Raw genomic sequence first — 141,627 nt, forward strand, 5'->3', positions numbered from 1 at the left:
AGGTTGTCTATTAATTTTGTTTATGGTTTCCTTTGATGTAGGAAAATATTTTTCAGTTTAATTAGGCCCCTTTTGTTTATTTTTTTTTTAATTTTCATTTCCCTAGGAAGTGGATACAAAAATATATATCCTGTGATTTATGTTGGAATGTTTTGCTTATGTTTTCCTCTAAGAGTTTTATAGTAGCTAGTCTTACATTTAGGTCTTTAATCTATTTTAAGCTTATTTTTGTGCATGGTGTTAGAGAGTGTTCTAGTTTCATTCTTTTATGTGTGGCAGTCCAGTTTTCTCAGCACCACTTATGGGAGAGACTATCTTTTCTCCACTGTATTCTTTCCTCCTTTGTCATAGATTAATTGACCATAGATGAATGGATTAATTTCTTGACTTTCTATACTGTTCCATCGATCTATATTTCTGTTTTTGTTCCAATACCCCACTGTTTTGATGACTGTGACTTTGTGGTATAGTCTGAAGTCAGGGAGCCATATTCCACCAGCTCCAATTTTTCCTTTTCAGGATTGCTTTGGCTATTCAGGGTCTTCTGTGTTTTCATATACATTTAAAAAAAATGTATTCTAGTTCTATGAAAAATGCCATGAGTCCACCATCACCCTGATACCAAACCAGACAAAGATATCACACAAAAAAGAAAATTATAGGCCAATATCACTGATGAACATATATGCAAAAATTCTCAACAAAATTCTAACAAACCAAATCCAACAATACATTAAAAGGATCCTGTACCATAATCAAGTGGGATTTAACCCCGGGCAGCAAGGAATTGTTAGTATCTACAAATCAGTGTGATACTCCACATTAACAAACTGAAGTAAAAAACCATGATCATCTTAATAGATGCAGAAAAGGCTTTTGACAAAATTCAACATGCATTTATTTATTTATTTAAATGAAAAAAATGCTTTATTGCTAAAAAATGCTAATCAGCCTCTGAGCCTTCAGGAAGTCTAAGATCACCATGACAAATATAATTATAATGAAAAGGCCTGAAATACTATGAGAAAAACCAAATGTAACACAGAGATGCAAAGTGAGCAAATGCTGATGGAAAAAGGGCTGCAATAGACTTGCTTAATTCAGGGTTGCCACAACTTTCAAACTGTAAAAAAACGGAGTATCTGCAAAAAAAGTGCAATAGAGGAGGCCTGCCTGTGTGTCTTCCACTCATCCTGGACTGCTAAATGCCTATTCAACACCCTTTTGTTCTTCAAACCACGTTCTGCTGGAGTCCCCTCTGTGCTCAGAAGGACCCTGGCTCACCTACAACTCTTCATCATGTTTTGTGTTTCTCTAGGGACTGCATAGCTTAGGAAAAGAAACACTGGACAGGAGGGGAGGCAGCCTGGGCAACAGATCAGGGTCACAGTGTTTCAAAGTTTCTTTTACATTTCTGCAGCCCCATATTTATCTCCTAATTTAATTGAAAACCCACCACAGAGCTTGAAGGCCTGTTTTACTCTGGCAAACTGCATCCATATTGGTGTCCTCCAAAGCCCCTAATGTCTCAGACAGAGCTACAGAAGCTCCAGGGAAGCAGGGACTCACCAAGGGCAGATCGAGATAGTTGTGTGTTGCGGGCCACATCTGGGGAGCAGTCAGGCTATACAGAGGAAACTGCTGCTGGGGTCTGTAGACCGCAGGTAAGTAAAACTATGCCATATAGCACTGCTTTGCAACATGCATTTATGATAAAAATTCTTCAGAAAGTCAGCAAACAGGGAACCTACCTCAACACAATGAGGGGCATATGTGACAAACCCACAGCTAACATCAAACTCAGTGGTGAAAAGCTGAAAGCATTTCTGCTAAGAGCAGGAATAAGGCAAGAATGTCCACTCTCACTATTTTTATTTAACATAGTTTCAGGAGTCCTAGCCATGACAATCAGAGAAGAAGGGAAATAAAATGAATTCAAATTGGAAAATAAGTCAAAACATCACTGTTTGCAGATGACATGATACTACATATAGAAAATCTTAAAGATTTTACCAGATAACACCTAGAACTCATCAATGAATTCAGTAAAGTTGAAGGACACAAAATTAATATATATAAATCTCTTGTATTTCTATACACTAACAAGAAAAGATCGGAAAGAGAAATTAGGAAACCATTCCATTTATCATTGAATCAAAAAGAATAAAATATCTAAGAATAAACCTACCTGAGGTGGAAAAAGACTTATAGTACAAAATCTAAAAGAGGCTGATGAAAGAAATTGAAGATGACACAAACAGATGGAAATATATATCATGTTCTTGGATTGGAAGAATTGATATTGTCAAAATGACTTATACTACCCAAGGCAATCTACAGATTCAATGAAATTGAGTTGAGTTTGAATTTAATCATATCAAATTATGAACGGCATTTTCCATTGAATTTTTATAGTCTCTCAGTGTGAAACAAAAATGGACTATTAGTAACATGAAAGCTCATAAATGTATAAAACTAACTCATAAATCTAAAGGAAATATGGTGAATGACTGCCATAAGTGTTTCTGTTTGTTTTGATGCAGTTGGTTTTTAACTGTAGTCTCCATATTTTACATTAGCTCCTCAGACCTTATTCATCTTATAGCTGAACATTTGTACCCTTTAACCAAGCTCTCCCTGCTTCCCTTACTCCCAGACCCTGATAAGCACTTTCCTATATTTTGTTATATGACTTATACTTTTCTTTTTTAAGATCACAGATATGTATAAGCCATATTTGAAGATTTAAAGCTAATGATGTGAAATGCAAAGAACCTGGGGCCTGTTCCCTAAAGTCTCCTTTTTATTTCTTAACTTAAGCAATACCAATGTATTTAACATTCTCCTATATTTCTATTTAATATTATTAAAACAGTACTTGACTGATATGTTCCATTAAAATTTATCTTCCATTTAAATTTAAATTTCATTCTCTAAATAAAATAAAAATATTCTTGGTAAATATACTGTTGGTAACATTAATTAAAAAATTAAATTTTAGTAAATATTTGTAAAAACCCATTTTATGATAAATAGATAACACATATTAGATTTTCTTGTTGATTCAAAGTCCTTTATGTGTATTGTCTTATTTAACACTCATCATAAGCCAATAAAATAGATATTATTTTTGCTTCCTGTTCACAAACATCAAAGTCCAGGAATTCATCTATCTTTCCTGAAGTTACAGGGCTACAAGCTGGTAGAGCCAGAATTTGGATTCATCAAGTTGGAGTCTAGAGGTTATACTCTTAATCATTATATTTTATCATCCATATTAAAGCTAAAATAAGTACAGATTATAATCACTGAATCAATTCCTAATGTTCCTGTGTTTTAGGCCACATTGCAGATTTTTTAATTAAGGGATAATGTGGATTAGAGGGATTTATTATTGACATGGGGGACATATGGAACTGGTTTATAACCTTGCTTCTGATACTTCTTAGCAGGAAAACCTTAAAGATCTATTCATTTCCCTGAACTTCAGAGTTACTATTTTATATTTTCAATAGATATAATCAACATTATGCTATTTTTTAGGCTAAAGCATGGTAAAGAAATATGCTGGACATGTATCAGACATTCTACTTCTTCCTAAAATAATACTTAGAATTCATAGTTTCTCCTTTAGGTGAATCACTTTTGTGGGCAGGTGAACACTTCAAAATTATACATTGGACGGATATCATGTTTCAAAAGTTATTAAAAAATACATCATTTTCTCAGTTTTAATTTGACGGCAAAAAATTTAGAACCACATATAAACTCCTGTTTTCTTTCCTTATGTGACATTTTCTTATTCTCTTATCTTAACGTTATTTTTTCACCTGATTGATATCTTATTCTGTTTTCTTCTACACCTCTTACCTTGGTTCATTTATTCATCTGAAATGCAGATAACCATGACTCCCTGTGTAGGTGTGTGTGTGTGCACATGTGTGTATGTGCTGGTGTTAAGGAAGTGTAGATTAGATGAGTTTATAATGGAATCATGGCATTTCCAGACATATATATCCATCCTCATGCATAACATGCCAACTGTGAGACACCAGTATAGACAATGAACACTGAACATTGTAATATCCTAGAAATTTAAAATGAATGAAAGCAAGAAAAGTCATGTTATTTTACTGAATTTATTCAAAATAAACTTTAATAAGAGGATATGGTTAGAACTGGTAAATTTGGTACACTTAATGAAGAAGAAGCCTTGGCATTTATCTTTCTTATGAATTACAAAAAATGTAGCAACTCACAATCTTAAATATGATTTTGTGTTATTCCCACAACAATGTGACATTATCACATATGATCTCTGTACTGATTCAGTCAAACTATGACTGAATAAGAAATCAGGCATCAATTTATCTTTTACTTTCCAAGGTAATTCTGACATGCCATAACTTTCTCATGGCATTTTTCACTTCTGCATTCCTCAGTGTGTAGATGAGTGGATTGAGAAAAGGTGTTCCCATAGTATAAAACACTGCCACCATCTTGTTCATGGGAAAGTGGTTGGGGGGGGGGGGGGCATGTGTATATGATTATACATGGACCAAAGAATAAGATGACTACAATGATGTTGGAAGTGCAAGTGGAGAGAGCTTTTTTCTTTCCTTCTGCACTGCAGTTTCGCAGTGAATGCAGGATAACAAAGTATGAGATCATTAGAACCACAAAACTGCTTGGGCAAATGGCCCCACTGTGAGACATCAACAGTAGGTTAATCACATAAGTGTCCATACAGGCAAGTTTCAACAAAGGTTGCATATCACAACAATAGCGATCAATCAAATTGGGTCCACAGAAAAGTAATCTTAAGGCCAAGATAATCTGAGCTACAGAATGTATGAAAGATGCTATCCAGGCAAGAGCAATCAGGATGATGCAGACCTGGCGCCTCATGATGGTTGGGTAACACAGCAGCTTACAGATGGCCATGCAGCGATCAATAGTCATGAGGATGAGGACAAAGATCTCCATGCAGCCAAATAAATGCAGTGCAAAGACTTGAGTCATGCATTCATTGTAAGATATGATTTTCTTGGCAGACAGGACATCCACAATTAGTTTCAAAACTGTGCGAGTTGAAAAGCAGGTATCAGCAATTGACAAATAAAATAAGAAGTACATGGGACCACCAAGTGTCTGGCTGAATTTGATGGTCACAATAATAAGCAAATTCCCAACCAAGCTTCCCACATAGAAAATGAAGATTACAAACACCACCTTCTGTCTCTTAGGGTCTTGTGTCAATCCTAAAAGTATGAACTCAGTTACACTGTTATTTGGTTGCATTGTTTCAGTCAAGATGGATCAACGTGATGATTGATGGTATAGGGAGGGTGGGAAAGAGTTGCAGGAGGGAGGGGATATGGGGATATATGTATAAATACAGCTGATTCACTTTGTTGTAAAGCAGAAACTGGCACAACCAGGTAAAGCAATTATACTCCAATAAAGAGTTAAAAAAAAAAAATAGATGGAGAAAGCCCAGGAAAGAAATAGTGAATCTGCCAATGAAAAAAAAAAAAAAAATACAACATGGATACTACATTTGGAGTTCAAATACATATGCTTGATCGTGGAAGTGCCACTTTCCAATTGGTAATCATTTACCTTCTGTTTTGCTGTTTTCTGAATAAAATGAAAATCCTAATATTTATTCAAACTATTTATCTTGATTGCTTATGCAAACAATGAAATATGTAAATAATGAAAAAAAAAGATTCTTCAGGTACAGTAGACATGAATTTAGGGGATTTGGCATGAGTAGATTACTTTCTGTGTATGAGTAGATAACGTTAAGTTTTCAGTTAATACTATCAGGGTAGAGTGTTGCATAAATAGAGATTACTTATGCATGACTTACCTTAATATGCTTTCACATTACTTGAACCTGGTAGTCCAGTTATAGAATATCTTCTAGTAAATATTCTGCATATTTAAATAATTATGTTGTAGTATTTGATAGTGTCTTCCTTAATTAAACCTAAAAGCAGAGAAAGGTGGGGATATGAGAGAGGGAATGAAAAACAAATAAGCACGGTTTTAGCAATAAAAATCCAGTCAATTGGTCCAGTTCATCATGAGACTTACTTTAATCTTTTGCTTTTGACAAAGCTTATTTCTTTTTACTTTACTTTTCAAACACTGCTAGCTCTTTAGAGTATTAAATTCTAATTCTATCATTAAATATTACAGTTTTAAAATTTACCATGTTATCCAAAGTTAAATTCATCCCCTTATTAATTATTTTTCTGAATCTTTCAACATATTTTCTTAAGACACAAAATGATAATAAGACTAAACTGAAGGATAAATAGAGTGCAAACATTTGCCATAAATCTGAATATTCTTTCAAATTTTATTCAGATTAAGCACCAGGAAATTTAGAACATGAGCTCAGGTAGCTCCAAGATATAATTGAAACCACCCGATAGAATTCTTTGTATTTATATTATTTATGTGTCCAGTACCCTGACTTCAGAAAGAAAAGAGAGAGATAAAAAGGAGTTATTATTATTCATGTGTATCCAATAATGGACAAATTATTTTATGAACCTCATCACAAATATTTTCCAAATAGTAGCACAGTTTAAAGCATAACACAGTGCCAATCTAGTGAAATAAGTTTAAAATGTAAATACCAGAAAACCGCATACTTTCCTCAAATAAAAATGAATTTCAGAGATCAATCTTTTAAACACAAGTGAATAATGATCAAAAGAACCCATTTCAAAAGGAAACTTCTTATTAAAAGTAATTATGCATGTGAAAAGAGGCTCAATTTAATTCTAGAATTAATTTATTCTAAAATAAATATACTCAAACTTAAATACCAACCAGATTTTTTTTACCCAACAGATCAACAAAATAATCTTTTGGTAAGTGTCTTTTAACAAGTAGTGCTGAAAATCTCCTAGGAGTGAGTTCCAACACTGATGATATTACAACTGCTTATATACATAGGTCTAGTGATTCCATTTGCTATAGACAACCTCACTTACAGGCACAAAGTTAATCACTGCAGCCCCTTCCCTGGGTAACACAAAAGATAGGAAACAACTTCAATGTCTATCAGAGGGAGCTGAATAAAGCAGGGATGGTACTTTATGTAATTATTACTAAAAATGAATTAAATATATGCAGTGGTTTCTAAAATATGTTGTAAAATGAAAGAGTTCAAAACTGTATGCTTAGGAAGGTAATATTTGTATTAACATCAGAATAATATATATCACATATAGGTACACTCATAAAAATTAATTATATTTAAGAGAACACCAATATAGCAAAAAATTTATGGTCAATTGATGGGAAAATTGCATCTTGCTTTCAGAAATGAGAGGATGGAGCTTCCTAGGTGGCACAGTTGTTAAGAATCCGCCTGCCAATGCAGAAGACACGGGTTCGATCCCTGGTCCAGGCCGATCCCACATGTTGAGGAGCAACTAAGCCTGTGCACCACAACTATTGAGCCTGCACTTTAGAGTCCATGAGCCACAACTATTGATCCCATGTGCTACAAATACTGAAGTCCATGCACCCAGAGCCCATGCTCTGCAACAAGAGGAGCCCACGCACCACAATGAAGAATAGCCCCCACTTACTGTGCACAGCAAAAAAGACCCAACACAGCCAAAATTAATTAATTAATTAATTAATTAATTAATTAAAAACAAAGAAATGAGAGGATGTTCTGCCCTTTAAAATATTTCCTTTGGTAATATTTGAACATATGCCATAATTATGCTGCATTAAAAATACAAATTTTACAAATCTTATCTTAGTAAATGGTTTATTTGTCTTGGGATGTTACTGATCCACAACAGTCTTCTGATGTAGGTAGTGGAGACAGTAAAACTCTCAGGGCAGTATTAAGATCTAGGAATGTGAGTAAGATGGTGAGTGAGCTATAGAGACCATTCTGGAACCCAGTGTTCTTTACCACATCAGACACCTCCACACTGCTATTAACTATAGGTTTACTTGCAGTATGGTTTCACAAATATGCTTTTTGTCACAACTCTTCAGCAAATAGAAATGAAATCTTGTTTGCAGTTTCTAACAATTAAGTGTTATAAATAGATATCTATATCTCTAATCATCTATTCATCCAGATAGAGGTAGAAACAGAATGATATATTTGTACATATATATGAATGATAGATATAAAAATGAGAAACATTAGAACAAAGCAACACAAGGAAGGTAATTTTTATCTGCTTCCTGCTGAATGTATCTAGAAAAACTGTAGATATTTTATAATAAGTATATGTTGAGTGAGTGAAAACATTAAAGGAATTTCCCATAGATGCAATTCAGCAGTTGTTGGTACTATTCTGTACTTATCCATTATTATGGGAAACATCTGTCCTCCTATATCCTCAGCAAAATCATCACATTCATAGAGAATTTCCTGAAACATTCAAACGGGTATTATTTCTGGTTGGTTATCTCTCACACCACATCTGCCAATAGCGGTGCCCATTTCCATCAGGTGCTTTTGTGCACATTTTCATTTCCATCTTCTTATTTGAAATTCTAAGGTGCTTCTAGAAAATTCCCTAAATTTTCTCTGCTCCCACAAGTGTCTTTTGTGTATTAAATATGTACTACATCATTGATCAGCTTTATTTTCTCAAAGTATTAACTACAACCAAGTTAATTTCAAATACAAAACTTACCAGTTTTGATAAGAGCTTATGCAGAAGTTAGGCTGTTCAATTGGAACAAGAGCTCTTTCACATCATAAAGAGGCTTAAGTTCTGACTTGAATGGCAAAAAGTAGGCAGAGCTGATCCCAGATTCATCTCACACTTTCTGAAACCCACTGTCATGCAAGATTTTGACTGGGAAATGCTTCTCTTTGCCTTCCCAGAGGACTATTTAAGCATGAATGATGCAAAATATAGGAGTCTGCTGAAGGTCATTCCCTAAAGTATCCCCTTCCTTCCAATTTAGAAGCATGAGTTAGATGTGATAAAAAACTTAACCTTCAATATATGTCATTAGATTATGGGGAAAAACATGGTCTGTTTTTGCAATTAAAAATGTTCATTTGTGCCATAAATGACATATTTGGACTAGAATAAAAACAATGGTGTTTTGGAATTCAGGTTTTAGTTTCTAATTCTGAATTCCAAGAAAATAAATTAAGGCCTCTTAAATAAATGGCTGATTGCAGGTCTGGGGGCAGGGAATGTACAAGATAAACTGGAGCATTTTGTAGTGCTGGAAAATATTCAAGTGCTAACACACACACAGAGACTCACATAGTGATGAGGATATGCCAAAGGGACACAGGAGTTGAGTGAAAGCACATCTAGTGGGCAAAGCTGGAAAAAAAATTGAGCAACAAAAGAAATAACATTAAATTGAAATATAACTCACAATAAGAAAAAAATCAATGAGTTCATAATTACATAAATAATTGAATAAATAACTAAATAATAGGGGAGAATTAACAAATCTCACATCAAAATAATTCATAATAATTATGTAGATACTCAGCTCTCAAAGAGTTATCACCATTTGTTTTTCATGGGCTGTATTCAGTGACTTCCTTCTAAAAGGTTCACTGTGGAATGGGGGAAAAAGAATACAGAGAAAAATGGTACAAACACTACCTCAGCCAGTTGACCAACTTTAATATCAACAGTAAGTCACATTGAGAGTATGTACACACTGATATAATGTGAGGAAAAGGATTATTTACCTCTCTGTCTTTCTCACAACAACCTGTAACCCCAGTCTAATCTTGAGTAAAATATCAGACAAATTCCAATGTAGGACTTTTGCATAACATATCTGATTCTTCCTCCTCAAAACTGTCAAGATCACCAAAGATGAGAAAAGTCAGAGAAACTGTCACTGTCTGGAGCAGCTGAGAAAAATTTGGAGGCTAAAAGTAGTATGATATCCTGGATCAAATTCTAGAGGAGGAAAACAGAATTATTAGTTAAAAAGTAAGGCATCTGACAGAAGTATGAATTTTTAGTTAAAACTAGTGTGTTAATATCAATGAATTAGTTGTAATAAATATACTACACAATTGAAGATTATACCAGGGAAACTGTGTTTGGGTTATATTATATAAGAACTCTCTGTATTAGTTTCACAACTTCCTTGTAAATATAAATCTGTTATAAAGTATGTTTTGTTAAAAATGAATGATTTATTCCACTTAATACGTTTTCAGAGTATATCCATGTTGTAGCATGTGTTAGAAATTCTTTCCTGTTTTATGTTTAGTTTTTAAATTTTTATTTTAAAAATTTTATTGGAGTATAGTTGATTTACAATGTTGTATTATTTTCAGGTGTACAGCATTGTGATTCAGTTATACATATACACATTCATTCTTTTTCAGATTATTTTCCCATATAGGTTATTACAGAATATTGAGTAGAGTTCCCTATGCTATATAGTAGATCCTTGTTGGTTATCTATGTTATGAATAGTAGTATGCATGTTAATCCAAAACTCTTAATTCCCCCCCCCCACTTCAACATTTCCACTTTGGCAACAGTAAGTTTCTTTTCAAAATCTGTGTCTGTTTCTGTTTTGCAAATAAGATAATTCATATCATTTTTTTTAATTAGATTCCACAGAGTAATATCATATGCTATTTAGAAATCCCTTCCTTTTTTAATGTTGACTAATATTCCATTGTATGTATACCACATTTTGTTTATTCATGTTTTAAAGAACACTTGGGTTACTTACATGTTTTGACTACAGTGAGTCATGTTGCTATGAACATGAGTGTACTCTTTGAGTCCCTGATTTCAATTTTGAGGGGTATATACATATAAGTGGAATTGTTAGGTCATTTGTTATTTTTCTGAGGGATTCCACACTGTCTTTCATAGTGACTGCACAATTTTGCATTTTCATGAATGGTACACATGGATGATTAGTGATGGTGGGCATATTTTCATTGTTTATTGGTCATTTGTATATCTTCCTTGGGCAAACATCTATTCAAGTTCTTTGCCCACTTTTTTAAAAAAATGAGATAGGATTGACATGTAACATTATGTGCCTTAAAGGTACACACTGTGTTGATTTGATACATTTTTATATTAAAATATGATTACAACCATAGTGTTAGCTACACCTCTAACATGTCACATAATTATATTCTCTTTTTTGTTGTGAGAACATTTAAGACCTAGTCTCTTAACCACAACATAGTGATTCAGTATTTCTATACATTACAAAATGACCACCACAATGTTTAGGTGATATCTATCACCATGCAAAATAATTACAAAATTATTGACTATATTCACCATACTGTATATTTTACCCTTGTGACTTATTTTGTACCTGGAATATAATATAAAAAAAAACAAATGAATCACTGAAGAAATCAAAGAGGAAATCAAAAATTACCTAGAGACAAAAGAAAACAAAAGCACAGAAATCCAAACCTATGTGATGTGGCAAAAGCACTTCTAACAGGGAACTTTATAGCAATACAAACTTACCTCAGGAAACAAGAGAATCACAAATAAACCAGCTAACCTTATACTTATAAAAATTAGAGAAAGAAAAACAAACCAAACCAAAAGAGAGTAAAAAAAAAAAAAAAAAGAAATCTTAAAGATTCAGAGCTGAAATAAATGAAATAGAAATGGAGAAAACAATAGAAAAGATCAATGAAACTAAAATCTCATTCTTTGAAAAGATAAACAAAACTGGTGAACCTTAAGCCAGACTGATTAAAAAAAAAGGGGGGGGAGAGGGCTCAAAACAATAAAATTAGAAATGAAAAGGAAGTTGCAATGGACACCACAGAAATACAAAGGAACATAAGAGACCACTACAAGCAACTATATGCCAATGAAAAGGACAACCTATTAGAAATGGACAAATTCTTAGAATGGTACAATCTCCCAAAACTGAACCAGGAAAGAATAGAAAACTTTAACAGAGATATCACAACTCATGAAATTTAAACTGTGATTTAAACATTTGCAACAAATCAAAGTCCAGGACCAGATTGTTTCTCAGGTGACTTCTATCAGACACTTAAAAAAGACTTAACACCAACTGGAATTCACCAAAAGAGACACCCCATATCCAGAGACAAAGGAGAAGCCACAATGAGATGGTAGGAGGGGCACAATCATGTTAAAATCAAATCCCATAAATGCTTAGTGGGTGACTCACAAACTGGAGAACAGTTATACCACAGAAGTCCACCCACTAAAGTGAGGGTTCTGAGACCCATGTCTGGCTTCCTAACCTGGGAGTCCAGCAACAAGAGGAGAAATCCACAGAGAATCAGACTTTGAAAGCCAGAGGGATTTGATTGCAGTATCTCCACAGGACTGGGGGAAATAGAAACTCCACTCTTGGAGGGCACACAAAAAAGTGTGCTCACCAGAAACTGGTGGAAGTAGCAGTGACTGCATAAGAGAATGAAACAGACCTACCTCCTGGTGTGGGAGGGTTGCCTGCAGAGGTGGGGGCAGCTGTGGCTCACCAAGGAGATGGGACAGAGGCAGCAGGGGTTCTGGGAAGTGCTCATTGGCATGAGCCCTCCCAGAGTCCACCATTAGCCCCACCAAAGAGCCTGTGGGTTACAGTGCTAGGTGGCCTCAGGCCAAACAACCAAGAAGGTGGGAACACAGCCCCACCCATTGGCAGACAAGCAGATTAAAGTCTTACTGAGCTCTGCCAACCCAGCCCTAGCCACCATCAGTCCCTCCCATTAAGAAGCACCCATGAACCTCCTACATAGCTTCCTCCACAAAATGGCAGACAGCAGGATCAAGCAGTATCAGCAGTATTTCATCTTGTGGAATTGAAAACCACAGCCACAGAAAGATGGAGAAAATGAAAAAGCAGAGGACTTTGTACCAGATGAACGGACAGAATAAAACCCCAGAAAAACAACTAAATGAAGAGGAGATAGGCACCCTTACAGAAAAGAATTCAGAATAACGATGGTGAAGTTGATCCAGGACTTTGAAAAAAAGACTGGATGCAAAGATCAAAAAGTTTACCAAAGACCTAGAAGAATTAGAGAGCAAACAAACAGAGATATGCAACACAATAATGGAAATGAAAAATACACTAGAAGGAACCAATAGCAGATTAACTGAGGCAGAAGGGTGAATAAGTGACCAGGAAGACAGAATGGTGATAATCACTGATGCAGAAAAGAATATGGAAAAAAGAATGAAAAGAACTGAAAATAGCCTAAGATACCTCTGCAACAATGTTAAATGCACCAACATTCACATTTTAGGTGTCCCAAAAGGAGAAGAGAGAGAGAAAGGACCTGAGAAAATATTGGAAGAGATTATAGTTGACAACTTCCCTAACATGAGAAAGGAAACAGCTACCCAATTCCAGGAAGGGCAGAGAGTCCCAGGCAGGATAAACCCAAGCAAAAACATGCCAAAACATATAGTAGTCAAATTGACAAAAATTAAAGCCAGAGAAAAGTTATTAAAAGCAACAAGGGAAAAAGGACAAATAACATACAAGGGAACTCCCATAAGGTTAACAGCTGATTTCTCAGCAGAAACTCTACAAGCCAGATGGGAGTGGCATGATAAAGAGATGAAAGGGAAGAATCTGCAACCAAGAATACTCTATCCAGCAAGGATCTCATTTGGATTCGATGGAGAAATCAAAAGCTTTCCAGACAAGCAACAGCTAAGAGAATTCAGCACCACCAAACCAGCCCTACAACAAATGCTAAAAGAACTTCTCAAAGTGGGAAACAAAAGAGAAGAAGAGGACCTACAAAAACAGAAACAAAACAATTAAGAAAATGGTAATAGGAATATACATATCAAAAATTACCTTGAATGTAAATGGACTAAATGCACCAACGAAAAGACACAGACTGACTGAATGGATACAAAAACAAGACCTATATATATGCTGTCTCCAAGATACCCACTTCAGACCTAGGGACACATACAGATGGATACTGAGGGGATGGAAATAGTTATTCCGTGTAAATGGAAATCAAAAGAAAGTTGGAGTGGCAATACTCATATCAGGTAAAATAGACTTTACAAAATGTTACAGCAGACAAGAAAGGACACTACATAAAGATCAAGGGATCAATCCAAGAAGAAGAGATAGCAATTATAAATATATATGCACCCAATATAGGAGCACCTCAATACATAAGGCAAATGCTAACAACTACAGAAAGAGGAAATGCAAGGCAGAAATAGAGACACAGATGTAGAGAACAAACATATGGACACCAAGTAGGGAAAGCAGGGAGGGTTGGGGGGGAATGAATTGGGAGATTGGGATACCAGATTTTACACTGTAAATATATGCTGTTTATTATCTGTTAACTGTATCTCAATAAAAGTTCTTAAATAAAATAAAATAAAATACAAGACTTAACACCAACCCTGAAAGTATTCCAAAAAACTGCAGAGGAAGAAATACTCCCAAAATTTTTGTGTGAGGCCATAATCACCCTGATACCAAAACCAAAGAAAGATGCCACACACAACAAAGAAAATTACAAGCCATTATCATTGATGAACATAGACACAAAAATCCTCAACAAATTAATAGCAATCTGAATCCAATGATACATTAAAAGGATAATAATCAAGTGAGATTTATCCTAGGGATGCAAGGATTTTTCAGTATCTGCAAAACAATCAATGCAATACACCACATCAACACAGTGAAGAATAAAAATCATATGATTATTTCAATAGATGCCAAAAAAGCTTTCAACAAATTTCAACACCCGTTTATAATAAAAACTCTCCAGGAAGTGGGCATAGAAGGAACAGACCTCAATATAATAAAGGCCATATATGACAAACATACAGCTACATCACACTCAGTAGTGAAGAGCTGAAAGCATTTTCTCAAAGATCAGGAACAAGACAAGGGTGTGTACTCTCATTGTTTTTATTCAACAATTTTTTTGAAGTCCTAGCCATGCCAATCAGAGAAGCAAAAGAAATAAAATGAACCCAAATTGAAAAAGGAGTAGTAAAAGTGTCATTTTTTGCAAATGACATAATACTATACATAGAAATTCATAAGGATTCTACTAGAAAACTACTAGAGCACATCAATGAATTAAGTAGTTTCAAGATAAAAAATTTATACACAGAAATCTGTTGCATTTCTATACACTAACAGTGAAAGTTCAGAAAGAGAGATTAAAGAATTAGTCACAATTACAACTGCATCAAAAAGAATAAAATATCTAGGAATAAACCTGCCTAAGGAGACAGAAAAATCTGTACTCCAAAAACTATATGTCGATGAAAGAAATAGAAAATGATACAGATGGAAAGATACAACATTTTCTAAAATTGGAAAAATCAGTATTATCAAAATGAATATACTACCCAATGCAGTCTACAGATTCAATGCAATCTCTATCAAATTAACAATGTCCTTTTTTTCCCAGAACCAGAACAAAAAATCCTAAAGTTTTTATGGAGATACAAAAGACACTGAATAGCCAAAGAATTTTGAGAACGAAATATACAGGTGGAGGAATCAGTCATCCTGATTTCAGACTATACTACAAAGCTACAGTCATCAAAACAGTATGGTTCTAGTGCAAAAACGCAAATATAAACAAGCTAGAAAGCTCAGGAAAAAACAAAAAGCAAAACAAAAACAAACCACACACCTATGATCAATTAATCTACAACAAAAGAGCTGAGAATATACAATGGAGAAAAGACATTATTTTCAATAAATGGTGCTGGAAAAACTGGACGGCTACATGTAGAAGAATAAAATTAGAATGATATTTAACATCATACACAAAAATAAACTCAAAATGTATTAAAGAACTAAATGTAAGACTGGATACTGTAAAACTCATAGAGAAAAACATAGGCCAAACACTTTTTGACATAAATTGCTGCAGCATCTCTTTTGAGCCACCTCCTATATTAATAGAAATGAAAATAAAAAATAAAGAAATGGGGCCTAATTAAACTCAAAAGCTTTTGCATAGCAAATGGAAGCATAAGGGAAAAAAAGGCAACCCACAGAATAGGACAAAATATTTACAAATGATGCAACTGATAGGGAAATTTAGTCTCCAAAATTTACAAACAGCTCATGTGGCTCAATATCAAAACAATAAACAATCCAAGAAAAAAAATGGACAGGAGATCTTAAGAGATCTCCAAAGATAACATACAGGTGGCCAAGAGACATATAAAAATGCTCAACATCTCTGATTATTAGAGAAATGCAAATCAAAACTACAGTGAGATATCACTTTACACCATTCAGAATGGCCATTATTAAAAAGTCTACAAAAAAATAAGAGCTGGAGAGGGTGTGGAGAAAAGAGAAGCCCCCTACACTGTTGATTGGAATGTAAATTGTTATAGCCACTATGGAGAACAGTATGGAGGTTCCTTAAAAGACTAAAATAGAGCTACCATAGGATCCAGCAATCCCACTCCTGGGCATATATTCAGAGGGAAACAGGTTTGAAAGAATACATGCTCCCCAGTGTTCAGCAGTGTTGCAGCACTGTTTACAAGAGCCAAGACATGGAAGCAACCTAAATGCCCATCAACAGGGGAATGCATAAAGAAGATGTGGTACATATATACAATGAAAAAATACTCAGCCATTAAAAAGAATGAAATAACGCCATTTGCAGCACCATGGATGGAACTGGAAATTATCATGCTAAGTGAAGTTTAAGACAGAGAAAGACAAACAGACAAACATCATAAGATGTCGCTTATATATGGAATCTAAAAACAATGGTGCAAATGAACTTATTTACAAAACAGAAACAGACTTAAAAACTTTGAAAACAAGCTTATGGTTAACAGGGTGGGAAAGGTTGGAGGGAGGGATATTTTGGGAGTTTGGTGTTGATATATACACAATTCTATATTTAAAATAAATAACCAGCAAGAACCTACTGTATAACACAGGGAACTCTGATCAATATTCTGTAATAATCTAAAAGGGAAAATATTTGAAAAAGAATAGATACCTTTTTAGGTGTAACTGAATCACTTTGATGTACACCTGAAACTAACACAACATTCTTAATCAACTATAGTCTAATATAAAATTAAAAAAATGTTTAAAAATGATAAAAAATAAAATGAAAGGATAATTACAAGGAATAGTATATTGTTTTTAGGTGAACTGCTTTTGAGGGCAGGTGACCACTCCAATAATTATATATTGGGTGGATATCATTTTACCAAAACTTTTAGAATTATATAATTTCCTAGTTTATTTTGATTACAAGTACCTTGAACCAAACAAAACCTTCTAAGTTTATTTCCCTATATAACTTCTTATTCTATTATCTAATAATATGTAGATATTTTTTTACTTACCTGTTAGCTGTTTTATTTAATTCTATCTTGTACCTCTTACAGAATTCATTACTTCATATGAAATGCAAATAACCATTACCCCTTGTATTGTGTGTGTGTGTGTGTGTCTGTGTGTCTGTGCATGTGTGTCTCTGTGTCTGTTGCTGTTAGGGAGATGTATACTAGATGAGTTTATGATGGAATCATAATGCTTCTATTCTCTTTTATATATATGGCCCTCCTCATGAATGACATGCCAGATTTGAGGCACCATTGAACTTTGCAATGTCCCAGAAAGTAAAAACAAATGTGAACAAGAAAACTTTTTCTATTTTACTAAGTTTATTTCAAAACAATCTTTGACAGGAGAATGTAGTTACTGTTGTAACTTTTGTCTACTTAAAGAAATAGAAACCATGACATTCAACTTGCCTGTGAACTAGAAAAAGAAACAGCAACTCACAATCTTATTTTTGATTTATGTTATTCCCACAATAGTCAGATATTATAATATCTGATACCTGTACAGATTCAATAAAACCATGACTCAATAGAATATCAGGCCAGGCCCACAAGTCATCTTTTGCTTTCTGAGGTAATTCTGACATGCCATAACTTTCTCATGGCATTTTTCACTTCTGCATTCCTCAGTGTGTAGATGAGTGGATTGAGGAAGGGTGTTCCAATAGTATAAAATACTGCCACCATCTTGTCCATGGGGAAAGTGGTTGGGGGGCGGATATATATAAATATACATGGACCAAAAAATAAGACAACCACAATGATGTGGGAAGTGCAAGTGGAGAGAGCTTTTTTCCTCTCTTCTGCACTGTGGTTCTGCAGTGAATGCAGGATAACAATGTATGAGATCATCAGAATTACAAAACTGCTTGTGGAAATGGCCCCACTATTAAACACCACCAGTAGGTTCATCCCATAAATATCCATGCAGGCAAGTTTCAACAAGGGCTGCAAATCACAGCAATAGTGATCAATCAGATTGGATCCGCAGAAGGGCAATCTCAAGGCCAGGATAATCTGAGTTATAGAATGTATGGAAGACCCTATCCAGGCAAGAGCAATCAGGATGATGCACACCTGGCGGTTCATGATGGTTGGGTAATGCAAAGGCTTGCAGATGGTCACATAGCGATCCATGGCCATGAGGACAAGGACAAAGATCTCCATGCTGCCAAATAAATGCAGTGCAAAGATTTGAGTCATGCACTCACTATAAGATATGCTTTTCTCTGTAAACAGGACATCCACAATTAGTCTAGGAGCTGTGGAAGTTGAAAAACAGGTATCAACCAAGGACAAATGAAATAAAAAGAAGTACATGGGGCTCCCAAGTGTTTGGCTGAACTTGATGGTCATAATAATAAGCAAATTTCCCACCGTGGTTCCCACATAGAAAATGAAGAAGATAACAAACACCATTTTTTGCTTCTTAGGATCCTGTGTCAATCCTAACAGTATGAACTCAGTGGCACTGTTATTTTGCTGCATTGTTTTGCTTGAGGGGAAAGCACCGGTTAGAAAAAATCTGCAAAGAAGAAAAGAAAAAAAATTAAATTCTAAATTTGGAGGTAGAATACAATGTGCTTGATCATGAAACTGACACCTTCCAATGGGTAATCATTTATCTTCCATGTACTGCTTTTATCTGAAAAAATGGAATTCCCAACACAATCTCTTTCCCTCATTGTGTATGAAAATAATGATATAAAAATAAGAAAATAATGAAAAAGCAAATTATTCTTCAGACACAGTAAACACAGATTTGGGTTATTTGCTTGAACTTATTCACTTTTTCAGCACAATGATTTATTCAGTTTTAATCAAGAATATATCAATATGAGGGTAGGTGTATGCAGAAGCAAAGAAAAATTTTGCATGATTTACTGAATTTGCTTTTACATTTCTTGAACCACCCAAATGTCCTGTACTCTATTCTTCTAGTAGATAGTTTGAGTATCAAAGAATGATTGTCTAATGAATTCAGCATGTCTTCTGAAACGGGACCTACACACACACAAACACATACACACAAAGATACAGATGATAGAAAGTGAGGTAGAGAGAAGGTAACAATAAATATAAAATTTAGCATTGAATACCCGGTCAGTTGGTCCAGTCCATCATGCAATTTATTTTAATATATTGCCTTGACTAAGTTTACTACCTTTTACTTTACTTTTCAAAATCTTCTAGTTGTTTATAATTTTAACTCCAACTTTTTTTTTTTTTTTATTATTTTATTTTATTTTTTTGGGGGTACACCAGGTTCAATCAACTGTTTTTATACACATATCCCCATATTCCCTCCCTTCCTTGACGCCCCCCCCTCGAGTCCCCCCCACCCTCCCTGCCCCAGTCCTCTAAGGCATCTTCCATCCTCGAGTTGGACTCCCTTTGTTATACAACAACTTCTCACTGACTATTTTACAGTTGGTAGTATATATATGTCTGTGCTACTCTCTTTTATTATTAAAATGTATAGTTTTTAAATTACACTATGTAGTCTAAAGTTAAATTTGTCCCCTTATTATTTTTCTAAGTCTTTCAATATGTTTTCTTAAGGCACATGGACTCACTGATTCTAGAAGTTAAATATATATATATGTAGAAGGAGAAATTTTTACATAAATCAAAACATTCTTTTAAATTGCAGATTTAAAGCTTAGGACCAGGAATTTAGAAAATGAGCTAAGCAGGCTCCAAGTCATATCTGAAATTTTCAATAGAATTCTTATGATATGGATAGATAGATAGATAGATAGATAGATAGATAGATAGGTAGGTAGATAGATGATAGATAGATGATAGATAGATATGAGGGTGAGTCAAAAATGCAAACTCTGGCTATAGAATTTATAGAAGTTTTAATATAACCAGAGTGAAGATAATATTTGACTCACCCCCGTAGATAGATATAGATATAGGTATAAGGCCCTGCACTCTCACTTTAAGTAAGAGATGATAAAAATAAAAATATATTGTTTGTTCATATATACCTATATGCCAAACACTGCACAAATTGTTTTATGTGCCCTTATAGTCACCAAATAGTAGCAGTTAATAACAAATTATAAGCAACAAACTGATAAAGTATACTTACAACTCATATGCCAAACATAAGCACACTTTTCAAGCACAAATTGATTTTACATGTTAATCTTAAAAAAGTACAGTAAAATAAGTAATGGGCAAAAGAATCAATTTTAAGAGATATGCTTCCTTATTAAATATAATTAAGCATATGAAAAGATGCTCAATTTCACTCACAAATATATTCAAATGAAGTGCCCAATTAGATAATGTTTTTGTCTATTAGTTTAATAATTTTTGTCATGCTAGTCTGTTGACATAGAGTGCTGACAAATTGTAGGTAATTGTCAGTCCCACTCATTTTGGTAAGAGTGGAAGTGTACACAATCTCTTAAGGGCTATTTTTAACAACTATAACATTACAACTGCACATGGACATGGGTACAGCAATTCCATTTCCTAGATGTAGTCTCACAGGGATGGAGACTATAATTGCATCATTTTCTATGGTAGAAAAAGATGAGAAAAGACTTAAAATCCATCTGAAAGGAGCTGAATTTATAAGGGAGAGTACATTTACTGATATCACACATTGATAAAGCAATTGATGAAAAGAATGCAGATATATATGCAATGGTCTCTATATTTTAAAGTGTAAAATAAGAGGCCTGCATTGTGTGCTAGGATGATATGTGTCAATTAAAATCAGGATGATACATATTGCACAAACATAAACTCATATATAAATGAACTGCCTTAAGAAGAATGCCAACAAAAACATGCTTTTGTACTCTGTGTATGAGGAAACTGCATTCTTGGCAACAGAAATATGAGCAATACCCATTTTTTAAGATGTGCTCTTTGGAGAAATTTAACAGTACACCATTATCAAATGTTGTGTTAAAAAGTAAAGCTTTTTGAAACTTTATCTTAGGTGATGGACTATTATTCACAATGGCAAATCTTGGAGCCATAAGAACTGTCTTCTGATGTAGGCAGGAAGGACAGTGATGTTTTGGGGGGAACCATATGACTCAAGAGCATGAGTAAGATGTAAGGTCAACTACAGAGCTAGTTATGGTGCTTTTTAATCACATCACACACCACCACACCACATTTAACTACAAGTTCACTGACTTTCTCGATGTTTTCCAAGTATAATCTGGTCAAAGCCCTTCAAGCAAAAAATGAAAAATCTTTTGCAGTTAATATCATTTAAGAATATTATAGAAATAGCTCTCCTTATCTATATTTGTACATTTATACATGATATTTATAAAGATAGGCAAATGTGTATAATTCACATATTTATATCTAAATACCTATGAACATATAGAGATATACAAGTATTAGAATTATATATACACAGTTGACACCTATTAGAATGCAGCATCATAAGGATGGGGATTTTTGTCCATAAAGAACTGTATTTCAGTGTGTAGAAAAAAGTAGCTACTTAACAAATATTTTTTGAATGAATGAAAATAATTAGGAAAATATCCTGCGGATACAACCCAAATGTTCCACATTGTGCTATACTGAAATGCCACTGAGGAAAAGGGAAGTCTGAATCCTACTATATCTGCCAACAAATCTATGTCTCTGAAGCATATCCTGAAACTCCTAAGCAGATATTATTCCTATTTGCTTACATCTCACACCCTCACTTCCAATACCCCTTACCTATCAGTGCTCATTTCCATCAAGAGCTGCTGTGCACATCCTTCATTGCCTTCATCTCACTTGAGAATGTAGAATACAGCTATAGATGTCCTGAATGTTCTATCCTTCCACACATGTGTTGTATGTATTAGATACTTGTAGTGACATCGATCAGATTCACTTTCTCAAAGTATTGTGTAAAACTAAGTTAATCTCTAATACAAATCTTATGAGTTTTGTAAGAGTTTATGCACAGGTTAAGATGTTCAATTGTCCTCCTTTCTTCCCAAGGCAATTTGGAACCCTTTACTCAAATGAAAAAAAAAAAAAATCCTAAAATTACGTTTGACTATCTAGAACTAGGATCTCTTTAAACTCACAAAGGGACAGCTCTCACCGGCATGCCAGAATAAGTTGATTCCAGATTCATCCCTCACTTTCTGAAATTCACTCTCACATAAGATTATGAATGGCAAGTACATCTCTTTTGCCTTCCCTGGAGAAGTGTTCAAACATGAATGATGCAAAATACAGGAATCTGGGGAAGGCCATTCCCTAAAGTGTCCCATCTCTTCCAATTAGGAGATATGAGCCACATGTGATAAAGACCTTAATCGTCAATTTGTCTTATCACATTATTAGGAAAATGGTGCATTATTTAAAAAACAAAGATCTTTATATGGGTCATAAATTATATCTTAGGCTAGAATAAAAAAACAAAATGATGATCTTCTAGTACCCAAGATTTGGTTTCTAATACTGTACTCCAGTAAAAGGAATTAGCACTTCTTGAAGAAATGACTGATTTTAGGTGTTGGACAGCGAATGTAAAGAGGAACTGGAGCAAATACAAATGCTAGAAAGTAAGCAAGTTCTAAAACACACACACTCACATAGTGATGAAGATCTGCCAAAGGGACACAGTGGTTAAATGAAAGAGCCCCAGCTTCCAAAGCTGGAAAATACTGCAGCAACAAAATAAACAACATGCAAACGGAAATATAACTCAACATGCAAAATAAATATCCAGGAGTTAAAGTGATATAAGTAATTAAATAAGTAAATAAATATGCGAGAATAAGCAAACAAATTCCAAACAGTTTATGTAGATATTCTGTCTTCAGACTCTCCACCACTCAAGAGTGAGCTATTCACACACTTAAAGTGACTTCCTTGTGAAGACAACACTATGGAATGAGGGAAAATGTAAACTTACAGATAGAAATGTGACAAACACTACCTCAGTCAGGTGAGCAAGGAAACATCAAGAGTGAAAAGTCACATCGAGACTATGTAACCATTGATATGATGTGATGAGAAAATCAAGCTTTATTTCTGTGGTCTCTCCCCCAAACACCTATAATCTTCTAATCTTGACTAAAATATCAAGAAACTCCAATGGAATGCTTTTATACCAAATGTCCGACTAGTTGTCATCAATTTTCTGAAGGTCAATCAAAACAAGAAAAATCAGAGAAGCCATCACTGGAGGAGATGAAGAAATCTTGACACCTGAATATAGTGTGGTGTATTGGATCAGATTCTGAAGAAGAAAATAATGGTGGTTAATTAGTTGTGACAAATGTACCATACTAATATAAGTTCATAGCAGTGGAAACTAGACATAGGGTTTATGGAAACTGTGTTATTTTCACAAGTTACCAGTAAATATAAATCTGTTATAAAATGTAAGTTTCATTAAACAAGAATGGCTTATTTTATTTAATATGTCCTCACACTTTATCTGTGATGTAGCATGTGTCAGAATCTGCTTCCTTTTTAATATTGAATACTATTCTATTGCATGTATATCACATTTATCTGTTCATGTGTTGCTGGATACTTATGTTGCTTAAGCATTTTGTCTGCTCTGAATAATGCTCTTATGAGCACAAGTGTATAATTACCTCTTTGAGAGTCTGCTTTCAATTTTTTTTGGATATATAGCCAGAAGTGGACATGCTGGAGCATACACTAAAACTATTACTCACTTTTTGAGGAATGACATACTGTCTTCATAGTGGTTATGCCATTTTACATTCCCATGAATAGGGCATGAGTGTGATTAATGATTTGGGCAACTTTTCATGCATTTATTGGACACTTGTTTATCTTCTTTGGAAAACATGTCTAAGGTTTTGTCCATTTATTATCTGGGTTGTTATTTGTTGTTGAGTTGCCAAAACTCATATTCTGGATATTAACTCCTTATCAAATATTTATTTGCAAGTGTTTCCTCCATTCTGTGGATTACTTTTTCTCTCTGTTCCTTGATGCATAGAAGTTTTTATATTTAATATAGTCCAACTTACTTATATTTTTCTTCTGTCACCTGTGTTTTTGATTACATATTCAAAAAACTTTGCCTAATCTAATGTTCTGAATATTTTCTTCTCTAACTTTTCTAAGTGTTTCATAGTTTTAGTGCTTATGTTAAGGTCTTTGATCCATTTTGAGTGTATTGCGTATATGGTAAAAGTTAATGGTCCACCATCATTCTTTTGCTTATGGCCATGTAGTTTTGTCATCTCCATTTGTTGAAAAAACTTCCCTTTCCCTATTGAATGGTCTTGGCACTCTTGTAGAAAGTCATTTGAGCATTAATATGATGGTTTATTTCTTGGCTCTGTAATGTATTCTATTGGTATATACATCTGTCTTTATGTCAGTACCAAATTGTTTCAAATACTGTAGTCTTAGAAGAAGTTTTGAAATCAGGAAGAGGGAGAACTCCAACTTGGTTTTTCTCTTTAAGATTACTTTGGCTATGGTGTCCCTTGAAATTCTACATGAATATTTCAGATGATTTTTACTTACATGTAAAAAGTATCACTGAGACTTTAGTAAGGATTATATAGAATCTGTGTTGTTTCAGGTATTATTGATATCTTAACAAAATTAAATTTGACAAACCATGAAAATGTGATATATTTTAGAACCAACAGCAATATACACAGGAAGAGATTTACTATAAGGAATTTGATCTTATATAGTGATTATGGGAGCTGGCAAGTGCAAAATCCTCAGAGCTAACATCCCAGTTTGGTTCTAGAGGCCAGAAACTGCTGAAAACTAGTAATAGTCAATGTCCCAGTTCAGGTCCATAGGCAGAAAGCTGCTGTAGAGTCAGGAAGAGCTAATTTGCCAGCATGCAGGCCTTCAGCCAGGAAGAGCTGATATTTCATTTTGATGGTTTTCAGGCAAGAATGTTCTCTAATATTTAAGGGAGTTCACGCTTTTGTTATTTTCAGACTTTCAACTGATTTGGCTGAAAGGTTGAGGACCACCCAGAGTAGAGAGGGCAAACCACTTTACTCAGTCTATTAATTCAGATATTAATACCAACCAGAAAAGAACTCACAAACACCACCCAAAACAATAACTGTTTCAGCAAATATCTGTGCACCTTGTGGCCTAAACAAGTTAACACAAATAATTAGCCATCCCAAGTCTACTGCATGTCGATTTGGTACCTGCATGCATTTCCTAAAACCATGGTTAATCTCACAATGAAGACAACACTGAGGTCATAATTCCTCCAACATGGCACAACTCCCCTGAGAATAGGTGAAGTGCACTAAGTCAATCCCGAGAAGGGGACGTAAAGTTCTTGGGAGGTAAATTTATCCGTATCCTGCAACTAAAGTACTGTGATGGAAATAGTAACTAAATACAATGATAGAAAGGTAGCATTATATTACATAATAAAATACTAAGAGAAATAAAACAAATTACATATATACTTGTTTATATAAATACAGTACAAACACTCGCAAACATATTAATAAAATAAATTGGACATACAACAATCACAGTTCTCATTTCTGTAAATGGTTACATGGTTGTAGCTGGTCTTTTAAACTAATTTATTTGGTTACTCATTTTGTATTCTCTGTGCCTTCAGCAAGCAACCAAGTTGACTGTGATCTTTACCTGGTGGGGTGGCACAGACCTTCATTGCTGAAAAGCCTGGGTCATTTGTAGTTCTGCCTGGATTCGGTTGCTATAGTGTTTTATTGATCTTAATCATTAGATGTGATAACACTAAGATAAGTCCTATAGGAACTTCTCTTTCCAGGCATATCGGTCCTTATGGAGTAGTCCACTTTCCTCTTATTACTCAGAATCAATCACCCCAATCACCACAGTAACTTACTGTGATTCAGAGGCCTGAGCAGCCCAGAGTGGTGAGGCAGGAGTCTTAACATTCAGTTCAAGAGAAACTTGTGTGTCTCCTGGTGGAAACATTTTTCCCTTTGGAACTAAGACCTCTAAGTAAGCAGAGTATAAGTTGATGGAAACAGGAAGCAAAAATTCTACTAACAGCTTACTAAAGGTGGTGGTGAATGGTGACACTCTCCTTTTAAAACTTTATGACAAAAGGGACACAAATAATTTCATGCTTTTTGCCCATTCATAGAAGTGTGTAAAAACCCTCTTCCTCATTTTTTCACCAATATTCTAATTATGTTCTTTCCAAGTCCCTGACCATCCAGTTAAATAATTTGCCAAAAGCACGAATCAGTATATATTTCTCATTTCAACATTTCTCCTTGCAAGCAAAGTAGACAACCAGGTACCTCTTTGGAGTTTTACCCATTGGGAGGGTTTCCCTTCGCTACTGATCTTCAGGGATTGTCCAGAATGGGCTGTAGTGCTGCGGCTCTCCACTTTTGGGCTATGCCTGCATATCCTTGCAGAAATATCTGGATACAAGTCCCAAGTCTTCTCTTCCTCTGTCAACTGAGCATACTCAACCCCCATGAATCCACAGATGCAGACTGGGAGAGGAAGGAAGTGTAGCTAGAGTGGGGACCATGGGCATTGCTGCCACTTCTCCAAATGGACTTTAACTGCCTCAGATCCTACTTGGGCCAGATCACATATACAGCACTTCCACTTGATGATGGAGTACTGCTGTGCACACACAACTTTATAGCTTTGATGGGTCAGATAACACCAAGGTCATGATGGGCAGCCCAGGTTGCATAGTAACTTGGTGGCCTATGGTGAATCATTGAGACTCTATAATGGCCCAGAAGCAGGATAAGAGATATTTCTTAGAAGGAGAATAGTTATCTACAAAGTATGGCAAGCTTTGCTCTAAAATACTAAGTCCTTGAACTTCAATTCACGTATGGAGGACTGGCAAAGCCTCCAACATTCTTATCTGCTAGGGACACATCAAGCACCATAGACCTTCTGGATCATTTTTCCCAAGTGGCAGAGAAGCTTGCATGAAAGCCTGGACCTGTCCCAGAGCTTATTCTTTTGCTGAGCCCACACAAAATTAATATTTTCCAGTCCCTTTAAAACTGGGCCTGGGAAATAAACTCAAATGAAAAATATGTTCCCTGGAAAATCCTATGAGGTCCACTGGGCATTGTACACTTCCCTTAGGTTATAGGAGAAGACATATTGAAAAAGCTATCCTTCACTGTAAAAGAGAGAGCTTGATATGCTAGAAATTACACTGAGTTTGGGGCTCCTAAATTTAGTTGGACTTCTCCCACCTTCTAACATAGCATTGTCTTACCAAAAAATCTAGAGTCATTGTTACTTCTTGATCACTTGGGCCAATCAGCATAAAGACATTAATATAATGGTTCAGTATTATATTTTGTAGAATGGAAGACAATGAATACCCTTATAAAGTACATTAAGACATAGTGCTGGAAAGAGTTGATCTACTCCTCAGGTAGGGCAGTGAAGAAATATTGCTGGCCTTCCAATCTGAAATCTAACAGCTTCTCATAATCCATACTGACAGGGAGATAAAAAGCAGATTGATACCTGCATACCAGGTACCAGAGCCTCCATGAATTTGATCATTCAATCCTACTATGTCTGTTATAGCACCTGACACTGAGGTATCCACCTAGTTAAGCTTTCAATTATCAAATGTGAGGATTCTGCAAGTGGTTAATATTGTTTGCTCCAATTATGCATTCTGGAAGTGGGGAAGTAACCATGACACGGCTTTGGTGACCACTGGACACACTATATAGACCTGAGATAAAATTCCATCAACACTAGACTTCTCTAAGCTACTACTCTGATTGGTGGACCACCATATTGGCTTGGTTCTCCTGAAATCAGCTTCAGGTCAAAGTCAATGCCCAGTTGTAACTGAAATTTCTGCTTATTTCCTTTTCCACAATGCATAGTTACTCTGATAAAATGCCATATGTCCTTTTGCGGAAGTTTGAGACAACGACACATCATAAATTTTAGCAAAGTACCAGGGTTCTTCTTCAAATAGAGTTAATTTCCCCTTTATTCAAAGCATTCTGAATCTGTAAAGTGGCTCAAGTCTGGGAATTGATGGCAATGACATGACTCTCCATTTTAATGGTTTGAGTTACTTTTTTTTCTTACTTAACCTAGAACTTTGCTTCTGACACTGATGAACTAAGAATAGAGTAGACTTCCTCTCCACTTCTATGAACATCATGATCAGCTAGACAACACTATCTTCTTGTTGATTATCCTGATTGCTTTTTTTGACTATGCTGTCCATTATGGTAATCATGCCCACCTTGCCTTTGAGGTTGAGTGCCATCACTTGGCCACTGTTACCTGGGAACAAATCACTCTCAATACATTTGGATTTCCCAAATCAGTGATCATACTTTCCACTGGATGTCTGACCTATAGAAAAGAGCCATCACAGAACTTTTCAATGTTGATGAGTCTCCCCCTACCAATTTATTTCTTATGGTTGTGACAAAAGATACATCTTCTGGACCCACCCACTGTGGCTGTGTAGATCTGAAATGACAAACCCACTCTAACTTTCCAATCAACCTCTGCCTTTGAATCTCTTTATCTATGTTAAACTAAGCTTAAGTCAGACATTTCTAAGCTGTTCACTGTGGGCCACTTTTGGTTAATGTGTTACCACCACCACGCAGACTGTTAGAGCCTTTCTTAACCTCCCCAGGTGCAATATTGAATGCAGAATCTCTGCTAGTGATCCAACATCAATAAATAAGCCCTGATCATACTATTTTTTCCCTACAATTATCCATCTCTACATATATTCCCTAGATATTTGTCTATATATATAAGAAAAGTCAAGTAGTTGTTTTGGAGTGTAGGGTACCTCCTCAGATGTTCACACTTTGAACTTCATTTTCAGGTGCCTGCTGGGACCTGTGACTAGTCACAAAACTAAAAGCAAAGAGGGGTGTTGGAGGTGGTACTGAGGAGAATTGTCTTTCATGGCAACTGTTGTGGGGGGATTATAGTTGCCTTAGCCAATTCAGGGTTAATTCTTCAGACAGGGGATGAAGGGCTATGCCCTCTGGGGTGGGGAAACCTCTTCTACTAGCAAAGAAGACTCAACCCTCCTATTCCTTCTTCTCAGTTTCCTCAAACCTCCAGTCATCTAAGCCAGAATTTGGATTTGATTCATGACTCTTCTTTCTCAAATCTTCATCCTCTATCCAGTTCTTTTGTTTATAACTCCTAAATATTTCTTGAACCTTTCTCTATCCCTATATTATAGTATGTGTTCCCCATGATACAGACACTGAAATGAAATTTCTATGAAAGTAATTTATAAGGAGAATGGTGGAGGAAAACAGTCTATGGTAGGGGAAAAAAGGATATAATTCCAGTTTGAGTTTGGTTTAGCCTGGAGCTGGGTAAACTCTGGAGTACATATTGTACTATGGAATTGGTTCCAGATTAAGACAAGGGGACCAGTCGTATTTACTCCTGCTGCAGGCATTTGATGGCCTGTGGTGGACCCTGGGATGGTGTGTATAATCCCCTAGTGAGACAGTTTCAATTATCTCTGGCACTTATCCAGAAAGGGTGGAGCTGTGAGCTCTCATCCTCTCAAACACACAGCAGTTGGGGCCTGGGTGCAGTGGCAATTATTTTTTCCAAGTTCATCTAAATTACCTGCAAAGGATTTTTTTTTAAGAATTTTTATTGAGATACAGTTAACAGACAATAAACAACAGCATATATTTAGAGTGTACAATTTGGTGTCCTAATCTCCCAATGCATTCCCCCCAACGCTCCCCACTTTCCCCACTTGGTGTCCATGTGTTTGTTCTCAACATCTGTGTCTCTATTTCTGCCTTGCATTTCCTCTTTCATAGTTCTTAGCATTTGCTTTATGTATTGAGGTGCTCCTATCTTGGGTGCATATATATTTATAATTGTTATCTCCTCTTCTTGGATGGATCCCTTGATCTTTATGTAATGTTCTTTCTTGTCTCTTGTAACATTTTTTATTTTAAAGTCTATTTTATCTGATATGAGTATTGCTACTCCAGCTTTCTTTTGATTTTCATTTGCATGGAATATCTTTTTCCATCCCCTCACTTTCAGTCTGTATGGGTCCCTAGGTCTGAAGTCGGTCTCTTGGAGACAGCATATATATGGGTCTTGTTTTTGTATCCATTCAGCCAGTCTGTGTCTTCTGGTTTGTGCATTTAGTCCATTTACATTCAAGGTGATTGTCGATATGTAATGTTCCTATTACCATTTCCTTAATTGTTTTGTTGTTGTTTTTGTAGGTCCTTTTCTTCTCTTATGTTTCCCACTTAGAGAAGTTCCCTTAGCAATTGTTGTAGGGCTGGTTTGGTGGTGCTGAATTCTCTTAGCTGTTGCTTGTCTGTAAAGCTTTTGATTTCTCCATCGAATCTGAATGAGATCCTTGCTGGGTAGAGTATTCTTGGTTGTAGGTTCTTCTCTTTCATCACTTGAAATATATTGTGCCACTCCCTTCTGGCTTGTAGAGTTTCTGCTGAGAAATCAACTGTTAACCTTATGGGAGCTCCCTTGTATGATATTTGTCCTTTTTCCCTTGTTGCTTTTAATAACATTTCTCTGTCTTTAATTTTTGTCAGCTTGACTACTATATGTCTTGGCGTGTTTCTCCTTGGATTTATCCTGCCTGGGACTCTCTGCCCTTCCTGGACTTGGGTAGCTATTTCCTTTCCCATGTTAGGGAAGTTTTCAACTATAATCTCTTCCAATATTTTCTCAGGTCCTTTCTCTCTTTCATCTCCTTCTGAGACCCCTATAATGCAAATGTTGGTGCATTTAACATTGTCACAGAGGTATCTTAGGCTGTCTTCAGTTCTTTTCATTCTTTTTTCTTTATTCTTTTCTGTGATAATCAGTGATTATCACCATTCTGTCTTCCTGGTCACTTATTCGCCCTTCTACCTCAGTTACTCTGCTATTGGTTCCTTCTAGTGTATTTTTCATTTCCGTTATTGCGTTGCATATCTCTGTTTGTTTGCTCTTTAATTCTTCTAGGTCTTTGGTAAACTTTTTGATCTTCGCATCCAGTCTTTTTTCAGAATCCTGGATCATCTTCACTATCATTATTCTGAATTCTTTTTCTGTAAGGGTGCCTATCTCCTCTTCACTGAGTTGTTTTTCTGGGGTTTTATCCTGTCCCTTCATCTGGTACAAAGTCCTCTGCTTTTTCATTTTCTCCATCTTTCTGTGGCCGTGGTTTTCAGTTCCACAAGATGAAATACTGCTGATACTGCTTGATACTGCTGTCTGCCCTCCTCTGTGTGATTTCTTTAGTGTATTTATCTAGGAGGGGAATAGCTGGGTGGTAGGGAAATTCTATATTTAAAATTTTGAGGAACACCAACTATGTACTCACAACTTTACCTAATTTTATATTCTCATCAACAATGTTCTCAAGCTTTCATTTTCTTGATACTGTCCTTTGATGCACAAGAATTTTTAATTTTGATGAAATCCAATTTTTTAAAATTTTTCTTTTGTTGTACTTTTGTTGCCATATTTAAAAAAACATTTCTTAATCCAAGGTCATGATAATTCCTCCGTTTTCTACTAAGAATTTTGCATTTTTAGTTGTACATTTGTTCCCTAATCTATTTTGAGTTAATTTTTATAGATGGTGTGAGGTAGGGTTCCAAATTAATTCTTTTGTATTTTAATATCAGTTTGTGGGTATCACTTGTTGATGAGAATATTAAATTCCTGTTAAATAGTATTGGCAATGTTGTAAAAACATAATTGACAGCAAATGTGTGGGTTTATTTCTGGACTCTCAATTCTATTCTTTTGATCTTTGTGTGTAACGTTGTTCTAGTGCCCTGCTTTAATTACCATAGCTTTTAGTAAGTTTAGGTAGAGAAGTGTGGGTCTTCCAATTTTGTTCCTCGGGTGTGCTCTCTGTAGCTCTAATACCAGTATTTAAGATGCAGATTTGTGGGCTCTCCCACTGAAACAGGACACTGGTCTCAGGGTCTTGTAATGACTCTGGCTGGTGGGGGCATGTATGCATCTCCTATAACCAAGGTTAATCTCATAATAAAGACAATATTAAGGTCACAATTTCCTCAACATGGCACAACTCTACTGTGAACAGGTGAAAATGCACTAAGTCAGTCTCAAGAAGGGGAAGAAAAGTCCTTGGGAGATAAATTCATTGATATCATGCACTTAAATACCATGATGGTAATAAACAATAACTAAATTGTATGATAGAAATGTAACATACCATATTACATAACAAAGTAATGAGAAAGAAGAAAATGATATATATATATTTATATAAATATAATATAAACATTCACAAACATATTCATAAAATAAATGGAACATACAACAATTACAGTTCTCATTTTTGTAAATGGTTACATGGTTGTAGCTGGTCTTTTTAACTAATTTCTTTGCTTACTCATTTTGTGTTCTCTGTGCTTTCAGCAAGCAACTAAGCTGACTGTGATCTTTACCTGGTGGGGTGGCACAGACCTTCATTGCTGAAAAGCCTGGGCCATTTGTAGTTCTGCCTGGATTTGGTTGTCATAGTTTTCTATTGATCTTAATCATCAGGTGTGATAACACTAAGATAAGCCTTATGGGAACTTCTCTTTCCATGCATACCTGTCCTTATGGAGTAGTCCACTTTTCTCTTGTTACTCAAGATCAGTCACCCCAACCGTCACAGTAACTTACTGTGATTCAGAGGCCTGAGCAGCCCAAAATGGTGAGGCAGGAGTCTTAACACTCAGTTCAACAGAAACTTGTGTGTCTCCTGGTGGAACATTTTTCCCTTTGGAGCTAAGAGCTCTAAGTAAGCAGAGCATACGTTAATGGAAATAGCAAGCCAAAATTTAACTAATAGTTTACTAAAGGTGGTGGTGAGTGGTGATACCTTATCTTAAACCTTTGTGAGAAAAGGGACACAAATAATTTCATGTATTTTGCCCATTCAGAGAAGTGTGTAAAAACACTTCTTCCTCATTTTTTTTTTGCCAATTTTCTAAGTCTTTTCCAAGTCCCTGACCATCCAGCTAAATAACTTGCCAAAAGCATGAATCAGTATATGTTTTAAATTTCAACATTTCTCCTTGCAAGCAAAGTAGAAAACCAGGTACACTCCTTGGAGTTTTTTGTTTGTTTGTTTGTTTGTTTTTTAAGCTCTTTATTGGTATATATTTGCTTTACACTGTTGTACCAGTTTTTGAAGTACACCAAGTGAATCAGCTTTGTTTATAAACATATGCCCATATCCCATCCCTCCCGTGACTCCTTCCTCCCCTCCCTGTCCTGGCCCTCTAATGCATCACCCATCATCAAGTTGATCTCCTTTTGTTATACAGCAACATTGGGAGGCTTTCCCTTCACTACTGATCTTCAGGGATTGTCCAGAATGGGGCTGTAGTGCTGCAGCACTCCATTTTTGGATTATGCCTGCATATCCTTGCAGAATTATCTGGATACAAGTCTGAAGTCTTCTCTTCCTCTGTCAGCTGAGCATACTCAACCCCCATGAATCCATAGATGCAGACTGGGAGAGGAAGGGAGTGTAGCAGAAGTGGGTACACTGCACGTTTTTGATACTTCTCCATGTAACTGCCTTCAGGTTGTATATGGGCCAGATCAGGATTATAGCACTTCTATCTGATGATGGAGTACTGCTGTGCACACAGAACTTTATGGCTTTGATGGGTCAGATAACACCAAGGTCATGATGGGCAGCCCAGGTTGCACAGTAACTTGGTGGCCCACAGTGAAGCTCTGAGACTCTACAATGGCCCAGAAGCAGGGCAAAATATATTTCTTAAAAGGAGAGTAATTATCTGCAAAGTATGGAAAGCTTTGCTTCAAAATCCTAAGAGCCTGCACTGCAATTCACATGTGGAGGCCTGGCAAAGACTCCAACATTCTTATCTGCCATTGACACATCAAGCACCGTGAACCTATTGGATCATTTTTCCCAAGTGGCAGAGAAGCTTGCATGAAAGCCTGGACCTGTCCCACAGCTTATTCTTTTTTCTGAGCCCCACGAAAATATATTATTTTTTCTAGTCTCTTTTTAACTGGGCCAGAGAAATAAACTCAAATGAAGAATATGTTCCCTGGAATATCCAATGAGGTCTACTGGGCATTGTCCATTTCCTTTGCTAATAGGAGAGGACAGATGGAACAAGCTATCCTTCCCCTGAAAAGGGATGGCTTGATATGCTCCACATCACGAGGCACCTAAAAATTTCACTGAGTTTGGGGCTTCTAATTTTATTTGGATTTATCCAACTTTTTGACACAGAATTATCTTATCAAAAAAATCTAGAGGAGTTGCTACTTCTTGAGCAATAGGGCCAATCAGCACAAAAACAATGTAATGGATCAGTGTTATATTTTGTAGAATGAAAGACAATCAAGATCCTAGTAACTGCATTAATACATAGTGCTGGAAAGAGTTGATATACTCCTGATGTAGGGCAGTGGAGAAATATTGCTGGCTTTTCGATCTAAAATATAAATGCTTCTAATAATCCTTATTGACAGGGAGATAAAGAGCAGATCTCTAGCTACATACCAGGTACCAGAGGCTCTGTTCATTTGATCATACAATCCAGCTATGTCTGCTACAGCAACTGACATTGGATTATTCACCTAGTTAATCTTTAAATTATCCACTGTGATCCAAAGGTCCATCTGTCTTATGCACAGGAAAACAGGAGAGTTGAATGTGTACATGGTAGGAATCACTACCCCTGCATTTTTCAAGTCCTTGGTGGCTCTGATCTCTACAGTCCTACCTGGAATGTGGTATTGCTTTTGGCTTATTATTTTCTTAGGTAGAGACAGTACTAGTTTTTTCCACTTGGCCTTTCCTTCCATAAAACCGCTAACATCACATGTCAGTCAACTAATCTGAGGATTCTGCCCGTTGTTAATTTTGTCTATTCTGAATTATGCATTCTGGAACTGGGGAAACAAACATGGCTTTGGTGAACACTGGACCTGCTGTAAATAGACCTGAGCTAAAATTCCATCAACACCAGACTTCCACAGGTTACTACTCTGATTGGTGGACCACAGTATTAGTTTGGATCTCCTAAAAACAGTTTCAGGTCAAAGTCAATGGCCAGGAGTTCCTAAAGTTCTGCTTTCCTTTTCCACAATGCATAGTTACTCTGATAAAGAGACCTAGGTCCTTTTAGAGAAGTTTGAGAGAATGATAAATTATAAAATTTTAGCAGAGTACCAGGGTCCTTCCTCAGATAGATTCAATCTCCCCTTTATTCAAAAGACTCTGAATCTGTAAACTGGCTCAAGTCTGGGAATTAATTGCAATAACATGAATCTCCATTTAAATGACATCAGTTAAATTTTTGTTTAATAACCTACAATTTTTCTGCTGACGCTGATGAAGTAGGTAGTAATTGAGTAGACGTCCTCTTTATTTCACTTCTATGAACACCATGATCAGCTAGACCATACTACAAATCTTCTTGTGTTGATTATCCTGATTGCTTTTTATGAGTCTGCTGTTCATTATGGTAACCACCCCCACCTTACATTTGGGGTTGAGTGCCATCACTTGGCCACTGTTACCTGGGACCAAATCAATCCCATTGCATTTGGATTTCCCAAATCAGGGACCACCATTTCCACTAAATGTCTGGCCTGTAAAAAAGAGTCATCACAGAGCTTTCCAAGGATGCTGTCTCCCCCCTACCAATTCATTTTTTATAGTTGTGACAGAAGATATGTCTTCTGGACCTACCCAGTGTGGCTGTATAGATCTGAAATCACAAATCCACTCTAACTTTCCAGTCAACCTCTGCCTCTGAATCTTTTTCTCTATGTTAAACCAAACTTAGGCCAGGCATTTCTAAGCTGCTCACCATGGGCCACCTTTTGGTTAATGTGTTACCACCACCGCACAAACTGTTAGAGCCTTTCTTAACTCCCTCAGGTGCAACATTGAATGCAGAATCTCTGCTAGTGATCCAACATCAATAAATAAGCCCTGATCAGAGATTATCTTATGCCCATGATTATCCATTTCCATATACATTCCCTAGATTTCTGTCTGTATAATTTAGAAAGGTCAAGTAGTTGTTTTGAGTATAGAACCTCCTTAGCTGCCACACTTTGAACTTCATTTTTAGGTGCCTGCTTGGACCTGTGACTAGCTACAAAACCAAAAGCAAAGAGGAGTGTTGGAGGTGGTCCCGAGGAGGATTGTCTTTCATGGCAATCGTTGCAGGGGGAACATTATAGTTTCCTCAGCCAATTCAGGGTTAATTCTTCAGACACAGAATGAGAGGCTATGTCCCCTGGGGTAGAGAAACCTCTTTGACTAGCAAAGAAGACTCATCCTTCTTCTGTTCTTTCTCAGTTTCCTGAAACCTTCAGTGATCTAAACCAGAATTTGAATTTAATTCATGACCCTTCTTTCTCAAATCTTCATTCTCTATCCAGTTCTTTTGTTTATAACTCCTAAATATTTCTTGAACCCTTCTCTACCTCTCTATTTTAGTCTGTGTTCTCCATGATGCAGACACAGAGAGGAAATTTTTATGAAAGACATTTATTAGGAGAAGGGTTGAGGGAAGCTGCCTATGGAAGGGGAAACAGGATATAATTTCAGAGTTTGCCTTAGCCTGGAGCTGTGTAAACTCTGTAGTACACATTTTACTATGGAACTGATTCCAATTTAAGGCAAGGGAACCAGTCTTTCTTACTTCTGCTCCAGGCATTCATTGGTGCAGTGGTGAACCCTGGAATGGTGGGCATATTTCCCAAGTGAGACAGGTTCAATTATCTCTGGCACTTGTCCAGAAAGGATGGGGCTGTGAGCTGTCATCATCTAAACACAGCAGTTGGGTCCTGGGTGCAGTGGCCGAGTGAAAGAGATTTGCCCTGGATGCAGCAGTGTCCACAACATTCCCCATCATCACTGGCATCACCAGAGTTTGTCTCCATCATTTCACATTCAAATCATTACAGCAACCTCCTAAATGCTCTTCTCCTGCCTTTGTTGCTCCCTTCAATGTGTTTTTTATTTTATTTTTTTGTAATCTTGCTAGAATTAACACTCTAAAACTCTAATATAACTGCCCCATTTGATAGCTTAAAAGACCATCCTATAGTTTCCCAATAGTATTTATACTTAGCATTATGTCTTAACACAATTATGAAACCCTTCTTGACCTTCTCTGTTCCTATCTCTCCAACTTCATATCTTGCTATTTATTCTTTGTAAACTAAGTGCTGAACAGCATGTGGACTTGCAAAAATATGGGCATTTAATAAATAATTTTTGAATGAGGAGTTGATTTAACAACCACAGCTATATCAAATTAATTAGGATTCCTGCATAATTGCATTCACCTTCTGGCCTTTGTTAAATAGTCCATCGCCTAGGAACACTCTTATTTCATGTGATTCCTATTCACTAAGCTGACTCTTTTATCCCCTTTGAGTCCCATTTTGTATGTGTTTTCACACTGGTATCTTTTCTGAACCCCCAGGTATTTGTTGTGTCCCTCAAATATGCTTTCATATTAAGTATCCTGTGCTTCCTCTATCCTACCATTTATAACACTGTGTTGTAACTTTCTGCTCTTTTGGGGAGTCTGTCACTGGATCTTAGCTCAGTAAGGGCATCATTCAGGTTTCTTTTTATTCACTCCTGAAGGCCCAGCAATCAGCAATGTGCTTGATACATTACATGGGAAAATATTATTGGTTAATGAATGAGGACAGAATAAACGAAGGAATATATTTATCCCTGTTACTTCTTGTGTTGAGAGGGATCCACATTTTTAAAAACAGCTTTTTATAATGAAATACTACCAAAAACTTGATTAACAGAGAAATATAGCCAAGCAGTCCACATCCATAAGATGGAGGATTCTTGCTCAGAGCAGGAAAACTGTCTAGGGAAACTACTTGTTGATGTGATGACATATTCAGCTTCAGTCTCTTTCCTTTCCTATTTCAAACAGGAGGTAAAAGCAGATTATGGTTTCTCAAGGAGAGATAGCTAGCATTCATCTCAGAGTCTGAAACAGATAAAGGTAGAAACATGCTCCTAGCCTCCATCACTCACTCTGACTCTGCATTTTGTTGGATTTATTCATCATCCTTTATTCCTACAGTTATTAATTCCATGTTTTCCATGAGCCAGATGTTGTGATATTTGCATAAACTGTGTTAGCATGTATGCAAGTATTTTTGGGTGATGACTCTTTATGTTGAAATTCCTATCTGGGATTAGAATATTCTTTTATTTCAATCATCAATTTTTCTGCCATGTAATCAGGACAAGATGGTGATGAGGAATAGAAAATGATTTTGAATACTGCAAAGACATTTCATATCGTGGTATAATATTCTTTACTTACCCTTTAGAGGTTAAATGGACCATTGGTTTTATATTCCTAAAGTAATTACATAGCACAGCGATACAGTCAACATAGTACCATTAAATATGATATTAAAAATGGGAAGAGTTATTAACAAAAATTATGAGAATTTAGTTATAGGGAATGAATATATATATGAATAATAATATAATTTTAATTATAATTATGTTACCATTCTATTTATCATTGCTTGGCGGTATATCACAGCAGTTAAGAACATGATCTAAGAGATCAGTTAGATTCTGGTTTCTGGTTGGTATTTTTTTCTTTTTCTGTTTTAATTTTTTTTTATTGAAATGACAAATAAAATAAAAAAGGAACAGTGACCATTTTAATCAAATGTTTACTTTACAAATATAAAAATATAATCAAAACTTCAATTTCTTGTATACATTTTTCTATAAACTTAATGCCAAGGAAATTCTCAAAGCCAAACTATAAATTATGCTTGTACACTATGATGTGAACACAGCAATTGAAGTTTAATTTTTTAAATGCACTGATCTTTCCCTTAACAGAACATAATACATTGTCCCAATTTAGCTCTAGTCTTACAATACAATCCATCGCTAAAATACAAATTACATCTAAACTGACTTAATCTAGACTTACTTAGGTTTTAATCAGTTTTTTTCCACAAAAACAAGCTAGATAAATATAATACAAGCTAATATTAGAATGTGTTTTATGGCTCAAGTCAAATTACAGTATTATGCTTCTCATTACATATTTAATAAAGGCAAATTGTTTCAAATGAGTCCAGTTTAACCTAAATAATCAGTGACGTAAAACGTGGAATAATAATGGAAAATCAAACTTTATGCTTACATAAGCTGACTTGTATCACAGTCAAAACCTACTAAGCCGTCTCTGGCAATGTGACATACAAAAAATTCACAGTCTCTGAAGCAGTCTCAGTGATGGGCACATACTGTTGCAAACACTATGAACTAGTGAAAACATCAAGTTTGAGAAACTCCGACGTGGAAAAGGTACTCCAAGAATTTCATCTCAAAAAAGAAAGTCATTAAAAACCTGACAGTTTAAGAGTCACACCATTTAAGAAAGGGAATTTTAAACTGACTGCTTGTTGGCCTGCTCAATTTAGAGGACCTTTACCTCTCACTCTAACCAAGCATGTAAGAAAACAGACTGGCTAGTTTGGTTACACTTTATCCAAATAAAATGCTAACTTAACAGAACCCTTGAATATAAAAAATGAATCATACAATGCTAATTACAAAGGAAGACAATGCTAAAAAGAAAAAAAAACTACTGTTAAAAGCATGAATTCATACACAGAATTAACATAACACTATTTAAACTATTATCCAATTTTTAAAAAAATCACATCTTCATCACGTAGGAAAAAAATACAAATTTCACTTTTCTTCAAAGGGATGTCAATCCCAAATATGATTTAAAACATCTGAGTAAAACTTTTTTAGTTTTTTCCCTCAACCAGCTGAATATTTTCCCATGCCATTTAGTAGTTTTATATAGACTATGCACTACTTTGATTAGTCAGGGAAAAGAATGTGGCGTATATTGTAATTATACAATACAAAAGAGAGCTTTCATTTACAAACAAACCTGGAACATAGAAGGCATTCAAAAATATAAGTTAATCAAGAGCTCATTTAAAAATTCATCAATGTTTTTCATCTAGAGAATTGGAATGCACAATTCTTAAAATTGGAATTTTAAGACTGTTAGTTCTTGAAGAAATGTGATCAGAACTTCTATAACAAAAGTGTTAAACTGCACCCTTTTGTACCCTCTTTCTAATGGAATACATCAAATTTGACCTTCTCTAGCTCTACTATTCTCATCAGGAAACCTAACAAGAGAGCATTGGGATATAATTATTACCAGTTCAAAAACGAGTTTTAAAAATTTGTGTTTGTGTTATGAATTTTACATTCAAAATCAGATCTATTACATTCTAAGGTTAGAGACTCAGCCAACTTAATGTTTTTCTCACATAAGCCCCAGGATATGGATGACTGACTCAAGCACTAATACTACTGGAAAGTAATGCTCAAGAAAGAATTTCTAGGTCAAAGCTTAAGTTACAAAAGGACAAGAGCAGCCTGGAATCAGATGACCCTTCAACTCAAACACTCCTTACTGACAGCACTTTATAAATCACACCAAGAAAAAGTCCTCCTCTCCTCACTCTCCCCAAATGGCAAGACCTAACACACCTGAAAGTGGTCACCACAGCTATCCACTTGGATGCCAGAGACAATCATGGAAGATAGTCTGGATCGAGCCATCTCTATCTCTGTCTTCCCCAATTTTGTAGGATTTATCAGTGAGCTCACCAGTAAAATTACCTTAACTTAGAAAAATGTGAATGTAAACCAGAAGGGCATGACTGCTACACTTGAAGGAAGACTATCCACAGAACTAAGGGCTCTTTCAAAGGAGATCCCTGCTCATTTTTTGTCCTGGAGACCAGTGCTCACCTACTACTAAGCATGGACACAGTTACAGTCACTATTGGACATGCAATTGTGTGAAGGTTTGACAGGACCACAACTAAATAAGCTTGAATGTTTATAAATGTAACTGCTCAGAGGCTCTTGGTCTGATTTTCTCAAGTCTAAATAGGGAAGAATATATGATGTATCTTTCTCATCACCCAATATCCAGGAGAATAGCCCTGTGATAAGTATCACGAAGATGTACAACTAATCAAAAGTTCACTTTTATCTATCAAAAACATAACTGTATCAATCTCTTTTCTTCAAGTAGCTGCATCTTATAAGATTTCCTTTACATTAAACCTACAATCATTTGTAATAAGACATACACACTATATCATTAAGCAATAACACAGCCAGCAAAGTCTTTGCCTTAAGATCTCTTTTTATTCCCTCAAATTTGATCCTAATTTAAGCAGTGTTCTTAAATTTGGTATTTTTCTCTTAGGCTGACAATATCTAATTCTGATTCAGATCATTCCAAAATATTTTTGAAAAGGCTTTGTGTCACTTGTTAAAGCCACATTTTCATCTCTTTGGCTATAACTCCATGTTAATTGAAATAACTAACTTCACAATGCAAGAGTTCAAAACCTAACAGACCCACTTTTAGAAACTTCCTTCAAAGATCATCATTTTTACCACGACCATGAGAATAAGACATAAATTTACAGCAGCACAAATAATGAATACCCCCATTATGGGGGGCGGATGTCTACATAAGCCCCAGGTCAGTCTCTTTTTTTTTTTTTTTTCAGTCTCTTTTTATACAAATTCCCATGACTTTCCCTGACCTAGTCAATTTTAATAGTTTCCCATATGTTTAATTAACCTTTATTGCTTGTGAAATAAGGTCTGGTCATATTGGTATAAAATGTACTAGACAATAATACACTAGGAGTTCTGCTGTAATACAACTTATTAAGTGTGTAAAATTGGTATAGGAGTTGCACTTTGGACTGAAGCAAACCTAATTCCCAAAAGTAACAGAAGATCCTCATCACAAAGATCTATAACACGGTCTCAGAATATACCCTCAAGAATGGTACTGGAGCAAGGGTCCCACAAACTTGATTGACCTAAACCTGCCATTGTCTCTTAACATTCGCCTGCCTAGTAAAGGAAAAGCAATCCTCACCTAAGAATTTTCCATGTTTAATGTGAATTAAAAAACAAAACAACAACAAAACAAATGGAAAGAAGTCCACTTTCTTTAATGTTGTACAAAAAAGCATGAGTAGAACCAAAAGTAAATTAAGCATTATCACATTTGTTTACACCACAATCTAGTTTTTCATATTAATATTAACTGTCTTACTCAAACAACAGAAAGTAGGTGGTAATTTAGGTTCTGGGGAGGAGATAAAACCAAAAAATCTTTTCTAGCATGTTCATTCTACACTGTGTATAGCTATGTTCACAGAGACGGCTTCTCTTACTTCTCTGCTGCACAGAAATTCAGTTGCATATAAAACTGAACCTGCTCAAAAGCTGAGAGAGACCAGAAATGATTGATCCATATCCAGGTGCATTGTCGTACAGTTCAAACAGTGGTGCAGCCACCAGCTTATAATTTTTAGGGACTGCGAACAAGACTTTCTCTTGAAGTTGAACCAAAAACAACTTCTTATGTTCCTTAAGTTTTATAATATGTGCAGGAATATATGGATACTGAGGAGGTTCAAAATTTGGTCTCCACCGGTTACCAATGCAGTCATCAATGACCCAGTCTTGCAGGACTCCATCTTGACGACCCAATATTTCTGTCATTAAGCATTTTAGTCCTTCAACTTCATCTTCTCTTTGGTTAAGCTCACCATCAGGTAGTTTGAAGAAAGTTGTTCCCAGCTGTAGCAGTAACACATGGGGTAGCCGGTGCTCATGGACAATCAAAACCCCTTCTACAGTCCTCCTCATGCCAATTTTATCAAATTCCTCCCTCATGCGCTGAAATCTGGCTGCAACAGAGCTGTCCTTCTCATAGAGGGGCTCTTTTGTATCAAAAGTGTAATTGGTAAGAGGGTACAGGTTGATGGTGTGCTCCAGGGTGAGGGGCTTGGTCTGCTGGATGTACTTGTTGCCAAACTGGTTGACCCCACGGGGCCAGCTAGTCTGCGAGCGATTGGGCGGCACCACGGACATGCTGGCGAGCTCAGGCACTAGCAGCAAGCCGAAAGGGGGAGGCAGAGAGACATTCCCTGTGCGGGCAGTGGTTATTTGCATCCCACTCAGCAGCCACCACCCGCCATTAACAAGAGAGACTCTGGTTGGTATTTATTTTTATTTTGGAACTTTCTGCTTTCTGTTTCCTTACCTATAAAATAGGGGTCATAGCAGTGCCTACTTCTTTGGATTGTTATACAGATTATTGTGCAATACTAATATATTTTAAATTTATTTTACCTTGTTTTATTAGAATGGACATTTACTCATCTATATACATTGATGAAGTCAGTAAAACTAAGCTCCAATTTGGTAGAATTTTCCAAATATGCAAAGTGTAGTCTCCAGCTAGATTTTTCTTCCTTTTCTTATAACTGTTTATTCTTCCCTCCTTGCAGAAATTAGGATTTGTACTGGTTAATATTTTTCTTTTTCTCATAGGTATTCTTTGCTGAGATCATCAACAATGTCCTTTTCAGCTTCATATCAGTAGAATGTCAGGCTCCAAGCACTTTTATCTATTACCAGAAATAACTTTCCTACTACACAATTTCCTAATGACAGTTTTCATCTGGTCATTTCTCAAGGTATAGATTAAAGGATTTAACATGGGAGTTATCATAGTGTAGAATACAGCAAATGCTTTATCAATAGGTAAAGTAGCAGCAGGCCTCATGTACACAAATATGCAGGGCACAAAGAATAGGACCACCACTGTGTTGTGAGAGATGCAGGTGGAGAGGGCCTTGCATCTCACCTCCAAGCTATAGGTCCTTAGGGAATGCAGAATGACCACATAAGAGCCAATCAAGAGGAGGAAATTCAATAGACAGAGGAAACCACTGTTGGCAGCAACAAAGAGCCCTAGAGTGTGGGTATCAGTGCAGGCAAGATGGAGCAAAGGGTTCAGATCACACATAAAGTGATCTATTATGTTAGCTCCACAGAAGGGTAACCTGAAGATGAAGACCATCTGTATGGTTGCATGAAAGATGCTTCCTACCCATACCATTCCCATGAACAGTACACACAGTTGCCTATTCATGATGGTTGCATAGTGCAAGGGCTTGCAGATGGCCACATAGCAGTCATAGGCCATCACAGTAAGCAGGATGACATCAGCAGCACCGAAGAAATGTTCCCCAAATATTTGGGTCATGCATCCATTGAATAGGATGGTCTTCTTTTTATGGAGTGAATCTTCAATCAGTTTAGGGGTATTGACAGAGGAATAGCAGGCATCAATAAAAGAGAGATGGGCCAGGAAATAGTACATGGGAGAATTCAGTAATGGACTGGCAGTGATAGTGACCATGATGAGCACATTTCCTACCATAGAGATGATGTAGACTAACAAAAACACAACAAATATGATTTTCTGCATCTTTGGATTCTGTGTGAGCCCCAGTAGAACAAATTCTGTCACGTTGTTCCTATTCTCCATGTATCTTGTGTGATTAATTATGTTACCTGAAAAATAGTCACTTTTTCTTAGTGCAACCTTGAATTCATTAAGCTTCTCCTAAATGCCTTGCCTCTACTGAGTTCTGAACTGTTAGGAGATTTTTATTTTTGAGACAGAGAGAGAAAAAGTCATTCTAACTTCTTGAAGTGTACTCAAATTCTCTTCTGGGGGGTGGTGACCTTTAAAGAGTAGATGAGGAACTCTATGACCACACAGGTAGGAGAAAATCTGTGCATAGTTAATCCCGTGAAATGACTCAGAGACTAATGTGAAGCAGTAGATTTCACCTATAGTTGTAGCTAAGCCAGACAACAGAGGCAGAAATAGATGTAAAAGCTATGAATGCAAAGCCGAGTAATTTTCCTTTTACTTTTAGGAAATGGGAAACTATGCAAGGTAATTGAGAACATGAGTGTAAGGATGAAGAGGGATTTGAGAAAGTGGAATCTTGGATATAACTGTAGTAATTTGGGATTGAATGAGTGTGCTGAGGTTCTGTAAGATGATGGAATGCAGACAATGGATTCCCAGTACCAGACTATTTATAATAGTTGCCCTAAAGTGTAACAGCACATGTACAATGGGAAAATACTGAAAAGAACAGGAACTATTATAGTAGAATTTATAAAGCATGTTGCCTATATCCTATTACTTTATGATAGCTTATAAATATATTTTTATGATTGATTGATATGTACATGACAAGATGGCAACCTGGAAGGTATTATATAACTTACTGAACACTTACTGTTCTCCAAGTGTTTTTGCAGGTATATCCTTATTTAATCCTCATTATAGGTGAGATGATTACTACTATCATTTTTACACATATTTTACACATTAGGAAGTAGAAGCATAAAGAAGCTAAGGATTCTACTCAAAATCAAGCAACTAATAACGGGCAAGTCTAAAATTAGTTCAAATAATACTTCTTATATTTTTCCCTCTAAATTCTTAAACCATGCCTTTAATTGTTATGATAAACAATTTTGAACAAGTAAACTCCTTTTGATATGATTACAATAATTATAGCTACTTAAATACTACTTCAGAGGCAATCCTATGGAAAGTGAATTCATCAACAGGCATACAAATATTTACTCATACACACAAACTCAGACACACACACAGTACAACATATGGGAATTCCCAAATATTAATAACAATGTAGCACTGTTTTCATGAAGTTCCTTTTTATCACTGTCTCTTTCTCAGCCACATTTCTTCTCTCCCAATTCCCCTATGAAGCATGAAGCCACAGACTCCTGAAAAATGTTGAAAATGACAATCCTACTGGTTAAGCATATTGGTTTCAGAATCTGAAAAGACCTGGTTACAATCTTGCCTTTTCCCACTTTCAGATACTTAGTCTGGGGTACATTTCCTGTCACCTTACATCTTTGTTTTTCTATTATCAAGTGAGAATGATAATGTCCACCTCACAGGCTGTTATGAGAATTGATTGAGGAAACATATGAACATATCGACCACACTGCTGTGGACACACAGAGGACCTTTACTTATATTTTGGCTGTCTGTGCACCTGGAGTAGGAAGAATTGACAGTTTGAGCAATAGTGCAGGGAAACACTTAACCATGCAGTAAACTGCAAAAGAATCATCTCCAATATCACTTTTAAAAAAGACATAGAGGCTCATATTATCCCCAGCAGCTGACCGCAGGGAGAATGCTCCACATTCATGTTTGAAGTAAACGAGTGATAGTTTATATAATTTAACATTCACGTTTATGTCTTTCTGTGTTTGAAGTGTATTTAAATTTTGTTTTTATTCTCATGATTACTCTTATTTATTAAAAGAAGCATCTCAAGACAAAAGAAGGTTATCTCCTGTTAGAGAACTGGGTCCTACAGTTTTCTTAACCTCTATGAGCTCAAAAGTTTCATCTGTTCAACTAGGTTAATAATATTTACCAACTATACTTTGAAGAATGGGGTTAAGATAAAATGCTCTATTACCCTATTTGAAAAGTGTTGAAAAATGATGATTACTATATACAGAAGGTAACAATCTTTAATAAGCACCAGCAATTGGCAAAACTTACCTTACCAGCTTAGTGGGTCTTAATGGTCTTTGGGGGTGATCAGAAGTAATCCCATCTTCAAATTGATCTCCTCATGGGATAGGTAACTTTTAGTATGAAAGATATGATACTTTCAGAAGGAGGTTATTCAGTTACTCAATATCAAATCCACAGTAGATTAGTACACCTTTTTAAATCCGTACTTTTAGCCTAAAGCCTCAAAAAGTTTTCACAGAAAACCCTGGAATTGAGTTTAGAATAGATTCATTTGGATCGTTATGGAAAAATAATGTTCTGTAGATGGCTCTGGTCCTCTAAGCAGGAGGCAGAATGTGTGGTGGAAACACATTCAGATGGGTCATTCTATCCTTGATGAATCTTGTTCTGTAGATGTAAACAACCAAGAAAGACATTATCACCTGCAATGCATGTATATTTAAAGAGGTTTCCACCAAAGGTCAATGACCTTGCCTTGTAGCTGCTATTTTCTCTCTCAGGAATTAATTATCTCTTTCGATGGAAAGGCTTTGTCTTAGAAGCAGGTATTCAGGAGAGACATACTTGAGAAACAATCATTCTTGAGTGGGGAATTGTATTTCCTGCACTTGCAACCAAAACATGTGAGTTTTCTTCCTCTGTCTACACCTGGGTTTCTAAGAAAGCTGAATATCATGTGAATAGCAAGGATGGGGTAATTATGTCTTGAGGGCCTGAGATGTAGTTAACCTGGGGACTCATGTCAGAAAGAGAAGTTTTGTCTTCTTATCCATATTAAGTTTTTTTGGAAAACTGGCATTGATTGCTTGAGAGTCACACCAGTGAGGGCACAAAATTAATGTCAGCCATTTAAAAATACTTGACTCCAAACCTGTTTTTTAAATTAGAGGATTATGGAAGTAAACAAAGACTCTGAAGGCTCTAGATAAATTCTTTGGGACTTATGTGGTGGTTAGTAAAGACCACTAGGCAAGATTAAAAATGTGGAGATATGTCTAAAATACAAGAAGAGATTTCAGTTTTCAAACAGGAGAATTGTTCCACACTCTAGTCACTTGATATTATTATTCTCCTTTTAGTCATTCTAGGAGGCATGTAGTGAAGTTTTATTTTCTTTCTTTGCTGACTAACGATGTGGAGATTTTTTTTTTTAATGTCATTAATTTGCATATCTTTTTTTGGAAATTTTTTATCAAGTCCTTTTTATAATTTAAAATTAATAGTTCTGGGTTTCTTATTACTAATTTGTAAGTGTTCTGTATATATTTTAGATATACATCTTTTTTATATATGTTATATGTAATATGTATAAAATTATTTATATATAAAATTTTATACAAAAATGCATATATATATAATTTTATACATATATACAGTATCTACTTGTATATATACAAATACTTTTCTTCTGTCTATGGATTCCCTCTTCACTTTCTTCAAGTGTATTTTGTTTCATATTATGTTTTTAATTTTTATTTTTTATTGGAGGATAGTTGATTTACAATGTTGTTCTAGTTTCAGGTGTATAGCAAAGTGATTCAGTTATACATATAAAGGTATCTATTCTTTTTCAAATTATTTTCTCATTTAGGTTATTACAAAATACTGAGCAGAGGTCTCCGCGCTATACAGTAGGTATTTGCTGGTTATCTCTTTTAAATACAGCAGTGCATACATGTCACTCTCAAACTCCCAATCTATCCCCCCACCCAGTAACTATAATTTTGTTTTCCAAGTCTATGAGTCTGTTTCTGTCTTGTAAATGAGTTCATTTGTATCATTTTGTTTAGATTCCACATATAAGTGATATCATATGATATTTGTTTTTCTCTATCTCACGTATTTCATTTAGCATGATAATTTCCAGCTCCATCCATTGTGCTACAAATGGCATTATATCATTCTTTTTAATGAGTATTATTCCATTCTGTATGTGTAGTACATCTTCTTTATGTGTCTATCGATGGACATTTAGGTTGTTTCCATTCCTTGGCTATTGTAAATAGTGCTGCAATGAACATTGGAGTGCACATATCCTTTCAAACCATGTCTTTTTCTAGATATATCCCTAGGAGTGGGATTGCTGGATCATAAGGTAGCTCTATTTTCAGATTTTTAAGGAACCTCTGTATTGTTTTCCATAGGGCCTTTACCAATTTACATGCCCACCAACAGTGCCAGAAGGTTCCTTCTCTCCATACCCTCTACAGTATTTACTTTTTGTAGACATTTTGATGATAGACATTCTGACTAGTGTGAGGTGTTATTTCATCACAGTTTTGATTTTCATTTCTTTCATAATTACAGATGTTTAGCTTTTTTTCATGCACCTCTCGGCCATATGTACATCTTCTTTGCAGAAATGTCTTCTGCCCATTTTTTTGTTGGATTTTTCATTTAATTTTCTTTTCTGATATTGAGCTACATGTGCTGTTTGTAAATTTTGGAGACTAATCTCTTGTCAGTTGCATCATTTTTGCAAATATTTTTTTTCTCAATCTGTGGGGTGTCTTTTGGTTTGTTTATGACTTCCTTTGCTGTACAAAAGCTTTTGAGTTTGATTAGGTCCTATTTGTTTATTTCATTTTTATTTGCATTACTCTAGGAGACAGCTCCAAAAAGATATTGCTATGATTTATGTCAGAGAGTGTTCTGCTTACATTTTCCCCTAAGCATTTTATAGAATCCAGTCTTACATTAGGTTTTTAATCCATTTTGAATTCATTTCTGTGTATGGTGTTAAAGAATGTTCTAGTTTTGTTGTTTTACATGTAACTGTCCAGTTTCCCATCACCACTTATTGAAGAGACTGTCTTCTCTACATTGTATTTTTTCCTTCTTTGTTGTAGATTAATTGACTATAGGGGCATGGGTTTATTTCTGTACTTTCTGTGTTGTTCCATTGATCTATATTTCTGTTTTTGTGCCAGTACTTTCCTGTTTTGGTGACTGGAGCTTTATATAGTAAGGGAACCTGATTCCTTCAACTCAGTTTTTCTATATCAAGATGGCTTTGGCTTTTCAGGGTCTCTGGTGTCGCCATACAAATTTTAAGATTTTTTGTTCTAATTCTGTGAAAAATGCCATTGGTATTTTGATAGGGATTGCATTGAACCTGTAGATTGCCTTGGGTTGTATAGTCATTTTGACAATATTGATTCTTTCAAACCAAGGACATGGTATATATTTCCATCTGTTTGTGTCATCTTTGATTTCTTTCTTCAGCCTCTTAGAGTTTTCAGAATACAGGTCTGTTGTCTCTTTAGGTAGGTTTATTCCTAGGTGTTTTATTCTTTTTCATGTGTTGGCAAATGAGATTGTTTCCTGAATTTCTCTTTCTGATCTTTTGTTGTTAGTGTATAGAAATACCTGAGATTTTTGTATGTTAATTGTGTATCCTGCAACTTCACTGAATTCATTGATGAGTTCTAGTAGTTTTCTGGTATTATCTTTAAGATTTTCTATGTACAGTATCATGTCATCTGCAAACAGTGACAGTTTTACTTCTTGTTTTCCAATTTAGATTTTTTAAATTTCTTTTTCTTCTCTGATTGCTGTGGCTAGGAATTCTAAAACTATGTTGAATAAAAGTGATAAAAGTGCTTTTATCATGGACATCCTTGTCTTGTTCCTGATCTTAGATGAAATGGTTTCAGCTTTTTGTGGTTGAATGTGACATTAGCTGTAGGTTTGTCATATATAGTCTTTATTATGTTGAAGTATGTTACCTCTATGCCCACATGCTGGAGAGTTTTTATCATAAATTGGTGTTGAATTTTGCCAATAGCTTGTTCTGCATCTGTTAAGATGATCAAATGGTTATTATTATACAATTTGTTGATGTGTTGTACCATGCTGATTGATTTTCAGATACTGAAAAATCCTTGTGTCCCTGGGATAAATTCCACTTGATCATGGTATATAATCTTTTAAAGTATTTTTGGATTTGGATTGCTAGTATTTTGTTGAGGACTTTGTGTCTATGTTCAACAGTGATATTGGCATGTTATTTTATTTTTATGATATATTGGTCTGGTTTTGGTATCAGGGTGGTGACCTCATAGAAAGAATTTGGAAGTATTCTTTTCTCTGCAATCTTTTGGAATAGTTTCCAAAGGATAGGTGTTAACCCTTCCGTAAATATTTGTTAAAATTTGCCTGTGAGGCCATCTGGTCCTGGACTTTTTTTTGTTGGGAGTTTAAATTACATTTTTAATTTCAGTACTTGTGATGGGTCTTGTCATACTTTTTACTTCTTCCTAATTCAGTCTTCACAGACTGTACCTGATCTAAGCCTTGTCGCTTTTTTTCTTGATGAAGCTGCCTAAAGGCTTATGGATTTTTTTTTAATCTTTTCAAAGAACCAGCTTTTAGTTTCATTGATATTTTTCTATTATTTTATTTGTTTCTATTTCATTTATTTCTGCTCTGATCTTTATGATTGCTTTCCATCTACTCACTCTGAGTTTTGTTTGGTGTTCTTTATCTAGTAGCATTAGGGGTAAGGTTAGGTTGTTAATTTGTGATTTTTCTTGTCTCTTGAGGTAAGATTATATTGTTATAAATGTCCCTCTTACAGTTGCTTTTGATGTGCTCCATAGATTTTGGATCATTGTACTTTCATTTTCACTTGTCTTTAGGTATTTTTCAATTTTGTCTTTGATTTCTTTAGTGATCCATTGGTTGTTTAGTAGTATATCATTTAGCCTCCAAGAGCTTGTGTTTTTTACAATTTTTTTTTTAATTTTTTTCTTGTAGTTGATTTTTAGTCTCACAGTGTTCTGTTTGGGAAAGACGCTTGGTAAGATTTCAATTTTCTTAAATTTACTGAAGCTCTGTTTGTGGTCCAGCATATGATTAATCCTGGAGAATGTTCCATGTGCACTTGAGATGAATGTGTATTCTGCTGTTTTTGGATGGAATGCTATATAAATATCAATTAAGTTCACCTACTCTAATATGTCACTTAATGCTTGTGTTTTCTTATTGATTTTCTGTCTAGATGATCTGTCTTTGATGAAAGTGGGGTGTTAAATTCCACCACAATTATTGCGTTACTCTTGATTTCTCCCTTTATGGCTGTTACTATTTGCCTTATATATTGGTGTGCTCCTATGTTGAGTGCATATATATTTACAATTGTTATATCTTCTTCTTGGGTTGATCCCTTGATTATTACATTGTGTCCTTCCATGTCTCTTGTAATAGTCCTTATTTTAAAGTCTATTTTGTCTGATATGAGTATTGCTATCACAGCTTTCTTTTGATTTCCATTTGCCTGGAATACCTTTTCCATTCCCTCACTTTCCATCTGTATGTGTCCCTAGGTCTGAAGTGAGTCTCTTGTAGACAGCATATATATGGGTCTTGTTTTTGTATCCATTCAGCCAGTCTGTGTATTTTAGTTGGTGCATTTCATCCATTTCCATTCAAGGTAATTATTGATATGTATGTTCATTTTACCATTTTCTTAATTGTTTTGTTTTTGTATTTGTAGGTCCTTTTCTTCTTTTATGTTTCCCACTTAGAGAAATTCCTTTAGCATTTGTTGTAGGGCTGGTTTTGTGGTGCTGAATTCTCTTAGCTGTTGCTTGTCTATAAATCTTTTGATTTCTCTGTCAAATCTGAATGAGATCCTTGCTGGGTAGAGTATTCTTAGTTGTAGGTTCTTCCCTTTCATCATTTTAAATATATTGTGCCACTCCCTTCTGGATTGCAGAGTTTCTGTTGAGAAATCAGCTGTTAACCTTATGGGAGTTCCCTTGTATGCTATTTGTCATTTTTCCCTTGTTGCTTTTAATAAGTTTTCTCTGTCTTTAATTTTTGTCAGTTTGACTACTACATGTCTTGGCATGTTTCTCTTTTGGGTTTATCCTTCCTGGGAGTCTCTCCACTTCCTGGGCTTGGGTGGCTATTTCCTCTCCCATGTTAGGGAAGTTTTCAACTATAATCTCTTCCAATACTTTCTTGGGTAAATTTCTCTTTCCCTTCTCCTTCTGGGACCCCTATAATGTGAATGTTGGTGCATTTAACATTGTTCCAGAGGTCTCTTAGGCTGTCTTCAGTTTTTTTCATTCTTTTTTCTTTAATCTTTTCTGCATCAGTGATTATCATCATTCTGTCTTCAGGGTCACTTATTTGCCCTTCTGCCTCAGTTAATCTGCTATTCCTTCTAATGTAGTTTTCATTTAAGTTTTTGTATTGCATATCTCTTTTTGTTTGTTCTTTAATTCTTCTAGGTCTTTGGTAAACTTTTCTTGCAACTTTTTGATCTTTGCATCCAGACTTTTTTCAAAGTCCTGGATCACCTTCACCTTCATTTTTCTGAGTTCTTTTTCCAGAAGAGTGCCTATCTCCTCTTCATTTAGTTGTTTTTCTGGGGTTTTATCTTGTCCCTTCCTCTGGTACAATGCCCTCTGCCTTTTCATTTTCTCTATCTTTCTGTTTCTGTGGTTTTCAGTTCCACAGAATGAAATATTGCTGATACTGCTTGATACTGCTGTCTATCCTTTTGTGGAGGAATCTATCTAGGAGGCTGTGCATGCTTACTGATGGGAGGGACTGATGGTGGGTAGGGCTGGGTGGGCAGAGCTCAGTAAAACTTTAATGTGCTTGTCTGCCAATGGGTTGGGCTGTGTTCCCACCTTGTTGGTTGTTTGGCCTGTAGCTACCCAGCACTGGAGCTTACAGGCTCTTTGGTGGGGCTAATGGTGGACTCTGGGTGGGCTCATACCTATGAGCATTTCCCAGAACCCCTGCCAGCAGTGTGTCTGTCTCCTCGGTGAGCAGCTGTGGCTAATTGTTAAGGCAAGGATACTAGAGACAGAAACCCCAGGAAATCCTCATGAGCTCTACTGAAGTTTGTCATTTTGGCATCAAGACCTGGCCCCATCCAGCAGCCTGCAGGCTCAGGTGCAGGGATACCTCAGGCCAAACAACCAGCAGGTGGGGAACATTGCTCCACCCATCAATACAAAAGCTTCCTAAAGTTATCTTGAGCCAACAGCCTCCTAAATATACACCTCTTGACATGGCCCTGCCCACCAGAGGGACAAGCCCCACCCCTAGGATCTGTGGGCAGGCACCAGTCCCTCCCACCAGGAAGCCTGCACAGCCTCTGCATGAACCTCATCCACCAGGGGGCAGACACAGAACCAGGAAAAATTAAAATCCTGCAATCTGAGAAATGGAGAGCACAAACACAGTAATTTAGAAAAAATAGGATGGCAGAGAAATATGTTAAAGACAAAGGAACAAGATAATACCCCAGAAGACCAACAAAGTGAGGTGAAGATAGGCAATCTATTTGAAAAAAAGAATTCAGGGTAATAATAGTAAAGATGATCCAAGACCTGAGATAAGGAATGGATGCATGGACCAAGACTATCCAAGAAATATTTAACAAATGTCTAGAAGTTTTAAAGAGCAAACTAACAGAGATGGACAGTAAAATAACTGAAATGAAAAATACACTAGAAGGAAACAATAGTAGAATAAATTAAGCAGGAGAACAAATAAGTGAGCTTGAAGACAGATTGGTGGAAATCACTGCCATGGAACAGAATAAAGAACAAAGAATGAAAACACATGAGGACTGTCTCAGAGATCTCTGAGAAAATATCATGCACACCAACATTTACATTATAAGGGCCCCAGAAGGAGAAAAGAGAAAGAAAGAAAAGGAGAAAAGAGAGAATACATTTTAAGAGATAATAGCCAAAAACTTCCCTAACATGAGAAAGGAAAAACTCACTCAAGTCCAGGAAGCGTAGAGAGTTCCATATAGAATAAACCCAAGGAAGAACACTGATATGAATCAAATTGCCAAAAATTAAAGACAAAGAGAAAATACTAAAAGCAATAAGGGAAAAGAAACAAATATAAAAGAACCCCCATAAGGTTATCAGCTGATTTCTCAGCAGAAACTCTGAAGACCAGAAGGGAGTGGTGTTATATATTTCAAGTGATGAAAGAGAAGTACCTACAACAAAGACTACTCTACCCAGCAAGGGTCTCATTCAGATTCAATGGAGAAATCAAAAGCTTTACAGACAAGCAAAAACTAAGAGATTTGAGCACCACTAAAACAGCTTTATAATAAATGCTAAAGGAACTTCTTTTGGGAGGAAAGAGACCAGCAACTTAAAACAACCTTGTATATATATACACTGCTATATCAAAACCTCATAGGAAAAGCAAATTCAAAAACTACAATAGATACACACATAAGAAAGAAAAAGAAACCCAAACATAGCACAAAAGATGGTCATCAAAATACCATAGAAGAGAACAAGAGAGCAAGGGAAGAAAAAAGACCACCACCAACAATAAAAACCCCCAAACAATTAAGAAAATGGCAATGGGAACATACATATGATACTTACCTTGAATGTAAATGGGTTAATTGCTGCAACCAAAAGACACAGTGTAGCCAAAAGAATGCTAAAACAAAACCCATATATATGCTATCTGCAAGAGACCCACTTTGGATCTAGGGACACATGCAGACTGAAAGTGAAGAGACAGAAAACAATAATCCATGCAAAAGGAAATCAAAAGAAAGCTGGAGTAGGAATCCATAGCAGACAAAATAGAATTAAAAATAAAGACAGTTACAAGAGACAAGGAAGGACTTTGCATAATAATCAAGGGATCAATCCAAGAAAAAGATATAACAATTGTAAACATACATGCACCCAACATAGGAGCACCTCAGTATATAAGGCAAATGCTAATAACTACAAAATGGGAAATTGACAGTAACACAATAATAGGGGGGACTTTAACACCCCACTTGTACCAATGGACAGATCATCCAGACAGAAAATTAGTAAGGAAGCACAAGTCTTACATGACACATTAGACTTAATCAATACTTACATGACATTCCACTCAAAAGCAGCAGAATGCAATTTCTTCTCAAGTGCATGAGGAGCATTCTCTAGGATAGATCTTGGGCCACAAATAATACCTCAGAAAATTTAAGAAAATTGAAATCATATCAAGCATCTTTTCTGACCACAAGCTGTATTAGATTAGAGGTTAATTACAGGAAAAAAAAAAACTGTGAAAAACACAAACACATGGAGGCTAAACAATATACTAAACAACCAGTGGATCACTGGAGAAATCAAAGAAGAAATCAAAAAAATACCTAGAGACAAAGGACAACAAAAACACAATGATCCAAAACCTATGGGACATGGCAAAGCTGTTCTAAGAGGCAAGTTTATAGCAATACAAACTTAGCTCAAGAAACAAGAAAAATCTCAATAAACACCCTAACCTCACACATAAATCAAATAGAGAATGAAGAACAAACAAAACCCAAAATGAGTACCAGAAAATAAATCATAAAGATCAGAGGGGAAATAAATAAAATAGCAATGAACAAAACAATAGCAAAGCTCAATGAAACTAAAAGCTGGTTTTTTGAGAAGACAAACAAAACTGATAAGACTTTAGCCAAACTCTTCAAAAAAATCCATCAATAAAGTTAGAAATTAAAATGAGTTTATACATTTTAATTCTTTACATAACTTATTCTATATTTTTTCACCTACAGGTTAACTTTATTTAATTCTGTTCTATAACTCTAAAATTATTTTATTCTTTCATCTGAAATGTGAATAACCATGACCCCATGTATAGTTTTTGTGTGTGTGTGCACACGTGTTTGTCTGTGTCTGTGCTCATGTTGAATTTATGATGAAATCATGGCATTTATATCCTCTTTTATACATATGGCCAATCTCACGCATGATATATGCAAACTCTGAGGCAACCTTGTTGACACTGGAAATTTTAATGTCCCAGAAAGTAAAACTAAATCAGAACATGAAAACTCCTCATTTTACTGAATTTATTTAAAAATATACACTTCAACAGGAGAACATGTTAGGATTGGTAAGTTTGGTCCACTCAAGAAATGAGAAGCATTGATATTCATCTCACCTGTGAACTAGGTAAAAAAGCAACTCACAATCTTAAACATGATGGTGTGTTATTCCCACAGTAGTCATGCAATATCATATATGAGGTCTGTACAGATTTAGTCAAACCACGAATTAGTAAATAATCAGGTTAGGGCCTCATTGCATCTTTTTCTTTCTGAGTTAAATTTGACATTCCATAACATTCTCATGGCATTTTTCACTTCTGCTTTCCTCAGTGTGAAAATGACTGGAAAGAGGAGGGGTGCTCCAATAGTGTAAAATACTGCCACTACCTTTTTCATGGGGAAGGTAGTTTGGGGACGTGTGTATAGGTAAATACATGGGACAAAGAATAAGATGACTACAATGATGTGGGAAGTGCAAGTGGTGAGAGCTTTTTTCCTCCCTTCTGCACTGTGGTTTCTTAGTGAATGAAAGATAAAAAAATGTGAGATCATCAGAATTACAAAACTGCTTGTGCAAATGGCCCCACTATTCCACTATTAAACACATACAAATATTCATGCAGGCAAGTTTTAACAAGGGCTGAATATCATAGCAATAATGATTAATCAAATTGGATCCACAGAAGGACAATCTCAAGGCCAGGATAATCTGAGCCATAGAATGTATATAAGACCCTTTCCCTGCAAGAACATTCAGGATGATGTAGACCTGGTGCCTCATGATGGTTGAGTAATTCAAGGGCTTACAGATGGCCACGTACTAATCCGTGGCCATGAGGACAAGGACAAAGAATTCCATGTATCTGAATAAATGCAGTGCAAAGACCTGAGTCAGACACTCATTGTAAGATGATTTTCTTTGCAGACAGAGGATCCACAATTAGTCTAGGAGCTGTGGAAGTTGAAAAGCAGGTATCAACTAAGGATAAATAAAATAGTAAGAATTACATGGGGCTCCCTAGTGTTTGGCTGGAATTGATGGTCATAATAATAAGCAAATTCCCCACCATCTTCCCCACATAGAAAATGAAGGTTACAAACACCATTTTTTCTTTCTTAGGATCCTGTGTCAGTACTAACAGTAAGAACTCAGTTACACTATTATTTTGCTGCATTTTTTTTCACTTAAAGGGAAGGCACTGGTTAGGAAAAATCTGCAAAGAAGAAAGAAAAAAGATAATTAGAAACTAAATACTAAATTTGGAGGTTGAATACACATGCTCAAACTGCCACTTTCCATTGGATAATCATTTACCTGCTGTGTACTCCTTTTACCTGAATAAAATGGAATTCATGATACTTATTCAAACTTTTTGCCCAATTTCATATGAAAATAATGCTATGAGAAATAAGAATAATGAGAAAGTAAATGATTCTTCAGACATAATAAACACTCATCTGGGTTATTGGTATGAATGAATAACTTCTTCAGCTGATTGATTTTTTCAATTTTCATCAAGAACATATCAATGTTAGGGTAGCCATGTTGCAGAAGTAGAGAAAACGCTTGCATAATTTACTCAATATGCTTTTAAATTTCTTGAACCAATAGCCATTTATAAAGTATTCTTCTAGTAAATATTGTATCAAAGAATGAGTGTCTAAAAAATCCAGCATGTCTTCCTTAACAAAACCTACATACTCACAGAGACACAGATGATAGAAGGTGGGGTAGAGAGAGAGAAAAAATAAACATAAAATTTCACCAAGGAATACCCAGTCAGTTGGTCCAGTCTATCATGAAATTTACTTTAATCTGTTGCCTTTACTAAATTCAATTCTTTTTACGAAAGCTTTCTAGTAGTTTACAGTTTTAAATTAAGCTTCTATTTTTAAAATTTGTACTTTTAAAATTATACTGTTGCCCAAGTTAGATTTGTCCAGGTATTTATTGTTTTTCTAAGTCTTTCAGTATGTTTTCTTAAGACATGTGGACTCATTGATTCTCAAATAAAGGAAATACAGAAGGAGAACATTTTCTATAAATCAGAACATTCTTTTAAATTGCAGGTTTAAAGTTTAGAATCAGGAATTTAGAGAATGAGCTAATGAAGCTCTAAGTCATACCTGAAACTTTTCAGTAGAATTCTTCTGATGTATATAGGAGGGTGAGTCAAAAATTACCCGCACTGTGGCTGTAAAAATGGCATTAGTAGTGGCTAACGAATCTGGTTAATGTATGCATTTTAGTTTAAAAATGGTATAATAATGGTGGTTAACTATTTGTAACAAATGTACCATACTAAGATGTGATAGGTGATAGGGAAAACTGAATTTGGGGTATATGGAAACTCTGTTATTTTTATGATCTACATGTAAGTATAAACCTGTTATAAAATACAGAGTTTATGAAAAATGAATGGCTTATATTATTTAACACATCCTCATGCTTTGTGTTGTAGCATGTGTCAGAAACTCATTCATTTTCAATGCTGAATAATATTCCATTAACTACACCACACTTACTTTATCTATCATGTGTTGATGGATACTTAGGTTACTTAACCATTTTGGCTGCTCTGAATAACACTGCTATGAATATGGGCCTATAAATATCACTTTGAGTCCTTGTTTTCAATTATTTTTGGTCTATTCCAAGAAGTGGAAATGCTGAATCATATTCTAATTTTATTTTTAACTTTTTGAGGAATGTCATATTGTCTTTCATAATGGATGCACCATTTTACATTTCTATGAACAGTGCACGAGTGTGATTAATGATGTTGAACATCTTTTCATGTGCTTATTGGCTGTTTGTATATCTTTTTTGAAAAAAGGTCCTTTCAAGTTCTTTGTCCATTTATTAATTGGATTATTATTTGTTGTTGAGTGTAGAAATTCCTTGTATATTCTGGATATTAACTTCTAATCAGATGTGTGTTTGTTTCCTTCTGTTCTGTGAGTTTCCTTTTCTCTCTGTCTTTTTTAAATTAATTAATTAATTAATTTATTCGTTGTGTGGGTCTTCATTACTGCTGCACAGGCTTTCTCTATTTGCAGTGAACAGGGGCTACTCTACCTTGCAGTGTGAGGGCTTCTCAGTGCAGTGGCTGCTGTAGTTGTGATCACAGGCTCTAAGTGTGTAGGCTTCAGTACTTGTGTCATGTGGGCTCAGTAGTTGTGGCTTGCAGGCTCAGTATTTGTGGCACACAGGCTTAGTTGCTCCACTGCATGTGGGATCTTACCGGACTAGGGATCAAAACTGTGCCATCAGGGAAGTTCCTCCTTCTCTCTGTTGATTGTAACTTTTGATGCATAGAAGTTTATAATTTTGATAAATTACACTTTACCTATTTTTCTTCTGTTACCTTTGTATTTGGTGTCCTATTCAAAAATTCATCATCTGATCTAACGTCCTAAATCTTTTCCACTCTAATTTTTCTAAGATTCTTATATTTTTAGCTGTAATGTCAAGGTCTTTGATCCATTTTGAGTGTATTGTGTATGGTGTACATTGTGTCCACTTTCCTTCCTTTGCCTGGGAATATATAATTATGCCCACTTCATTTGTTGAAAAAAACTGTCCTTTCCCCATCCCATTTGATGTTCTTGGCAGCCCTGTAGAAAGCCATTTCACTGTTAATGTGATGGTATATTTCTGGGCTGTCTAATCCATTTGATTGGTCTAAATGCCTTTCTTTATGTCAGTACCACTCTGTTTTGAATAATGTAGTTTTAAAGTATGTTTTGATAGCAAGAAGTGAGAGATCTCCAACTTCATTTAATTTTCAAGATTATTTTGCGTGCGGGTTCCCTTGAGATTCCATATTAATTTTTCAGATGATTTTTCCATATTTGCAAAAAGTGTCATTGGTATTTTTACAGGGATTGTTTGAATCTGTATTGTTTTTGGTATTATTGATATTTTAGTAATATTAAGTTTTTCAGTCCATGAAAATGTGATATGTTGTAGAATCAATAGTTATATTCATAGGAAGAGATTTACTTCAATTAATTGGGTCTTGTAATTATGGAAGCTGGCAAGTACAAAAATCTGGTGAGCCAATGTCTTAGTTTGGGTCTAAAGGCCCAAAGCTGCTGTAAACTAGTAACAGTCAATGTCCCAGTTCAGGTGCATAGGCAAGAAGCTGCTGTAGAGTCAGGAAGAGCTAATTTGCCAGCATGCAAACCTTAAGACAGGAAGAGCTGATATTTCATTTTGAAGGTTTTCAGGTAGAAAAATTCTCTCACACTCAGAGGAGGTCACCCTTTTGTTATTTTCAGGCTTTTCAATGATTGGTGGATTGGATGAGGACCACCCACAATGTAGAGGAAAATATGCTTTACTCAGTTTACCAATTAAAATCTTAATATCATCCAGAAAAACCTCAAAGACACAACCCAAAGCAATGTTTCAGCAAATATCTGCATACCTCATGGCATAGTCACCTTAACACAAAGAATTGGCCATCACAAATATATTGAATATCCTTTTAGCACCAGTATGCATCTCCTTTAACCACAGTTAATCTCTATATAAGGACAATACTAAGGTCATAATTCCACCTAACATGGCACAAATGTCCTGTGTATAAGTGAAAATGCACTAAGTCCTTCCCAAAATAGGGAGGTAGAGTCCTTCTGAGGTAAATTCCCTGATATCTTGCAACTTTAAATATTGTAATGGAAATTAATAATACTTAAATACTGTGAAAAAAGTTAACATATCTTATTTACATGAAATAGTAATAAGAGAAAGAATAAAACAGATACATATGTGTATATATGTGTGCGTGTGTATGTATACACACGTATATGTGTATACAGACACATACACAAACATATTTATAAAATAATGAGGACGTAGAACAATTACATGTCTCATTTCTGTAACTGGTCACATGGCTGTAGCTGGTCTTTATAACTAATTCCTTCTCTTATTCATTGTGTATTCTCTGTACCTTCAATAAGCACCTACACTGGCTATGATACTTACTGGTGAGGTGGCATAGACCTTGACTGCTGAAAACTCTGGGTCACTAATAGTTCTGCCTAGATTCTATTGTTGTATAATAGTTCCTATTACTCTTAGTCATCAGACATGGTAATATTAAGAGAGCCCCTATGGGAGCTCCTGTATTAGACACATACTTTTCCTTTTTTCCAATGAGGAGTGGTCATCCAAATTCCCCTTGGTAGTTAGGATCAATCACCACAGCCAGCACAGTAATTTACTACTTTGCTTATTGATTTAGAGACATGAGATAAAGTGTCAGCCAGCAGTCTTAGCTCTGAGTTCAGTAAAATCTTGTTATGTCTCCTGGTGGAAGTATTTCTCCCTTTGGAACCAAGACCTCTAAGCAAGCAGAACATAAGACATGGGAACAGGAAGCAAAAATTTTGCTAATAATTCACTAAAAGTAATTGTAAGTGGCACCACTCCCATTTTTATCCTTAGTGACATGAGACACAAGTATTTTCATGTGTTTTGCCCATTCAGAGAAGTACAAAAATACAAACTCTTCCTCAATTTTCTTTGTTATCAATCTTCCAATTTTGTTCCTTTCAAATCCCTATTGGCCAAAACCAAAATCAGGATGTATTGCACATCTGGACATGTCTACTTCTAAGCAAATTGAACAACCAGGTTCACTTCTTGAACTTGTACTCATTGGGGGATTTTCCATCACTACTGACCTTCAGGAATTTTCCAGAATGGGGCTGTAGTGCTGCAGCTCTTCACTTTCTGGTTATTCCTGCTTATCATTGCATAATTATCTGTATACATGTCCCAAGTCTTCTCTTCCTCTGTCAACTGATCATAGTCAATTCCCCATGAATCCATAGGTGCGGGCAGGGAGAGTGAAGGAAGTGTAGCAAGAGTGGGGACCATAAGAATTTTTGCTACTTATCCATGCAACTTTGCCTTCAGGTCCTACTAGGGCCAGATCATGTATATAGCACTTTCACTGATGATGGAGTACTGCTGCGTACACCCAGCTTTATGGCTGTGATGGGTCAGATAACACCAAGGTCATGATGGGCAGCCCAGGTTGCACAGTAACTTGGTGGCCCATGGTGAAGTGTTCAGTCTCTATTAAGGCCCACTAGCAGGCCAAGAGCTATTTCTCAAGAGTAGTTATCTGAAAAGGATGGCAAGCCTTGTTTCAAAATCCTAAGTGCTTGAACTGCAGTTCACATGTGGAAGCCTGCAAAAGAGTCCAACATACCTGTCTATCACTAATACATCAAGCATCATGGATCTACTAAATTATTTGGCCCAAACTTGCATGATATCCTGCGGATTGTATTTTCCTGGGCCCCAACTCAAAGTTAGCTGTTTCTCTAGTCACCTTATAATAGGGCCAGAGAAACACACCCATATGAAAAATATGTTGCTTCCAAAATCCAATGAGGCCAGAAGAGCCTCATCCATTTCCTTTGGTTAAAGGAGAGGACAGATAGAACAAACTCTCCTTCACCTTAAAAGGGATGGCTTGATATGTTCCATATGACTGCGCTCCTAGAAACTTCACTGAATTTGGGTTTCCTGAATTGTAGTTGGATTAATTTTGCCCTCTGACACTAAAATGTCTTACCAAAATCTACAATAGTTTTTACTCTTGATCATAAGGTCCAATCAGCATAATATCATCAATATAATGGATCAGTGCGATATCACATAGAATGAAAGATAGTCACATAATGCTGGGGAGAGTTGATACACTCATAAGGTAGGACCGCAAAGGCATTCTGCTGGCCACTCAAGCTGAAATTTAACTGCTTCTGTTTGTCCTCATTAACCGGAACATAAAAATTGATCTCTAGCTATATACCTGTTACAAGAGGTTCTGTTAATTTGCTCATGAAATACAACTGCAACTTGTACAGCATCTGCAATTGGAGTCTCCACCTGGTTAAGCTTACAATTAACCATTGTCATTCTCCAAGATCCACCTGCCTTCTGCACAGGCAAATTGGAGGGTTGAATGTGTATGTGGTGGTAATCACCACCCCTGAATCTTTCATGGGTTGATGGTGGTACTAATCTCTACAATACCTCCAAGAATGTGGTACAGCTTTTGGTCTACTATTTTCAACAGTAATGCCTTCTATTTGGCCTTTTCTATGTTAATGCCCCTTACTCCATAGGTCAGCAAACCAATGTGAGAATTCTGTCAATTTCTAAGTATGTCTGTTCCAGTTATACATTCTGGAACTGAGGAAATAACCACAGCATGAGTTCTGTAACCAATGAACCCATTGTAAATAGACCTGAGCTAAACTTCCATTGGTTACCAGACCACCATAACCTCTTACTACCGTATTGTTTTTGATCTCCTGGAATAAGTTTCAGGTCAGAGTCAGTGTCCAGTATTTCCTGAATGGTCTGAGTATTTACTTTACCATGATAGTTAAACTCATAAAAGGACAGAGGTCCCATTGGGAAAGTCTGAGGGAAAGATGAAATGATAAATATGTATCAGGAAGTACCAGAATCCTTCCTCAAGAGGATTGAATCTCCCATTTATTCATAGAATTCTGAATCTGTTAACTAGCTCAAGTCTGGGAATTGTTTTTGATGACAGGAATTTCTGTTTTTATGATTTGAGTTAGAATTTTGTTTACTCAATCTAGAACTTTTCTGCTGACACATAACAACTGAGAATTGAGTACACTGCCTCTGTTTTACTCTAGAAACACCATGATCAGCTAGACAGCACACTATGTCTTCTTGTGTTTATTATTCTGCTTGTTGTTTTGACTCTGCTGTTCATTATGGTAATGAAGCCCACCTTGTATTTGGGGTTGAGCACCATCACTAGGCCCCTGTTACCCAGGATCAGATCACTCCCATTGCATTTGGATTTTGCAAATCCATAGCCATAATTTTTACTAGAAGCTTGGCCTATAGAAAAGAGACATCATAGAGCTTCTTAGGGATGCTGAGGGTCCCCCTACAAATTTATTTCTCATAGTTGTGATGAAAGATATGTGTTCTGGACTCACCCAGGGCATCTGAGTAGATCTTAATTTGACAAATCCACTCTAATATTACAATCCCCTTATGCTTTTTAATCTCTTCCTCTACATTAAACAAAAACAATTCAGGTATTTCTAAACCGCTCACTGTGGGCCACCATTTGGTTCATGCATTAGCCACCACCACACAAACTGTTTGAGCCTTTCTTACCTCCCCCAGTTGCAACATTAAATGTGGAATCTGCTTTGTGAGCCCATATCAATAAAAGAGGTCTGGTCAAAATTTCTCTTTTTTTTTCTATGATTATCCATTCCCATATACATTCCCTGGACTTCCATCTAAATAAATTAGAAGACTCAAGTATCAAGAGTTATTTTGCAGTGCAGTGTACCTCTTCATGTGTCACACTTTGCACCTCACTTTTAGGGCCTTCCTGGTACCTGTGTCTACTTACAGAACTAGAAGCAGAGGGGTGCTGTGGAGGGCGGGTCATGAGGAGAATCACCATTACCTTTCAGGGCAACTGTTGCAGAGGAGGCTGTCACAGTGTTCTCAAGTTCAGGCCTCCAGCACTTCATACCCAAAGCAGGATCAATCCTTCAGACAGAGGATGAGTGACTATGTCCATTGGGGTTGGAGAGACCTCTTCCACTGGCAAAGACCTCTTCCACTCATCTTCTCTCTGTTCCTTCTTCTCATTTTCTTCAAATATGCAGTCATATAAGCCAGAATCTGGATTTAATCCATGACTTTTTTTTTTCACATCTTTATCCTATATCAAGTTATTTTGTTTATACCTCCTAAATATTTCTAGAACCCTACTCTATCTCTCCATTTTACTTTGGGTTTCTTAGATGCAGATGCTGAGATGCAATTTTTATGAAAGAAATGTATAAGGAGATGGTAAGGGAAGCTGCCTATGAGAGGGGGACTAAAGGATGTCATTCTAATTAGTTTGGCTTCATCCTGGATACATGGGTGCTCTGTAGTGAATACTGTATTAGAGCACCTGTTCCTCCTTAAAGCAAGGGGACCAGTCTTTTTCACTCCTACTCCACTCATTCATTGGCTACTGGTGGGCATTTGGATAGTGAGCATATTCCCCCAGTGAGTCAGTTCCAATTTGCTCTGGTGCAATTGTCCAGAAAGAATAAGGCTGTGAGCTATTAGCAGCCCAGACCCACAGCAGGTATTCCTGGGAACACTTGCTCCGTGAAGGAGATTTGAGCTGGAGCATCAGGCTCCACAGCATTCTGCATTATCACTGGCCCCTCCGTATTGAAGCCTCTACCATTTCACACCCAAATCACTACAGGAACCTCCTAACACTCTTCTGCTTTTTTGTCTTGTTTCCTTCCATTTATTTTCCATACTGTAGTTAGAGAATCTAAAACTTAAAACTAATTTCATCATTTGTTAGCTTAAAAAACTTCCAATCTTTTCCTCACAGTACTTAGCTTTGAGCCTTAACACAATTATGAGACCCTTCTTGATCTGCTCTGTTCTCATCTCTCCACTCTCATACCTTGCCATTTACCCTTTATAAGTCCAGCATGTTGCCTGGCACACAAAGAACATTCAATAGGTAATTGGTGAATGAATAGTTGCTTTAACAACCACAGCTATATCGAATATATTAGGAATCCTGCCTACTTATATTCACTTTCTGGCCTTTGTTATATATTATACCTCCCAGGAATATTCTTATTCCAACTTATGCCTATCCATTCTACCAACTCTCTCTCAACCTTTATATCTCATTTTTGATGTATTTTCACCCTTGAACCTTTTCTGAGCTCCCAGTTCTTGGTTGTGTGTCCCTCAAACATGCTCTCATTGCACCCTGTGTTTCTACTATCTTACTATTTATAACCCTATATTGTATTTTTCTGCTTTCTTTTGGGAGTTTCTCAATGGATCTAAGGTCTGTGAAGACATCATTTAAATTTCTTTTTACTCACCACCAAAGCCCCAGTAACTATTAATGTACCTAATACATCCCTTGGGCTCAAACATTACTGTTGTATGATGAATGAAGGATGGAGGAAGTGAATTTGATGTATTTATCCTAAAATTGCTTTGTGTGTAGATGAAGATACACATTTTTAAAAACAGCTTTTCATAATGAAATGTTACCAGGAAGCAAACTAATTAACAGAGAAATAACAAAAACAGCCCACATTCATAAGATGAAATATTGCTGAAAGCAGAGAGAATACCAAGGTAAACTCTTTGTTCATAGGAGAAAATACTCAGTTTCTATTTCTTTCTTATTCCTAGTTTAAGCAGGATTAAAAACAAATTGTGGTTTCCCAAAGAGTTCCAGATACAATTCTCCTCATAGTCTGAAACATATCAAAGTAGAAACAATTTCCTAGTCTCAGTACTACTTTTTTTGCTCTGTATTTTACTGAATGCCTACATTTCCCATCATATATTTATTTATTCATTCAATATTTATCATGCAATAGACATTGTGCTACTTGTAGAAACTCTTGTTAGCAAGTAGGCAAGCACTTTATAAAGTATGACTATTTAATAAATAGAAATTCCTGTCTGACACTAAAATATCCTTTTAATTGAGACATCACTCTTTCTTATAAGTTTTCAGCATAAGATTCTTACATGAGCAATACAAAATGATTGTGAATGCTATAAGGAAATTTGAAAACATGATTTAATATTCCTGACTTACCCTTTAGAATTGAAATGGCCTATTGCATTTATACTGCTAAATTTATTTTATATTACATTGCTACAGTCAACATATTACCATCAACTATGATACATAAAAATGAGCTGAATTATTTTTGAAAGCTTTTAGAATTTATTTATATATAATGAACTAATATATAATAGTTGCATAATACTACATACTATATATAATATATACTAATTTATAAAACATATACATATGTATATATGTTATACATCATGTATTAGTGTCTATATATATGTGTGTGTATACACAAGAGTGAGCCAAATATTATCTGGACTCTGGCTGTAGAATTTACAGAAGTTTTAAGATAACTGGGGTGCAGATAATTTTTGACTTACCCTTGTGCATATGTGTATACCTCAGTATTTCTGATTTGGAACTTTATTTTTTCTGTTTCCTCACCTGTAAAATGGGGAAAATAGCAGTTCCTACCTCTTTGGATTGTTATAGAGATTACTGCTCAATACCAATATATTTTGTATTTCTTTAATATTTTCGTTAGAATGGAAGCTTATGAATCTATATATGTTGATGAAGCTCATAAAACTAAGCCCAAATTTGGTAGAATTTTCCAAATATTCCAAGATTTATCATTGGTTAGATTTTTCTTCTTTTTCTTGCCCTCATTTCTTCTTCTCTCATTGCACAATCTATGATTTTTGGTAGTTAATTTTTGTTCTTTATGCCATAGGTATACTTTGCTAAGATTGTTGACAATTTCCTTTTGATCTGTGCAGCAACTGAGTATATGATGTTAGGCTCCAAGCATATTTTATTTATCATCTGAAATAGCTTTCCTACTACACAGTTTTCTAATAACATGTTTCATCTGGACATTTCTCAAGGTATAGATTAAGGGATTTAACATGGGAGTTATCATTGTGTAGAATACAGCAACTGCTTTATCAATAGGTAAAGTAGCTGCCGGTCTCATGTACACAAATATACAGGGCACAAAGAATAGGACCACCACTGTGATATGGGAGACACAGGTGGAGAGGGCTTTTTGCCTTGCCTCCAAACTCTGAGTCCTTAAGGAGCACAAAATGACCACATAGGAGCCAATCAAGAGGAGGAAGTTTAACAGACAGATGAAAGCACTGTTGGCAGCAACAAAGAGCCCTAGAGTGTGGGTATCAGTGCAGGCAAGATCGAGCAAAGGGTTCAGATCACACAAAAAGTGATCTATGACATTAGGTCCACAGAAGGGTAACCTGATGATGAAGAGGATCTGTATGAATCCATGAAGAAAGCCTCCCACCCATGCCACTCCCATTAACAGGCAGCACACTCGACAATTCATGATGCTTGTATAGTGCAAGGGCTTGCAGATGGCCACATAGCGGTCATAGGCCATCACAGTGAGCAGGATGACCTCAGCCCCTCCAAGGAAATGTTCCCCAAATATTTGGGTCATGCATCCATTGAATAGGATGGTCTTCTTTTCATAGAGTGAATCTACAATCGGTTTAGGGGTATTGACAGAGGAATAGCAGGCATCAATAAAGGAGAGATAGGCCAAGAAAAAGTACATGGGTGACTCCAATAATGGGCTGGCAGTGATGGTGACCACAATGAGCACATTTCCCACCATGGAGACGATGTAGACGACAGAAAACACAACAAATATGATTTTCTGCATGTTTGGATTCTCTGTGAGCCCCAGTAGGATAAATTCTGTCACATTATTCTTATTCGCCATATATTTCATGTTATGCATAGTTATATTACCTGAAAAAGTCACTTTTTCTTAAATTTCACCTTAAATTTTTTGAGCCTGTCCATCTAATAAATAATAAATCTTTAAATTCTACTGAACAAAATCTTAGGAGATTTTTTTTTGAGATAGAAAAAAGTTTCCAATTTTTTGAAAATTACTCAAATTATCTCCTGGAGTAAGGTGATGTTTAAAGTATAGACACAAGGAACTTAGTGAACACAGAGGCAGGAGATCATCTGTCCACACTTAATCATGTGAGATGACTCAGAGGCCAACGTGACGCAGTAGATCTCACATATAGTGACAGTGAAGTCTGAAAAGAGAAGTATAAAATGGATGTAAAGGCTATAAATGCTAAGCTAAGGAATTTTTTTCTTTATTATTTGGAAATGGAAAACCAGGAAAAGTAATTGAGAATATCGTGAGATGAGGAAGGATTTGAGAAAGAGGAAATCTTGGATATAATTCTAGTAATGATGTTTGTGTGACTTGGGTAAAGTGGTCTGAGGTTCTGTAAAGTGATGAAAGACAAAGAAAGGAATCCCAGTATCAGACTACTTATAATAGTTTAACAGAATATTGGTGATAGGAAACTAATGAAGGGATGCAGAAGCTACTGTAATCAAATGATAAACATTTTGGGCAAATCCAATAACTTTACTATAGCTAATAAATATACTTTTAATGATTGATTGCAAATATCATGGCATGGTAGGAAACTGTGTAGATGGTATTATTTCATCCATTTTGCACACAGGAATCAATCTCAAAGACTAATGTTGATAGTAATATCAAGCATCATATTAACAAAAATTTAATGAATACTTACTGTGTGCCAAGTGTTTTTGCAAAGCTTTGTTTATTTAATCCTCATTACAAACCTGTGAAATGATTACTACTATCATTTTTATGCTTATTTTACACTTTACGAAATAGAAGTATAGAGAAGTTAAGGATCCTGCCCAAGATGAAGCAGCTACTAATGGGCAGAGCCAAGGTTAGATCAGATGACATTTTTTATCATTTTTCCTCCAAGTTCTTAACACATGCCTTATATTGTGATGTCATAGTAAATAATGTTAAAGTGGTTAACTCCTTTTTGATATGATCATAATAATTATAATTACTTTAATACTACTTCAGAGGCAAGTATATATGAAACAGTTTCATCAACAGGCACACACATACACACACATAAACACGTGTACGCACAATATAGCATATCATAATTCCCAAGTATTAATAACTATGTGTTACTGCTTACTTGAAGGTCCTTTTCATCTTTGCCTCTCCCTCAGTCCATTTCTTGTCTCCCCAGCTCCCCATCAAAGCCTGGCCCCATAGACTCCTCTGCAAAAAAGTTGAAAATAACTATCCCAGTGGTGAAATATATTGGTTTGAGAATCAGACAGACCAGATTAGAATTTTGCCTTTCCTCACTTGCAACTTATTGATCTGGGGTAAGTGTCTTGGCATCTTACATCCTTGTTTTCTCTAATATCAAGTGAGAACCATAATGTCCACCAAATGGATTGTTATAAGACTTGATTGAGGAAAAATATATGAATATATCCACCTCACAGCAATGGATGCACAAAAGACCTTCAGTTATTTTTATGACTGTGTATGTACCCACAAGATAGGAAGAATACACATTTTGAGCAATAATGCAGAGAACTATTTACCCATGCAATAAACCAAGGAAGAATCATCTCCAGTTTTACTTTTAAAGAAGCCACGGTGATTCATATTATCCACAGCAGTTGATCTCAGGAAGAATTCTTCAGGTTCATGTTTGGATTAAACAGGGAATAATTAATATCATTTAATACATTTATGTCATTTTGTGTGTAGTGTATTTAAATTTTAATTCTCATGATTAATTTTAATTATTAAAGGAAGTATCTCATGACAGAGATTCTGTTGTTAGAGAGCCTAGTCTTACAAATTTCTTAATCTCTGAACCTCACATTTTACCACTGAAATTTACTTTCTCTTGAAGAATGGAGTGAAGATGAAATACTCTATTACTCCATTTGAAAACTGCTGAAACATAATGATAACTATGTATGCAAATTAACAACCTTTAAAAAGCATCAGTACTATTGAAAATCCTACCTTCTGGTGAACTTAGTGATATTTGAGGGTGTTCAGAAATAATTCTGTCTTCTAATCAACCTCCTCTTGAGATAAATAACTTTCAGTATGAAAGGTTTGACACACTCAGAAAGAGACTATATTGGATAATTCAGCATCACATCAATAGTAGAGAAATAAGTATTTTTATAAAGTTTAAATCTTTCCTTCTAGTCTGAAGCCTTGAAACTTTTTCACAGAAAACCTGGGACTTGAATCTAGAGTGAATTCATCTGGAACACTATGTAGAAATGATCTTGTATAGATGACTCTGGTCCCATAAGCAGGAGGCAGAGTGTGTGGTGGAAACACATTCAATGGGTCATTCCGCCCTTGATGAATCTTGCTGTGGAGATGTAAACAACAAAAGAGACTTTTTCACCTGCAATGAATGGGTATTTAAAGAGATTGCCATGAAAGTTCAAGGATCTTGTCTTGTAGATGCTATTTTCTCTCCGAGGAATTAATTATCTCCTTTGATGGAAAGGCATTGTCTTAGATATTCTGGAGAGACATGCTTGAGAAACACTTATTCTTGGGTGGAGAATTGTGTTGTCTGTACTTGGAACCAAAACATGTGAGCTTCCTGGATTCCTAAGAAATGTGAATGTTACATGAATAGCAAGGATGGCATAAGTCCAGCCTAGGGGACCGTGGTGTAGTTAGACTGTGGACTGTTAGAGAAGTAACTTCTTTCTTATCCATATTAAAATTTTTATGGAAATCTAGTGTTGATTGCTTGAGGGCTAGAGCAGTGAGGACAAAAAATTTTCAGTCATTTTAACATACTTGGCCCATGTATAGATACAGATTATTGGGTTTGACTATTTTTTCTAACAGCTATTTTCTATTTAACAAGTTTTTCTATAAACTATATATTTTATCTTTTCACCAAAGTTGTGTATGATTCTGGATATAAACTTACAATGAGATGGGAAATGCCTTTTTGATTTATTGTATTTTGGCAATACCACATCATCTGAATAACAAAGTAAAAACAAAATTACTTGCTTTAACCAAAAAAAAAATTTTTGATGCAATAATAAAAAATAAAATAAAGTACTTGACCCAAAACCTATTCCTCAGATTCATCAGAGGGCCTATGAAAATAACCAGAACTCTAAAATTCTCCCAATAAGTTATTTCTTGGAATTATGTGGTGGTCATTATAGAACACTAGGCAATATTAAAAATGAGGAGAGACATCTAAAGCACAAAAAGATAGTTCTAATTTCAAACACAAGAATTGTTCCACATTCTTGTCACTTGCTATTTTCCTATTTGTCATTCTAGGAGGTATGCAGAGATAAATTATTGAGTATTTAGTTTGCTTTTCCTGTTGATAAATTTGTTGAACGTTTTTTAAAATGTCGTTATTGGCCATTTGTGTATCTTCTTGTTCTGAAATGTCATTTTGAGTCCTTTACACAATTTAAAAATAGGATTTCTGGGTTCTTATTATTAGGTTGTCAGTAATTTTTTTATACATTCCAGATATAGATATATTTTCATATATATATTGATATATAAAATAAATATAAACATGTTTATATACAAAATTTTGTACATTCATTTATATGTATCATGAATTTTTGCAATTTTATATATATATATATATATATATACATACATACACTTTTCTCCTAGTCTGTATATTGCCTTTTCATTTTTAAGATGGATGATATCTGATGAGCAGAAGATTTAAATTATTGACAAGATTCAATTTTTTTGTTTTACTTATGGTTTGTGCTTTTTGTGTATGTCTAATCAATATTTACCTACCTCAAGGTCAGAAATATTTCTTCTAGAATTTGTATAGGTTTAGCTTTAACATTTGGGTCTCTGACTCATTTGGAATTAATTTTTGTGTATAGTTTGAGGTGGTTGAGATTCATTTTTTTCACATGTGGCTATCCAATTGATCCAACATTTTTTGAGAAATCTACTATTTCTGCATTGAATGTATTGATATCTTTGTAAAAATTTATTAAATAGACATTTAAGTCAGTTATAAATATTCTATTATCTTCAGTGATCTCTCTATATATATCCTTATGTCAATATCACACAGCATGGACTCCCTCTTGCAAGAGCACTGGAATTACAACTAACTGTTGAACAGCATCGACAGAAAGACACTGGAACTCTCCAAAAAGACACCCCACATCCAGAGACAAAGGAGAAGCCACAATGAGATGATAGGAGGGGCGCAATCACGTTAAAATCAAATCCCACAAATGCTGGGTGGGTGACTCACAAACTGGAGAACAGTTATACCACGAAGTCCAAGCACTAAAGTGAGGGTTCTGAGCCCCACATCAGGCTTCCCAACCTGGGAGTCCAGCAAAGGAAGGAGGAATCCCCAGAGAATCAGACTTTGAAAGCCAGTAGGATTTGATTGCAGGATCTCCACAGGACTGGGGGAAACAAAGACTCCACTCTTGGAAGGCACACAAAAAAGTGTGCTCACCAAGACTCAGTGGGGAAGGAGCAGTGACCCCATAGGAGACTGAACCAGACCTACCTGCTGGTGTTGGAGGGTTGCCTGTAGAGGTGGGGGGTGGCTGTGGCTCACCAAGGAGGCAGGGGCACTGGAAGCAGGGGTTCTGGGAAATGCTCGTTGGCATGAGCCCTCCCAGAGTCTACCATTAGCCCCATCAAAGAGTCTGTGGGCTGCAGTGCTAGGTAGCCTCAGGCCAAATGACCAACAGGGTAGAAACACAGCCCCACCCATAGGTAGACAAACAGATTAAAGTTTTACTGAGCTCTGACCACCAAATTGGATTAAAGTTTTACTGATCTCCGCCCACCCAGCCCTACCCACCATCAGTCCCTCCCATCAGGCAGAACACACAGGCCTCCTAGATAGCTTCCTCCACAAGAGGATAGACAGCAGTATCAAGCAGTATCAGAAGTATTTTGTCTTGTGGAATTGAAAACCACAGCCACAGAAAGATGGAGAAAATGAAAAAGCAGAGGACTTTGTACCAGATGAAGGGACAGGACAAAACCCCAGAAAAACAACTAAGTGAAGAGGAGATAGGCACCCTTCCAGAAAAAAAAAGAACTCAGAATAATGATGGTGAAGATGATCCAGGACTTTGAAAAAAGACTGGATGCAAAGATCAAAAAGTTGCAAGAAAATATTACAAAAGACCTAGAAGAATTAAAGAACAAACAAACAGAGATATGCAACACAATAACTGAAATGAAAAATACACTAGAAGGAAACAATAGCAGATTAACTGAGGCAGAAGTGCAAAGAAGTGACCTGGAAGACAGAATGGTGAAAATCACTGATGTGGAAAAGAATTAAGAAAAAAGAATGAAAAGAACTGAAGACAGCCTAAGATACCTCTGTGACAATGTGAAATGCACCAACATTCGCATTATAGGGGTCTCAGAAGGAGAAGAGAGAGAGAAAGGACCCAAGAAAATATTGGAAGAGATTATAGTTGAAAACTTCCCTAACATGGGAAAGGAAATGGCTACCCAAGTCCAGGAAGCACAGAGAGTCCCAGGCAGGATAAACCCACGGAGAAACATGCCAAGACATGTAGTAGTTAAATTGACAAAAATTAAAGCCAGAGAAAATTTATTAAAAGCAACAAGGGAGAAACGACAAATAACATACAAGGGAACTCCCATAAGGTTAACAGCTGATCTCTCAGCAGAAACTCTGCAAGCCAGAAGGAAGTGGCATGATATATTTAAAGGGATGAAAGGGAAGAACCTACAACCAAGAATACTCTACCCAGCAAGCATCTCATTCAGATTTGACAGAGAAATCAAAAGCTTTACAGACTAGTAACAGCTAAGAGAATTCAGCTCCACCAAACTATCCATGAAACAAATGCTAAAGGAACTTCTCTAAGAAGGAAACATAAGAGAAGAAAAGGACCTACAAAAACAAACAAAAAAATAACAATTCAGAAAATGGTAATAGGAACATACATATTGAAAATTACCTTGAATGTAAATGGACTAAATGTATCAACCAAATGACACAGACTGGCTGAATGGATACAAAAACAAGACCCATATATATATGCTTCCTACAAGAGACCCACTTCAGACCTAGGGACACATACAGACTGAAAGTGAGGGGATAGAAAAGATATTCCATGCAAATGGAAATCAAAAGAAAGCTGGAGTAGCAATACTCATATCATATAAAATAGACTTTAACATAAAAAATGTTACAAGAGACAAGAAAGGACATTACATAAAGATCAAGGGATCCACCCAAGAAAAGGAGATAACAATTACAAACATATACGCACCCAATATGGGAGCACCTCAATACATAAGGCAAATGCTAACAGCTATGAAATAGGAAATCAGCAGTCACACAATTATAGTGCAGGACCCCACTTACACCAATGGACCAATCATGTGCACAGAAAATTAATAAGGAAACAGAAGCTTTAAATAACACAGTAAATCAGCTTGATTTAATAGATATCTATAAGACATTACATCCAAAAACAGTAGATTACACGTTCTTCTCAAGTGCACATGGAACATTCCCCAGGATAGATCACATTTTGGGTCATGAATCAAGTGTTGGTAAATTCAAGAAAATTGAAATTATATCAAACATCTTTTCTGACCACAACACTATGAGATTAGAAATCAATTACTGGAAAAAAAAAAACTGTAAAAAACACAAACACATGGAGGCTAAACAATACGCAACTAAATAATGAAGAGATCACTGAAGAAATCAAAGAGGAAATCAAAAAATACCTAGAGACAAATGACAATGAAAACACAATGATCCAAAACCTATGGGATACAGCAAGGGCAGTTCTAAGAGGGAAGTTTACAGCAATACAATCCTACCTCAAAAACAAGAAAAATCCCAAATAAACAATTTAAACTTACACCTAAAGAAACTAGAGAAAGAAGAGCAAAGAAAGCCCAAAGTCGGTAGACAAACTGGGACATTTGTAGAGAAGTGGATGGACCTAGAGACTGTCATACAGAGTGAAATGAGTCGGAAAGAAAAACAAATATCGTATATTAAAACATATATGTGGACTATAGAAAAATGGTACAAATTAACCGGTTTGCAAGGCAGAAATAGAGGCACAGATATAGAGAACAAACATATGGACACCAGGTGGGGAAAGCAGGGAGGGTTGGGGGGAATGAATTGGGAGACTGGGATACCAAATTCTACACTCTAAATATATGTTGTTTATTGTATGTTAACTGTATCTCAATAAAAGTTCTTAAAAAAAATATCACACAGCATGTTTCGTGGGAGCTTTATAGTAAGTCTTGAATTTAGGCAGAATAAGTTCTCTGTGTTCCCCTTTTTTTGAGGCTGATTTTCTATTACAGGTTTATTATTTTTTAAATTTCTATTGAAATATACTTGATTTACAATGTTGTTAGTAGCAAAGTTATTCAGTTCTATATATATATATATACACACACACACATATATATATTCTTTTTTAGATTCTCTTCCATGATTGGTTTATTACAAATTATTGAGTATAGGAGTATAGTTCACTGTGCTATACAGTATGTCATTGTTGATTATCTATTTTATATATAGTAGTGTGTATATGTTAATCCCAACCTCCTAGTTTACCCTCCCCCCACCCCCCTTTCCCCTTTGGTAACCATAAATTTGTTGTGAGACTCTTTCTGTTTTGTTAATAAGGTCAATTGTTATCACCATTTTTTTAGATTCCATACGTAAGTGATGTCATATGTATTTGTCTTTATCTGACTTAGTATGATAAGCCTTAGGTCCATCCATGTTGCTGCTAATGGCATTATTTTATTGTTTTTTATTTCTGAGCAATATTCCATTGTGTGTGTGTGTGTGTGTGTGTGTGTGTGTATTCATATATGTATACCACATCTTCATTAACCATCATCTGTCCATGGACATTTAAGTTGCTTACATGTCTTGGCAATTGTAAATAGTGCTGCTATGAACATTGAGGTGCTGCATGTATGTTTTCACATTAAAATTTTCTCCAGATATATGTCCAGGAGTTGGACTGGTAGATCATATGGAAACTCTCTTTTTACTTTTTTAAGGAACTTCCATAGAGTTCTCCAATTTACATTCCCATCAACAGTAGAGGAGGGCTCCCATTTCTCCACACTCTCTCTAGCATTTATTATTTGTAAGCTTTTTGATGATGGCCAGTCTGGCCAGTGTGATGTGGTACCTCATTGTAATTTTGATGTGCATTTCCATAATAATTAGCGATGTAGAGCATCTTTTTTTTTCCTTTTTGTTTACTTCTTAAAAACATTTATATTTTATTTATTTATGTATTTATTTATTTAATTTTTGGCTGCGTTGAGTCCCAGCTGTGGCACATTGGATCCTCTTTCCCATGTAGGATCCTCCGCTGCAGCATGTGGGATCTTTTGTTGCTGTGCGCAGGCTTCTCTGTAGTTGTGGCATGTGGGCTCTCAAGCTGTGGCTCATGTGCTCAGTAGTTGCGGTGTGCAGGCTCAGTTGCTCCATGACATATGGGATTCCAGCTCCCCAATCTGGGATCAAAGCCAAGTCCTCACATTGGAAAGCAGAATTTTAACTGCTGGACCATCAGGGAAGTCCAAACAATATTGAACATCTTTTCATGTGCCTGTTGGCCATCTCTTTGTCTTCTTTGGAGAATATCTACTTAGGTCGTCTGCCCATTTTTTGATTGAGTTGTTTGGGTTTTATTGATATTGAGTTGCATGAACTGTTTGTATATTTTGGAAATTAATCCTTTCTTGGCTACGTCATTCACAAATATTTTGTCCCATTCTGTAGGTTGTCTTTTTCTTTTCTTTATGGTTTCCTTTGCTGTGCAAAAGCTTTTGTTTAATTTGGTCCCATTTGTTTATTTTTGTTTTTATTTCCATTACTATAGTAGGTGGTATAATAACAAGATTTGGGTATATCTTTTGCTTAGTGGCTTGCATAATGTCACTTCCTTAAAATATGTTCAGTCTTTTTTCAAGTCTTTGAATTTTGTAAATATTCATCTATGAATGACAATAACATGGATTCTTTTTTACAAGTACAGTTTTATCAATGCATCCATATTCTTTTAGATTGTGCTATTCAGGTCTTTTCTATACTTCCTGACATTACCTGCTTTACTTATCAATAATTGAAAAAGTAACATTGAGATTTTCTACTGTGAAGGTGGATTGATATTTTCTTCATGTGGATGCATTTAATGTGTTTCATGCATTTTGAGGCTATATTATAAAGTGCACATATGAGTCAGTGTCATGCAGCAAGGAAAAGACAGGCACATGTCATAATTTAGGGGGAGTATAGTAAGAGGTTATTTGCAAGATGTGGACAGCTGGAGGAAAACCACAAGGAGCGTGCAATACCTTGGGGCTAGTAAGAGTCAAATATGTTAGAATATAGTGGGTGTCTAGAAGGGGTGAAGAAAAGTGGAAATGAGCAATTTAAAAATGAAAAACATATAAAATAAAATTAACCTTTAGAGTGATTTTGCATAGAGCATAGCTATCACCTGCTATGAATTAAGGACTGCAGTTTACTCAACCTGTTGCCTTTACTTTCTGCTGACATTTCTCTCCCTCCTTCACTTAAGGGGAGAAAAAGGAAAAAACAGAACTGAAACATGAAAAAAAAAAGAAAAAGAAAAGAAGAGTAAAATAAGGGGAAAAGTGATTATGCATGTGGCTTTTCTCATTTCTAACCAGTACCATAATACTAGATAATACACTAACACAAAAAATCATGTATAATTGGATGATAAAAAATTAAACATTTATTAAATATATATTATGTAAGGTGATAAACAACAGTGACTTCAGTCTTCGAGGAAATATTCTAGGAGAGGAGAGAGAAAAACAAATATTCATAATATTTAAGCAGTGTTAGAACATTACAGAAATAGTGGATCATTAGCTTGATAACCCCCAAGAGATAAATAAAAGAAGTAAGTTTCAAACCTATGCATACACCCACTATATTAGTATCAGCTTTATTTTTACAATTACAGCAATACACACATTGGCTGCCATAAAGTACATGTGGGACTTTTCCCCTCTGGTCCCTCTTGCATCTTTTAATCCAAGGTATTTCCAGCAATGCTTTCCTAAAAGTTTCTTTGGATGGGAGATTCATGGGAGAGTAAGAGATATTCCACATTTATTTACTGTTTACTAACACAGACACAGAAAAATAAAAGGAACCATTCTGAAGAATTACAGTCTCTCAAAAAAAATTAAAATCTCACAGAGGTAAGCATCCTGAGATATATATATATGTATATATATACATATATACATATATATATACATATAATGCATATTTAAATATATGTATATAATATTTGCATGTTTAAATATATATTTATATACATATGTGTGTGTATTTAAGTTGGGAAAAATAATTGACATAAATATTGAGAAAATTATTGGGATTTTGAAGAGCACTTTATTTTATAAAGGCCTTGATCATAGTAAATTCAAATCTGCAAGTTTAAATTCTTCCGGAATAATTTCCTTAATGGTTATTTTCAAAAGAGAGCATTCAAGAACATCTGGGTAGTAATTTGAGGGCAAATTGAGGAGTTTGAAAGTTTGTTTTTATTTGTTAGAGCCATTTAAGCATAAAGAAAAAAGTATGAGCTTCTGAACTGTACAAAAATGGTTTGTATACAGACTTCCCTTTAGTACTTGTGTTGACTCTGGGTTCTAGTTTCTTTATTTGCAATAAAAGGACATTAATACAATAATATATCTCATCATTTCATAGTGCAAATGGAATGGTTAGTATATGAATAGTATTTAGCAATTGGCCTAGAGCATATTATTAGTAGCAGTGGAATCTAAACATTTTACTCTAAAAGCATCAAAAATTAAGGCCACAACATTTAATTTTACAGCTTTAAAAAAAAATCACAGATACAATAAATACTTAAAAAAAACAGAATAATCACATCAAGTTACCCTTGCTGGATTTTTTTTTTCCTTGCTGGATTTTTACATTATTCACACACTCTCATGTCCTTAGTCATAAATCCAAATTCCCAATAATCATATTTCAGTGTTTTTCTTTTCTTTCAACCTGTAGTTGACATGTTGTTGCAAACAATTCCTCATAGAGATTTTTTTCAATGAATTTAAAGTTTGAAGGAAAAAAATGTGGAGAAACTCTTTAACTGAAAAGTCTGTAAAAAGTGAAAAAATATTTACTTCCAAAACCCTGTATATCTGTGTGGGGTATGAGTATGTACCTGTGTGTGTGTGTGTGTGTGTGTGTGTATGTGTGTGTTTGTGTGTGTTTGTGTGTGTTTGTGTGTGTTTGTGTGTGTTTGTGAGACAGAGAGACAGAGAGACACAGACAGAGACAGAAAAAGAGAGAACGGAGGGAGAGAGAAAGAGGCACAGGGGGTTTTATGGATTAAATAAAGATCAGCAGGAAAATGATTTGTGGATGAAACTAGGGATATTTCTGAAGGAGGTAGTAATTTCAGAGGATTCTATGGGCACTGCACTGGAGGATGCTTTTCTATATGGGCTTGTGTTTTTTGTAACTGATGTTCAATCACTGTACATTGAGCAGCACTGGACCAGATGTTAAAGATGCCGAGACTTGCATCAGTGTTCAGGAAACATTCTAATCCAAGAGTTGCAATCTCTACACTTTTGATTCTTTAGTTTTTCTACAGTTTTCTTAAACATTTTTAATGTAAATTATTAGATTATTTTAGGTCCTTTAACTTATCAGCTTCTTCCACACCAAAAAGTACTAGGTTTGGATAGTCTCATTTTATACATAAAGATGTTTTCTGATAAGCACTATTTTAAATCCAGAACAATCTTATACCAACATCCATGTGTCTTCCTTATACTTCCTTATATATGTCTAACATGGTTCTTCAACTAATCGCTTGGGGCAGAAGATAAAAATCCACAATTAAAGACAATTACCTGAAGAATGCAGGTGTCTGTCTTCTTGCAGAAAGTGTGGTTGCTCTCCAAACATTTGTGGAAGTGCCGGTCTCTATAGTTGACAAGGTAGAATCATAATCCCTCTATATTGGATATTCTTTGTATAAAAATCATTTTTTTGCAACCAGCATAAAGCAAATAGATTCAGCATTATTAGTTCCTACTTACTAGTTGAAGAAGGAGGCTCAGAGAAGATGAACTGCTCACAACAAAAAGCTAACCAGATATGAGAGTCTGGATGTTCATCTTCATAATCATTAAACGAGGCCTCTGTCCAACGTGTCATACTGTCCCCACTGGTACCATTAAAAAGTAACTCATTGACATTAATAGTCTTTTAGGTAAAATGTGGTTTTGCTGGAAGACATATGGTTATGGATAAAAGGTGATGGTTTCAACATATTCACTCTCTGCTCCCAGTTATATGTGGCGGCACTGTTCTACATGTGTGTTTAAATAAGCAGGTCATCTTTTAATCACTTTGAATTCTTCAATATGTCTACAGAAAACAACCAGGTCTCCAAAGTATTTCTGGTGTTTCAGTAGTGACCTCTAAAATGTGCCTTTAGAATAACTAAGAAAGGAAGAAACTTTAATATAACAATAACCTTTATTCCTATATTCAGATGTCCAGCAATTGTGCCTCAAGTTCCCTGTTTCCTGAATCTCCATGTTCTGAATCTCAACCAAACATGCCACGAGGGAGAGTAGCTGAAACTGTTAAAAACAAATGAAGGCTATTTATCTGCTGTAATTAGTGCTATTAAAGATGTATTATGTTATGTATCATTTCAGATGAAGTAAGTTTCTGTTGCGTATTCTGGATTCACCTTGACCTCATGGAAAATCACAACGTCACAGAATTTGTTTTCACAGGGTTGTGGGGAAATAAGCAAATAGATCTACTGCTCTTTTTCTTGTTCCTGCTCTGTTACCTGATTGTGTTAATGGGGAATTTCATCATCTTGTTCACAATCATCTACAGTCATCTAATCCAGCAGCCTATGTACTACTTTCTCTGTCACCTCTCCCTCATGGACCTCTGCTACACCTCCACAGTGGTCCCCAGGCTAATCAGGGACTTAGCTGCGGCAAGAAAAAACATTTCCTATAACAACTGTATGACCCAGCTTTTCACTGCCCACTTGCTGGCAGGTGTGGAAATATTCATCTTGGTGTCCATGGCTGTTGACCGCTATGTTGCCATTGTCAAGCCCCTGCACTACGTGGTCATCATGAACAGGCCAAGGTGTAACATGATGATCGTCGTGGCCTGGGTTGTGGGTTTTTGGCATTCTGTTGCTCTACTGCTGGTGGTACTCAGTTTACCTTTCTGTGGTCCTAATCAGATAGATCACTACCTATGTGATGTGAAGCCACTTTTGAAACTAGTATGCAAAGACATTCATGTTGTTAATATTTTAATGATTGCAAATTCAGGGGTGGTGGTGGTGGTTGTTTTTCCTGTCCTCCTAGTTTCTTATATAATTATATTATATAATCTTAGAACACACTCATCTGCAGGGCAAAGAAAAGCTCTCTCAACCTGTAGTTCTCACATAATGGTTGTAGTTTTATTCTTCATTCCATGTATCTACATTTATATTCTACCTGCAGGGAGTGAAAACAAGGATAAGGAAATATCTGTGCTTTATACTGTGATTGCCCCCATGCTGAATCCTCTCATTTATACTCTGAGAAATGTGGAGATGAAAATCACTATGAGGAAAGTATGGGCTAAAATAGCACATTCAGAATTAAAGTAAATATGGTGATATTCATTTCATTTCTGAGCAGTGTCCCCAGGACATTTATTAGTTAAGATGTTATAGAAAGCATATAATCTTTTTGGGGAAGTTGGACCAAGGATGCAAGTCACTGTTATTCAGAGTGAAATCTGCACTTTGAAGGGTCCAACTAGTTCTGGGTGTGACCACCTGGATTTGAGTTATGTAGAAATGTCCTTCTAAGGCACATCTCTGATCACATCACAGCCCTCTTCAAAGATTGATATGGAACTCTATTTTCTTTGAAAGAGAATCCAATCTCCTCATTTGTTTATCAAATATCTTCCCAGATTGGTCCAAGTTGAATTTACTAATCTCAGAAGTCATTACATTGGTATAAAGTGTGCTATTATGGTAATAGGCTTTGGGAGACCTGGGTGACTACTGACTCTGAGTCTTGGCAATTTTCTTTAATTACACACACCCTCACTTTGCAAATATTTATGACATGAGTAATATTTTTACTCCATAAAGAAGTAATATTCCTTTAGCTAACACGTGTGAAGTTGTGGCAGGGCGTATGGCATACCAGGAACTCATGGCTGGTACTGTTTGTCTTACCCACCTTTATCCCTGTGTTTCACCTTGTTAGGATGCTGACAGCCAGCTTGGGTGGAGCCCTCATGTGCTCCAAACATGCTCTAAAATCTCATTCATGGGACTTTATTTCTGTGACTCCTCTGCTTATCATGTTCCCACCCCTATGCTTTAGTGTCCATGTCTTACTGATAATTCACACTCCTGATGTGTTCTTATTCAAAAGATTTTGTAGATCCATCAATAGACCAGAAGTATTTCTGATTCCTTCCCTGCTTTTTGTTCCTATTCAGCTGTATATACCCTCTTTTTCAAATCGTCCTTTGCTCCATACTAGTGTTTCTTCTTATGAACTGTTTTTCCAGTTTGACTGAGACCAAAATTTATGTGCTATATCTTTATTTTTCTTTGTCTCTCTTTTTTTTTAGCAATGAACCTGTACAAATTAAGATGTAAATAAACAGTTACTGACTTAAGTTCAGACACTAGCTTTTTAATTGACTGTATACATCGTTTTAATATACCTTGGAACTTCACTTGTGTCATTAATGATCATGCATTAATAATAAAATAAGTAATGTCAGAAAGCTAAAATTTTAACATATACCCTCATGTGTCTACAGGAGGGAATGGACTCCAGCAAACTTCCAACCCCCTATAATGTATTTTTACTTATTTATTTCTTGCAGTAGGGAAGCACTACTATTTTATCAGTCATCCTCATGTCCTTTGAATCATATAAACAAACCTCAACTCCATATCTTGGTTCCAATTCATCTAGCTCTCTCTGCCAAAGCACGTATGTTTTCTCAGCAGAATGACTGCACTGCTTCCACACAGAGTTCTCTTGATTCAGTTACTCCTGCCTCACAGCCAAGGCAAAATCAAGGAAAAAGCTGTAGTGGCTGTAGTGTTTGTTTTTCATGTCAGGAGACTTTCTTTTGATATTTTATACTGAAAAACTTTCATGCACCTAATAACATTTTTTTTCTTCCTAGATCAACAAAAGCCTCTGGAATAATGTGGAGAACATTCTGTCTATTCCACAGGAAATTACATCTAAGTTATCTATTCATAGTTATGTTTAATTATATGCAATGTAGTAATTTTCTAAGGAGTATTCAGATCATTTTTAAAGTATAGACATGTAGTGTATATATTTGTGCCTATGTATGTGTGATGATTCTGTCTGTGTATAGTATGAGGGGTTTGGGGGGGGTAGTTTTAAGGATGGGTCAGAAGAAGCATACTTATTCCATCAGAAGGAAGGTTATGCAACCATTGTGGCCCAGGGCAGGCCACCCAACAATATACCTCAATGACATATCGATTATTTTGGTATGTAATATCAAATATTACTTATCAATTAATATGTAAATTACATATTGCATATTACATTACATACATATTACATTACATATTACAATTACATGTTAAATAATAATATCAATTATTTTGATATTTTAAAACATCTTAAGAAATGACTGATGCAAGTGGGACATTGACCTCTTGTCCCTGAAATCAGGAAATAATCTCATATGTGATAAGTGCCCTGCCTATACTAGGTGGTAGAGATATTTTTATAACCAGAGTAAGGAATAAAGGGCCAAGAATCCTCTATAAACAAACTTTGTTACTCTTCATTAATTTAATACTCAAACCTAGACTTTTCTTAAATTCATTACCAATTAAGCGCCCAAAGCATAAATTTAATTGTCCTGTCAATCACTCACAAATTTATTCTTTCTTTCTCTCTGCCTGCTATGACCAATTCTTCAGTCTCATTTCTGTGACACCTTCATGTTCATGAATTAAAATCTGTACATTATTCTCCTGTTAATCTGCCTTGTGTCACAAAGCAGCAACAAGAATTCAAGAGGGATGGGGAAAAACTCCCCCCCATCATAATTAAACCAAAAAAAAACGCTTTTTATTTTTATTTGTTTTCTTTTCTCGAGAGGTCACAAGATTTTAATGGCAAAAAGAATGACTATATTGTATAGTAAGCCCCCCCACACACACAAATATATAGAGAGAGAACTAATATCAGTTACCTACATGTTGGGTGTTCTTTCTAGTTATTTACAGTTCTTACCAGACTGTAGCACAATGTTTAATATCTTCAAAAATACTGGTCAACTAGATGCATAGCATGTAAGTCTAAACACAGACTACTTAACAAATATTAAGGGTTGTAAATGTCTAATTTATGAAATTCTATCCATTTATATAGGAATATATTTAATTTAAAAATCCATCATCACTAAATTTTATTAGAGGAATACCTTAACCAGCTAATGAACACTACTATTAAAAGGCACACTTTTGAAGACCCCAGTTGTTATAAAGTGCCACAGTGGAAGAAGTCTAGAAGTCTTGGAAGAGGCCCGAAGGAAAGATGCGAGGACAAAACCAGTTGTGAGTGATGCAGTCTGTGTGGCTTCCTATTCAGTCTCACTCTTCTTATTGTTCACCATTTTCCTCAACCTTGTGTCTGTTTCTAGGCATCCACTGAGAGTCTAAATCCACTGATTTAGACTATGCTCATATTTTCTTCAACACCAGAGAGGCCTATGATTACAGTGTCACATCGCCTAGAGATATCAAAAGATTTTTAATTTTATTGGAAAAAAATTCCCCCATCTAATTCATTGCACATCCATCATCTCACATATTTATCTCTCTCTCCTTTATTTGGTGAGAACATTTAAGTTTTACTCTCCAAGCAAATTTCACTTCTACAATACAGTGCTATGTACTATAGTCAGCAAGCTGTATGTTAAATCCTTAGACTTTATTCAACTTATAGCTGAAATTTTATAATCTTTTACCAACTTCTCCCTATTTCTTATATCACCTACCCAAGCCACTGACAACTACTTTTCTAATTTCTGCATACGAGTTTGATTTTTCCTTTTTTTTTTTTTTTTTTTCTAGATACCACTGACAAGTCATACCTACTAGTTTTGGGGTTAGTGGACATTTGGTCCTGTCCCAAATGAACATGAGACATTTGGTCCATACCCAAAGGTCCTTGAAATTTGGTTCTATCAAAAATGTTCATGAGCAATTTGCTCCATGGAAAATGATTTTGGACAAGGTCAAATATTAAGAACACTTTGGTGTGGACCAAATAACCATCTTATGGATATTTGAGACAGGACCAAATGTCCTGCAAGGAGTATTTTCCTTTTCCTCTTGGCCTGTTTTATTTAGTGTAATGCCCTAAAGTCCCATTCATGTTGTCACAAATGGCAGGATTTCCTTCTTTCTCAAGGATGAATATTCCATTGTATATATGTGCACCATATCTTATATATTCTTTCACCAATTGATGGACAACACAGGTTTTGCCCATTACTTAATTATTATGAGTAACGCTGTACAAAGCAATCATAATTTCAAATAAACATTTCTTTATCTGTACTAAATCATCAGCTTTCAAAAAGCATCTTGAATTTACTAAGCATCTGATAGGTTAGTGCTTCACTTGAAAATTCACAAAAACAATTTTACTTTACTTCACATTATGATACATTTACTATAAACTATGCTATAATTTGAAAGGGGTCAGCCACAGGGAAAATAGGACTAGCAGATGAGTATATCAGAAGAGGACAGAGGGTCTTTCTTAGATTTGGGGCCTGCACTTTTCTGTCCAGTTCATATATTAGAGCCACAGTGCCTAGAATAAGTTTTCACATGCTGATGGTCCTGAGGGAATGTGATGTGGTAAGTGCATTACAGTGGCCAGAAATCTGAGTTCTTACGTCAGTGAGATGTGTTTATGATATGTTGGCTGTGTATCCTCTATGTGGTTCTAGTAGTTGCTCTTGTTACTAGGGTTTTAGAAAATTTGAGTTCTTTGTCAATAGATGTTAGACAGTGTGGCTAGTTAGAAGTTGTATCCAGGCTCTGCGGTGGAGATGTTGGTAATTTTCTCCCTGAAGGTGAGGATAGGTTTGCCTGAAATCCTTTCCTGGAGAGCAATAGTGTTCTCTGACTTCACTTTTTTCTTAGAAGGAGGGAAGAACCTTGGAAGTTCCTGTTTGCCCTGCCCAGTGTCCTGGCTCTATGCACTGAATACCTTCAGGATATGCCAGCAGTATCCTCCTTCATATGCACACATTCTCAAGTGCTTTCTGATTGGATTCCCAAGTACTATTAGCATTGTATGCTGCCCAAATGCTTGAACTTTCATTATAATTTATATGATACATTTATAGCACGTATAATGATTTAACTTTACCGTAACTATACCTAAATCCTAAGGATGGGCAGGACACCATATGTTTTACATAAAGCTATTTATTTTCTTCCAGTTGCAAAACCTTTGGTACTGTGTTCAGCCTTTCTTGACGTTTCCTTTTTTGCTTACAATTAGTTATTTTCCAAGCTGCTTTTTTATTCCACATGCATATATCCTTTTACGATACAATCACCATGTTTAAAACTATAGTCACCATATTTTACTCAGATCCTCAGGCCTTATTCATCTTTTTTTTTTTTTTTTTTTTGAAAAAATTTCCTTGTATTTTTTTTAATTTTTTTTAATTTTTAATTTTTATTATTTTTTTTTAGGGGATACACCAGGTTCAATCATCTGTTTTTATACACATATCCCCGTATTCCCTCCCTTCCTTGACTCCCCCCACCTTGAGTCCCCCCCACCCTCCCTGCCCCAGTCCTCTAAGGCATCTTCCACTTATTCATCTTATAGCTAAAAGTTTGTATGCTTTTGCCAACCTCTCCTTACTTCCCCCACCCACAACCCCTGGCAACCACTTTACTACTTTCTGTTTCTATGAGTTTGATTTTTCTTTTGCTGTTGTTGTTATTGTTTTTCTTAGATTCCACATATAAGTCATATTTAAAGCTATTTATGCAAAATATAAAGAGCCTAGAGCCTGTTCCCTAAAGTCTCCTATCTTTCTACTTAAGCAATACCAATGTGCTTACCATTCTCTTAGGTTTCAATTTAATCCTATTAAAACAATACTCAACCCATATCTTCAGTTAAATTTTACCTTCCATTACAATTATAAATTGCATTCTCTGAATAAAATAAAACAGTTTTGGCAACATATATGGTACCTATTAATTAAAAACTAGAAATTTCTGTAAATATATTTTAAAATCTGTTTTATGATTAAAAAAAAGCACATACTAGATTTCCTTGTTTATTTAAAGCTCGTTATATATACCCTCTTGTTTAAACCTCATAACAAGCCAATAAAATAAGGATTATTTTCATTTCCAGTTTACAGACAAAGATTGAGGCCCAGGATTTCATCTATCTTTCCTGGAATTGCAGGGCTATAAGGTGGTAGAGCCAGGATTTGGATTCATGCAGTCTGAGTGCAGAGGTCCTTCTATTACTTATTATGTTCTACTACCCATCTTGAAGCTAATATATGTGCAGTTCATGAACACTGTATCAATTCCTAGTGTTTCCTGTGTTTTAGTCCATGTTGCAGATAGTTGAATTAAGGGATGAAGTGGATAAGAGGCATGTATTATTGACTTGGAAGATTTATAGAAGTTGTTTAAAACCTTGCTTATGGTACTTCTTAGCAGAACAACATCAAAAACTTGTTTATTTCTCCAATCTTTATATTTCTTATATATATACTTTAAAGAGACATACCTAATTTTTTACTATTTTTGTGAGACAGAGGGATGATAACAGAAACACCCTGGGCACATATCAGCCATTCTACTTCTTCAAATGAAAGGATACTTAGAATTCTTAGTTTCTCTTTTAGATGAGTCACTTTTAAATTTGGATGGTAACTGCAAAATTATAATTGGATGGATATTGTGTTTCAGAAATGTAAAAGAATCATGTAACATTTTCAGTTTTAATTTGACTACAAGTACTTTGAACCACATAAAACCTTCTAAGTTTTCTTTCATGTATAACTTCTGTGTAATGTATTCTATTATCTTACTTTACATTTTAAATGAACTATTAGCTTGTTTTACTTTTTTTTCTATAACTCTTACCTTCATTCAGTCATTCCTCTGGAGTCCCAATAATCTTAAATACCTGTATAGTGTGTGTGTGTGTGTGTGTGTGTGTGTGTGTGTGTGTGTGTGTGTGTGTGCTGGTGGTATAGATTACATGAGTTTATGATGGAATCATGACATTTCCATTCATATATATATGTACACACCTGCATATATATATCCCTCTTCAAGTATGACAGGTAAACACTGAACTTTGTAATGTCCTAGAAATAAAAAAATAAATGATAACAAGAAAACTCATGTCATTTTACTGAATTTTTTTCAAAACAAACTTTGACAAGGGGATATGGTTAGAATTGATAAGTTTGGAGGATTAGCCCCAAGGCTAGGACCAAAAGAGATTGTGCCTACAACAGTTATTACTGCATTGCTTGTTTAAGGAGCTTCTGGGTTGGTAATCACATGGAGGTGCTGGGATAGTGGTACCTGGAGAGGGCATTGAAGTGCCACACCCTTTCCCCATGCCTTCCCTGTGCGCCTCTTCCATCTGGCTCTTCCTGAGTTCCATATACTATATTTCTACTAATCAGTTATTTGAGGAGAGCTGCCAAAATGGTGGAGGAGAAGGGCCCTAAGCTCACTTCCTCTCCCAAGCACACCCAAATCACAACTAACTGCAGAATAACCATTGATGAAAAAAACTGCAACCCATCAGAAATGACATCTAAGCAACAAGACCTGGCCCCACCCAGCAGCCTATAGGCTCCAATGTTGGGATGCCTCAGGCCAAACAACAAACTGAATAGGGATAAACATGCCCCTAGGCATGGCCCTGCCCACCACAGGACTAAGAACCAGCTCTACTCACCAGTCATCAGGCAGTGGCCCCTCTTACCAGGAAACATGCAAGAGCCTCTAGACCAGACCCACCCACCAGGGGGCAGACACAAGAAGCAAGAACACTATGGTCCCACAGCCTGCAGACTGAGTCCACAATCACAGGCCAGACACTCTCCTGGGACCAGCTGGCCCCTAACCCTTGGGTGATGAGAGAGGAGTGCCCTGCTGGGACACATAGAACATCTCCTACAGGGGGCCACTTTTCCAAGGCTGAGAATCTTAACTAATCTACCACATACATAAAAATACAAAAGCAATTTAGACAAAATGAAGTGACAGAGAAATATGTTTCAGATGAAGGAACAAGATAAATTCCCAGAAGAAGAAATAAGTGATGTGGAGATAGGCAAACTACCCAAGAAAGAGTTCAGAGTAATGATTGTAAAGATGATCAAAGGTCTCAAGAGGAGAATGGATGCACAGAGTGAGTAATTGGAAGTTTTTAACAAAGAATTAGAAAATATAAAGAACAACCAAACAGAATTAATGAATACAATAACTGAAATGAAACATACACTAGAAAGAATCAATAGTAGACTAAATGAGGCAGAAGAGTGGATCAGTGAGCTGGAAGACACATTAGTAGAAATCACAGAAAAAAGAAAAAAAGATGACAAGAAATGGGGACAGTTTAAGAGACCTCTGGAAAAATAACAAACATGCTAATATTTGTATTATAGGGGTCCCAGAAAGAGGGGAGAGAGAGAAAGGGCCTGAGAAAATATTTGAAGAGATAATATCTGAAAACTTCCCTTACCTAGGGAAGGAAATAGTCACACAAGTTGAGGAAGCACAAAGAGTCTTATACAGGATTAACCACAGAAAAACACACTGAGACATAGTGTAATCAAAATGACGACGATTAAAGATAAAGAGAGAATATAGAATACAACAATGGAAAAGTAACAAATAACATACAAGGGAACCCAATAAGGTTATCTACTGACTTTCATTAGGAACTCTGCAGACTAGAAGGGAGTGGCAAGATATACTTAAAGTGATGAAAGAGAAAATGCTACAACTAAGAATACTTGGCAGGTGAAGCCAAGTCCTAGTTCTAGCTGCAAGTCCTAGTGGTACCAGAGCTGATGTCAGATAACTGGTGAGTGTCACCAGTTCCTGACACAGCTGACTGTGGGGCCTGAGATTGTCCTGAAACTTGTGTTGGCTTGCTGGTGAGTGGGCTGGGCTATGGGGATGTGATTTTTCTGGGTCTGGTATGTGTCCACTGGTGAATGAAGCTGGTCCCAATGCTTACAGCATTCTTGCTGGTAGGTGTGGCCAGCATTTCTGCAACTGGTGCCTGAACACTGTTGGATAGAGCTGGGTCCTGGGTCTCTGGCTGCAGGGCCCTGGGGGTCCCAAAACTAGTGCCTGCACATGCATAGGACCTGCTTCTTGGCCCTCTGGGGGGCAAGACCATGTCTAGAGACAGCTATGTGCTCCTGGAATATTAAGGCAGCCTTGTCTTCTGGTAGGTGGCACTGTATCTCTTCCCAGTTAGTTGCTTGGCCTAAAGTGTCCCAGTGCCAAAGGTTGGTGCATGGGTTGGGCTGGGTCCTGAGGCTAATAAGCTAGAGGGGCAATTTCAAAATGGCACTTGCCAACACAAGAATCCATGTGGTAGAACGAACTCCAGAAATGTCTGACACTGCTGTCTATATCCCCAAGCGTAAGCTTCAATTGCTTCCTGCCTTTCTGGGAGACTCTCCAAGATCAGCGAGTAGGTCCTTTCAGATTACTACTTCTGCTTTGAGTCCCAGAGCATATGAGAATTTGTGAACACCCTCTAGGAGTGCAGACTCTATTTCCCACAGCCTTTTGGGTTTCCCCAAATTAAATCCCACTCCCTTTCAAAGCCAAACATTCTAGGGACTCATCTTCCTGGCACAGGGTTTGGGAGCTCAGTGTAAATTTCAGACCCCTCACTACTTGGGGAGCATTTCTATAATTGTAATTACTCTCCCATTTGTGGGTTTCCCACCTGGGGATCTGGGTCTTTACTATACTGCATATCTGTCCTTCCTGTCCTTTTGTGGTGTCTTTTTTATATCTTTAGTTGTTGAAGAACTTTTCTAGTAGATTCTAGTCTTTCTCATCAGTAGGTGCTCTGTAAATCACTGTAATTTTTGTGTGATTATGAGAGTAGGTGCACTCAGGGTCTTCCTACTCTGCCATTTTCACTGATCTCTTCACAAGCTTTTTTTGTTTGTTTGCTTGTTTTTTTTATGTAGTCCAATTTGCCTATTCTTTTTTCTTCTGTTGCCTGTGTTTTTGGTGTCACATTAAGAAATTATGATCACCTCTTGTGTTCCAATAGTTGTTTAGTTCTTTATATTTTAAAAACAAGTCAGGATCTTGGGATTAACATACATACACTACTATAAATAAGCTAGATAACCAACAGGACCTACTGTATAGCACAGAGAACTCTGCTCAATATTCTGTGATAACCTATAAGAGAAAAGAATCTGAAAAAGAATGGACATGTATAGGTATAACTGAACCACTTTGCTGTACACTGGGAACTAACAGCATTGTAAATCAACTATACTCCAATAAAAATTTAAAAAAATATATATGATTGCCTTATCTAATGTCCTGAATCTTTTGTTCTCTATTCTAAGTTTTTTATAGTTTTAGCTCTTATGTTTAGGTCTTTGATTTATCTTTAGTTTATTGTGTATATGGTATAAGTTATATGGTATATTGTGTATATGGTTTATACACCTCCTTCATTCTTTTTCACATGGACATCTAGTTTTGTTAAGGTCATTTGTTGAGAAAAGTGTCCTTTACCTATTAGATTGTCTTGGCACCCTTGTAGAAAGTCATTTAGCCATTAATGTGATGGGTCATTTCTGGGCTCTTTAATCTGTTCCTTTCATCTATATGCCTGCCTTTATGCCAGTACCACACTATTTTGATTCCTGTAGATTTACAATAAATTTTGAGTAAGGAAATGTGAAATTTCCTACTTTTTCTTTTCAAGGTTATTTTTGGCTACGGTGTCCCTTGAGATTCTATATGAATTTTTCAGATGATTTTTCCATGTTTGTAAAAACTCTCATTGGGGTTTTGAAAGGTATTGCACTGAATCTACATTGTTTTAGGTATTACTGATATCATAACGATATTAAGTTTTCCAATCCATAAAAATGTAATATCTTTATCTAACTATTGTTTCTGAAAGATGAGAACTATAAGAAATTGGACTTTGAGTTTATGTAAGTTGGAAGGCACCTAGTCTGCAGAGTCAATGTCCCAGTCTTATTATAAGGGTCAGAAATATCTATAAACTAGCAAAGGTCAATGTCCCAGTTCAGGTTCATAGGCAGAGAACTGCAGTAGAGTCAGGAAGAGCTTATTTGCTGATCATCAGCATGCAGGTCATCAGGCATGAAGAGCTGAGGTTTCAGTTTGAAGTCTGCAGGTCTTCAGGCAGGAAGAGTTGATATTTTAGTTTGAAGGCTTTCAGGCAGGATAATTCTCTTCTACTCAAGGGAGGTCAGCCTTTGTTATTCACAAGCTTTCACTGATTGAATGGATTGGATGAGTACCACCCACCTTAGAAAGGACAATCTTCTTTACTCAGTCTACCAATTCAAATATTAATATCATCAAGGAAAACCTCAGAGAGACAGCCCAAAACAATGTTTGAGCAAATTTTGTGTACCTCATGGACTACTCAACTTAACACATAAAATTAGTCATTGTGAATCTATTACTTCTCAGTTTAGCATCTATAGACATGGTCTTAAACTATAGTTAATCTCCAAATAAAGACAATACCAAGGTAAAAATTCCACCTAACGTGGCACAATGCTCCTCTGTACAACTGAAATCACACTAAGTCCTCCCAAGAAGGGAAGGTAAAGTCCTTGGATGATGTATACTCCTCTCCTTAATCTAAATACTGTGATGAAAAATTTAAAAATATTTAAATACTGTAAGAGAGAATGTGATGATTGTAGCTGATCTTTATAACTACTTTCTTATGTCACTCATTTTTTATTCTCTGTGCCTTCAGCAAGCACCTAAGTAGGCTATGTATCTTTACCTGGTGGGGTGACACAGACTTTTATTGTTGAAGAGTCTTGGCCATTAGTAGTTCTGCCTGGGTTGGGTCGAAAAACCAGTAAAAAATATTTTTTATTGATCTTAATCATCTAGCATGATAATACTTAGAGAAGCCCTAGAGGAACTCCTGTGTTAGGGACATATTTTCCTTATTTCCACTGAGGAGTAGTAGTCCAATTTCCTGTTGGTAGTTAGGATCAATCACTCCAGCCAGCACACTAACTAACTTCTTCGCTTGTTGATTTAGAGGCATGAGATAAATTGTCAGCCAGCAGTCTTAACTCTCAGTTCAGTAAAATCTTGTTATGTCTCCTGGTGGAAGCATTTTTTCTCTTTGGAACTGAGACCTCTAAGCAAGCAGAACATAAGTAACGGGAACAGGAAGTAACATTTTGCTGAAAGCTTACTAAAGGTGATAGTGAGTACAGTTCCCATTTTATCCCATGAATCCTGGTTATGGGAGAAACAGCAATTGATAACGGGTTCTGATTAAGAACATATTCAGTGTTTTAGAGAATTGAAGATTCTTGTCACTGCCTTTCATACATTGGTACTGCCACTTAACTGGTACTGTAACTAATTCTTCAAAAGGTTATTCCATATTATAAAATCAGCTGCTTTAGGATGGTGGGGAAATGGTAAGACTGGTGAATTCCATGAGCATGTACTCATTGATGTACTTCAATTTCTGTGAAGTGATAACCTTGATCAGAAGCAATGCTGTGTGCAATCGTGATGGTGGATAAGGCATTCTGTATTTCTGTGGGTGGTAATTTTGGCAGAAACTCTTCACGCATGGAAGGCAAATTCATAACAATAGTAGGTGTCTATGACAGCAGCACAAAACACTGTCCCTTTCATAATGGAAGCAGTCCAGTGTAATCAACCTGTAACCAGGCTGAACTCATTGAGGAATGATGCCATACTGGCACCCAGGTTTGCTTCCTGTTTTTCACTGGTTGAGTACTCAGTGGTGGTCATAGCCAGGACAGTCTTAGCTAGTGGAAGTCCATGCTGTTGAATTTATGTTTAACCTCCATCCCTGCAACATGACCACTTTTCTCATGAGCCCATTAGGCGATGACACAGATGGCTGGGGAGAGGCTGACCAGCATCCATGAAACGGGTGATCTTATGATGGCGATTCTTTGGTGAGCATTCATGTAGTACACTAATATCTTCAGGTTACCTGCCCATTAAGAGAAGTATATAAGAATACCTCTTTCTCAAATTTGATTGTTACCAATCTTCCAATCACGTTCCTTCCAAGCCCCTGACCATCCAGGCAAACCATTGGTCAAAACCGACGAATCAGTATATATTGCACATCTGGACATATCTACTCCCAAGCGAAGTGCACAGCCAGGTGCACTGCCTGAACGTGTGCCCATGGGGATGACTTCCCTTCTTACGGACCTTCACGAATTTTCCAGAATGGGGATGTAGCTCTAGAGCTCTCCACTTTGGGGTTATGCTTGTGTATCATTGTAGAACCATCTGTGTATAAATCCCAAGTATCCTCTTTCTCTATCAACTGATCATAGTCAACTCCCCAGGAACCCATAGGTGCAGGCAGGGAGAGAGAAGGAAGTGTAATGAGAGTGGGGACCATGAGCCTCAGCAACTATCAGTGTGCCTGATACAGTCCTTAGGCTCAAAAAGACTTGTTTAATGAATGAAGAACAAATGAGATGAATGGAATATATTTAGACTGAACTTGCTTTTTGAGTAGACAGAGCTATTTATATTTTTTAAAAGATTTTTTGACGTGGACCCTTTTTAAAGTCTTTATGGAATTTGTTCTAATATTGCTTCTGTTTTATGTTTTGGTGTTCTGGCCATGAGACATGAGGGACCCCAGATCCCCAGCCAAGCAACGAACCCAAAACCCCTGCATTAGAAGGCAAAGTCCCAACCGCTGGACCACTAGGGAAGTCCCCAGAGCTACATGTGTTTAAAATGGCTTTTTATAATAAAATGTTACCACAGCAAATTTCTTAACAGGAAATTATAACAAAAATAACCAACATTCATAGATGATGAACTCTTTCTAAGAGCAGAGAGAATATCAAGGTAAAAGATTTGTTCACATGATGACACACTGTTTCAATTTTTTCTATTCCTAGCATAAGTAAGAATAAAAAAATGTGGTATCTAAGAGAAATATCTAGAATTCTCAGATTCTGAAAATGTAAGCTAAAAAAAATTTCCTAGTCTTCACTACTACTTTTCTGTATTTTACTGAATGTATTCATTTTTCTTTATGTTTACACTTGTTAATTTAGTATTTATTATGGACCAGGTATTGTGCTACTTGAATAAATTATTCTTAGCAAGTAGAGAAATACTTTATGTAGTGTGACTCTTTGTTTAATATATTGAACTTCCTATCTGACATTAAAATACTTTTTATTTGAATCATCCTTCTTTCTGGTGGTTTATGAGCCTAAGCTGGTGACAGTAACAATACAGAATGATCCTTCATGCTAAAGGGAAATTTGGAAACGATGTAATATTTTTTATTTACCCCTTAGAGGTTATGTGGCCCATTGCCTCTATATTTTAAAGTAGTCATATACCACAGGGTTGCAGTGAACATACTGCCACCAACTATGATGTATAAAAATGGGTATAGTTACTAATAAAAATATATTAGAATTTAGTTTTACATAACGAACATAAGTGCATAATAAAATAGTATATATATTAGTGTATATATAATTATATATAAATATAAAACATATATGTATATGTATATAGACAGAAAGATGGATCTATAGTCCATCACAGTTCCTGTCTCAATAAGTGATAACTAGTATAATTATGCTACCTTTCTATCATTATCACCTGGCCATATATTACAGCAGTTAAGGACATGGTCTGAGAGGTCAGATTCTGTTTATAGGCTTTTTAATATTTCTGTTTTGGATCATACTCCTTCCTGTTTGTTTACTCACTGGTCAAATGGGGGTAATAGCAGTGCCTACCTCTTTGTATCGTTATAGAGATTTCTGCTGAATATAACTGTATTAATATTTTATTTTTTTATTGAGATGAAAGCTTATGAATCCATATACAATGATGTAGCTGATAAAACTAAGCTCCAATTTGACAGTAATTTTCAAATATGCAAAGAGTGGTCCCAGGCTAGGTTTGTGTCTGTTTTCTTTAATCCATTTCTTCTCTCCATCATGCAGAAGCTATGATTTGTAGGGGTTAATTTTTTTTTTCTTTATTGCATAGATATTATATGCTGAGATCACCAATAATGTCCATTCAACCTTTGCATCAGTTGCATGAATGTTGGGCTCCACACACATTTTATTTATCACCTGAAATCACTTTTCTGCTACACAGCCTCCTTATGGCATTTTTCATCTGGTCATTTCTCAAGGTATAGATTAAAGGATTTAACATAGGAGTTATCATAGTGTAGAATACAGCAACTGCTTTATCAATAGGCAAAGTAGCTGCTGGTCTCAGGTACACAAATATGCAGAGCACAAAGAATATGAAAACCACTGTGAAGTGGGAGACACAAGTGGAAAGGGCTTTTTGCCTTGCCTCAAAGCTGTAGGTCCTTAAGGAGTGCAGAATGACCGAATAGGAGTCAATCAAGAGGAGGGAGTTCAACAGACAAATGAAACCACTGTTGGCAGCAACAAAGAGTCCTAGAGTGTGGGTATCAGTGCAGGCAAGACTGAGCAAAGGGTTCAGATCACACATAAAGTGATCTATGACATTAGGGCCACAGAAGGGTAACCTGAAGATGAAGAGGATCTGTATGGTTGCATGAAGAAAGCCTCCCACCCATGACACTCCCACAAGCAGGCCACACAACTGCCAGTTCATTATTTTTGTATAGTGCAAGGGCTTGCAGATGGCCACATAGCGGTCATAGGCCATCACAGTGAGCACGATGACATCAGCACCAGCAAATAAATGTTCCCCAAAGATTTGGGTCATGCATTCATTGAAAGGACTGGTTTTCTTTTCATAGAGTGAATCTACAATCACTTTAGGGGTATTGACACAGGAATAGCAGGCATCGATAAAAGAGAGATGGGCCAGGAAATAGTACATGGGGGACCCTAGCAATGGACTGGCTTTGATGGTGACCATAGTGAGCACATTTCCCACAATAGAGACAATATAGATCACCAAAAACACAATAAATATGATTTTCTGCATCTTTGGATTCTGCGAGAGTCCCAGTAGAACAAACTCTGTCACGTTGTTTCTATTCTCCATGTATCTCAGGTTATGATTAGTTACATTACCTGAAAAAAAGCCACATTTTATTAGCTCATCTATGAATTCATTAAGACTGTCAATGTAATAAATAATAAATGCCTAAATTCTATTGAGTTCTGAAATCTTCTGAGTTTTTGTTTTGTTTTGTTTTGTTTTTTTTGAGATAGAAATTAAAAGGGTCTGATCTCTTGAAGATTTCTCAAATTCTCTCCTGGGGAAAGGTGACTTTTAAAATATAGACACAAAAACTCCAGACAGAGACAGGAGATGATCTGTGCACACTTAATCATTTGAGATGACTCACAGCTAATGTTAAGCAATAGAATTCACACATAGTGGTATCTAAACCTGAAAAGAGACCTAGGAAACACATGTAAAGGCTTATAAATTCAAAGCTAAGGAATTTTCTCTTTATTGTTAGGAAATAGGAAGCCAAGACAAGTAACTGATAATATGAGTGTAGAGATAAAGAGGGATTGAGAAGAGGGAATCTTTGATATAACTTGATTAAAGATGTTTGTATGACTTGAATGAAGTGAATTGAGGTTCTGCAAGGAGATGAAAGCCAGAGAAAAGAACCCTGGCACCAGGCTATCTATAATTGTTGACATAAAAGTGTTAACATGTTATTGGTGATAGGAAAGTAATGAAAGAACACAGGAGCTAAGCAATAAATTTGATCAAGCATATTACCTGAATGCAATAACTTTGTAATAGCTTATAAATATACTTTTAATGATTGATTGCTATATGCATTATATGATAGCAACCTGTGTGTGTTATTATTTCATGCAATTTCCAAATGAGAAGTAATCTCAGAAACTCATGTTAATAACAATAATAACAATAATAATAACTAAAACTTACTGAACACTTACTGTGCTCTAATTTTTTGCAGACACTGGTTATTTAATTCTCATTACAAACTTGTGATATACTTAAGATGACCATTTTTGTACTTACTTTACACATAAGAAATAGAAGCATAGAGGACTTAAGGATCCTGCACAAGCTTAATCAGCTAAGAAATATCAAAACCATGATTAGGTATTTTTTTGCCTCCACATTCTTAACCTATGCTCTATATCACTATGCTATAATAAACTTTTAACTAGTAAACTACTTTTGATGTGACCATAATTACTTTAATACAACTTCAGGAGCAAGTATATATGAAGCAATTTCATCAAAAGACACACCAATACACACATACACACATGGTATAACTTATTTGAATTCCCACATGTTAATAATAAGTGGTACTGCTTTCATTGAAGGTCCATTTTATCTTCTTTTCCTTACCTCTGTTCTTCTCTCCCCAATTCCCCTCTACAGTATAATCCTTCAAACTCTTCTGCAAAGTGTGCGAAATTTCAATCCCAATGGTAAAGTATGTTGTTTTGAGGATCAGAATGACCAGATAAGAATCTTGCCTTTCCCCACTTTCAACTTCTTGATCTGAGGTGCATTTCTTGGCAAATTTCATCCTTGTTTCCTCTAATATCAAATGAGAACAATAATGTCTACCTCACAGGCTATGAAGAGAATTGATAGAGGAAACATATATGAACATATCCACAACACTGCTGTGGACACATGAAAGAACTTCACTTATTTTTATGACTGTTTATGTACCCAGGAGTAGGAAGAATTGACTTTTTGAGCAATAATACAAAGAAAAAACATTAACCTTTCAAAACACTGAGGAAGAATCATCTCCAATTTTACTTTTAAAGAAGTCATGGAGACCCATATGGAGCATATCAGTTGATCCCAGGAAGAGTTCTTCATATTCGTGTTTGAACTAAAGTTATGATTTATATTATTTAATATTCACATTTATATATTTTTGCATGTGAAGTGTACTTAAATTTTGTTTTCATTCTCATGATTAGTTTTAATTACTAAAGGAAATATCTCATGGCAAAGGAAAGATATATGGTGTTAGCTGAATTCTACAAATTTCTTAATCTCTATGAGCCTCAAATTTTTCATTTGTCAAAATGGGTTAATTATATTTACCAACTATCTTTTGAAGAATGGGGTGGCTATAAAATGTTCTATTACTATATATGAAAAGTGTTGAAACATAATGATAACAATGTATGAAAATTAATAATCTTTAATAAACATCAGCACTATTGAAAATCTTACCTTCTTGTCTTAGATGAATTTAGTGATATTTGAATGAGTCCAGAAATAATCTCATCTTTAAATTGACCTCCTCTTGAGAAAAGTAAATTTCACTATGAAAGATATGAAACTCAGAAAGAGACTATTTAGATAATTCAATATCAAATAAACAGTACAAAAGTAAGTCTCTTTTAAGTCTAAATATTTTCTTCTAGCCTAAAGCCTCAAAACATTTTTACAGAAACCCCTGGACTTGAATTAAGAGTGGATTCACTTGGAACACTATGGAGAAATGATCTTCTGCAGATGGTCCCATAGGCAGGAGACAGAATGTGTGTTGGAAACACATTCAAATGTTTCATTCTATCCTTGATGAATCTTGCTCTGTAGATGCAAACAACAAAAGAAGACACTTTCACTGGCAATGCATGAATATTTAAAGAGTTTTCTATAAAGGTTCAAGGATCTTGTCTTGTAGATGCTATTCTCTCTCCCAGGAATTAATTATCTCCTTTGATGGAAAGGCTTTGTCTTAGAAGCAGGTATTCTGGAGAGACATTTGAAAAATCCTCATTCTTGAGTGGGGAGTTGTATTCCCTGAATTTGCAACCAAAACATGTGAGTCCTTTTTTTCTTAACCTGGCTTTCTAAGAAAGCTGAATATTATGTGAATAGCAACGATGGCATGATTCCAATATTGGGACCTGTGATGTATTTAAACTGTGAATGCATGTCAGAGAGAGATCATCTGTCTCATCCATATTAAAACATTCCTGGAAACCTAGTATCCATTGCCTGAGGGCCAAAGCAGTGAGGGCATAAAATTAATGGCAGTAGTTTTATATTTTAATTAATTTTTATTGGAATATAGTTGCTTCACAATGCTGTGTTAGTTTCTGCTGTACAGCAAATGTATACATATATCCTCTCTTTTTTGGATTTCCTTCCCACTTAGGTCACCACAAAGCACTGAGTAGAGTTCCCTGTGCTATACAGTAGGTTCTCATTATTATCTATTTTATACATAGTGGTGTATATATTTCAAACCCAGTCTCCCAATTCATCCCACCCCCCTTTCCCACCTTGGTATCCATACTTTTGTTTTCTATGTCTGCATCTTTATTTCTGCTTTGCAAATAAGTTCATCTCTATCATTTTTCTAGATTCCACATATGAGTGATATTGTATGACATTAGTTTTTCTCTTTCTGACTTACTTTACTCCATATGACACTCCGTATGACAGTCTCTAGGTCCATCCACATCTCTGGAAATAGCACAGCTTTGTTCCTTTTTATGGCTGAGTAATATGTGTGTATATATATACACACACACACACACATCTTCTATATCCACTCCTCTGTTGATGGACATTTAGGTTGTTCCATGCTCTGGCTATCATAAATAGTGCTGTAATGAACATTGGGGTACATGTATGTTTTTGAATTATGGTTTTCTCCAGGTATATGCCCAAGTGGGATTGCTGGGTTATATGGTAATTCTAGTTTCAGTTTTTTAAGGAACCTCCATACTGTTCTCCATGGTGGCTGTATCCATTTACATTCACACCGACAGTATAAGAGGGTTCCCTTTCCACACACTATCCAGCATTTATTATTTGTAGAGATTTTGATGAAGGTCATTCTGACAGGTATGAGGTGATACCTCATTGTAGTTTTGATTTGCATTTCTCTAATGATTAGTGATATTGAGCATCTTTTCACATGTTTGTTTGCCATGTGTATGTTTTCTCTGGATAAATGTCTGTATAGTTCTTCCACCCATTTTTTGATCAGGTTGCTTTTTTTTTTTTGATATTGGTCTGCAGAGCTGATTGTGTATTTTGGAGAATAATCCCTTTTTGATTGCTTCATTTGCAAATATTTTCTTGCATTCTGAGGGTTGTTTTTTTGTTATGTTTATTGTTTCCTTTGCTGTGCAAAACCTTTAAAGCTTCATTAGGTCTCTTTTTTTTTTTTTTTTTTTTTTCTCATTTTCATTGCTCTAGGAGGTTAGTCCAAAAAATCTTGCTGTGAATTATGTCAAAGAGTGTTCTGCCTATGTTTTCCTCCAAGAGTTTTATACACCCCATCCTTACATTTAGGCCTTTAATACACTTTGAGTTTATTTTTGTGTATGGTGTTAGGGAGTGTTCTAATTTCATCCTTTTACAATGTAGCTGTCCAGTTTTCCCATTACCACTTGTTGAAGAGACTGTCTTTTCTTTGTTGTTTATACTTACTTCCCTTGTCACAGATTAGGTGACTATAGGTGTGTGGGTTTATCTCTGGGGTTTCTATCTTGTTCCATTGGTCTATACTTCTGTTTTTCTGTCAGTACCATACTGTCTTGATGACTGTAACTTTGTGGTATAGTCTGAAGTCAGGCAGCCTAGTTCCTCCAGCTCCATTTTTCTGTCTCCAGATTGCTTTGGCTATTTAGGGTCTTTTGTGTTTCCATAAGAAATTGTAAAAATTTTTGTTCTAGTTCTGTGAAAAATGCCTTTGTAATTTCACAGGGATTGTTTTTTTTTTTTTTTTTTTTTTTTTTTTTTTAGGGATTGCTTTGAATCTGTAGATTGCTTTGGATAGTATAGTCATTTTCACAATGATACAAGAACATGATATATCTCTCCATCTGTTTGTGACATCTTTGATTTCTTTCATCAATATCTTATAGTTTTCTGTACACAGGTCTTTTGCTTCCTTAGGTAGGTTTATTCCTTGATATTTTATTCTTTTTATTTCAAAGGTAAATGGGATTATTTCCTTAATTTTTCTTCTTAACTTTGGTTGTTACTGTATAGGATTGCAAGAGATTTCTGTGTGATAATTTTGTGTCCTGCAACTTTATCATATGCATTGATTAGCTCTAGTAATTTTCTGGTGGCATCTTTAGGATTTTCTGCGTATAGTATCATGTCATCTGAAAACAGTGACAGTTTTGTTTCTTCCTTTTTGATTTAGATTCCTTTTATTTCTTTCTCTTCTCTGATTGCCCTGGCTAGGACTTCCAAAACTATGTTGAATAGGAGTGGTGAGAGTGGACATCCTTGTCTTGTTCCTGATCTTAGAGGGAATGCTTTCAGTTTTTCACCATTGAGAATGATGTTTGCTATGGGTTTGTTGTACATGGTCTTTTTTATGTTGAGGTAGGCTCCCTCTATGCCCACTTTCTGGAGAGTTTTTATCATAAGTCGGTGTTGAATTTTGTCAAAAGCTCCTTCTGCATCTATTGCAATGATCATATGGTTTTTGTTCTTCAATTTGTTGATATGGTGTTTCACATTGACTGATTTGTGTATACTGAAGAATCCTTGCATCCCTGAGATAAATCCCACTTGATCATGGTTTATGATCTTTAATGTATTGCTGGGTTCAAATTGGTAGTATTTTGTTAAGGATTTATTTAAAATTTAATGCCTAGAATCTAGGGTGCAATGAAGAATAGAATTTGGGGGGGACAGATGTCTCATTTCCAATCTTAGAGAGAATTCACCAATAAGCATGATAGTGGCTGTAGGTTTTAAACAGATGTTCTTTATCAGGTTGAGTTCTTATTTTTCCTTTACTCATTTGTTAGCATATATTTTATTCATAAATCTAAATAGAACTTTATTAGTTAGTACACATCTATTGGAACAGTCATGTTATTCTTCTCCTTTGTTCTGTTAATTTAGTGAATATATTTTATATTATAAAATATAATTTAAAAAATTGAACAATATTTTATTCCTGGTGTAACCTATACACAGTTATGGTGAATTATTTTAAAATAAGTTGAAAAATTTTGTTTCTTTTAAGTTGTTTACCATCTTTGTGCCTATGTTCATAAGAGATACTAGTCTGTCATTTTCTTTCTTATAACATGACCTGACATTTAGGCAATGTTGGCTTCATGAAATGATGTGCTTAGCATTACCTATTTTCAAAAGGATTTATGTAGATTTAATATATTTTTTTTATTTAAAAATATTTTTTGGAATTCAGAAGTTGTACTTTTGGGGCTTGGAGTTATTTTTCAGAAGGAATTTAAGTACAAATTTAACTTCTTCAGCTGGTATAGGACTTTTAATTTTTTTTTATTTGTATACAATTTATAAATGTACTTGTACAGTTATTAGAAATATTGGCTATACTCCCTATGTTGTACAATTTGTCATTGAGTCTTACACTCAACTGTTTGTACCTCCCACTCCCTCACTTCCATATTGCCTTCCCCCTACTAGTAATCACTAGTTTGTTCTCTTTATCTCTGAGTCTGCTTCTTTTTTGTTGTTATATTCATTAGTTTATTGTTTTTCTTATATTTCACATATAAGAAATATCATACAGTATTTATCATTCTCTTTCTGATTATTTCACTTAGAATAATGCTGTCCAAGTACACCCATGTTCCTGCAAAGGGCAATATTTTGTTATTTTTTAAGGCTGAGGCATACTCCATTTGTGTGTGTGTGTGTGTGTGTGTGTGTGACACATATGATATATGACATCTTTATCCATTCATCTGTTGATGGACAGTTAGGTTGTTTCCATATCTTCACAATCATAGAAAATGCTACTATGAATATTTGGGGTGCACTTATCTTTTAAAATTTGTGTTTTTGTTTTTATAAACAGTTGGTTTTAAGTTGTCACATTTTCTGGCTCAAGTAAATTCATGGTATTTCTTACCATCCAGTTAATATCTGTAGAGTCTGAATCTCTAATGCTGTATGTGCTTTCATTGTTGATAGGGGTAATATGTGTCTTCTCTCTCAGTGTCTTTCTGGTTTCCTCCCTCCTGCTCCCACCTCCCCTTATTATTCTTGCTAAGGCCTTATCAGCTTTATAGATGTCTTCAAATAATCACTTTTTTGTTTTGTTGATTTTTCTATTTTTTTCATTTTCTTTTTGACTGATTATTTTCTCATTATTTCTTCTTTTACTTTCTGTTTACTTTTCTCTAATTATTTTATTCATTTTCTTTAGAACTCAAAACCTTCGGTAATCAATTTTAGACATTATTTTCTAACATATATGTCCATTAGATGTATATATGGTATGCAATATATATTATATACAATATATATAACAGATAATATATTACATATATGAGATATATGTATATATATATATATATATATTTATAAAATTCCCTGTATAGATTTTACTGATTCCCAGAAATTCAGATATGTTATTTTTTTGTTTTGGTCTTTAAATATTAATTTATTTGGCTGCATTGGGTCTTTTTTTTTTTTTTTGGGGGGGGGTACACCAGGTTCAATCATCTGTTTTTATATACATATCCCCATATTCCCTCCCTTCCTTGACTCCCCCCCCTCGAGTCCCCCCCACCCTCCCCGCCCCAGTCCTCTAAGGAATCTTCCATCCTCGAGTTGGACTCCCTTTGTTATACAACAACTTACCACTGACTATTTTACAGTTGGTAGTATATATATGTCTGTGCTACTCTCTCGCTTCGTCTCAGTTTCCCCTTTTCTTGATTAATTAATTAATTTATTGATTGATTGGCAGCATTGGGCCTTTTATGCTGCACAGGGGCTTTCTCTAGTTTCAGTGAGCGGGGGTTACTCTTCCTTGTGGTGTGTGGGCTTCTCATTGCAGTGACTTCTCTTGTTGTGGAGCATGGGCTCTAGGTGTGTGGACTTTAGTAGTTGTGGCACATGGGCTTGATAGTTGTGGCTCACAGGCTCTAGAGTGCAATCTCAATAGTTGTGGCACATGGGCTTAGTTACACTACGGCATATGGGATCTTCCTGGCCCAGGGATCAAACTCGTGTCCCTTGCATTGGCAGGCAGATTCTTAACCACTGCGCCACCAGGGAAGCCCCAGATATGTTATTAACCCGACTTCATTTATGTCAAAATTTCTTATTTGTGAATTTTTTAAAAAATTGAGGTTAAATTCATATACAGTAATATAAAGTTCATCATTGTAACCATTTAATAATGTACAATCCATTGGCTTTTAATACACTCACAATGTTGGGCAAACTCTATAACTTTCTAATTGCAATATATTTTTCTCAACCTTTGCCAATTGAGTTCAAGTACTATGTTACCATTTCTTCCTCCTCCCAGGACCCAGAAATCACTAATCAGTTTTCCGTTTATGTGAATTTGCTTATTCTGGATGATTCATATGCATAGAATCAAACAATGTATGTGCTTCTGTGTTCTTTCATTTAGCATGCTGTCATAGTTTCTTTATGTAATGTTATATATCAGTGCTTCCTTTTTTTATTGTTGAATAATAGTCTATTATATGGATATACCACACTTTCATTATTTATTCTTCAGTTATCAGAAATTTAGGTTGTTTTGGCCACTGTCAATAGTGCTGATATGAACATTTCCACACATTTGTTTGAATTGCTGTAATTATTTTGGGTATTTATTTAAGAGAAAAAAATTTGGGGCCATGGGACAATTCTATATATAACTTTTGAGGAAGACCAACTGTGTACTCACCACTTATCACTATTTCACATTTTCACCAGCAATGTTCTCCAGCTTCCCTTTCTTGACAGTGTCCTTTGATGCATAAGAGTTTTTAATTTTGATGGCATCCAATTCTTCTATTTTCCTTTTGCTGCTTGGGCTTTTATTGTCATCTTTAAAAAAACGTTGGTAATCCAAGTTCATGAAGATTTCTCCTTTTTTTTTTTCTGCTAAGAATTTTATATTTTTAATTGTACATTTGCTCCTTGATCTATTTCCAGGTAATTTCCATTTACTGTGTGAGGTAGGGTTCCAAATTCATTCTTTTGTATTTTGATGTCAGTTTCTCAGCACCACTTGTTGAAGAGACTATTCAATTCCTATTGAATGGTATTGGCAAACTTGTGAAAACACAATTGACAACTGCATCTTCAGGACATGGGCGTAGGGTGGAAAGAGAAGCTTGGAAGACTTGAGAGAGTAGCGTTAACATATATACACTACCATATGTAAAATAGATAGCTAGTGGGAAGCTGCTGCATAACACAGGGAGATCAACTCCATGACTGGTGATGACCTAGAGGGGTTGGATAGGGAGGGTGGGAGGGAGGCTCAAGAAGGAGGGGATATGGAGGTATATGTACAAATACAGCTGATTCTCTTTGTAAAAATAATAATAATAAATTAAGAAAGAAAAAAGAAACTGGACAGAAGCAACAGTAACATTCTGAACATGTATTATACCACATGCTCTGCAACAATGTCATTTAATAAAAAATAAATCATCTAAAAAGAAAAACAAACAAACAAACAAAAACACAATTGACAATATATGTATGGGGTTACTTCTGTACCTTCAGTTCTATTCTTTTGATTTCTGTTTGTCTTCTCATCCTAGTATACTGTTTTAAGTACTATATCTGATAGCAATTTCAGATAGAGAAGTGTGAGTCCTACCAAGTTGTTCTTTATTTTTCAAGACAATTTAGCTTTTTTGGGGTTCATTGAAGTGCCTTATGAATTTTAGGATCTACATTTGCTTTCTGCCAAAAATGACTATAAATATCTTGATAGGAATTGAATTGAACCTGCAGGTTACTTTGCGGAGTATTGTCATCTTGATCATATCAATTGTTTAATCCACAAATGGGAGATGTATTTCTACTTATAGGGCTTCTTTAATTTTCTTAAAATACTCTTTTATGGTTTTCATTGTGAAGGACACCAATTTAGGGGAAAGCGAAATGGAGTTGTTGGTGATTGTCTCTCAGAAGGTACCTATAGGTTTTCCTGAAACTCTTTCCTTGGGAACAAGCATATGCCCTGAGTTCACAATTTTCTTAGAAGGAAAGAAGAATCTTCAAGGCCCCATGTTTGCCTTGCTCATGGGTCCTGGCTCTATTCACTGAATATCCTCAGGTCCTGCCAGTGGTCCCTTCCTTCACATGACCAAGTTCTTTCTGATTGGATTCCCAAAAAACATTACCATTTTATGCTCCCCAAATCCTTTAACTATCTCTGATTTTTTGCTTTCTATAATTTTATACAGTTCTGAACTCACCCCCCCCAAATTATACTTTCTATGATAAATTTGTAAAAAAGCATGCATAATGCTACAACTTTTCCACAGTTACTCCTAAATCTTAAGGATGGGCAGGACACCATATATTTTTCTTAAAGACATTTCTTTTCTTCCAACTTCATAGAGTCTGTTACTATATTCAGAATTCCTTGAAACCTCCTTCTTTGCATACAATTAGTTCTTTTTCAAGCTACTTTTTATTCCTCATGTAAATATGCTTTCCTCAGGCTCACCCTTCAATTCTTACAAATAACTAAGTTATAATTTAATTTAACACAGAATCCACCTTGAAAAGTTTTACATCAGAATCTTTAGGCCCAATGCAAATAGGCCTCTGGCAGGTTATACTCTCCTAAACCCTGATCTGTCCATTTTCTTGAAGTTCTTACCCCATGTGCCTCATCCAAGTGGGTACAGGTTGTAAACAACTGGCCTTAGAGTTTCTGGTTTTCGACCAAATTGGTTTTGACCAATCTCTCAAACATGTCCCTTCTAAGTCCCTAACCATCCAGCCAAACTGTTGGTCAAAACCCATGAATCAGTGTGTATTGCACATCTGGACATGTCTACTGGGAAGCAAAGTGCACAACCAGGTGCACTGCCTGAACTTGAACCCATTGGGTGGATTTCCATCACTACTGACCTTCAAGGATTTTTCAGAATGGGGTTGTAGTGTTGCAGCTCTCCAGTTTGGGGTTATACCTGCTTGTCATTGCAGAACTATATGTATACATGTCCCAAGTCTTCTCTTCCTCTGTCAACTAATCATATTCAATGCTGCATGAATCCATAGGTGTAGGCAGGGAGACCGAAGACACAGTAGTGAGGGCGGCACCATGAGCATTTCTGCCACTTCTCCAAGTACCTTTGACTTCATGTCCTGATTGGACCAGTTCAAGTATATAGCACTGGCAATTGATGATGGAGTACTGCTGTGCACACCCAGCTTTATGGCTTTGATGGGTTAAATGACACCAAGTTTATGATGGGCAGCTCAGTTTGCATAGTAACTTGGTGGGCCATGGTTAAGTGTTCAGTCTCTATTATGGGCCACTAGCAGTCCAAGCACTATTTTGCAAAAGGAGAGTAGTTATCTGAAAAGGATGGCAAGACTTGCTCCAAAATCCTAAGTGCCTGCACTGTAATTCACATGTGGAGGCCTGCCCAAGGCTCCAGCATCTCTATCTGCCACTCACACATCAAGTACCATGGATCTATTGGATCATTTTTCCCAAGTGACAGGCCAGCTTCCATGACAGCATGACCCTGTTGGAAAGCCTTTTCTTTTTCTGGGCCCCACTCAAAACCAGCAACTTTTTGAGTCACCTGATAAATGTGCCAAAGCAAAACACTGAAATGAAAAACATTTTGCTTCCAAAATTCAGTGAGGCCACTGGACATTGTGTGACTTCTTGGTTATAAGAGGGGACAAATGTTATTTTCACCTTAAAAAGGTATGCCAAAATGATTGGCATGCCTCATAGAAGTGCATTCTAATTTTCTGCTCCCTTCTTGGGGGACTTTCAGTGGATCTAATCTCCCTGAAGGCATCATTTGTATTTCTCTTTATTTACTGCTGAAGCCTCAGTAACTATCAATGTGCTTGAAACATTCCTTGAGTCCAAAAATGTATTTTTTTTAATGAATGAAGAATAAATGAGATGAATGGAATATATTTAGACTGAAGTTACTTTTTATATAGACAGAGCTACGTATTTTTAAAACTGCTTTTCATAATAAGAGCAAACTTATTAACAGAAAATATAACAAAAACAACCAATGTTTATAAGCTGATGAAATCTTTCTAAGAGCAGGTAGAATATCAAGGTTAAAGATTTGTTCATATGATGACACATTAAGTTTCAGTTTTCTTTTCTTATTCTTAGCTTAAGCAGAAGTAAAACAAACTGTGGTTTCCAAAAAAGAAAGAGAATTCTTCTTTGATTCTGAAAAAAACAAGGTAGAAAAAATTTCCAGGTCTCCACTAGTACTTTTTTTTTCTTTTTTGTAATTTAGTGAATGTTTTTATTTTATACTTAAGTTTTTCATTCATTATTTATTAGGAACCATCATTGTGCTACTTGCAGAATTATCGTTATCAAGTAGGCAAGCACTGTATAGAGTATGACTGTTTATTTAATATATTGAACTTCCTGTCTGCCATTAAAATACTCTTTTATTTGAATTATTACTGTTTTATAGTGGTTTATGAGCCTGAGTTGGTAAAATAAACAATAACAAAATGATTCTTAATGTGAACAGAAATTTGGTGTTTGTGTAATATTTGTTGCTTACCCCTTAGAGGTTAAATGGCCTATTGCCTTTGTATTCCTAAAGTAGTTACATACCACAGTGCTACAGTCAGCATAGTACCACCAACTATGATGTATAAAAATGAGCAGAATTATTAATAAAAATTATTAGAATTTAGTTATATATAATGAACATATATGTACATAAAATAGTATATTTACTAATGCATATAATGAACTAAACATACAAATATTATTACTATGTATGTGCACATGAATAAACACATATACATAGATATATATGTATGTATGTGTGGACATGGATAGAAAAATTGATAGAGAGTCCAGCACAGCTCTGTCTCAATAAATGGTAACTGGTATAATTATGCTACCTTTCTGTCATCTTTGCCTGGCCATATACCACAGCAGTTAAGAACATGGTCTGAGAGGTCAGTTAGATTCTGGGTACTCTTTCTTCAATATTTCTGTTTGGAACATACTTCTGTTTGTTTATTCACTTGTAAAATGGGGATAATAGTGCTGCCTACCTCTTTGTATTGTTATAAAGATCATTCCTGAACACCACTGTATTTTAAAATTTCTTTTATTTCATTTCATTGGGATGAAAGCTTATGAATCCATATGTAATGATGAAGCTAGGTAAAGTAGGCTCCAATTTGGCAGAACTTTTTGAATATATAAAGAGTAGCCTCAGGCTAGGTTTGTTTCTCTTTTGTTGCATCCATTTCTTCTTCTCCCCTTGCAGAATCTATCCTTTGTAAGGGTTACTTTTTTTTCTTTATCTCATAGATATTCTTGGCTGAAGTCACCAACAATGTCCTTTTGACATTTGCCTAAGTTTAATGAAAGCTGGGCTCTACACACGTTTTATCGATCATTTGAAATCACCTTTCAGCTACACAAACTCTTAATGGCATTTTTCATCTGATTATTTCTCAAGGTATAGATTAAGAGATTTAACATGGGAGTTATCATACTGTAGAATACAGCAACTGCTTTATCAATAGGTAAGGTAACTGCTGGTCTCAGGTACACAAATAAGCAGGGCACAAGGAAGATGATGACTGCTGTGATGTGAGAGACACAAGTGGAGAGGGCCTTATGCCTGGCTTCCAAGCTATGGGTCCTTAAGGAGTGCAGAATGACCACATAGGAACCCATCAAGAGGAGAAAGTTTAATAGACAGAGAAAACCACTGTTGGCAGCAACAAAAAGTCCTAGAGTGTGAGTGTCAGTGCAGGCAAGATCAAGCAAAGGATTCAAATCACACATAAAATGATCTATGACATTAGGGCCACAGAAGGGTAACCTGATGATGAAGAGGATTTGTATGGTTGAATGAACAAGGCCTCCCATCCATGCAACTCCCACTAGCAGGCTACACACCTGCCAGTTCATGATAGTGGTATAGTGCAAGGGCTTGCAGATGGCCACATAGCGGTCATAGGCCATCACAGTGAGCACGATGACATCAGCACCTGCAAATATATGTTCCCCAAAGATTTGGGTCATGCATTCATTGAAAGGACTGGTTTTCTTTTCATGGAGTGAATCTATGATCAGTTTAGGTGTAGTAACACAGGAATAGTAGGCATCAATGAAAGAGAGATGAGCCAGGAAATAGTACATAGGGGACCCCAATAATGGGCTGGCAGTGATGGTGACCATGGTGAGCACATTTCCTACCATAGAGACAATGTAGACCACCAAAAACACAACAAATATGATATTCTGCATATGTGGATTCTGGGTGAGCCCCAGTAGAACAAACTCTGTCACATTGTTTCTATTCTCCATGTCCTCCTGTTATGGTTAATTCTGTTACCTAAAAATAAAAAAAGAAAAAACAAAAAACATTTTTATGAGCTCAACCTTGAATTCATTAAGCCTCTCAATGTAATAAATAATAAATGCCTAGATTCTAATGATTTCTGAATTCTTATGTATTTTTTTTTTTTGAGATAGAAAAAAAGAGTCTGATCTCTTGAAGATTCCTCAAATTCTCTCCTGGGGGAAGGTGATTTTTAAAATATCGACATGAAGAACTCTATGCAGATAGAGGTAGGAGATGCTCTGTGTGCACGTAATTATGTGAAGCAGTAGATCTCACACATATAGCTAAGCCTGAAAAGAAAAGTAGAAAATGCACCTAGAGGGTACGAATTCAAAATTAAGGAGTTCTCCCTTTATTGTTAAGAAAGGAGAAACCAGTAAAGGTAATTGAGAATATGAGGGTAAAGATAAAGATGGATTTGAGAAAGTGGGAATCTTGGGTATAACTCTAGTAAAGATCTTTGCGTGATCTGAATGAAGTAATGTGAGGTTCTGTATGGAGATAGAAGCCAGAGAAAAGAACTCTGGTTCCAGACTATATATAATTGTTGACATAAAGTGTAACACGTTATTGGTGTTGGGAAAGAAATGAAAGAGTACAGGAGCTACTGTAGTGGATTTGTTAAAGCATGTTGCCTAAATCCAACACCTTTATAATAGCTGATAATTACACTTTTAATGATTGATTTCTATATGCATGGCATGGTAACAATCTGTATGGATGCTATTATTTCATCAGTTTTGCAGATGAGAAATAATCTCTGAAACTCATATTAGTAATTAACAATAATATTATTATAATGGTATTAACTAAAACTTACTGAACACTTGCTGTGCTCTCAGTGTTTTTGCAGACATTGGTCAGTTAATTCTCATTGCAAATATGTGATATGATCATACTATCATTTTATCATTATTTTACCCATTAAGAAATAGAAGCATAGAGAAGTTAAGGACCCTGCCCATGATCAAGCAGATAATAAATGTCAGAACCATGTTTAGATTTTTCCTCTGCATTCTTAACCCATGCTCTGTATTGTTATAACACACAATGATTAACTAGTAAACTGTTTTTGACACAACCATAATAACTATGACTTCAAAGGCATATATATCAAGTAAATTCATCAACAGACATGCAAATACACATATAAACACACACATGATACACACACAGGATAATTTATTAGAATACCCAAATATTAATAACTACGTGGCACCGCTTTCATAGAAGGTCTATTTATCCTCTTGTTTGCCTCACCCCATTCCTTCTCACCTCAGTTCCCCTCCAAGACATAATCCCACAGATTCTTCTGTCGAGTGTGGAAGATGACAATCCCAGTGGTGAATTATGCTGTTTTGAGAATCAGAATGACCAGATAAGAATCTTGCCTTTCCCCACCTGCCACTTCTTGATCTGGGGTGTATTTCTTCCCACCTTACATCCTTGTTTCCTCTAAGATCAAGTGAGAACTATACTGTCTACCTCAGAGGCTGTTATGAGAACTGACTCAGGAAGCATTTATGAACATATTCACCACACTGCTGAGGACACACGAAGGACCTTCACTTATTTTTTTACTGTTTGTGCAGCCAGGAGTAAGAAAAGTTGACATTTTGAGCAATAAAACAGTGAGACATTTAACCATGCAGTAAACTGAGCAAGAATCATCTCCAATTTTACTTTTAAAGAAGCCACAGCAGTTGCACAATGCACAGCAGTTGATCCCAGGAAGACTTCTTCATATTCCTGTTGGTCTAAACAGGTGATGATTTATATCACTTAATAGCCACATTATGTCTTTTTGTATGTGAAGTGTAAATTTTGTTTGCATTGTCATGGTTAGTCATAATTATTAAAATAAGTATCTCATGGTAAAAGAAGGGTATCTGGTGTTAGAGACCTGGGTCCATAAATTTCTTTATCTTCATGAGCCTCAAACTTTTCCATATGTCAAATTAGTTTAATGATATTTACCAACTATCTTTTGAAGAAAGGGGTGAAGATGAAATGCTCTATTACTCTATTTGAAAGGTATTGAAACACCTGATTACTATGTATGGAAAGGAACCATCTTTAATAAGCATCAGCACTATTGAAAATCTTACCTTCTGGTCTTAGATGATCTTCATAATATTTGAGGGTGTTCAGAAATAATCCTGTCTTCAAATTGACCTCCTCTTGGGATAAGTAACTTTTAATATGAAAAAACATGACACACTCAAAAGAGAATGTTCAGATAATTCAGTATCAGATCAACAGTGGATATGTAAGTCTTTTTATAAGTTTAAATCTTTCCTTCTCACCTAAAGCCTCAAAATGTTTTCAAAGAAAACCCTGGACTTGAATTTAGAATAGTTTCACTTGGAACATTATGGAGAAATGATCTTGTATAGATGGCTCTTGTCCCATAGGCAGGAGGTAGAATATGTGGTGGAAACTCATTCAAATGGGTCATTCCACCCTTGATGAATATTGCTCTGGAGATGTAAACAACAAAAAAGACTTTTTCACCTGCAATGCATGGATGTTTAAAGAGGTTTCCACAAAATTTCAAGGACCTTGTCTTTTAACTGCTATTTTCTCTCTCAGGAATTAATTATCTGTTTTGATGGAAAGGCTTTGTCTTGGAAGCAGGTATTCTGAAGAGACATACTTGAGAAGCAATCATTCTTGATTGGGGAATTGTATTCTCTGCACTTGTAACCATAATATGTGTCACCTTTGTCTATCTGAACCTGGGTTTCTAAGAAAACTTAATGGCTTGTGAATAGCAAGGATGGCATAATTTAGCATGGGGACCTGTGATGTTAACTGTGCACTCAAGTCAGAGAGAGAATTTCTGTCTTCTTATCAATATTAAAACATTTCTGAGAAGATAGTATTGATTCCTTGAGAGTTGACCAGTGAGGGCATAAAATTAATGGAAGCCATCTCAAAGTAAACTTGAATTCAAAACCCTTTTTCACATCCATCAGAGGGCTATGGAAGTAAATGGAAATTCTAACAGAAGCCATGTAATTTATCTTTGGGAGCCATGTGATGATCATCACGGAACGCTAGGCAACAGCAGTCATACATAGGGATATCGAAAGCACAAGAAGGGAAGCCTAAATCAAACACAAGTATTTTTCCACAGTCTTCACATTTTGTATTAATATTTTCTTTTAGTTATTCTAGGAGGTGATAAATTATTGAGGTTTTGGTTTGCATTCCCTGATAACTAATGATGTTGAGCATTTAAAAAAAATATTGTTATGTGTATACCTTTTCAGGGGGAAGTTTTTTTTCAAGTTCTTCACACAATTTAAAAATGAGTTCTCTGTTTTATTACTTGTTGCTTTTTATATATTCTAGATATATGTATTTTGTCATATATATATATAAGATATTAGTATACAAAATGTTATGCAAATATATATATATAATGTAAATATACATACACATATACATCTTTTTTCACCTAGTCTATGCATGTCCTTTTATTTTTTAAAAGGGATGATATGTGATGATCAGGAATGATTGACAGGCTTCTATTATTTTTAGGTTTTTTTTTTTTTTGGGGGGGGTGCGGTACACCAGGTTCAATCATCTGTTTTTATACACATATCCCCGTATTCCCTTCCTTCCTTGACTCTCGCCCCTCGAGTCCCCTCCACCCTCCCCGCCCCAGTCCTCTAAGGCATATCCCATCCTGGAGTTGGGCTCCCTTTGTTATACAACAACTTACCACTGACTATTTTACAGTTGGTAGTATATATATGTCTGTGCTACTCTCTCGCTTCGTCTCAGTTTTTTTAATAGTTTATGATTATTGTGTCATAGCTTATAAATATTGATCTACCTCAAGGTCAATAATGTTTCTTCTAGGAATTGCATATGTTTAGATTTCACATCTAGTTGTCTGATTCATTTTATATTAATTTATGTGTATAGTATACAGTAGGGTTTGAAGCTTTTTGGTATTTTTTTGCATATGAGTGTCTTATTCACCCAAAATTTGTTGAAAAATCTATTTTTCTGCTTTGAATTACTTTAATAACTTTGTTAGAAAATTCATACGTTTAAATCTCCTTATGAACATTCTGTTTCGATAGTGCACAGCTTCATTTGTGGAGTATGTTTTGAATTTAGGTAGAATAAGTTCTCCAGTTGTGTTCTTTGTAAATAAGTTCATTTGCATTATTTTTTTTAGATTCAACATGTAAGTGAAATCAAATAATATTTCTCTTTGTCTGATTTGCTTTATTTAATATGATAATAAGTCCATCTATGTTGCTATAAATGTCTACTTTCTAAGCAGTGTTTTCTGGTTTTCAAGTATGTCTTGAATATATTTTTAAAATGTATCCCTCAAATTTCTTCTTTTAAGTATTATTTTACATATCATTTTGTGTTATTCACTAGTTTGTTGTGCATTTCATGGATTACACATATAAATGATATCCTACAGTATTTATCATTCTTTGTCTGACTTATTTTACTTACCATAATGCCCTTCAAGTACACCCATGTTCCTGCAAATGGCATTATTTTATTCTTTTTTAGAGCTCAGGCATACTCCACTTGTGTGTATGTATGTATATACCACATTTTCTTCATTCATTCATCTGTTGATGGGCACTCCATAATGTTTTCCACAATGGCTTCATGAATATACATTCCCATCAACTGTGTACTCACAGCTTACTACTATTTTACATTCCCACCAGCAATGTTATCCAATTGCACTTTCTTGATGGTGTCTTTTGATGTTTAACAGTTTTTAATTTTGATGGAATATAATTCTTCTATTTTTATTTTGCTGTTTTTGATTTTGTTGCATTTTTAAGAAACCATTGGTTAATCCAAGGTCATGAAGATTGCTCCCTATGTTTTTTACTAATAATTTTATATTTTTAGTTGTACATTTGGTCCTTGATCTATTTTGAGTTAATTTTTATGTACGGTATGAGGTAGGGTTCCAAATTCATTCTTTTGTATTTTGATACCAGTTTCTTAGCACCACTTCTTGAAGAAACTATTCAATTCCTATGGAATGAAATTGACAACCTTGGGAAAACACAATTGACAATAGATGTATGGGTTTATCTCTGAACCTTTGATTCTATTTTTTGATCTCTGTCTCCTCATTCTAGTATACGGTTTAAGTACTGTATCTGTAGTAGTTTCAGATAGAGAACTTTGAGTCCTCCCAATTTGTTCTTTATTTTTCAAGAATGTTTAGCTCTCTGGGGTTCCTTGGAGATCCTCATGAATTTTAGGATCAACTTTTTCTTTCTGCCAAAGAAGACGATTAGTATCCTAAGAGGAATTAAATTGCACCTTCAGGTCACATTGGGGAGTATTATCTTCTTAATTATACTATTTGTTTAATCCAGAAATGTGAGATGTGTTTCTATTTATAGGTCTTCTTTAATTTCCTGAAAATAATATTTTATACTTTTCAGTGTAAAGGACAGCTATTAAGGGGGAAAGGGAGATGAAGATGTTTGTGATTTTTTCTCTGAAGGCAATTACAGGTTTACCTGGAGCTCTTTCCTTGGGAACAAGCATAGGTATTGACTTCACATTTTTCTTAGAAGGAAAGAAGAAAGTTGAAGGCCCCTCTTTGCCCTGCCCAGTGTCCTAGCTGTATTCACTGAATATCCTCAAGGTCTGTCAGTGGTCCCTTCCTTAACTTACACATGTTCTTTCTGAATGGATTCCTAAGAACTGTTACCATTTTATGCTCCCCAAATTCTTTAACTATCCATGATTTTTTGCTTTCAATAATTTTACGTAGTTCTGAATGCTCCCCAATTATAATTTCATGTTAAATTTGTGAGATAACATGCATAATGATTAACCTTTTAATAGTTACTCCTAAATCCTAAATCCATATATTTTACTTTAAGTTCTATTCTTTCAACTACAAATAATTTGTAACTCTATTCAGACTTTCTTAAAGTCTTCTTCTTTACTTATAATTAGCTATTTTTCAAGCTGCTTCTTAGTCCCCATGCAAATATGCTTTCCTCATGCTCTCCCTTCTATTCTTCCAAACAACCAAGTCATAATTTAATTCAACTCAAAATCCATCTTGAAAGCTTTCACTTCAAAATGTTTAGGCCCACTGCAAATTGGCTTCTGGCAGGCTATACTCTCCTATATCCTGATCTGCTCATTTCACTGAGATTCTTGCCCCATGTGCCTCAATCAAGTGGGTACAGGTTATATATGACTGGCCTTAGAGTTTCTGATTTTTGACTAAATTAGTTTTGATTAACTTCTCAACCATGTTCCTTCCAAGTCCCTAACCAAACAACCAAGTCATTGGTCAAAACTCATGTATCAGTATGCATTGCACATCTGGACATGTCTTCTTTCAAGTAAAGTGAACAACCAGGTGCACTGCCTGAACTTGTACTCATTGGGAGGATTCCCATCACTACTGACCTTCAGGGATTTTTCAGAATGGGGCTGCAGTGCTGCAGCTCTCCACTTTTGGGTTATACCTGCTTATCATTGCAGAACTATGTGTATAAATGTTGCAAATCTTCTCATCCTCTTTCAACTGATCATAGTTAATTCCCCCTAAACCCATAGGTGTAGGCAGGGAAAGTGAAGGCATAGTAATGAAAGTGGGGACCATGAGCATTTTTACCACTTCCCCATGTAACTTTGCCTTCATGTCCTTCTTGGGTCAGATCACGTATATAGCATCTCCATTGGATGACATAGAACTGCTGTGTACACCCAGCCTTATGGTTTGATGGGTCAGATAACACCAAGTTCATGATGTGCAGCTCAGTTTGCATAGTATCTCAGGCCATGGTTAAGTGTTCAGTCTCTATTAAGGCCCACTAGCAGGCCAAGAGCTATTTCTCAAAAGGAGAGTAGTTATCTGAAAAGGATAAGAAGAGTTTGCTCCAAAATCCTAAGTGTCTTCCCTGTAATTCACATGTAGAGGCCTAACATAATCTCCGGCATCCCTATCTGCCACTGACACATCAAGCTCCATGGAGCTACTGGACCATTTCTCCCAAGTGGCAGATATGTTTATGTGACAGCCTGGTTCTGTTGTAGAGCCCTTTCTTTTCTGGGACCCATTTGAAACTAGCAACTTTTTGAGTCCCCTGATAAATGCACCAAAGCAAAACACTGAAATGAAAAAATGTTGCATCCAAAATTCAGTGAGGCCCACTGGACATTGTGTGACTTCTTGGTTGTACAAGGGACAGATGGAAGATATTATTTTCACCTCTTACAAATGCATTGTTATTTTCTGTCCTGTTTTCTGTTTTTTTTTTTTTTTTTTTTCATCTCTCAATAGATCTAAGCTCCAGGAGGTCATCATTTGGATTTCTCTTTATTCACTACTGAAGCCTCAGCAACTATCTATGTGCCTGATACATTTCTTGGGCTCAAAATTTTTCTTCTTTAATGAATGTAGAACAAACAAGAAGAAAGGAATATGTTTACCTTAAAATTCTTTTTTGTGTAGACAGCTACATATTTTTAAAACTGTTTTTCATAACAAAAGCTAACTTAGCAAAAGAAACACAAAAACAACCAATGTTTATAAGATGACAAAATCTTTCTAAGAGCAAGTAGAATATCAAGTTAAAAGATTTGTTCATATAATGACACTAAGTTTCAATTTCCTATCAAATTGTGGTTTCCAAAAGAGAAACAGTTAGAATTCTTCTTTGATTCTGAAAAAGCCAAGGGAGAAAAAATTTCCAAGTCTCCACTAGTACTTTTTTTTATTTGTAATTTAGTGAATGTTTTCATTTTCTTTTATACTCACATTTTGTTTCATTCAGTATTTATCAGGCACCATCATTGTGCTACTTGCAGAATTATTGTTATCAAGTAGGCAAGTACTTTATGGAGTATGACTGTTTATTTAATACATTGAACTTCCTATTTGACATTAAAATACCCTTTCATTTGAATCACTCTTTCTCATGCTTTTTAATCCTAAGTTGCTGACATGAACAATACAAAGTGATTCTTGATGCTGAAAGTATATTTTGAATTGGTGTAATATCTGTTACTTACCACTTAGAGGTTAAATAACCCACTGCCTTTGTATTCCTAAAGTAGTCACACACCACAGTGTTTCAGTCAACATAGCAATACCAACTATGATGTGTAAAAGTGAGCAGCGTTATTAATAAAAATGATTAGAATTTAGTTATATATAATGAACATATATGTATATAAAATAGTATATATACTAATAAATATAACTTAGTAAATATACAAATATCACTACTATATATGTGCATATGTATATATATATATATATATATGCACACCAAGCCTTATGGCTTTGATGGGTCAGATAACACCATATATATATATATATATATATATATATATATATATATATATACACACATATGACAGAAAAATGGATAGAGAGTCCAGCACAGCCCCGTCTCAATGAAACATAACTGATATAGTTATCCTACCTTTCTATCATCATTGCCTGGCCATATATCACAGAAGTTAAGAACATGATCTGTGAGGTCAGTTTAAATCTGGCTATCGGTTCTTCAATATTTTTTTTTAACATACCCTTTTCTATTTGTTTACTCACCTGTAAAATGGGGATAATAACAGAGCCTACCTCTTTTTATTGTTATAAAGATTACTGCTGAATATCACTGTATTTTTAAATTTATTTTATTTTGTTTTATTGGGATGAAAGGTTACAAATCCATATACAATGATGAAGCTGGGAAAACTAGGCTCCAGTTTGGTAGAACTTTTCAAATATGCAAACAGTAGTCCCAGGTTAGGTTTTTCTCTCTTTTGTGCATCCATTTCTTCTTCTCTAATTGCAGAAGCTGTGATTTATAGGGTTTTTTTTTCTTTATCTCATAGGTATTCTATGCTGAGATCACCAACAAAGTCCTTTTGATCTTTGAATAAGCAGAATGAAAGTTGGGCTCCACACACATTTTATTGATCACCTGAAAACACTTTTCTGCTACACAGTCTCCTAATTGCATTTTTCATCTGGTCATTTCTCAAGGTATAGATTAAGGGATTTAACATGGGAGTTATCATACTATAGAAAACAGCAACTGCTTTCCCAATCGGTAAATTAGCTTCTGGTCTCAGGTACACGAATAAACAGGGCACAAGGAACAGGATGACTGCTGTGATGTGAGAGACACAAGTGGAGAGGGCCTTGCGCCTGGCCTCCAAGCTATGGGTCCTTAGAGAACACAAAATGATCACATAGGAGCCCATCAAGAGGAGGAAGCTTAATAGACAGAGGAAACCACTGTTGGCAGTAACAAAAAAATCCTAGAATGTGAGTGTCAGTGCAGGCAAGATTGAGCAAAGGGTTCAGATCACACATAAAGTGATCTATGACATTAGGGCCACAGAAGGGTAATCTGATGATGAAGAGGATCTGTATGGTTGAATGAACAAAGCCTCCCACCCATGCCACTCCGGCTAGCAGGCCACACACCCGCCAGTTCGTGATTTTTGCATAGTGCAAGGGCTTGCAAATGGCCACATAGCGGTCATAGGCCATCACAGTGAGCACGATGACATCAGCACCTGCAAATATATGTTCCCCAAAGATTTGGGTCATGCATTCATTGAAAGGGCTGCTTTTCTTTTCATAGAGGGAATCCATGATCACTTTAGGTGTAGTGACACAGGAATAGCAGGCATCAATGAAAGAGAGATGGGCCAGGAAATAGTACATAGGGGACCCCAGTAATGGGCTGGCAGTGATGGTGACCATGGTGAGCACATTTCCTACCACAGAGACGATGTAGACCACCAAAAACACAACAAATATGATTTTTTGCATCTTTGGATTTTGTGTCAGTCCCAGGAGAACAAACTCTGTCACGTTGTTTGTATTCTCCATGTCCTCATGTTATGGTTAATTATGTTACCTGAAAAATAATCACATTTTGTGAATTCAACCTTGAATTCATTAAGCCTCTCAGTGTAATAAATAACAAATGCCTAGATTCTAAAAAGTTATGAATTCTTATGTGTTTGTTTTTTTTTGGGGGGGATAGAAAAAAAGGATTTGATCTCTTGAAGTTTCCTCAAATTATCTCCTGAGGAAAGGTGGTTTTTAAAATATAAATGTGCAGATATCTGTGCAAACTGAGGCAGTCAATGATCTGCGCACATATTATCACATGAGATGACTCAGAGCCTAAGGTGAAGCAGTAGATCTCACACACATAGTGGCAGCTAAGCCTGGAAAGAAAGGTAGAAAATTCACATTGAGGGTATGAATTCAAAACTAGGGAATTTTCCCTTTATTGTTAGGTCATAGGAAGACAGGAAAGGTAATTGAGAATATGAGTGTAAAGGTACAGATGGATTTGAGATAGAGGGGATCTTGGATACAACTTTAGTAAAGATCTTGTGTGATCTAAATGAAGTAAGGTGAGGTTATGTATGGAGATAGAAGCCAGAGAAAAGAGCTCTGGTAGCAGACTATTTATAATTGCTGAGATAAAGTGTGACAGTTTATTGCTGATGGGAAAATAATGAAAGAATACAGGAGCTACTGCAATAGATTTGATGAAGCACGTTGCCTAAATCCAACACCTTTATAATAGCTAACAAATAAACTTTTAATGATTCATTGTCGCAACCTGTGTAGGTGGTATTATTTCATCAGTTTTGCAAATGAGAAACAATATCACAAACTCATGTTATTAGCTATTAACAAAAAGAAGAAGAAGAAGGATAGTAATAACGGTATTAACTAAAACTTGCTGAATACTTCCAGTGCTCTAAGTGTTTTTGCAGACATTGGCTAATTAATTCTTATTGCAAACTTCTGATATGATCATACTGTTGGTTCATGCTTATTTTAAACATTAAGAAACAGAAGCATAGAGAAGTTAAGGATACTGCCCAAGATCAAGCAGATAATAAATGTCAGACCTATGAATATATTTTCCCACATGATTAACCCATGCTCTATATTGTTATAATCACAACATTTAACTATTACAGTCTTTTTGATATGATCATAATGATTATAATCACTTTAATACAACTTCAAAGGCATATATATATATGAAGTAAAGTCATCAGTGGACACACAAAAACACATATAAATGAACAAATGATACACACACAGTATAATATATTGAAATACCTAAATGTTAGTAACTATATGGTACTGCTTTCACTGAAGTTCATTGTTATCTTCTTTTTTTCCTCGACTCCATTTCTTGTCTCCTCCATTTCCCTCCAAAGCACAATCCCACAGACTCTTCTGCAAAATGTAGAAAACAATGGTCTCAATAGTGAAGTAAGTTGTTTTGAAAATCAGAAAGTCCAAATAAGAATCTTGCCTTTCCCCACTTGTAACTTCTTGATCTGGGATATATTTCTTCCCACCTTACATCCTTGTTTCCTCTAAGATCAAGTGAGAACAATAATGTCCACCTCATAGTCTGTCACGAGAATTGAGTGAGGAAACATACATGAACATTTCCACCACACAGCTGCAGACACACAAAGGACCTTCACTTTTTTGACTGTCTGTGCACCTTGGTGTAGGAAGAATTGACATTTTAAGTGATAATACAAGAAACATTTAACCATACAATACATTGAGGAAGAATCATCTCCAATTTTACTTTTAAAGAAAACACAGAGACTTATATTATCCATAGTAGTTGATCCCAGGATGAGTTCTTCATATTCCTGTTGCTCTAAACAGGTGATAATTTACATCATTTAATATTCACATTATATATATATATACATATATATATATATAGTGACACAGTTTTTCTTTTTAATTTTTATTGGAGTATAGTTAATTTACAATATTTTGTTAGTTTCAGGTGTACAGCAAAGTGAATCCATTACACATATACATATATCCACTCTTTTTTTTTTTTTTTTTTAAGATTCTTTTCCTATACTGTATAGGTCATTACAGAGTATTCAGTGGAGTTCCCTGTGCTATATAGCAGGTTCCTTTTTATTTGTTCTTTAAGCTCTTTATTGGAGTATAATTGCTTTACACTGTTGTGCCAGTTTCTGCTGTACAACAATGTGAATCAGCTGTATTTATCCATATATCCCTATATCCCCTCCCTCCCATGGCTCCTTTCCACCCTCCCTATCCCACCTCTGTAACTCATCACCCATCATTGACTTAATCTCCCTGTGTTATGCAGCAGCTTCCCACTAGCTATCTATTTTACATTTGGTAGTGTATATTTGTCAGTGCTAATCTCTCACTTCGTCCCAACTTCCCCTTTGCCCCCACCCCATGTCCTCAAGTCCGTTCTCCACATCTGCATCTTTATTCTTGCCCTGTCACTGGGTTCATCAGTACCATTTTTCTAGATTCCATATATATGTGTTAGCATGCGGTATTTGTTTTTCTCTTTCGGACTTACTGCACTCAGTGTGACAGACTCTAGGTCTATCCACCTCACTACAAATAACTCAATTTCATTCCTTTTTATGGCTGAATAATATCCCATTGTGTATATGTGTCACATCTTCTTTATCCATTTATCAGTTGATGGGCATTTAGGCTGCTTCCAAGGTCCTGGCTATTGTAAATAGTGCTGCAATGAACATTATGGTACATGTTTCTTTTTGGATTATGGTTTTCTCTGGGTATATGCCCAGGAGTGGGATTGCTGGGTCATATGGTAGTTCTATTTTTAGTTTTTTAAGGAAGCTCCATACTGTTTTCCATTGTGGCTGTACCAATTTACATTCTCACCAACAGTGCAAGAGGGTTCCCTTTTTCCATATCCTCTCCAGCTTTTTGTGTGTTTATGGTATATCTTTTTGTGTGTGAAATGTATTGAAATTTTGTTTTCATTCTCATGATTAGTCTTAATTATTAAATGAAGTATCTCATGGCAAAAGAAGTGTGTTAGAAGCCTGGATCTTATAAATTTCTTAACCTCTATGATCCTCAAATTTTTCCATCTGTCAAATTCGGTTAATGAGATTTACCAACAATATTTTGAACAAAGGCCTGAAGATGAAAGCTGTATTACTCCATTTGAAAAGTGTTGAAACATAATGATTGCCATATATGGAAAGGAACAATCTTTTTTTTTTTTTTTCTTTATCTGATTTTTTTTTTCACGTATTGTATTCTTTTTTATTTTTTTTATTTTTTTTGGGGGGGGGTACACCAGGTTCAATCAACTGTTTTTATACACATATCCCCATATTCTTTTATAAGCACCAGCACTATGGAAAAGCTTACCTTCTGGCCTTTGATGAAATTCGTGATATTTGAGGGTGTTCAGAAACTGACCTCCTCTTGGGATAAGTACCTTTTGATATGCTAAATATAACACTGTCAAAAGAGAATGTTCAAATAATTCAGTATCAAATCAACAGTAGATAATTCAGTCTTTTTATGAGTCTAAATATTTCCATCTCACCTCAAGCCTCAAAAATTTTTACAGAAAACCCTGGACTTGAATTTAAAATGGTTTCACTTGGAACACTATTGAGAAATGATCTTCTATAGATGGTTCTGGTCTCATAGGCAGGAGGCAGACTGTGTGGTGGAAAAACATTCAAATGGTTCATTTCACCCTTGATGAATCTTGCTCTGGAGATTTGAACAGCAACAAAGACATTTTCACCTGCAATGCATGGACATTTAAAGCATTTCTTTTTCCACAAACATTCAAGGAACTTGTCTTGTAGCTGCTATTTTCTCTCCAAGGAATTAATTATCTCTTTCAGTGGAAAAGCTTTGTCTGAGAAGCAGGTATTCTGGAGAAACATGCTTGAGAAACACTCATTGTTGAGTGGAGAATTGTATTCTCTGCAGTTGGAACCAAAAGATGTGAGTCCCCTTTCTGTCTGAACCTGGGTTTCAAAGAAAGCTTACTATTATGTGAATAACAAGGATATGATAATTCCAGCATGGGGACCTGTGATATAGTTAAGCTGCAGACTCAGAGAGGAAACTTCTGTTTTCTTATCAATTTTAAACCTTTTCTGGAAAACTAGCATTGATTGCCTGAGAGTTAGAGCAATGAGGGCATAAAATTAATGGAAGACATTTCAAAATACCTGAAAGGAAAACCTTTTTTTTTCCCCCTACATCAGAGGTCAATGGAAATAAACAGAAACTCTAATAAGATCTGGGTAATTTATCTCTGGGACCCATGTGACGGTCAGCATGGAACACTAGACAGCATTAAACATGTGGAGAGATATCTAAAGTTCAAGAAGGAAGGCCTAAATCAAAGAAGTATTTTTCCACATCCTGGACAATTTTATTTTTTATTTTTTGTTATTCTAGGAGGTGTGCAGTGATAAATTATTGAGGTTTATTTTGCATTTCCTAATGACTAATGATATTGAGTGTTTTAAAAAATATTGTCATGGGTATATATTTTGGGGTGGGAAATTCTTTTCAAATTCTTTGTACAATTTAAAAATACGAGTCCTGTGTATCTTATTAATTAGCTGTAAATGCTTTTTATATATTCTAGGTATATTTATTTTGTTATGTACATTATATGTATAAATAATAAGTATGAGGTATTTTTATACAAAATATTCAAAAGTGTATATATATTTACATATGTATATATATGTAACGTAAATATATATACACATTTGTTTTCCTAGTCTGTTAATTTCCTTTCATTTTTTAAAGGGATGACATCTGATGAGCAGGAAACCTTGACAGTCTTCAATTTTTTTAGTTTCTCTATTGTTCATACCTCTTATGTCATATCTAATGAGTATCAATCTACCTCAAGTTCAAAAATGTATCTCCTAGAATTTTTATACTTTTAGATTTGACATCTAGTTCTCTGACTCATTTTGCATTAAATTTTGTGTGTAGTGTGAGGTATTGGTTGAAGTTCTTGAGCTTCTTCTTCTTCTTTTTTTTTTTTTGCATGTGAATATCCTAATGATCCAGCATTTGTTGAAAAATACTTTTTCCACATTGAATCTCTTTGATATATTTGTTAGAAAATTAATAAATTTAGATCTATTTGTGAACATTTTAATATGTTTAAATAGCATACACTTGTTTCTGCGGGTTTAAGAATATGTCTTGAATATAGGTAGAATAAGTTCTTCTTCTGAGAGTGATTTTTCTATTCCAGTTTCCTTTACAATAATATCTTTCAACATACTTTGTTCACAGTGCCTTCTCTTGGTCATAAATTCAAATCAAAATTTGGGAGGCATTTCATGGCCAATATTTTTCCTGGGTGTTAGGAAACCTAGATCAGGAGAGGATTCTGTTCATAAGCCACTCAATGTGCTAATTTTGGATAGGCCCTGTTGAAAATCCAAAATTCTCTGAATTGCCAATTTTACTAGTCCATTATGTTCTAGGAAAATTTTCCCTTCTCCCTTCTTTCTATATGTAGAGTTGCACTATTATAATTATTTTATGTAGATTTATATATATGATTAACTGCCTCAAGACATTTAGCCAGTGTTAATTATGTCAGAGGCCTGGTTACACATTGAGTAATGCAAAAACAATAATCTTACAAAACAGAGAGAATAAAAGTAATACAGCTATTAACAATAAAGTCATAAAAAGAGATTTACATCATGAATTTCCAGAACCAAACCAAGTCTCTAAAAGATATGCAAAACTAAGAAGTGGATCACTTAAGCCAGAAATTAATTTTCTGTGTGGGTCAGTAATTGCTTTATATTGTAGAATTTATCTGGTATTAAAACAAACAGAGCCAAACAAAACAAAAACAGCATTCAGTATGAATCATAGTGCAGATGACCCCTTGAGATGCTCTAAGGATATGGAGGGCCATGTGATTTTGTAACATAGCTTTCCTCATCAGAGCGATCCCAGAATTCAGTAAGTTTGTAGCCTGGTTACTGTCATTCATGGCCTTATGTGTGAATTCTGTTAAGATTTCTATGTAGGCAATTATATCTTCCAGTACTACTGTAGGCATAAAAAATAGCTGTTAAATCATTATACCAGCGAATTACAGATCTCTTGGTCCATGAGGCTCATTTTAGTGGCAAATTTTCTTGGGTCATAACTAAATTAGCACACAAGTGGCCTTGAGCACAAGGGAATCCTAAAGTACATCTTCCTATCCACCTTGGCAGAAGGCAGGGCCATAGATTGGTACCTCAAAGCCATTGAGTTTCATTAAGTGTGACCCAGGATATTTTTGGTAGTGTGACCCAATATGTTCCACATTAATCACTGTTTTTAAGGACATGATATATTAGCATTTTTCGTAAGGCACCCAGCCTAATATATATATATATATATATATATATATATATATATAAAGTATATATATTTCCCAACACGGGGGGGGGGTGCTTTATACTTAAATGACCATTGCCTAATGTTAGCCATGTAAATTCATCTAATAGTTGAAGGATGGACCTTTCTAGTAATTAAGTTATGTAAGTTATATTTTTGACTGAAATTTAGCTCATTGTTTTGATTGAGCTTTTGTACCTTTAAAGGAAACTCATATTTATGGCCAAGGTCAGAATAAATATGTTTGGTTGGCCAAGTGAGGATGTCTCATCTAGTAATAGCAGTAGTGGCCTAAACAGAAGTAAACCTTTATCTTCTAATATAAATTTTCTCAAGGCCATCTAATCAGAGACTTGGAGAGGAGAAACTCACCACAGTAAACTAGAGGTACTGGTTGTAGGTAATTGACCAGAAACCCAACAATTTGATTGGTTCTAAAATTTATATAGGATTGTGACCAAGACGCAAATACCTTTGATTCATATGCAAAAGTCCAAGAAATCAAGAAAATATTTTAAATAATCATACAGATTCAGCATCTTGGGATACCTGTCTACTTCTAATATCGTCTTCTTCTCATCCTGGTGTGGATGTTTCTTTTCTGTTAGAGCATTATTTTAAGGTGAGTTTGAGGTCACCAGTTTTCTATATAGACCAGTCCAGTACAGGGATCCTTTTTAGGTGGAGAACAACAGTTCCAAAATCAATTCCCTTCAGTATTGCTGCACATGATCTGGTTAAAGAACCCGATGAAGACATTTCCACCTAGATTAAAGAGAGTCCTTTAAGTGTTGCCATTTCCATAGTTCCCTGGTTTTAAGTCATGGGGCTTCTAGTATTCATTGAAAGATAGATTACTTTGGAACTTCCCTGGCAGTCCAGTGGTCCTTTCCAATACAGGGGGTATGGGTTCAATCTCTGGTTGGGGAGCTAAGATCCCACATGCTTTGCCACCAAAAAACCAAAACCTAAAACAGAAACAATATTGTACCAAATTCAAAAAACTTAAAAAAATAGATTACTGCAATAAGCTTCAAACACAAGCTAGAATGTCCTGTTAATTCAATGAAACACTTGCCCTTTTAATAGTATAGTTTTATATAATCCTTTATTCATTCTCATTGGTCTCCCCATGATAATCTCAAAGACCAATGTTTCCCAAAAGGAGTGGATCTAAGGTTGAGGGGGACCAATCAAAGGACCTTGGGTCAGGGTAAGAGATAGGAATCCGTAATTTTAGGTAATTGAGTTTTAATTTTTCTATTTGTTCTTTCTTCTAATACCAGACTGGTGGTGATGAGCACAATGGAAATGCTGTTTAATAAGCCAAATCTTAAAAATTTCTTTAACAATTTGTCCAGTGAAATGAGTTTCTCTATCACTATGTAGTTCTGAGGGGATTCACAAAGGGGATCACTCCTTCTAAAATAAATTTCCCTACTGACTTTGATGTGGCCCTTCAGCATGGGAATGTTTCAGCCCACTGTGAAAAGACACAAATCATATATATATATATTTATTGATAACCTTGAGAGGGAGGCAATTGTGTGAAATCAATCTGTTTAATTTCAAAGGGACCTGCAGGTAATGGAAAATATTCTTGAGAAGGTGCAACAGCTTCCCTGGGTTACATTTTGCTAAATCTTGAATAGAATCTCCAAGCCATTGAAGAGGAAACTTCCAAAAATATACTGTTTACCCATAATACCATTGTATATGGGTTTCAATGAGTTAACCCATAAATATATTGTATTGAGCTCCAAAGAGAATGATAGGCTTCCTGTTTGGGCCTATCCACAGCTCTTTATCAGAGTTGAATCTTAATCCCTTCTGTGTCCAGGTGTCTTTTTCTTTTTCTGACACTATTTTCTGAAACTTGAACAATATGTCAGTAAGTTTACTGGGAGGCTGAAAGGGAAAGGCAGTGGTTAGTTGGTTGTCAGTGTTTTGTAAAATCTTTATAGACACATTAGAAATCCCCACCATTTGCACTAAAGTATTACTCTGAGAGAGGGAGACTTTGATTCTGGTAGGGTTTTAAGACTGAAAACTATGGCTCCTGTATCTATTAGGGCTTTAATAATTTTCTTTTTATTTTCATTTGTACTTCCTCCAGGGGAAGTAGAGTGGATAAAAGAAAAGTTTCACAGTGTTCCCTTGGAGCAGCCCTATTCTTGTTTAGGTTGGTCTTCTGATCTGAAATACAGTTTGCCCTCAATTTATTTTTTTCATTTTGCTACAGTCACTTATCTGATGACTATTGAGTTTTTTTCTATCATAAAAGCAAATGCTAAATTCCTTTCTCAGTCATAATTGGAATGGGAATTTTTTAACCATTGACTGACCTTAATTACTTAATTGGCACAATTTGAGGTTTATAATTTTTATAGATGTATTTTTTTCCTTCCTTGTAATGGTTTTGGGAAGTTAATAGGCTAGTTTGATAAGGGCCTTTGTGTGTAATGAGGACCAACCTAAACTGTCTTTGTATTAGAGTAACCAATTGCTTGTCTCTGCTTTCTAAGACAGAGTTGAGCAAATGATCATTTTGTTGGTTAGACAATGATTCATGTATCATACCAAAGTATTGTAGTTTTTCTTTTTAACATTCAGAAACTAATAGCTGTATTAATTGATATTAAAATATGGGCTTTATAAGTTTGGATGATTAATTCAAATACTTAGAAAATCCCAATAGCTATTGACCAGGATCGGGAAATTCCTTTGCTAAATTTATAAGTTCTACTCAGGTCCAAGGTGTCTACATAAGCATGGAGATTAGTTTATCTCTTCTTGTAATAGTTTTCTCCTTAAAAGGAGATATAATTACTTCTGATTTTATGTCTCCTTTACTTAGGGAGGGGAACCAGCAGGGGGTGGGTGTGATGAATGAAAGGGATAGCATCTGGGTTAGGCCACTCAGGTGAAATAGGGTGTAAAGGGGGAAGAGAGGGCAAGAAAGTGTTAACCTTTGTGGCATTTTTAAAATGCAATATTGTTTCAAGCAGTTTTTGTTGGTTTTCTAGAAAGAAGTTTTTAATACTTTGTCATTTACTCTTTTAGAAGCTTCTAAATACCAGTATAAATACTCATTCCATTCAGTCTGTTTGATCTTATGTCTGACTTTCTCTAGCTGCATACACAGACACACAAATAGTTTTGGAATGTCAAAAGTGCCCTAATTTGACCAATTTAGTTCGAGACCTCCTTTAGTGCAGTTTCCACAATCAAGGAAGTATTTGCAAGTGTGAATTCCATATGCAGTATACATATGGCTGGAGTGTTAGCTGGAGGTTGGCAATGTGTTGGTCCTTTTTCTTTCATCTTGGAAGCTTTGTTCCCCATTCTGTGGCCTGTTGTTCAAGATCTTGCGTGGACCAGTGTACAGTTTGTGAGCTTAACTCCTCCAAGTGTCACCTTAGAATCGTATCAGCTCTGTAATGTGTGTTGATTTCTTTCTCAGGTAGCTTAAGACCACTGTGGGAGCTGGTATCACTGAATGGTCAGCTCTTATGTGTGTCCCTGGCCAACTACATTTTTAATTAAAATTAGTGGGTTTCCTTTTAGGGACAGCTGCTAGGTATGAGGACTCGCCTCCACCATTCTCACAAGTTTCTCAGTTGCCTGAGAAAGCAGTTACCAGCTGGGAGATGTCCCTTCTTCAGATCTGAAACCTCTCATGAGATATTTTCACTTTTATTGTGATGAATACTATTACAATAGCCAATTTAAGGAAAAATAAAAGGCTAACTGATTATCAAGTCCAACCCTCCTTAGTGTCTTTCAAGGGAGCAAAATCTTCCCAGTCTTTCAACAGAGGATATTCCTCTCAGTGTCTAAACTGAACAAATTCTTCCCAGTAACTTTCAAATGAGGCAACCCAGGTAACTCTTATTGAAACTAAGTTTCAAGGCAAAACTGCTGCTCCATGCAAGAGTTTAACACCCCCAGAAAACAAACAAACAAACAAAAACAAACACACACACACACAACTTAGAACCACCAGCCAGTAACAGGAGATTTGAGACCCACAGGAGACTCACCCAAATTCATCTGGACTCAGGAAGGATTTGGGAGTTCCCAAGAGGCCTCCACTAGTATCAAGGCTCTGGGTCCTCATACAATACAGGCAAAGGAAAGGAGTCTGATCTGGGTCGATTTGTTGGTCACTTAAGTAGCTGCCAGGAAAAAAAAATGGTGCACATAAAAATTGGGAATGCTAGGCTTCCCTCGTGGTGCAGTGATTAAGAATCCACCTGCCAATGCCAGAGACGGGTTCAAGCCCTGGTCCTGGAAGATCCCATATGCAATGGAGCAACTAAGCCCACAAGCCACAGCTATTGAGCCCATGTCCCACAACTACTGAAGCCTGTGTGCCTAGAGCCTATGCTCTGCAACAAGAGAAGCCACCACCCTGAGAAGCCTGTGCACCTCAATGAAGAGTAACCCCTGCTTGCCGCAACTAGAGAAAATCATACACGGCAGCAAAGACCCAACACAGCCAATAAATAAATAAATAAATAAATAAATAAATAAATTCATTTTTTTTTTAAGAAGAAAGTCTACTGGAATCAACAACAACAACAACAACAAATTGGAAATACTATTCTCAATAATTCAGCAGGCTTACTGAGAACTGTAGCCCAGATGGCAGGCACTTAGATAGCTCTGAGGGATTTGAAAGACATAAGGGAGGAGCCAGGATATATAGCAGTTTTTGCTAAAAAAAAACAACAAATGTAGTCAAAATGAAAAGGTTACCAGTAATCATAAGTTAATGATTTTACTACTTTTCTATCTCTGGGAAGATGCAAGAGTTAGGTTTATTAAAATCATCCTTTAATATGCATCTTAACTGTCTACAGCCATATCCTGTTTTTCTCTGTTCTGAATATCCCTCAAGGTACACCACTGCGGGCACTGCAGTGGCTGGTGACTTGGCTGCAACATCCTTTGTTTATTATAATGGCAAGTGACATCCTTTTCCACAAAAAATAGTTTAATTGAGCTGTAATTTCTTTGCTGTGTATTTTCTTTTTTGGCTTATTAAGAGACCTTATCAGCCTGCTATTGGCTTATTAAATTATTATATATATATTATAATTCTTACAGTAATACTGTGTTGAATAAAATATTGAGAAAGAAAATCTCAGTCTGAACAAAATTTGACTTTCCCAAATCAAAACACCCATTGCAGATAGGATTGTGGCACTTTAGATCTTCCATAATGCTTTAGAGTGTTTGGTTTCTGACTCTAAAATGGGTATATAATCTCATTAAGCCTAAATACAATTTATTTCTCCATGTTTGATTAATTTATTCATCTCTTCTTTGATATTTATTGTGAAAAAGATCAGGTGCTCTAGTTGTGAGAGCCATATGCTCGTTTACTTATTCTTTCTTCTAAGACCAGATAAAGTCTGTATTTATCCTTTTATTGATGATGCATTGAAACATATTACTGAAATTTATGGTTTTGTAAGTGATTACCTAGAAGTAAATTGTCAGACCATAACACTTGACCACATTAGTGGGTATTGTCAAAAAGTGTTTCAAAATGTATGTACAAAGTTACACTACTAACAACAATATAAAAGATTTTCATTCCACATAATGGTAGTTTGTATTGTTTTCTCTCTCCTCTTGATTGATTTTTGGCAGGTTTCTACTTTTTTTAATCTTTTCAAGAAATGAACTTTTGGTCTTGGTCTTGCTTTCTCCTTAAGATTGTTAACAATGTCATTGATTTTTTTCTTTATGTTTATAATATTATATCAATATTTTTATATTTATTTTTTCATAATTTCAGGTTTTAATAACTAGGGTGTTTAGATCATTTATTAGCAAAATATTGTATTTCTTAATGATAGAGGTTAAGTTGCTACACTGTCTATAGTTTTAAAAATGACAATAAGGGCATATTAAGAACACACTAAGATTAGTAAATTCAACAATTTATATAAAATGGAGAAAATCCAAGAATTATATAAACTAATGAAGTGCATTAAAACAAATGTTATGTTATTTTCCCCCCTTTTCTTCACAGAATGATATGAAAGCAGGACAGCCAGAGTTTCTTGAATTGCTCTGTCTGACTAGAGCATTGTGGGATCTTCAAAAAATAGCACCTGAAACAGGCTAACCCAAAGATGAGAACTAAAGTTATAGCCAGACAATGCCCAGAGGCACCAGAAACATTGCCATGGACAGGGGTCAATGGCATTGGTGTGGGGGGATCTGTTTAGAAATGCTATAGGAATATTATTTCTTAGGGTTTATAAAGACATTAATTCTTGCATTGGTATATGAGTATGTTCTGCTCTGCTAAACCAAATTTCATTTAGGCATAGGCATAAAGTATATGACTCCTGGGACTAAAAGTGAATGTTTGCTTTCACAAGAATTTCAAAATAATTATTTTTTTTCCAGTCTGACCATCCATTTTGCATCTCTGATGGTTAATGGATATTTAAGTTCCACTCACCTTGCAAACCTATATGTAAAACCTAAACTGATATAAATGTTCTAAGACATGGTGAGAATTTCCTTTTGTTTTCTTTGCTTTAGGAGACATATGACAAAACATATTTCTATAATTTATGTCAAAGAGCATCCTGCCTATGTTTTCTTCTAGGATTTTTATAGTATTCAGTCTTAAATTTAGGTCTTTAATCCATTTTAAGTTTACTTTTATGTATGATGATGTAGAATGTTCTAATTGTATTCTTTTTCTTTTTTTAAGCTCTTTATTGGAATATAATTGCTTTATACTCTTGTACCAGCTTTTGAGGTACACCAAAGTGAACCAGCTGTATTTATACATATATCCCCATATAGCCTCCCTCCAGTGACTCCCTCCCACACTCCCTGTCCTGGCCCTCCAAGGTATCACCCATCATCGAGTTGATTTTCCTTTGTTAATTTTATTTTTTTATGTGTGTCTGTCCTGTTTTCCCAGCACCACTTATTGAAGAGACTGTCTTTTCTCCATTGTATAGTCTTGCCTCCTTTATCAAAGATTAACTGACCATAAGTGTGTGAGTTTATTTCTAGAATCTCTTTTTGGTTTCACTGACTCATATGTCTGTTTTTGTGCCAGTACCACACTGTTTTGATCCCTTTACCATTGTAGTATTGTGTGAAATCTGGGAGTGTTATGCCTTCAGCTTTGTTCTTTTTTCCTTAGGTTTGCTTTGGCAATTCTGGGTCTTTTATGGTTCCATATAAATTTAGGATTATTTGTACTATTTCTGTGGACAATATTATGGGTAATTTCATAGGGATCATATTAAATCTTTAAATTTTGGGGGTAGTGTGGCCAATTTAAAAATCTTAATTCTTCTTATCCAAGATAATGGTATATTTTTCCATTTCTTTAAATCATCTTCAGTTTCCTTTATCAATGTTTTATACTTCTCAATGTATAAATTTTTCATCTATTTGTTAAAGTTTATTGTTAAGTATTTATTTTTTATGCAATTTTAAAAGGAATTTTTTTACCTTCAATTTCTGATATTTCATTATTAGCGTAAAGAAATGCAGCAGATTTCTGTATGTTAATCTTGTATCCTGCTACCTTGTTGAATTCATTTACAAGTTCTAGTAGTTTTTGTATGGAGTCTTCAGGCTTTTCTGTATATAGTAACCTATCAGCTTCAAATAATGACAACTTCTCTTCTCTGCCAATCTGGATATCATTTATTTATTTTTCTTGTCTGATTGCTGTGGCTAGGATCCCAATACTATGTTGAGTAGAAGTGGTGAGAGTGGGCTTCCTTGTCTTGTTGCAGATTTTATCAGGAAGGCTTTCAGCTTTTCATCATTGAGTGTTATGTTGGCTGTGAGTTTTTCATAAATAGCTTTTATTATGTTGTGATATGTTCCTTCCATACCCACTTTGGTAATAGCTTTTATGCTGAATGGATGTTGAATTGTATCAAATACTTTTTTCTGTCTATTGAGAGGACTATGTGTTTTTTATCTTTTCTTTTGTTGATGTGGTGTACCATATTGATTGATTTGAATATGCTGAACCATCCCTGTGATCGTGGGATGAATTCGACCTGATTGTGCTGTATGATATTTTTGTATGTGTTGTTCGATTTGGTTTGCTAGTATTTTGTTAAAAATTTACATCTATATTTGTCAAAGATATTGGCCTGTAATTTCCTTTCTTGGTATTGTCTTTGTCTTCTTTTCACACCAGGGTGATGGTGGCTTCATGGAATGACTTTAGGAGTGTTCCCTCCTCTTCAGTCTTTTGGATGAGTTTGAGAAGTATCCATGTAAGCACTTCTGTGTATTTTTGGTAGAATTCTCCAATGAAGCCATTTGGTCCTGGATTTTTGTTTGTAGTGAGTTTTTTTTTTTTTTTTTTTTTGTTCTGTTTTGTTTTTCTTTTCATTTTTTATTTTTTTTTTATTTTTTTGGATTCTATTTTATCTCTCATGATCAGTCTGTTCAAAGTATCTGTTTCTTCTTGGTTCAGTCTTGGTTGGCTGCATTTTTCTAGAAGCAGGAATGGTTCCTTCTCTCTTCTCCTCCTGGAAGCATAAAGGGATTTTTCTCTGATGCTAACCTGGGGACATGATCGCTCTCCTGGAGGTAAATCTCACAATATTCTGGGTGCCTTCCTATAACCAAGTCTTCCTGGAGTTCTTAATTCTTACAGTTATCCACATTGAGCCTCCAGAAATTCATGAATTGTAGTTCAGATTTTTGTTCTGGGAAATTTTCTGCTCACAAATTTCTGCTCTGATCAAGAATGCTACCAAGTTGGGGGCTGGATCAAGATGCTCAAATAGAGGGACATGGAGCTCACCTCCTCCCACAAATACATTAAAAACACATCTACATGTGGTATAATTCTCATAGAATAGCTACTGATTGCTGGTAGATTCTCATAAAACCCAAACTGCAAGAAAGATCACTACATAACTGGGTAGGATAAAAGAAAAAAAAATGGAGTTGAGAAATTGAGATGAGACTGCATCCCTGGGAGGGAACTGTGAAACAGGAAATATTCCCTCACCCTGAGAATACCTTTGACCACAGGGAGATCAGCTGGGACAGAAAGGTAGCTTCAGAGGCTCAGAGGGGGGTGCAGCAATCGGTTTACAGTAGGCAGAACATCTGGATACCAGCATAGAGCATCCTGGCTACCTCACTGCCCTCCCCAGCCCAAAATACACATCTGCTGGTACACACAGAGGCTGGGTAATAAGACTTGTGCTTCTAGTGGCAGACCCAGGAGGAGAACTGGGTTGGGCTGTGCGGAGACAGCCTGAAGGGCCTGGAGTGTGGTCCAAGCCACAATCAGGGGTGTGAGCAAGAAGAAGCCTGGGTCCACCACTGAAACACTATCATTAACATATATGTTGGAATGGCTAGGTGGGGCTCCCCATATCCATCTCATTCTCACTGGGCTCACAGTGGATGCAGTTTTGAATACAGGAGATCTGGGAGGGCACAAGTGTTGGCAGGTTGCCCATGTACAGGGGCAGATTTGAAATCTGAACTAATCCCCAGGGGCCACATGACTTTGGAAACAGGGCTGAAATCTAAGTTTCCCAGTTGCTGTGCACTCCGTGGATTTGCATGCTGCAGGTGGCTCTGTACACTCAGTACCTGCTGAACATCCAAGGGCATTACTGGTGGTCCCTTAGCTCAGGCGGGTCCAACACAGGAGCTGCAGGCTCTGTGTGCTCACACACAGAGGCCAGGCTGGGGTTTGGGCTGATGCCATAGCTCCCACTGTAGATCCAGATGCTCAACTACAGCAGTCCTGTTGCCTGACCTCAGCATTTCTGTTCCAATGGATCTATGCTAGTGTATTTGTGAGCACAGCACCTGAGGGACACCCTGGGCAATTCCCTGAATTTCCATGGTTGAGACAAGGTGGAGGGCAGTGACAAAAACAGTGACGTTTGCATGCAGACACTCAGCAACTGAGTCCTATGTGTAGTGGCCCAATAAAGGAGATTTGACCAGGTGACCAAGTCCACAACATTCTGCATCATCACTGTCACCACCAAAGTTAAAGCCTCCACCATTTCACACCCAAGTCATTACAATAACCTCCTAAATACTCTTCTGTTCCCTGTCTTGTTTCTTTCAATTTATTTTCCATACTGTGGCTACAGTTATCATTCTAAAACTCAAAACTAACTTCATCATTTCTAGCTTAAAAGACCTTCCAGTATTTTCCCCATAGTACTTAGCATTAAGCTTTAACAATTATGAGACCCTTCTTTAACTTTCCTGTTCATATCTCTCCCACTTCCTATCTTGCTGTTTTCCCTTTATAAGCTAAGTGCCCAGCAAGTTGCCTGGCACTCAGTGGGCATTCAATAAATAATTTTTTGAATGAATAGTTGATTTAACAACCACAGCTATATCAAACTTAATAGGGTTCCTGTATACTTATACTCACCTTCTGGCCTTTGTTTTATATTCCAACTCTTAGGAACACTCTTACTCTAATTAATGTCTATTCATTCTACTGACTCTATTTTACCCATTGCATTTTTTTAGAACTTTTATTGAGATATAATTGACATACAATAAACTGAATATGTTTAAAGTGCACAATTTGATTTTTTTTAGTAATATACATATGGCAATCCCAATCTCCCAGTTTATCCCTCCCTAACCCAGCCTCCCCCAATTTCCCTTTTTAATGTCTGTATGTTTGTTCTCTACATCTGTGTCTCTATTTCTGCCTTCACTGCATCTATATTTGATGTCTTTTCATCATGATTTTTTTTCCCGAAGCTCCACATTCTTCATTGTGTATCTTTCAAGTGTGCTTTCATAGTACACTGTGTTTCCATTTTCTTACTGTTTATAGCACTGTGTTGTAATTTTCTGCTCTCTTTTGGGGTCTATCAATATTTATTAGCTCTGTGAAGACATCATTTGGATTTCTTTTTATTCACCAGTGAAGCCCCAGCAACTGTCAGTGTGCCTAATACATTCCTTGGGCTCAAAATATTTGTTGTTTAATGAATGAAGGATAGAAGAAATGAATGGATATATTTATTCTAAGGCTTCTTTTTGTGTAGGTAAAGCTACATATTACAAACTTTTCATAATGAAATGTTACCAAAAAGCAAACTGATTAACAGAGAAATATAGCAAACACAGGCACATTCATATGATTGTGAGATCTTGCTAAGAACAGGGGGAATATCAAAGCAAACTATTTCTTCATATGATGATGTAATCAGTTACAATTTCTTTCTTATCCCTAGTTTAAGTAGGATTAAAAGCAAACTGTGGTTTCCAAAAGAGATATAACTAGAAATCTCAGATAAAAGTAGAAAAAGTTTCCTATCATCAAGTTCTACTTCTTTTTTGTCTATATTTTATTAAATTTATTTATCTTTCCCTATGCTTATATTTATTCATTTGGTAATTATTATAAACTAGATATTCTGCTACTTATACAAACTATTGTTATCAAATAGGCAGGTACTATATGAGTATGACATTTATTTAATAACTTGAAATTCCTGCTTGATCAAGTATTCTAGTAATAAATTTAATTGAAATTTCTGTCAAATCCAATATTCCTTTATTTTAATCATCCTTCTTTCTAGTGGATTATCAGCATAAGATGGTCACATGGACAATAAAAATGATTCTCAATGGTATCAGGAAATTAAGAAAAATAGTGTAATATCCATTACTTACCCTCTGGAGAATAAATGGCCACATCTTTTATATTCCTATAGTAGTTACATAATGTGGTATTACAGACAACATGTAACCATCTACCATATTATATAAAAATAGTCAGGTTCATTAATACAATTATTAGTATTTACTTATATGTAAGAAACTAATATATGAGGGTGGGTCAAAAATTATCCTCACTCTGGCTGTGGAACTTATAGAAGTTTTAATACAACCAGTGTGCGGATAATTTTTGACTCACTCTTGTATATACAATATATATGCTAATCGATATACATATATATATATACCTATATGGTCCAACACAATCCCTATCTCTATGAATGTTGACTGTTCTAATTACGTTACCTTGCTGTCATCATTTTCTTACACAGCCGTTAAGGATCATGGTCATAGAGACCATTTAGATTCTCTTTACTGCTTCTTCAATAATTCTGTTTTGGAACTTACTCCTTTCAGTTTGTTCCCTCATCTGTTTATGGGAATAATAGCAGTGCCTACCTCTTTGGATTGTTATAGAGAGTATTACTAAATACCAGAATATTTACATTGCCATTTATTTTCTTTTATTAGAAAGAAAAAGTTTTGAATCCATACACATTGATGAAGTT

General features: G+C 35.7%; 7 protein-coding genes and 3 pseudogenes across 7 annotated transcripts; 1 reads left to right on the top strand and 9 right to left on the bottom strand.

Annotated features, from left to right (window-relative positions):
• Positions 1 to 4,367: 4,367 nt before the first annotated feature.
• Positions 4,368 to 5,301, bottom strand: LOC130850008 (olfactory receptor 4C11-like; annotated as a pseudogene).
• A 12,611-nt stretch (positions 5,302 to 17,912) lies between these two features.
• LOC130849885 (olfactory receptor 4C11-like) lies at positions 17,913 to 18,845 on the bottom strand. The gene has a single exon (XM_057729120.1). The coding sequence runs from the start codon at positions 18,843 to 18,845 to the stop codon at positions 17,913 to 17,915; it is 933 nt and encodes a 310-aa protein (XP_057585103.1).
• Positions 18,846 to 42,675: 23,830 nt separating this feature from the next.
• Positions 42,676 to 43,359, bottom strand: LOC130849782 (cleavage and polyadenylation specificity factor subunit 5-like). Its single transcript, XM_057728941.1, has one exon. It carries the CDS (start codon positions 43,357 to 43,359, stop codon positions 42,676 to 42,678), a length of 684 nt encoding a protein of 227 aa, XP_057584924.1.
• A 535-nt stretch (positions 43,360 to 43,894) lies between these two features.
• Positions 43,895 to 44,836, bottom strand: LOC130849743 (olfactory receptor 4C46-like). The gene has a single exon (XM_057728877.1). It carries the CDS (start codon positions 44,822 to 44,824, stop codon positions 43,895 to 43,897), a length of 930 nt encoding a protein of 309 aa, XP_057584860.1. The 5' UTR covers positions 44,825 to 44,836.
• A 12,127-nt stretch (positions 44,837 to 56,963) lies between these two features.
• LOC130848628 (olfactory receptor 4C11-like) lies at positions 56,964 to 57,715 on the bottom strand (annotated as a pseudogene).
• A 10,486-nt stretch (positions 57,716 to 68,201) lies between these two features.
• Positions 68,202 to 69,149, bottom strand: LOC130849590 (olfactory receptor 4C46-like). The gene has a single exon (XM_057728584.1). The coding sequence runs from the start codon at positions 69,147 to 69,149 to the stop codon at positions 68,202 to 68,204; it is 948 nt and encodes a 315-aa protein (XP_057584567.1).
• Positions 69,150 to 82,093: 12,944 nt separating this feature from the next.
• Positions 82,094 to 83,020, top strand: LOC130848030 (olfactory receptor 4P4-like). Its single transcript, XM_057725821.1, has one exon. It carries the CDS (start codon positions 82,094 to 82,096, stop codon positions 83,018 to 83,020), a length of 927 nt encoding a protein of 308 aa, XP_057581804.1.
• Positions 83,021 to 97,849: 14,829 nt separating this feature from the next.
• Positions 97,850 to 98,782, bottom strand: LOC130849748 (olfactory receptor 4C46-like). Its single transcript, XM_057728886.1, has one exon. The coding sequence runs from the start codon at positions 98,777 to 98,779 to the stop codon at positions 97,850 to 97,852; it is 930 nt and encodes a 309-aa protein (XP_057584869.1). The 5' UTR covers positions 98,780 to 98,782.
• Positions 98,783 to 112,106: 13,324 nt separating this feature from the next.
• Positions 112,107 to 113,012, bottom strand: LOC130849718 (olfactory receptor 4C46-like). The gene has a single exon (XM_057728845.1). The coding sequence runs from the start codon at positions 113,010 to 113,012 to the stop codon at positions 112,107 to 112,109; it is 906 nt and encodes a 301-aa protein (XP_057584828.1).
• Positions 113,013 to 122,004: 8,992 nt separating this feature from the next.
• On the bottom strand, positions 122,005 to 122,935 carry LOC130850084 (olfactory receptor 4C46-like; annotated as a pseudogene).
• Positions 122,936 to 141,627: the final 18,692 nt, after the last annotated feature.

The sequence above is a fragment of the Hippopotamus amphibius genome, chromosome 3 (genome assembly GCF_030028045.1).
Source record: "Hippopotamus amphibius kiboko isolate mHipAmp2 chromosome 3, mHipAmp2.hap2, whole genome shotgun sequence".
Classification (NCBI taxonomy): Eukaryota; Metazoa; Chordata; class Mammalia; order Artiodactyla; family Hippopotamidae; genus Hippopotamus; species Hippopotamus amphibius.

Coding starts and splice junctions, on each gene's coding strand:
- LOC130849885 (XM_057729120.1), bottom strand. CDS start 18,845: ATGCAGCAAAATAACAGTGCCACTGAGTTCATACTGTTAGGATTGACA.
- LOC130849782 (XM_057728941.1), bottom strand. CDS start 43,359: ATGTCCGTGGTGCCGCCCAATCGCTCGCAGACTAGCTGGCCCCGTGGG.
- LOC130849743 (XM_057728877.1), bottom strand. CDS start 44,824: ATGGAGAATAGGAACAACGTGACAGAATTTGTTCTACTGGGGCTCACA.
- LOC130849590 (XM_057728584.1), bottom strand. CDS start 69,149: ATGCATAACATGAAATATATGGCGAATAAGAATAATGTGACAGAATTT.
- LOC130848030 (XM_057725821.1), top strand. CDS start 82,094: ATGGAAAATCACAACGTCACAGAATTTGTTTTCACAGGGTTGTGGGGA.
- LOC130849748 (XM_057728886.1), bottom strand. CDS start 98,779: ATGGAGAATAGAAACAACGTGACAGAGTTTGTTCTACTGGGACTCTCG.
- LOC130849718 (XM_057728845.1), bottom strand. CDS start 113,012: ATGGAGAATAGAAACAATGTGACAGAGTTTGTTCTACTGGGGCTCACC.